The sequence below is a fragment of the Barbus barbus genome (genome assembly GCF_936440315.1).
Source record: "Barbus barbus genome assembly, chromosome: 23".
Classification (NCBI taxonomy): domain Eukaryota; kingdom Metazoa; phylum Chordata; class Actinopteri; order Cypriniformes; family Cyprinidae; genus Barbus; species Barbus barbus.
In genome coordinates, this window is record NC_136751.1 from 11,557,331 (window position 1) to 11,701,509 (window position 144,179).

A 144,179-nucleotide genomic window follows, 5' to 3' on the forward strand; every position below is an offset into this window, starting at 1 on the left:
TTACCACCATTTTTTTTTTTTTTTTTTTTTAATGGCTCAGAGAGCTAAATCAGTGGTGCGGCTCAGCAACCTCGTCAGGTAAAAAATTATTATTATTATTATTTTTTTACAAACCCTGACTTTTATCCAGGTCTTTCAACAGATCAGCCTGATATGCCTGAAACACTGCCATAGTGTGTAATGAGGCGACAGCCTGACCTGCTGCATATGTGTCACATTCCAGCGTTTTTCTTTTTCTCAGATGACGTCAGCGAAATCGCGTCATTGTCATCCAACAGCTCGCCCTCGAGACGAGCGTGAGAAGGAAAATCCCTTCTATAACTCGTTGGCGAGAACCACCTGCAAACCCCATGAGCTCATTTTCCTCCGTGCTTCAGCAGCGGAGGGTCCTGAACCGCGGGAAGCAGACGGCTGCCCCTCTTTCCTCGAAAAGAGAGACAGACGAGAGCGGAGCTTTTAGAAAAACGCTCGCAGTACATGCAGTGCGCAAACAAAAGACGCAAAGATCATGTGAGTCATCAAGCATCCGATAACGTGGACACGGATGCACACATCTCTCAAACGCCTTGCTAGTGCTAGCCATTACAAAAGTAAAGCATACTTACCTCGTAGATGCACGCTTCAAACAAAACAGTCATTGAAGACGAAGAAGAGGATGATGCTTTCTCCCGGCGCCCTTTTATACTGTGGCGCACCAGGAGTGACGTCATAGGCTGTCGCCGCCCAATATTTGGTGTTTTTGTATATATGCTTCAGACACGGGTCACGTAGATGGAGTTCCCCATAGCGACCTCTAGAGGACGCAGTTCGAAGTTCCCTTGATAGGGAACCACGATTCCTCTGGCTTATCCACTAACAGGGTTTTATCAGAAAGAGCAGCAGATTATTTCATAATTCCATAAACCCTGGCTTAGGGTGAAGATACCAGACAGTCTCTCTTCTGTCATCATCATCATCACACTTTTCAACTGCAATGACCCGTTCATAAGCATTTCTGATCTCAGGATGGGCAGTCAATGTATGAACAAAATCATCTCCCACCTTCTCTTTGCACGACTCTACCAGCTTTTTCACCACAGATGTATTTGTTCCTACCAGAATGTTGACATTTCCTTTCATTACAGGATTGGATCAGACCAGCACAAGTGCATCTATGGATTCTGCCACTCCTGCCACAGATCCTGGAAACTCCAGCCTTAGAGACAAACAGCCATCGTATGGGTACCGCTGCATGCTCAATCCCCATATCTCCAAATTCTCTATTTGTATCAATGGCAGATGCTTTAGGTATTTCTCATAGAAAGATCTGTACAGCAGAGTGACTTGCGATCCACTGTCCAGCAAAGACTTTGCATAGGTCTCTTCCAGCTGGATAGGAAGAACAGAGCTAGGTCCCACAAACTCGCTCTGAAGAACTGCTGGCTCAACTTTGACTCTTTTGCACTTTGTGGAACGTGTCTTTCCCGGAGCTTCAGGCCATTCCTCTATTGAGCCCTGAAGACTGTCTCCAAAACTTTAGCATCAAATCTGCAGCATCCTCAGTAGTGCCAAACTCTGACTCTAGCACACTAAAATAGTCACTGAATGTAGCAGATGGGTTGCCAGTCTTTTCAAACCTAACCTATTTGCTGCAGGACCTCTGAGACACTCTACTATTCTCTGCTTCTTGACATTATCAGAACACTGCCATACTTCCAGAATGTGGGTAGTCTGCTCCACCCAGACCTCATACTCATCTTCCCCAGTAGGAGTTGGTATGAGCCCTGAGAAAGGGTGTAGCATTCTATATCCAACTCTCTCCTCAGATGAAGCCACATGACACGTTTGGACAAGGGAGTTTATGGCATCAACTAGCTTAGTGTTGAGGTCAGGTGCAGGGGAAACAAAACTTGGGATGTCAGCTAATGATTTTCCCTGTATGCACATTGCTCAGAATAGGAACTGTCCAGCTCAATATCTTTCTCTCTGCACCATGCAGGAATCTAACTAACCTCCATTTTATCCACTTGCATAACTGATAGTATGCGTGCAGAGAAAAAAAAATAGCTGTTAAACATTAAAGCTCTCTAGACAGAATTCTCAAAGAATTACAGTACACACTTAAATCACTTCCGATTTTCTTTCCACAAAACTTCACAGCTTTTGAAAGCACAATCTGAATAATCTGAAACAATCCTGGACGATGCCCTCAGAAATGTAGCCCTCTCCCGTTCAAATGATAAGTATATATAGGGAGAATTTCAATAAAACAAACAATACAATTTTGGGTGAGAGTTACATCTATAAATTGTAAATGGCTGTTTACATTTTAGCAATAACAGACGTTAAAATACAACCCAGGGTCTCAGATGTCAGTATGAAGTGTTTAAAATTATATATATGTAGCCCTCTCGCTCTCTGCGTGCTTGGCCTCTAGCACCGCCGCTGCTTCTCTGCGCTGTGTTGTGTGTGTTCGTGGGTGGTGGTAGAGAGGAGACACGGACACAGAGGGGTTCGGGATCGTGGCTTGACCGTTTATTCCACAGCACGGCCTCTATAGTGTTGATAACATGAACTGAAGAAAAGATGGCGCACTACACGCCTATCAACACTACGGTACATCAAAAGGCTCAAACAGTGCTAAAAATACTTGTCTCCCTTTTCTGAGAGACATCCTGCATCTGCCGACAACTGCTAGAGCCTAATCTCACTGAAATTACTCAACTGTACATTAAACAATTAACCATTACATTTTTCTTCACAGGAAGATCACAGGACAAAGAGATTGTCAATAAACCTTTACATTTATTAAACGTGGACTCTATTGTTACCTTTAGGGCACTTTATGACCCAATTCACACATTGGAAACGCAACCAAACTTAGTTAAAACGGATAATAAAAGTAAACAAAGATTCACAACAGAATAGTATAATCAAAATACCCAAAATAAAGTTTTACCTAGCTGGGATTTAAGTCTCTCGTTGGTGCGCAAAGTTGGAGTTCACGTGAATGTTCAACAATTATGAGTACTCACGAAATTCTGAGAAGTTCAAACACAGTACCAGTTCAGGAAACACAATCAAATGATTAGCAAGTCCGATCGTCACTGACGTCCTCTCGTGAATGAGCACTCATGAATGGCCTCGCGAATCCACCGTCTGTGATGCAAACAGTCCCGATCTGCAGCCGCGGAATAGCCTCGATCTCTCCCAGTCAATTGCCCCGTCTTTGTGCATTCCATCGCGCGTCGCTCTCACTGAACTGCTAACAGAACAAAATGTCTATCAATCCTTGCATGCAACAATAAACACAGCTATCAGTCATTCGTTGGAACAAATAAAACATGCTAGGTATTTTAAATTCTTGGATAAAAAAAAATTAAAGAGACGAGTATTGTCTTTCTTCCTCAATTGCATCACCCCATCCTCTTCATAGCCCCTTCACCTCTAGGGGTCATTCTCTAGACACCTCATTGGATAATCAGTTACATTCATTTTTTTTCTTTAAAAAAAAAAATAAAATACCAACTCTGATATTAAAGTGCACATCAATTTTAAACCCTTTTCCTTTTTTAATATAGAACACCAAATATGAATTTTAGATCGAACAACAACCAACAAAAAGAAAAAAAAAAAAGAAAAATTTATTTAATAGATCCTATTTTAATAGGGCTTCAGCAATGCAGCAGATTAAGAGATGTTTCTAATGTGATTAAAGAAACTAAAGTACAGTACCCATCTTATAATGTTCTAGTAGGAGGGGATTGGAATATGGCTCCAGATGAGTGGAAGGAAAGATGGCCTCCCAGACTTAAACAGTGGCTTAATGTTACCATTGAATTTTTGAAGACAGAAAATAATTTGAATGACATTTGGAGAGATTTGAATCCTGATACTGAATGTTTTTCCTGGTTTAAACCTAATGGTGAGAGCAAATCCAGAAAATGTGTCTCGATCCTTAATTTTCAAGGCTCCGCTAACAGATCATTGCTTTATAGATCTTGTTTTAGAACCCACATATAAAATTAAGAATTTTGCAGTAAAATCTTTATCTGGAAACGGCACAAGGGGCCTTTGTAAGGTAGCTTGCCAGGTGGATTGAGGACGGAGAAAAGAACTCTTCTTATTTTAGTAATTTAGAAAAAAAATAGGCAGCAAAGAAACTCCATTGATGGTTTAATGATACAAGATGAAGAATGCAAAGATTTAAGAAGAATTGAAAAAGTGTTTGTTTTATTCCAAATTATTTTCTTCAGATTTTTCCTCAGATAAGTCAAAAGTTTTATTTGCTAAAATCCAAAGCAATATTCCTGAAATCTGTAGGACGTTAGCTCTCCAGGAGCAGGTTTGGAGACCCCTGCTCTATGCTATCCAAGCAATATATTGAAATGCCTACCTTGTGTACTTACCTTTTGTGTCTCCTCCAGTGTATTCTTTCTGCTCCTCGCTCCAACGTCTGGTCCAAGGTTATTTTCGTAAACGAAAACTGAAACTAACACGAAAACGACTTAACTATTTATAAAGAGTTATCTATATTGATTAAATATAATGATATTGAAGGGTTAACAGTGTTAGATAGGTAAATAATAATACGTCAGTTTGCAGATGACACAAAGTTGTCTTTAAGAAATGAACAACAAATTTCTTTAGCTTTACATTCTGTTAATATGTTTTCTGAAGCTTCAGGGCTGCATCTGAATTTAAAGAAATGTGAAACATTACCTTTACACAAGTTTCCTCGGCAATCATTTTCTAATATTCAAATTAAGAAGGAAGTCAAATATTTAGGGATTGTTATTTCTAGAGAGAGAGAAGTAATGGAGAATGTATGGAATAACACTGATAAATGCAAATCAATATTGAATCGATGGCTGCAGAGGGATCTCACAATCTTTGGAAGAGTTATTTTGTCCAAAATGGATAGTTTGTCCAGACTCATCTACCCAGCCTTCTCCTTACCCATATCAACACGAATGATTAAAGCAATAAATAAGATGAATTTTAAATTTATTTGGAGGAATAAATGTCAATGCATATGAAAGGATGATATGTTTAAAAAGTATGAAGATGGAGGGGTAAATGCGATTGATTTTGACATTATGAATGGTGTACTGAAATTAAAATCATTCCTGTGTACTAACCACTCTTTTTGGTTTATTGTCCTCAATACATTTTAAAAAACTGTGTGGAATTAATTTCCTTTTATATTGTGATTTTGAGTGTACCTCATTACCAGAGATGCTCACAAGTCCCTGAGCTAGAGTCCAAGTCAAGTCTCAAGTCTCTGAACTAGAGTCCAAGTCAAGTCTCAAGTCTCTGAGCTAGAGTCCAAGTCAAGTCTCAAGTCTCTTTATTATATTAAGTCTCTGGTTATAATAAGTGTTGCATCACGTACAGCAACCCATCCAACACTGCATAGCTATATATAAGGAATTGAAAGCATGTAATATGTTATTATGACTCCTTTATCTATTAGCATACAGTATCAGCTTTGATTTTTATATATAATCAGTGTAAACAGGCTATTGCAACATGACAAAAACACCAAGAATGCTTTACTTTTAAGTTAATATTATCTGTATTTTGCCTTGTAGCATGAGAACACAGTACAGTACAGACCAAAAATTAAGAAAGACTTAATATGGTCAAACATCACATTGTAGCTAAATGCAAAACACTATTGCAACAAACCAAACGATGTGAAATATATGAAGAGTTCAGATGCAAAAGCCATCTGAAATTTTCTTCAGAATGATTATTTTTATCAAGCTTGTATATTTAAGTTCAATAATTTCACTTAAATGGCAATGAAAATGCAACTAATCATAGTTTATAAACTACTATAAGTCAACACATCCCAAACTCTCAAACCAGTGTAATGTTACATGATCAACAATAATCCTGTAACCTGTTTGCAGACAACGCTAATTAACGTGATGGAAGCCAGCGTGCCAAGTTTGGCAATTAACCCTTGTATAGTGTTCGGATCTGTAGGACCCGTTTTCATTTTATATCAAGAGAAAAATGATACGATTAATTATTTTTTCAAACTCAGACACATTGGCCTTGGCTCATTTTCTGTGAAGAATATATATCTGAACACATTTTCAATGACCACACTGGTCACACACTCTCTCACACGCAAGCACACGCGCACACACACACACACACTCACTTGGATATGTGGTTTACGGGACTCTCCATGGGCGTAATGGTTTTACTAATGTACCAACTGTATAATCTATCCTTAAATCAAAAGCTAACGATGAATGGCACAGCAGTCGACATGTTTGTTCGTTGTCCTCTAATGTATGGCGGCCGCGCCTAAAATAAAAAAAATAAAAAAAGTGTGGCCGCACCGCGCACAGCAGATACGTAGTACGTCACGTGTTACACGGGCAGGTTATAGGTAACGGAGGGAGGGGAATAACAGCGAGCTCATCAGTTGTTTCCTAAAAATAAACATTGTTCACGAGTCCCGCAGCTCGAGTCCGAGTCGAGTCTGAAGTCTTTCGAGGACGAGTCTCAAGTCGAGTCTGAAGTCACTGTGTGTGCGACTTAAGTCGCACTCGAGTCCGAGTCTCAAACTCGAGTCCCCATCACTGCTCATTACCAGTCAAACTATCTGAATTCCATCAGCAAGTATGGCATTCGCATGGACAAGAGGAAGGTGGAAGCTATCTCATCCTGGCCACGTCCCACTACCATAAAGGAACTTCAACGGTTCCTAGGATTTTCCAATTTCTATCGCCGCTTCATTGCCAACTATAGTTCAATCACCAGTCCACTCACTGACCTTCTTCGGGGAAAAAACAAATCCCTTACCTGGGACCTCAACGCTACGGAGGCCTTCAATCACCTTAAGAAGGCCTTCTCTACCGCACCACTCCTCATCCATTCCAATCCAGACCTACCCTTCATTGTGGAAGTAGACGCTTCCACCACCGGAGTTGGTGCGGTACTTTCTCAGCAGCAGGGGAAGCCTCCCAAGCTCCATCCATGTGCCTTCTTTTCCAAAAAACTCAGCCCGGCGGAGAGAAATTACGACATCGGAGATCGCGAGTTGCTAGCTATCAAGCTAGCGTTAGAGGAATGGAGACACTGGTTGGAGGGGGCATCTCATCCTTTCTTGGTACTCACCGACCACAGAAACCTTGAATACTTGCGAGAGGCTAAACGGCTCAACCCTCGCCAGGCTCGATGGGTATTGTTCTTCGCAAGGTTTGATTTTAAGATCTCCTATCGCCCCGGCTCTCGCAATATCAAGGCAGACGCCCTATCACGCATGTATTCCTCCGAAGAAATACTCGAGGAACCCGAAGGGATTCTTCCTGCTGGCATTATCACAAGCCCCATCATTTGGACCTCTCCACCAGTCGTCTCCGAGGCACCTCCAGCGAATCCGCCGGGCTGTCCCCCCAATCACCAGTATGTTCCACGGACTCAGCGCACACCCCTCATCCACTCCACACACTCTTCACTTGGTACTGGCCACCCAGGGGCCAACGCCACTCTCTCGCTGCTAAAGGATCGCTTCTGGGGGCCCAATATGGCAAGGGACGTGAGAAGGTTCGTTCAGGGCTGCCCAGATTGCGCCATTTCAAAAAGTTCCCGTCATCTTCCTTCAGGCAAATTGGTACCGTTACCCATACCCAACCGTCCTTGGTCACACCTGGGAGTCGACTTTATCACCGACCTGCCACCATCCGATAGCAATACCTGCATTCTAGTCATAGTCGACCGATTCTCTAAATTCTGCCGACTTCTTCCCCTACCAGGACTACCCACAGCCATGAGGACGGCTGAGTTACTCTTCAATCATGTGTTCCGATATTAGGGAATCCCTGAAGACATTGTCTCCGATAGGGGACCTCAATTTATCTCTCGGGTTTGGAAAGCCTTCTTCACTCTCCTAGGTGTGACCATCAGTTTAACCTCCGGATATCATCCCCAATCAAACGGGCAGACTGAACGCAAAATCCAGGAAATAGGACGTTTCCTGAGAACCTTCTGCCACAGTCGCCAGAACTCCTGGAACCAGTTCATAGGCTGGGCCGAGTACGCCCAGAATTCTCTCCGTCAAGGATCCACTGGACTCACTCCCTTCCAGTGCGTACTCGGTTTCCAGCCTCCCCTCTTCCCTTGGTCAGGTGAGCCTTCCGACGTGCCCGCCGTAGATCACTGGTTCCGGGAGAGCGAGGGAGTCTGGGACTCGGCACACCACCATCTACAACAGGCAGTGTGCAGACAGAAGATCTCCGCTGACGCCCGTCGCTCTGCTACACCGACTTACCTACCTGGTCAAAAGGTATGGCTGTCAACACGGGACGTCAGGCTGCGCCTGCCTTGCCGCAAATTAAGTCCCAGATTCGTTGGTCCCTTCACCATTCTGGAACAGGTCAACCCGGTCACTTACAAATTACAACTACCTTCATATTATAGGATACATCCCACATTCCACGTGTCACTTCTCAAACCTCATGTTCCTTCTGTTTCCCCAGAGCCTGGTCCGGTCGAGGAACCCCCTCTCCCTCTCATCATCGACGACGGCGCCATTTACAAGGTCAATGAGATCCTGAATTCCCGGCGCCGTGGTGGGAGTTTGGAATATCTGGTGGACTGGGAGGGCTACGGCCCCGAGGAACGCTCATGGGTCCTCAGGGATGATGTTCTGGATCCCGCTCTACTGGAGGAGTTTCATGCCAACCATCCAAACCATCCTGCTCCACGAAACCGAGGTAGACCACCACGACGCCGGGGTCAGCCCTCAGGAGCAGGCCGTGGAGAGGGGGGTACTGTCACAGAATGGCCAGGCTCATCACAAAACCAATTACCACGATCCGCCTCACCTGAGTTCTGATCACCTTCACCTGCACCTCATCACCGCTACTATCACCACCCTCAATAAGAGCACCATCCTCAGTTCACACAGTTGTCCGATCTTGTTGTGACTACAAGGAGAGACCGCTTACGAAGCTACTAGGCTGAGTATACTTCCTGTACTTCCCTACCTGTCGTACTTACCTTCTGCCTTGTTCCTCTTCATCCACCCCGCTCTCAGGAACCAGCTCCTGGTGACTACCATCTTCCCCAAACTCGAAGGAACTCCGGTTCACCACGGACCTGCAAGTTAAGAAAAGGACGGTTAGAATCCTGACGATCTATCACCAAACTCACGGAGAATCACCACTCACCTGTTCTCACATCATCCACCGGTGCTGGGAGATCACCAAGACTGTTAATAAATATTATCACTTGATATACTTACCTTTGTGTCCGACAGTTCCTTAACAAAATCTCAATTTCCAGGGTAAGGGAAATACCCTTTTTAAGGTACTTTACTACTACTAACAAGATCAAAATGGTTAAATTGACTTTGTTGCAAGCAGGGAATCAGAAACCAATACTCATATGCATTGTGCACAAAGTTTTATTAACTAAATCCCAAACGTATAACTAAACAAACACACACACACAAAAAATCACGCATGCGTCGCACATGGGAAGGGTAAGGGAGACTGGATGAATGAAACCGGACAGAAACAGGGGAAATGAGGCTGAGTTGACCATCTGAAAGAACCATCAGTCTCTAATTCAAAGCACAGTATACAATAGCTTACAACTGTCACGGGTGGGGAGAGATGAAGACTCAAATGCTGGCAAATGGTGCTCCTTTTATTTACTTTAAGTCATTTAGCAGACGCTTTTATCCAAAGCGACTTACAAATAAGAAAAAGTAACTAAAACTAAAAGTCAAAAGTCTGTAAATACTATATACTCATTTAAGAAAATAAAGAAATTAAATAAAATTGACAAATGCATACAACAACATTTCAATACTAAACATTTTAATGAAAACAAAATAAGCTAAAAACTATTCAAAATATTGAAACAACAAAAGGTATGAGTATAATAATGCCAAACATAACACTAAGCCAAACACTACGTGTATGTACATGCACGCACATACATATACATACATATAAAAATAAATTCAATATATATATTATTTAATTTCCATATAGTATGAAGTACTAAAATAACTAAAATTAAATAAAACTAAAACTGAATAAACAACCTATACAGACATCAACACTGAGCCAAGCACACGTTTTAAAACAACAACAAACTTACACATAGTAAGAAATGGTTATAAAAACTGAAACAGAAGTGAAACAAGTTGTAGGAAAGAGGAAAAATCAAAAGCGATACTTTTGCCAGTATCCCTGTCCGGTTGAGTCGCACGGTAGAGTCCATGGTCTTTACACTCTTCGGTCTTCACACGAGGAGGGCTTTACACGACGGCTGCCGCGGTACAATAACCTTTTTTATACCCATCTAACAAATCACTATTTGAATTCAGCTGTACCCACTCCTGTTGATCACAAAAAATGGCCAAGCAAGTGCAGACACTGACAAGATACGCAATACAGTATGAGACCAAACACGATTTATAAATCACAAAATAAACAAAAACACAAATGAAACCACCCCGAAGGGAAAAAAGGTAGAGTAACAACTACTGAAAACAGGAAATAAACTTGGAACAGGGTAGACGGAGATCACAGGCATAAGCAGGTAAATATGTGAGACGAACAAGCCCAGAACAGAAAACACAGGGAGCCTAAATAGGGAAAGGAAATCAGGAACGAGAGGGGAGGAGTGAGAGAATAGACATGAGCACAAAGCACAAATAACAAAACAAACCCCATGTGCAGACAATGGGGAACAACTGAGGGTGTAATGAGTGACAGGTGAGTGGAGTCCAGGAAATTGAGTCCAGAAGGAAGGGAGACGGAGAGGGAGAAACACAGGGCCCGGACACCTGACAACAACAAACCTCTGTGTGGTGAAAGGAATGATACTTGCATTTGACTGTGGAACGAGAGTCTCGTGAAGCCTCTGAAGAAAATTTGGATGGTTCCATTCGATGGCCAAAGTTGCAATTTCATGAAACTCAGAGGTTGTTCTTGACTCTGTGGTGGCTGAGAGAGTCCACTCTCTCATAGATAAGCACATGGCCGGATGTAAAATGGGGCCTACTGGCTCTGTGGGTCGCAGTCGAACTGCAGGCCACAATCTGGAGATGAAGATGCAGAGGCTACCAGGAGCGGGGAGAGAGAAATGTCTGATCAAGGGCATTTCCATGATGGTGAATTCCAGGGTTGAGTGAAGACGAACTCCAGTGGTGTTAGTCTGACTCTTTGTGGTCAAGAGCCATCTCCCCAGGCTAGGGAGATAGCACACAGCTCTATATGTTGAGGCCTGCCAGGGCAAGCCTGCACCGGCTCAAGCTCTCTGTGAGCCCAACCACACAGGCAGCAATTGGGAGATTTAGCAAAAGAGGGCACGGACTTGTGTGTGAGCCCTTTAAAGTAAGGGAAGCGTCCCACCTCTCAGGATGCGCTTGACCAATGAGAAAGGCTGAATTTCCAAGCGGGAGGCTGGAAATATTGGGGGGTTTTATGACCCTTTGTCTGAGAGCATGGTTCAAATGGCTCTGGTAGTCTATACTTTGATTAAATTACAAACACACATAGCATTCTATGAGGAGGTGGTGTACACCAAAGTGTGCATCATCAAATGAGCATTAGTTTGGTAGGAGACACGATATAGGTGGGGTTACATTAACTAGTACTTCACTCGTAAAGCAGGCATACAACAAAATACAATGCAAGGGACACTATATAAGACAGTTAAAATCATACAATGTCCTGGGATGCATGTTTATTCGTAGAAAGGTTTGTCAATGAGTCAAAGGAGGAAAGCTCTGTTTTTATAGGCATTGCATGGGTTTCAGAAGGGTCTGTTCTTACACAGATAATAAAAGAACAACAACAATTAACCAAAAGGCAATGTACAAAGCAGCAAAAACACAATATATAATATAGACAACTATGTATGTACAGGTCAAGCATGTGCAAATTAGAAATGAGAAAATAAAGATAAAATTAGTGAGTGTGGTGAATGGATAGTATATTATAGTTGTGTGTTCCACGTTTATTGTTGAGTGTTCATGAGATGGATTGCCTGAGGGAAGAAACTGCTCCTATGTCTGGTTCGTTCTGGTGCACAGAGCTCTGTAGCATCGACCAGACGGTAACAATTCAAAGAGGGAGTGTGCTGGATGTGAGGGGTCCAGAGTGATTTTACCAGCCCTTTTGCTCCCTCTGGATAAGTACAGTTCTTGGAGAGTGGGGAGGGTTGTACCAATGATTCGCTCAGCAGTCCGGACTACCCTCCATAGTCTTCTGAGGTCAGATCTGGTAGCTGAGCTGAACCAGACAGTTATAGAAGTGCAAAGGATGGATTCAATGATGGCAGAGTAGAACTGTTTCAGCAGCTCCTGTGGCAGGTTGAACTTCCTCAGCTGGCGAAGAAAGTACAGCCTCTGCTGGGCCTTCCTGACAATGGAGTCTATGTGAATATCCCACTTCAGGTCCTGGGAGATGGTGGTGCCCAGGAATTTGAATGACTCCACTGCAGTCACAGTGCTGTTCCTGATGGTGAGTGGGGGGAGAGCAGGGGGGTTTCTCCTGAAGTCCACTATCATCTCCACAGTTTTGAGCGTGTTAAGCTCCAGGTTGTTAAGGCTGCACCAGACAGCCAGCTCCTTAACCTCCTGCCTGTAAGCAGACTCATCACCTTCCTGGATGAGGCCGATCAGTGTGGTGTCATCTGCGAACTTCAGGAGCTTGACAGAGGGGTCTTTAGAGGTGCAGTCGTTGGTGTAGAGGGAGAAGAGCTGTGGGGAGAGAACGCAGCCCTGAGGAGCTCCAGTGCTGATGGTACGAGTGCTGGATGTGAATTTACCAAGTTTTACTAGCTGCTGTCTGTCTGCCAGGAAGCTGTTGATCTACTGGCAGACAGAGGTGGGGACGAAGAGCTGGGTTAGTTTATTTTGAAGGGTTTCCGTGATGATGGTGTTAAAAGTGTCACATCCGGGACTTAAAACCAGAGTGTATTGTTAAAAGATCAAAGCACTAACCACTGAACTATGGAGCAGTGTGGACCCAAATTTTCAGAGGACTACAAGAGGCAGGATTTGAGGAAAGTAAACAGTATTTACTTAAAGTCCTTCTTGAATAAACACAACAAATCAAGCATCAACAGCTGGGCTGAGGAAAGTACAGATCCAAAATGACTTGTAGGCAAAATGTCCAAATACAAAGAACAGTTCCCAAATATGCAGGTCAAAAAGATCTGGGAAAAAGTCCTACTAAATAATCCAAGCATGGATCTCAAGAGACCATGCATTAACCAAAATTTGCCTAGACAGAAGAACTTCAAGACTGAGCAAAGTTACAAGCAAATGCAGGTCTCATATACACTCACTCTAACAAGCCATGCACAGGTGATATCATTGAGCCAATAATGAACAGGAAATCAGGAGGATGTTGTAGAAAGCCTTGTGCTCACTGTTTCCCTCTGCTGGACAGACCGTGGTGTGACAAAAAGTAAATAATTTTTTCCTGAGCTTGTCAAAATAATTTCTCTTTGCCGCTCTGATCTCCTTTTCCAGTGTGTATTTGGCCTGTTTGTACAAGACTTTATCCCCCTTTCTGTAAGCATCTTCTTTGGCCTGGCGGAGCTGTCTGAGTTTTGCAGTGAACCATGGTTTGTCATTGTTGTAGATTAGATGAGTCCTGTTTGGAATGCACATATCCTCACAAAAACTGATATTAGATGTTACAGTCTCTGTGAGCTCGTCCAGATCGGTGGCTTCAAAAACAGTCCAATCAGTGAGGTCGAAACAGGCTTGTAGATCCCGCTCTGTTTCGTTAGTCCATCTTTTAACAGATCTTAATACAGGCTTTGCAGACTTAAGTTTCTGCCTGTAGGATGGTATAAGATGAACCAAACAGTGATCAGAGAGTCCTAAAGCTGCTCGTGGAACAGAGTGATATGCGTCCTTTATGGTTGTGTAACAGTGATCCAATATATTACTGTCTCTGGTGGGACATGTGATGTGCTGTCTGTATTTTGGCAGTTCGCGGGAGAGATTTGCTTTATTAAAGTCCCCGAGAATGATTAAAACAGAGTCCGGGTGTTGTTGGTCACTCTCTGTGATCAGATCAGCGAGTTTCTGTAAAGCTGTGCTCACGTGCGCTTGCGGTAGAATGTAGACACTCACGAGAATGAACGAGCAGAACTCCCGCGGCAAGTAGAACGGCTTGCAGTTAATGAAGAGTGTTTCTAGATCTGAACAGCACATCTTCTTTAACACAGTTACATCTGTACACCACCTCTCATTGATGTAAAAGCACATCCCACGGCCGCGCGATTTCCCCGTTGATTCTGCTTCGCGATCTGCTCTGATCAGCTGATGATTAGGCAGATGTAGCGCGCTGTCCGGTATGTCGCCATTCAGCCAGGTTTCCGTGAAACACAGGGCAGCAGAGTTAGAAAAATTCTTGTTTGTCCGGAAGAGCAGAAGGAGTTCGTCCGTTTTGTTGGGTAGAGAGCGGAGATTCGCCAGATGGATGCTAGGCAACGCCGTTCGAAATCCGCGCTGACGAAGCTTCACGAGTGTTCCAGCTCGCTTCCCCCGTCTGCGCCTCCTTTAGCGTTTGACCAGAGCTACGGCTCCACCAACTGCAATGTCCAGCAAAACGTCTGAAAGATCAAAATCCGGTAAAAGATTTTGTGGTGTGTTCTGCCGAATGTTCAGCAGGTCATCTCTGGTAAAACTGATCGTATTTGAAAAACAAAAAACAGGAAAGACAAACAAAAACAGTACAAACACTGAAGAGCAACGCACAATAGCTGCCATCATCGGCACCATTTTTAGTTCTCAGTTATACTGTCATACTCTTGCAACACCTGAGGCTGCAGGTGGTGCAAGTGTTGATGTAAATAATAGTTTTTTTTGTGAAACAAGTATTGAAACTTTAGATCATATGTTTTTGTGTGTGTGTGTCTCTCTCTTTCTCTGTCTGTGTGTGTGTGTGTGTTTCTCTCTCTCTCTCTCTGTGTGTGTGTGATATGGTACAAGCCGTTTGGAGAGAGAGGCAAAACTGGTTATGTTCCAGGGGTGTTGAACTCCCACCAATGTGAAGGTAGTCAGGTTTGGTATTTTTATTGAAAACAAAGATTTTGAATTTGTTATTAATTTCCTGAATTGCTTTAGGAGGTTTTTTATTCAAAAATGCAGATGGTTTAAATCTAAACCCAACATTATCCAACGGTGTAATGATGTTAAACTTTTATATAAATCGTTAAAATTTAAGAATAATAAAGCCCTTAAGTTGTTGTCTCTCTTGGATTTGTATAATTTAATTTAAAAGCCCTCTTTGTTGTATTTTAATTTTGGAAACATATGTCCTTATTATTTTATTTATTTTATTTTATTTCTGGTTAAGTTTGGTTTATTTGGATGCTTTTTGTTGTTGTTCTATTTTTGGTTATGCTCAACCAAGGCTGAAAAAGTTTTGATTTATTCTGGTATGTGAGTATGTACCTTGTTTGGTTGTCAAGCTGAAAAAAAAAAAAAGAATTCTCACGTCGCCGCCTATTGATTGGTTCCAACAGTGGCATCGCCATGACGTCGCAGCAGGTCTGTCTTCTGCCCTCTTTATCAATCCCATTCAAAAATTGGCACGGGCTGACGGCGACGGAAGGGAAGACTGCTCCTTCTCTTTTTCCTGCAAAGCCTTAGAAAAGGCACGAATTACACCTCATAGAGCTTAGCGATCGGCAAAAATTGCGCATTGCACACCTCATAGTCACACACGCACACACACACGCACGCAGGAGATGCGGCCTTAAAAGTGCAGCCTCAGGTGTTGCAAGAGTATAACATGGTTTTAGGCTGACATTTTTTTGGCACCTGGCAACCCTGCTCACTAGGGTGGAGCTCCTTGCAACTTTTTTTCTGAGCATGTTGTGTTTCTGCTGTTCGTTCTGAAGGAAAAAAAAGGCAAGCTGGCCGATGAAAAAGAACCGTGATAAGGTTCTTTTTTTTTTTTTTTTTTTTTATGAGGACCGATTCTTACATTTTTTTCTTTTTTTAGCAGTATTCCTCTGTTTGGCTGTCCTTGAGTGACATCAGCTAATAAAGGTAAGATTTAAACTCTTTGAAAAATGTTCGTAGATGTTTGTGGAATTAGCTGTAGAGGTCGAAAAATCTGATCACTAATACACAGAATTAGGGGACTGAACAGATTCTAATGATAGCGCTGCAGTGTAGAGTTTACTTGATTTCTAGGCTGGCGGAGCAGCTGGTAATGTGTTGAAGTCAATAACCAAAGATAGGACTGATTTACAAAGTCAAAATAATCTGAATAAATAAACAACGCTAAGATACATTCTCATGAAAGCTCTTAATGGGAAAATTATGGAATGTCAAATGAAAGTTGGTTAAGTGTATTATAAGTGTTTTTCGAAACGGTTTCTGAGGCTGAATTAGGAATGACATACTAGCATACAACTCTGTTTATTTCTGCAATTTAAAGATAGTTTATGGGAGTCTGAAATGTCGAATTCAGCCTGGATTGTGCTGCGTTGAGATAGTGTGTGTCATTCTGAACATGTTCAGACAGGTGAGTGACCAGTCAGTTGTGTCACACATTACTTCATTTAGTGAGCATTATTATTAGTTATCACAAATGTTACAACTGTGAAATTGAGTATTTATTTCAAAATTAATCTAATCAATGTTGTACTATGCAGTTTTGGTCTTTCAGACATGTAGAATTAGCTGGAGCAGCATAAATATATGTACCACCACAGTATTGTCTTTTAAGGGCATCTTAACTCTTTATAATTGATGTGGGTGTTTGTGTATCAGTCATTGTTGTGAACATCTGTGTTTTGTGTCAGATAAACATAAATACATCCAGACATGTGTCAGAGTATATATTTTAATAGTTCTGTTTCAGGAGCATTATGCAAACCCTGAGAGTAAACAAGACAAGAATAAACATTTTTGGTGTAAACTTAAGATTTGAAAAGACATAAAAAAGAAAATACTGTGCACATCCGCAAAACCACAGCATATTTAGCCCATCAAAAGTGTTCAGTTGCTTTTAATTGATGTCTGTGCTTTTTCTTCATCAGATGGGGGCAAATAAAGAGAAGAATGAAACATGTGGGACCATTTGCTTAAAATACCTGCTCTTCACCTTCAATTTCATTTTTTGGGTTGGTATCTACTACATCTGATGGTCTATTTAAAAGTATATGCAAGCTAGGCATAACTCAAGTTTAATTTTTCGGTCACACTTTATATTAGGTGGCCTTAACTACTATGTACTTACATCAAATAATAAGTACAATGTACTTATTGTGGGCATATTGTATTGCAAATCACCTTTGCTGCTATTGAGGTGGGATATGGTTAAGGTTAGTGACAAGTTTGGTGGTATGAGTAGGTTTAAGGGTGTGTTAAGGTGTAAGGGATGGGTCAACAGTGTAATTATAAATGTAATTACAGAAATTAATTACAGATGTAATTACATATAGGTATTTTTAAATATATAAGTACAATATAAAAACATGTATGTTCACAATAAGTGCATTGTATCAAATGACTAATTTCAATGTAAGTACATAGTAGTTAAGGCCACCTAATATAAAGTGGGACCAATTTTTAATCTCAGTTATGCTGGGTACACACCACAAGATAATCGGGCTGATTTTGGGCCAATTTCCCCCCTTCCGACAATCCTAGGTAATGTCCCGATTGTCTTGTTGGTTCTAAAGATTATCTTATCAGATTTTCCTGTGGTGTGAGGCAGTGGCGGCTGGTGGCAAATTTTCTAGGTGGGGCGCCACATCCAAAAATTAAGCATACATCCCGATATGATTTATCCCAGTATAACAAATAGAAGAGGATTACGACATGAAACATTTTAAATAAAGAAAATTGTTTTACCAAATTCAAGATTGATGATGATTCTCACAAAACTATATTTTCTGCAAGATTTTTTGAAAACATTTTGTTTTTAATTTTAATAATAATTCAAAATTGATGTACACAGTGCAACAGCAAAATCTGTGAGAAAAATAAATAATTGTTACATTTGTTTAGACCATTTCCTATTCATAAATAAATAACTAAAAGTCAAGCTGCAGTACCAAGCAGAACCACACGGAGACGCCAACAGACCACTATCCTAGTCGCCCTTAAAGTTATGTAAATATACACAGATCTGTATTCAGAATTATTAAACAGAGCAAAACACGCACACAAAAAAAATCTATAAAAATATGAATTGAAAATATGAATGGAATGAAGCAGCGATCGGAGCTCCTCACTATCCACGCTGAAGCTGAAATCGTTCGCCAGTTTAGTGAAATGGTGCGTGGCGCATTATACATGTCACATGAAATGTCACGTGTCTTTACGGGATATTTACGGGTTGTGTGTGAACGAACGCACAGATTCCGGAAAATCACTGGCAGTGTGAATGAACCAAAATCTAACGATCCGGGAACAATTGCCGGAACACATTACCCGTGTATTTTCCGGAATCTCTGTGTGATAGGGGCTACTGACTGTAATCGCCTTTTACCTCCATTACAATCGTCATCCATCAAAACTTCACTGATAAGATACTGGTTTGCTTTATTCATCCCATACAGTCTAGTCCTGACTTCATATTTCTTCTTTAGCGGTGTGTTGGTTCCAACCAATCGCTTCACAAGTTAAGGTCACACATGATGACGAAAGCACGTTAGTGCTAGCCCTCCCGGAACCCATAGAGATTGCATTGCAGTGCCTGCAGTTTGAAAAAAACAAATCTTTGTATGGAAGTCTATGGGAACACTCGGGGAAAAAGGGGCGCCCAAAAAAGGGCGGTTCTACACAGAACGTGACTCGACGCTGATTGGACTATATTTCCCTAGGCAGAACAAACAATATAGAAGAGTGAAAGCCAGCGTAACACTGGGATTGAATGCGAAAGAAAAAAAATTCCCTCCCTTTCGCGCTTTGGTGGTGCGTCGCCCGATCGCCCTAATGGAGAAACCGCCCCCTGGTGTAAGATGTGTTAAGAGTGACTGAATCTGCTCGGAAGAACATCAGGGGCGCCCTGATCGCGAATCGTAAATATTCATCATGTTGAATATTTACGATCAGAAATCCTGATGTGTGGGGGGAACTCTGAGGACACCCCACACTATAGGAGCAAAACGGTTATATCTAGGATTTTTTTGTCCTCATGTTAGTGGTCTCTCACATTTTGAAGATCTTATAAGATTTTAAAAATATAGTGTGTACCCAGCATTAGCAGCAGCTTCTATTATCTTATAATACATTCAGTGCAGTTTCAGTGTGAAACACGCATTATGGGTGGGTCAATAATCAACATTCATCTTCCAGACTTAATTTCCAAAATATTCAGTCTTTTTTTTTAAAATATCACCTTTAATATTCATCAGCCAATTTTCAGATCATTTTATTTTGCTTTACAGATTCACTTCCACAAATTCAGTGGTTCAAATTTGGCTGAATATTCAACGTTGAATTTGCAGGAATAGCAGTAACATACTGATACATATTCTCCATCTGCTGTTAGTCAGCCTCACAAACAGGTGGTGTAAGTGGGTGTTGTCGAAGACCAAAGCAAAAGGCAGAGCAAGTCATTGATTCATTCACAAAAACTGATTTGGAGAAATTGAGCAAGCAGTGTATATTCTATGATTATCAGGGCCAGTATATGCAGAAAAGCTGATTAATACACAAAAGCTGTGTTAGCGTTTAATTCAGTGTCTTTCAGTGTTGGAAAAAGTACATAAAATCAAGTACTAAGATGTGTGTGACAACAGAACCCATTAAAGACAACAAAGACAACAGAACCCATTAAAATCAGTAGCCACTTTTCCACTGTCGGGCTAGTGCGAGCCAGTGTTTTAAACAGGCCGGGCAGGGCTAATAGCCTCGGACCTATAGCACCGAGCCAAAAATCACGATGCGTTTCCACCGTGGGGCCGCCCTTTACACACCTCTCAGGAACAACGTCACACAACCCCATCATTTCACCAACAAAGAGAAGTTATCAGAAAACTAATAAGAAAATATAGCTGCAAGCAGCGATGATGGGCCCAAGCCATCAGTGCAACCGCCACCCCCGGTGGCATCAAGAAAAAGTGGCACAGCGGGCACATGAATTTACAGTAACCCTCTGGTAGTCTGGTTTTAAGGGATACAGCAATTAAAGGGTTAATCCAAACCATCAAGACTGTGAAAGGCTGTTACTTTAATAAATCGCCATGTCAACACCTTTCAAGATATCCAAAATCCATTCACAATTTACGTTCCACAATGTTTTGGCATCATGTAGACAAAGTTTGGTGTGTATAGTATAATTCTCCTCTGAGGAGTATGCATTAAATCACAGCCTGATTTAAAAAAAAAAACACATTCAAATCAAAATAGCCGACTTCCTGTTGGTCGTACTTTAATGACTGTAAATTAGAAAGTTGTCTGGCTTGATGAGAACAATATATGTACCAAGTTTGGTGACTGTAGCTGAAACTAACCCCCCCACTTTTGACAAAAGGTGGCGCTATAGAGTGTCTCCTCCACGCCCATTAATGAGCTTTTGCAAGTGTCTAACTATCATTAATACTGATATGTGTATTGAGTTTCATGTAGTTCTAAGCAGGTTATCTGCCTCAAAAACACAGAAAAACAATGTTAAAGTTTGACATGTTGCCATGGCAACATCATTTATGATATCAATATCCCCTCATCAGTTTTACATTGCTGTGTTTTGACAGTGTTCTGTTGACGTTTGAAGGAAATCGAGTGAAAATAAGATGCTGACTTCAAAGCATTTTGAAAATGACTCTCTTCCTGCTGCCAGTTGGTGGCGCTATAATTTTAGCTGCTAATAGTCACATCTATGCAATCGGCATCATACAACGAACAAACACCTGAAGTTTCATCAAAATCAGACAATGTACTTCAGTGACACTTCCTGTTTCTGGCCATAACTTCATCGTCTCGCCACGGGCAAACCGTTCGAGATATCAAAAATCCTTTCACAATTTATCATCCCCAATGTTTTGAAATCATGTTCACCGAGTTTGGTGGCAATCGGTTGGAAATCCTCAGAGGAATATATCAAATTCCAGAGCATGTGCTTTTTACACAGCCCTGAATAGCCAACTTCCTGTTGGGTGGAGCCTATGACATGCAGCGCGAAAGTTGTTCAGCTCAATGAGATCTATATGTGTACCGAGTTTCATATGAATATGTGCAAGTATGTGTGAGATATATACCAAGTTTTCTGACTGTGTTCTAGGGGGCGCTGTAGAGCCCCTGTGCCATGCCCGTGTCCCAGCCTCTGTGGCGTCCTAATGGTCGCGGATTCCAACGTTTGTGCCTTTTTTCAAGAGTTTTTGAACACGTTAAAGCCCCCAAAAAGCCCCGGATAGTCAGAAAAAAAAATCCTTAGAAAAACAATAAGGCCCTGCTCCTTAGTGGCTTGGGCCCTAATAAGTCACTGGAACTAGTGCGATCACAAAACGAACACGATAAAAATATTTAATAATCATATTATTATATATTATGATAATCATACTTCTTGCTCCATTTCTACAAATCAGTTTTTGTGACTAACAGCAGCTGGGACCGTATGTATAAAACCTCCCAGAAATGCTCTTAAGAATAGTCTTAAGCTTTGACTTAAGTGTCAAAAAATTATTAGGAAAAAGTAGGATTTTTCTAAGAGTAGGAGACTTTTATAAAGAAACTAAAAGCAACTTTCAGTAAAGTCTAAGACTTATTCTTAAGTGTTGACTGAGGTAACACTTAAATGTTGTGAACTAAGGACTACAATGATGTCAAAATAAAATGGCTGAACTCAACCTCTGAATCAGCCAATAGTGAGCCTGCTCATGTAAAGTCACAGCAGCACAACACCAATCATTTAATGTAACTACAATAAAATAATTTAAGACACTGAAATATTTTAATATATTCAAATGCATTTTTTTAAATACTTTGCATTGTGCAAAATTAGCACAAATTATTGCTGATGCTTTGTTTTCTATTGTATGTCTGCTCGTTTACAGTTGGAGCAAGTCAATAAACTGCCATATAGTGGCCAAAGTGATGACCGGCCTAGGAAATTTGACATCTTCACCCTTAATTTAAAAGAAAAAAAAAATGTGCAAGATTTTGTAAGCATGTTGCTTAGAGTCAGTTGTTTAATTTGTGATGATAATGCAATGAAACATGCCAAATTGTGCAGTCATAATTTTTGGCCATGCTGTCATACAAATAAATTATGAACACATGCAAAAACAAGAGGACCAATGAAATGTAAATAACTTATGTTGTAGTCAGTGTGCCAATGTTGCCAATTTAGTGATTTTGTCACTAGATTTGGTGACTTCCTCACCCCTTTAGAGACTTTTTTTCAAAAGCCTGGCAACAAAATCAATTTCTTGGACAAACCTTATCTACATTCTGAGACTCTCCCATGATATAAATATAGATCAGTGAACTCGCCTTTATGAAGTCATCTAGCAACATTAAGTGACCGGTTTTAACTACAGTGGGGGAAAAAATAATTTGATCCTCTGCTGATTTTGTACGTTTTCCCACTGACAAAGAAATGATCAGTCTATAATTTTAATGGTAGGTTTAATTTAACAGTGAGAGACAGAATAACAACAAAAACATCCAGAAAAACTCATTTAAAAAAAAGTTATAAATTGATTTGCAAATACGTATTTGACCCCTTCGTAAAACATGACTTAGTACTTGGTGGCAAAACCCTTGTTGGCAATCACAGAGGTCAGACGTTTCTTGTAGTTGGTCACCAGGTTTGCACACATCTCAGGAGGGATTTTGTCCCAATTCTCTTTGCAGATCCTCTCCAAGTTATTAAGGTTTCGAGGCTGACGTTTGGCAACTCAACACACTCCACAGAAACTCCACAGATTTTCTATGGGATTAAGGTATGGAGACTGGCTAGGCCAGTCCAGGGGCCTCATTTATAAAATGTTGCACAGAAACCATCCTAAATTTGATCTTACGATCATATCATAGGCAGCATTCCTCCTCCTCCAAACACGGCGAGTTGAGTTGATGCCAAAGAGCTCGATTTTGGTCTTATCTGACCACAACACTTTCACCCAGTTTTCCTCTGAATCATTGGCAAACTTCAGATGGGCCTGTACATGTGCTTTCTTGAGCAGGGGGACCTTGCAGGAGCTGCAGGATTTCAATCCTTCACGGCGTAGTGTGTTACCAATTGTTTTCTTGGTGACTATGGTCCCAGCTGCCTTGAGATCATAGACAAGATTATCCTGTGTAGTTCTGGGCTGATTCCTCACCGTTCTCATGATCATTGAAACGCCACGAGGTGAGATGGATGGAGAAGGTGGCTCCTTGCATGGAGCCCCAGTCCAAGGGAGACTGACAGTTATTTTTTGTTTCTTCCATTTGCGAATAATCACACCAATTGTTGTCACCTTCTCACCAAGCTGCTTGGCGATGGTCTTGTAGCCCATTCAAGCCTTGTGTAGGTCTACAATCTTGTCCCTGACATCCTTGGACATCTCAGCAAGATTTCGGGCTCCCAGGTGTCTTTTATACAGGTAACAAGCTAAGATTAGGAGCACTCCCTTTAAGAGAGTGCTCCTAATCTCAGCTCCTTACCTGTATAAAAGACACCTGGGAGCCAGAAATCTTGCTGATTGATAGGGGCTCAAATACTTATTTGACTCATTAAAGTGCAAGTGGATTTTTTGTTGTTGTTCTGTCTCTCACTGTTCAAATAAACCTACCATTAAAATTATAGACTGATCATTTTGTCAGTAATAAAAAAATAAAATAATAAAAACCGATACAAACTTGATTGTCAAGATCAAAAAGTCTTATCAACTCCATATCATCATATAACTCCAATATGTCATAGTTTTGCTGGAAAGTGTTTGTCTCCTCTTTGCTGCCATCTTGTTATTCATAACTAGGTTAGGAGACCTCTTCAGCTCTCTTAAATAATTTAGGAGCTGAGACCTAGTCTTAACACTTAGGAACCTTTATGAATCACTCTTGTTCTTAAGTTTAGGAATAAGAGTAAAATTACATCATTCTTAGAATTTTGACACATTAGGACAAAAAATTTACTCTGAGCGGCTTTATACATACGGCCCCTGGTACTCCACTGCTATTCCTGCAGTTCCTGGGTGTGCAGTGTTGAATAGTCTTGACAAATTTGAACCAATGAATTTGTGAATTTGTAAAGCAAGATAAAATGGCCCAAAAATTGTCTGTTGAAACTTTTAGGTGGCACATTTAAAACAGACTGAACAAACACTGTTAATGCAATGCATTTTTTAATCATTGTATGTCAACAGTTCTTTTTTTTGTCAGTTTACGTCTACGTAAATTCTCACACTGAACCCTTTCACTCTTGGACCCTGTTTACACTGGTATTAAAGTCTGTCGGATTGTATCTGTCATCATGGGTGAACGGGGTAGTTCACCTCCAAATTTATAAGACTTGGGATAATCTTTGAAACAAAAATCAAGATATTATTAATGAAACCTGAAAGACAACCCAATCTTAGAAGATTCACAAAGGTCATAAAGGCCTCAAACAGCGAGGTTTAATCCAAGAGTTGTGAATAAATATACCCCCGGTTTCACAGACAAGGGTTAAGCCTAGTCCTAGACTAAAATGAGATGTTTTCACTGAAAGAAACTTGCACTGACTGATCTTAAGAATATATCAGTTTCTTTGTTTTGTCTCAAGATGCACACCTGTAATGTTTTTTTTTTTTTCTAAGCACGTTTATAAAAATCACTTAAATATCCTAATTGAACTATGGCCTAATCCTGGCTTAGTCTAAGCCTTGTCTGTGAAACCAGGCCCTGATTGCTTTATATGATGAACAGATCTAATTTAGGATTTATTTTCATTTAAACAATGATAGACTACAGCATTGTTTCTCAAACTTCTGCTGCCATTCCCCACTTTGGAGGTAGGGAGGTAGTTCTTAGCCCCACCTGTCCCCAGTCGCCCCAACAAAATGGTAATAAACTAGGCTTTAAGTTTAACTGTTAAAATATTTTATTTTATATTCAATATTTTATTAACATCACATTTTACAAACAAAACATCAAGTAACAGCATTAAAAACGGTCAAATAAAGAAAATAAAAGTGCAGTTATATTATCACTTGCATGAAATAAAACTTTGTTCAAAAGTTAATAATAATAATAATGCAATTGTGTTTGCATTTTGCCTCTGATAACATCAAATTCAGAAACAGAAAAAAAGTGTGGACTAGTTGTGCTTTGCTTAATTTTGTCACTTTGCAAACTGCATGCAAAAAGAACAAACAAAATTGACAAAAAATTAATAATCTTATTTACTAGCACATATTTATCCATTGTTAACTTTTAGACCCGCTACCGCCTACTGTCTTTCCACATTAAAGTTTTTGTTCTGCTTCAATTAACATTCCAACGTTAAATCATTCTCGTTGGCTACTATGGTTCCATGTGACATTTTGCTCACAGTCTGATGTTGTTTTAAGCAAGGCTTACATTTAAATGTGTCATTGTTTTGTTTTGATTGTATGGTCAATAAATAAAGGAATTAATAGAGATTGGCACAAAAATGTCCAAATTTCCTCTCATTTGTTGTTGCACCCCACTTGTCATGTCACTATTCCCCATCAGAGGGACGCACACCACACTTTGCGAAACGAAGGACTACAGCCATAGCCAGAAGTATTGGCAGTGACAATTTGCAAAGTTTGCTGCTTCAGTTGTTGGGGTGCTAATTCACATTTGTTTATAGATTATTCTTCAGATTGATAAAATGCATTGCAAAAAATATATAATAATAATAATTGCAACAAGCTTCATTGGCCAAAAAAAGAAGAAAACCCCCACAAAAACACAAATTTCACTGTTCACTGTCAAGAAGGACAGCAAGGAAGCAATTTTTCTCAAAGAAAAACATCAAGGACAAACTAAAATCTGTTGGAAGTACAAGAATTGGACAGCAGAAGACTGTACCCTTTGGCAATTGACTTTGAATCTTTTTCCAGCTGGCAGGGGGTGCAGTGATGGCTGTGGGCATCTGGACAATAGTTGAGAAGAGCGACTACATCAGCCTGCTGTCCTCAAAGATTTACGCTGTCTCTGCCTATATACTCATCATGGCCGGGGTGACTGTTATGGTAACAGGGATTTTAGGCTGCTGTGCCACCTTCAAGGAGCAAAGACGACTTCTGAGAGTGGTGAGGAACACATTTAACTGATTATTTGCTCTAGAGGACTGTTTAGGGTTGTTTTTCTATTTTCTTATGCTGTATGTTCCTAGAGGCCAAAAGAGGTTAGCATACGCTCCGGTTACTGACGTAACTTGGTTCCCTGAGATAAGGGAACGAGTGTTGGATATGGGAATTAACTCCTGTTTTACCCTGATACTGAAGCCTGATTTGTTAACATTTGTGTTGCTGCACAAACCAATAGTGCTTTAGCCCTATATAAGTCGACTCAGAGCGCCATTTCACCTGAATCATTTGACTGAAGCGACAGTCATTGATTCACTGCAGCTTATAGCACAGCAAGTGATGCAACCGAGATTACGTCAGTAACCAGAGCGTTCCCTTTCAAGCGTGCTCTTCATGTTGCGTATGGGGAACGCATCCAATCACACCATGCTATGAGCAGATACAGAGCACCCTGCTCTGCGAGCCTAGTCTTGGGGCCCTTGGCTAAAGAACATGAGCCAAACTTAATCCCAGCCACGGTTGAGGATTACATATACATCAATTTCACCCTCAGGGAGAAATAAGTAGATTTAGCAGACAAAATCCATACCTGCAAGGCAAGGACGTCTAAGCTATAAAATCTGGAAAATGTGGTCAGCGACGACCATCCGTCGGCCGCACAAATCTCACCAATAGAGATCCCACTGGACCATACCCAGGAGGAGACCATTCCTCTGGTGGAATGGGCCTTCACATCTATAGGGCATTGCAAGCCAACCAAGGCATAAGGCAGGACTATAACATCTACTATCCAGTCTTTGCTTTGTAAACGGCAGCCCTTTAGAGCGGCCTCTAAAGCACACAAATGGCTGCTCCGTTTGTCTGAACAACTTTTTTTTATATATGATTTATTTATTGAATTTTCAAAATGACAAGACAGAAAGTAATAAACATACAAACAAGAAAAAAAATAAAAAATAAAATAAAAAGTATATATATATATATATATATATATATATATATATATATATATATATATATATATATATATATATATATAATACACACAATAAATAAATAGCTTAGTTACAAATGTGTGCTACTAACATGGCAATACAAATGCACAATCGGGATAAATGGAGTAATAATAGTAGTGTAGATGGATAATTAATCAAGAGAGACTGCATCCAACTGCAGAGTTCTAACATGCTCAAGGAAGGGTAACCAAATTTTTGAGAATTTGACTATGGAGCCACGAAGACTGTGTTTAATTTTTTCTAATTTAATAAAAAATAAATGTCTGAACAACTTTGAGTGCTCCACACACACTCTGAGTTCCCAAACTGGCCACATTAGTTTAGGACCCTGCTCACCCTCCGCCACAGGGACCAGGGCCAGCAGGGAAATGACCTGGGCTCTGAACGGCATTGCGAGCACCTTAACAGAACTAGCTATATTTTCTAAATTGCCTAAATGTCAAAATTAGTACAGTAAAACTAACATCATGAGTCCTAGGGATGCACCAATCCGGCACTGGCTCCGATACTGGCATTTTCTGCCAGATCGCATATCAGACAAGATCGATCAAAATCTGATATTGTGCGTATACTATTGTGTTATTGTTAAGCCCCACAAAAAGCACAAAAACATTAGAAAGCACCATACAGTTCTCGTGCACTGAACTAAGTGTTCTGAAGCTGTTCCATAGTTCAATGTGAGGTACAGATGAATATTTAAGTCATTAAATTCAAGTTGATGTAAACTCTACTCTCAACTGCAGCTGTCTGTCATCTTCCATTTAGCATTCAAACTGTGTGTTGCGTTTGGTTACAGTCAAGATGATGAAACTCTCTCCAAGAGCACAGTAACTGACATTTAAAACTGTTAAAAGAGAAGGCTCAATAAACTATTGCACTATTCCCTTTGTTTTGAAGTCTTCTATGCGGAGCGCTGTGAGCTGTGACTCCGTGTTGCGTCAAGCACATCATTCTGTGCAGGTGATGCGCAGAAGTGCTTTGTGCCGCTCTATATTGGAGCCTTTTCATATAATACTTTTGTGCAATGAAGGATTAATAGCCTTGCTTGTTCTGTCCTATCCAGTTTTGGGTAGGTTACTCTAAAAAGTAATTAATTACTAGTTACTAATTACATCTTCAATAGTGTAATTAGATCACTGTACAAATTGCTCTCTTCAAATTACTAATTACTTTCTAAATCCTATATCAACCTCAACAAGTTAATGATACAAGGATAAACATGAAACAGTTCTTTTAATTCTTTCAAATAAATAATAGATAACTACATAAATTCTGGTCACACTTTAGATTAAAGTCCAATTCTCACTATTAAATAACTATTAACTATGACTTTTGCCTCAATATACTCCTAATTACTGCTTATTAATATTTAGTAACGTAGTTGATAAGTTTAAGAATTGAGGATTAAGGATTTAGAATGAAGTCTTGCAGAATAAGAATTTTTTTTTAATTAGATTTTTGTAAGTAATAATGCGTACACACCACAAGTTTCAGAAGTGACATGTCAGAAGTGACATTTAAATGCGGGAGTGAGTCCAGTAAATTATCGTTCCATGTGTGTACAGAACAGCACTCATTCCCACATTTGTAACCATAGCAACATTTTGTCCTGTTGCAGGAGTGAATAAAAGTTTAGCCGTTTGTTATTGTTACGAGATGCTGATCAAGAAGGCAGGAAGACGCGGGGTGCAGAATAATCAGGTTCTTTAATGGAGTAAACGTATTCAACAACAGGAAAAACAGTGTAAACATAACTTTAAGACACGACGAAGACGACTGCTGAACTCAAGGCTTATAAAGAAAACAAACTAATGAGGAAACAAGATGATTAATACAAGACAGGTGAATGGAATAATCGATGATTAACTAATGACAGGAAACTGACCAAATAAGGACAAACAGGAACTAAACAGAAACCAAACCGTGACAGTTATTTGCCATTTTTTGACTAAAGACTCTTTTTGTCCGTTGATTTTAACAAAACTACCGCTGATAGATGTACAGCGCTTTGTTTATGCTCGGGAGGCTGCTTTAGAGAGCACTCTCTTGCCATGTTGCCATGTTGTATTATTTACAAGTGCTTTAGGCATGTTGTTTGGTCTTGTAAAGATTGCCACTTTATGGAGTTAATAAAGTGGTCTGTTGCAGATATGAGATATATTATTTTTTTTGTTTTATAGAACATAAAGCATTTGGGTGTTTTAGTGTTTTTTTTGTGCTTGTCCTTGTTTGTTAGTTTGGTCCAATTTATATTAAGTGGCCTTAACTACTATGTGCTTACATTTTAAATTAATCATTTGGTACAAGTACTTATTGTTTGCATACATGTTTTTACATTGTACTTATATTTTTAAAAATACCTATAGGGAATTACATCTGTAATTAATTTCTATAATTACATGCATAATTACACTGTTGACCCATCCCTTACACCTTAACCCACCCTTAAACCTACCCATACTACCAAACCTGTCCCTAACCTTACCCATACCCCAGCTCAATAGCAGCAAAAGTGTTTTGCAATACAATATGACCACAATAAGTACATTGTACTTATTTTTTGATTCAAGTTCATAGTAGTTAAGGCCACTTAATATAAATTGTGTCATATAAAAATACATATAATATTTTTATATGTAGATCTGGCAACACTGACACTTTACCACAGGACTCATGAGCGCAGCTGGCACTGTGTCAAAATGTGCTAAGTTAAGACTTCTTTCACTGTTTCACTGTATGCATCTCACATACAGACGAAGACACATTTCTGATGCATGTTCAAATACGTCATTAACAACTAGTTGTAACAGTGGTGGCCCTGAGAGTAAAAAAACAAACAAAACAACTTATTACTCAATACTTTTGTTCGGCGGCAGACAGGGTTTAAAACCTGTCAATAAATAAACTCCGGATAACTTGTGGAAAACACCAAAGTACATCAGAAAGTTAAAAAATGAATCAAACTACACGTACAATGCACATCATATGTAAATTTATTACACAGAAAATCACGTGTCAAATAAAATACAATGGTCTAATACAATCAAGACGTGTTGAGTCAGTTTTACATTTCACTTAACCACTCCATATAAACCAGGGAATGAAAAAAAAAATGATAAAAAGAAACAAAGGAGTGAAAAAAATAAATTAAAAATTAAAAATAAAGACTCGGGGTAAAGAGACAATAATACTACTTTTCAGAAACCTGACTTGAGTAAAATTGATGCAGTGCCATCTCAATGCCGATTTTGCTTCCGTGAAACCTTAGTTTCAGACACAATAGAGCCCCTCCCTACACCCCAAATTGAGAAAAGAGAATAACTTGATCAGAGCAAACCCTTAACTATAAGAATTTACAACTCCGTTTCCACATTTTGCACATTAAAAACTAAGAAAAATAAAACCAATATCAAATGTAAACGTGTGTGTATCGGGTTCGTTTGTATGACGTGCATACACGTGTGTAATGTGTATGCGTTAGCGTTTTTCGAAAAAGAATACATGGCATGTGTAGTGTGTATGCGTTTCACTTATACCATGTGCAGCTGGTCTCCGGCTTGGAGCATTAGGAGTACAGGTGGACAACAGAATCTTCGTTCACAGCACGAACCAGAAGACTGGTAATGAGGAATAATCCAGGGCACGCACTTCTGCCAGTAACCAAAATATAAAGCTTGCGTCACACAGCTAACCCCACAACACACCTGACATGGAATCCAAAATCCAGGTAAGTACTAGTTACCCCTGCAGGCCGCTGTTTTCGTTCTTCACATCACTCCTACTTTCAAACAGACTCACTCTTCGCACCGTAGCACACGCTTCTCCCACCTCATCACATTTCCGCAACAGCGAGACTTCTCACACTTCCGTCATGAGTGAATCAGATCTTAATCCACCTTAAATAGTTTGTGCCTAATTATCTATTTTAACTAATTGATCAGAAATGTAAACAATCACGTGGCGATCGGCTTCCGTTTCGCCACAAGTTCAGTTCCGTACACGCTGCGTAGAATGTCTGTAAATGCGGTTGTCACTACCTGTTTTTTTCAGGAGTTAATGCAGTTGTAGAATGCAGTTGTCACTCCCATATTTTTGTGAATTATGTGTGTACAGAACGCGATTAAGGAGTGTGCCAATAAACAGCCAATATCTCAGTAATATTCATGCTAATAACCAGCTAATTAATAGTGAGAATTGGACACTAAAGTTGTCACGGGCTGATGAGGCACAACTGCAGGCAGACGACGGTGATGCAAACAAAAGGGATTTTAATTAGAATATCAAAAGGTAGACAATAAATCAAGCTTACATAGATGAGAACGGACGAATACACAGGGAGAACTGAAGACTTATAAAGGATGGACCAAACATAGGAGACTAATGAGATAATTACAAACACAGGTGAACTGAATGACTAATTAAACTGAATGGGGAAAACTAGGTCACAGGGGAAAACAGAAAACCAGACATGTAACAAAAGTGTTACCAATATTCTTATTAACTCAAAATATTTGAAGTGAGAAGGGTACATAAAAAGCGTGCATTAAGGTTAGACTTTAAATTTTTGTTATATCTACTATTGTATTGTATAGGAATGTTCTACAGTCTACATGCAGTATTAAGTTCAATTACTGTACTTAATTAGTAACTGTAATTAAATTACATAAATTAGTTATCCCTTACTTTACTTTTTTCAAGGTATAAGTAATTAAATTACAGTAACTAATTACACCCAACACTGGTCCTATCATATGTTGCTGCCTCCATTACTGTGCGATACATTTAAAATAAATGTCTTTTAATTTTATAGTATATATTTATAAGTATTTACTTGTTTTTCATGAATGTATTTTACAATATTACAAAGAGGAATGTGTACCATATACTTATCCTATACTTATACTTATATTTATACTTATCTTTAAAATGAAGTTTAACACACAAAACAGTGATGATCAGGTCACCACACTGAAGTATAGAAATTCTACGTTTATTAAAAAACTGTGTTGGTATCGGTATTGGCCAATACTCAGATTTTTTTGGGTGTCGGATCGGTTCTGAAAAATAGTATCGGTTTTAATTTTTGTAAGGTTGTATTGTTTTCTGCCCTAGCTCCCTCTAAACAGATGATAAAACAATGTTTTATAACATTTGTTTGCTAAATTACTACTGTAACTTTACAATAGATAATAATGACGTCCTTTAGCATACAGTATTTTGAGAGATGATGGTAATTTAGTTTAGTTTACAGTATTATTAACCCTCTGGCTGCTACTGCTAAGAGTTGCTAGCAGCTTAATGCTTAACTAAGTATAAACAAAGACAAAACTTCTAGGGGGGTCAATATCACCATAGAGTGCCTTTCAACCATCAAAATACTGAAAAATGTTGGTTTTAATTTCCCATTCGCTTTGTCGTATCATAAATAGTAGACACTCAAGTACTATAGAAACATTAGCTGAGCTCCCAAACATTTTTTAGATAATTATGGGCCATTATTCGAAGCATAAACGATAAGATATGTCCACCCTGTCATGGACATATATATTACTGTTAAATATGTTTTCATTGCAAAATTAAGATGCAAATTATATTTTCTGAAATGTATGATGTCCCTTTCCTAAACAGGGTTATTTGTTTGCTTTCAAATTATAAACACATAAATTAACACATTTAATTCGGACATGTATGTAGTTTTTCCTTGCGTGTTATTGCCCCCACACCTAGCTATTGAATACACTGGATTATATAGATATAATTGAATTATTATTTTAAAATATCAAGATGACAGGGTGGACCAGCACATGACGGTGAGGACACATAAAGCAGAACACACAAATCATGACAAAATAAGACAATGAAATATTCATTTGACTTCTAAAAAAATAATAGCTCTTCAGCAATTAAGCTATTGATTAAATAAGCGCTGAGAAGTTTGTGTTGCCGAATGTCTTGTGATCTGTTTGAGTGACTAAACATGTGTGCATGAGATACAGTGAAGACAGCGCATTAGTTTCAAACTCTTCTAATTTGTATTTATATTATTTAAACGTAGCAATGATAACCTACCAGCAATGTAAAGATAATTTTTTTTATATATTAATATGAGTACATTACAATATAAATTTATTAGGAGGAGTACATTATCATTTATGGGCTTAAAAACAAGATGCAAACAATCAGAATATTGTACTTGGTGGGGAGTGCCCAATGTAAACATGAAAAATATGCCATTAACTATATTATGGTACTGTTATAGAGGCCCTTCATAATGCAGAGGTCAACTGCCTGCTCTGCCAATAATTAGTAATGGCCCTATAGTATGCAGTGATTAATAAACAGCTGTTTTACTATATTCTGCTGAGGTGAAACTCAGTGCAGTTCTGTATCATGATACGTATTGTATCGTGGCCTCTGTATCGGGATACGTATCATATCATGACTTTGCTGGTAATACACAGCACTAAAAACTACAGTAGCCTATTTAAAGATGAGACTGACCTGCACTTGAAGTCCTGAACAGGCCTGTAGTTTTGCCTCTCCGATCCACTCTATTCTTGTGTCACTAGCCTTGATTACAATGATAGAAACCTTTTTGGCAGAGACGCGATGCACACGTTAGCTGAATTGCGTTGACAGTAAAGAACTCATTCATGATTTTAGAGATTTATTATCGAATGGTAATCCACCAAATGCAGATTAAAACCAAAGTAACGAGCTTGGTTTTAAAATGTAAGAAGTAGAAAAGTACAGATATTTGTGTAAAAGCGTAAGGAGGGAAAGTAAAAAGTGGTCAGAAAAATAAATAGTGAGTACTGATACCAGACAAATCTACTTCAGTACAGTAACGTAAAGTATTTGTCTCAGAAAATCAGTTATTACTCACCCTCGTGTCATTACAAAACCATAAGATAGCATGAAATGGTTAAATGGATTTTGAATGGATTTTTGAATTTCTAAAACACAAAGAAATATATATGGGTCAGTGACGCGACGCAATTTTTTTGTGTCCATATGGTTTAATTAAATTTAAAAGGGTTAAAATTTCTAAATAAATATGCAAATCAATTGCATACATTCTCTTTTTTGTGGACCAAGTCTAAAATTTCTGGTTTTAATTAATTTTGAGAGAATATTTGGGAGATTATTGCAAAAATGTCAATGTGGTGTAACCTTAAAAACCTTGTACCAAAAACTGTATGTTGTTTAAAAAAGGTGAAATTCTCAATAAAGCACAAGGGCCCCCATATCCATGAAAAATCTTAGTGCTAAGAGTTGCTCCTAGTAACAAAATTCTAAGAAAATTCTTAGAAATGTGGATGTTTACTCTTAAAATTAAAGAAAAGATCCTAGTAAAAAAAAGTAATTCAGAAAGCATCTTAACCTTTAAAGGAGGTCTTAAGGTCCAAAATTGTTAGGAGTACGGACGAGGACTTTTAAGATGCTTAAGAGTTTCTTTAGCAGTGGAGAAAATTATGAAACATGAAGAGGGAGAAGAAATGTGTTGCACACAATGCATGACACTGAGTGAAGAAGATGCTACACATTAGTGCAGGGATCATGTTTGTGACTGATCTTATTTTAGACACGCTAACATCTCCAACACGCGCAGAAATGCCACAGCGCCATAAATCACTACATTAACTACATTAACATATTTGGCAACTGGAAAAAAGCAACTATGCAGCAGCGATGATTTAGGTCTGTACCTGACAGCACTTTCAGAACCTTATTGTGTCGCTGTTCATTTTCTATAAAATACGTTAAGTATGACAGCATGGTAAATAAAAAATAAAGAATATATATACATATAATAATTTATATTATTATAATATATATACATATAGTGTGTGTGAGAGAGAGAGAGTACGGTAAAACAGGAAAAATTACAAGTGAAGGCTTATAATAAACCCTACTCTTAAAATCGCTCTTTTATTTCCTTCTTGGACAACAAACCAATCATAATCTTCAAAAGACTCTGTCATAGCTAGCAACGGGGTCAGCCCCGCCTCCTCACTAAGATAAAAGTTTTAGTCTTTTCCTCGCTCAGAGTTGCTCTCAGATCACTTTTAAGCTAAGACTCCTAGTTAGAAATTTTTAAGCTAAATAGGAGCTCTCTAAAAGGATTCTTAGAATCTTTAGAAATACGGGCCCAGATCAGCTAGTTTGGCATAACCATACATTAGTACTATTTAATAGTAAATAAAAGTAAATGGAGCACCATTGTTCTGAATATTATAATTAATTTGGGAAATTAGGGGAGTCAAGACAAATTCCTTGAGTGTCAAGGTGGTGTAACCACCATTCAAGGATCCATTTTGTTAATATTTTGCAAGACGATCATGTGACAGGAAATTATATCACAGAGAAGGACCTCTGGTGATACTAACTGCTGCATGCAAAGGTTAGTAACTCTCTTTAAAATGTGAGATAATTTGACATTTTTAGGGTATGGTCAAGTATTGTTAGGTATACATGTCAAATGGTATGACCTCAGAAATACATTGATAATTCATCATTATTATGAAAATGAGCATTAACTTTAAAAATTACATTTGACATATTCCCACCAAGGCCATGTACTTACATTGGTGTCCACGATAATGCATGTCAAATTTAATTTTAAATTGAAATGTCAAGTGGTGTAATTGGTTATACCATTTGACTCCTATCACAAGCCTTTCTGTTAATGGCCAATTTAGTCAAATATCACTAGTTTATGATGCTGATTAAAGATGTAATATAAACTAACCTACTATTTGAAACTATTTTCAAGCGTTAAATGTTATATTTTTTTAGAAAGTGGTTCTTTATCTACAACTTTATTATTAAAGCTCTGTAAGTCTAGGATAAAATAATTATGTTGCACAAGTTTAAGGTTTTTGAAATGTTTGGGCTAGTTTTAACGCATATTTCTTTTCCATTCACTTAACATTTTATAGGGACAGTTCACCCAATAATGAAAATTAATCTGATGATTAACCACTATAGTACTGGCAGAGGTAAGGCTGTTCTCAGCGGGTTCATGAGGACTGAATGGCAGTTGACATCCTGGAGAGTAGACTTGCTTAATGTCAGGACAAGGCTTTTTGTAAAATGGAAACACTTACTTGACTATCTAACATTTACATAAAATGGCACTTTATGAGTTTGTTTGAAGTGCTTAAAGGGGTCATGCCATGAGAAATCAAATTTTCCTTCATCTTTTTACATGGGTATAAGAGATATTTGTACCATTAAAACAATATGCAAGTTTCAAAGCTTAAAATACTGCTTATTTGGATCTTGCATATAATTATCAAATATATTTGCATGTTCAAGTTCAAGTTTATTTGTATAGCGCTTTTTACGATACAAATCGTTGCAAAGCAGCTCTACAGGAAATTAAGTTTCCACAATATATTTATATATTGCAGAACCTTAATATATTTAACTTATGGCAAAATTTGGTAATTATGTATGTTGTCTGAGCGTTGGCATCCTCTGAGGTCCTCTGAGGGGTTGGCATTATCTTTTCTCAGGTGTTCGGTCAGCTCAGATCATTTAAGGGTTGGATCCAGACATGTGGCATGTGACTACCGCTAAAGCAGGGCTCCTCAAATCCATTCTTGAAGGCAGCATAAATGTGTCCTTTGATGCCTATGATATCCCATAATTCTGTGCATTAGATTCTGCGACATTTGAGCTAAAAAAATAAAGATGTTTTTTTCTTTTTTCTTTTTCCTCATTGTAATTTTGTTAACAGTATTTTTAAAAAATTGTATTATTATTATTATTTACAAGTTATCAAAATAATTTATCATCATGATCGGCTTATTCAAGTTATATTTTTCCAGTGAGTATAAGTGGTTTAATATGGTTTAATATCTCTCCTCCTATTGTCAGTATTTTGTTTTACTGCTGTGTGTTTTCCTGCTGGAGATCCTGGCTGGAGTTTTGGCCTACATTTATTACCAGCAGGTTAGTTAATTGTTCTTTCATTCATTGTTTGCTGTGTTTTTGTGTCTTTCATTGTCATGCTTTGTGAATATTTTAGCTGAATGAGGAACTGAAGGAAAACTTGAGGGAGACCATGGTTCAGAAATATCATCAGCCTGAGCATGAGCATGTAACGAAGGCTGTGGACAAACTACAGCAGGAGGTGAGACAACTGTCTTTTTGCTACAATGCATTTGCTATTTACTATTTACTTACATGTTGGGTGTAGGCAACTCAGAAGGGAAGACTAGGAGACTCTGGTGTATCTTCAGCAGCATTATTTATTGAGAATATGCTGTTTGGCACTGTAATCCAACTAAGGGAAGTGGAGGTTAAGTACTTACAGTATCTCACAGAAGTGAGTACACCCCTCACATTTTATTATTTTATTATATCTTTTTATGTGACAACACTGAAGAAATGACACTTTGCAACAATGTAAAGTAGTGAGTGTACAGCTTTTATAACAGTGTAAATTTGCTGGCCCCTCAAAATAACTCAAAACAGCCATTAATGTCTAAACTGCTGACCACAAATGTGAGTACACTCCTTTCTCTCCCGGGTGTCATGTGATTCATTAGTGTTACAAGGTCTCAGGTGTGAAGGGGGAGAAGGTGTCTTAAATTTGGTGTTATCGCTCTCACTCTCTCATACTGGTCACTGGAAGTTCAACATGGCACCTCATGGCAAATAACTCTCTAGGGCTTTTCACACTTGAAGTTGTTAACCCTGGGTAAACCTAAACCCCGGATAAACGGAATCGTAATTATCGTAATCACGTTGCACACTGCTCATAATATACCTGGGTTTAACTGTTAATCCTGGGTATTCATTAACAGACGTTTCACACTGTACATTCCTAAACCCTGGATTAACGTTCTTATTTGCATATTCGCGGTGTCACTGTCGCTGATTGGACGAACAGCAGGCAACCTGTTTACACGGCATTTCCGCATCTTCCTAGTTATTAAAAAATTATGTTACCTTAATAACGTATCAGAGTCCGCGCTGCCAGAGCGCCCGACAGATTCCGCGCTGCCAGAGCGCTTCCCCAAGAAAATTTGGGTAAGAGGGTCACAGCCTGTGTGGTCGGGCCAAGGGCCAAGGCCACAGAACCTCTCGGGCGGTCCGAAAAAAATAGGGCCCTGGCCTCCCGAGTCCCCTGACCCGCCCTGGCCTCCCGAGTCCCCTGACCCGCCCTGGCCTCCCGAGTCTCCAGATCTGCCATGGCCTCCCTAGTCTCCAGCCCCGCCATGGCCTCCCGGAACGGACACCGCCCTGGAGGCCTTTCGACAAGGGTTGGTATTATGTCATATAAACTACATGAGGACTAGGGATGGAACGATTATTGGATTGAGGATAAATCATGATAAAATTCCCCATGGTTAGTTTTACAGTTTCATATTTTAATTATCATTAAAACCGTATCAGATTACCGCGATTTGAACCACTCACGATAAATAAACTGTCCAGCATCAAGCAGTTTTAAATAACAGTCTCATGTGCGCACAGCATGCAGAGTAGTTTAGTTTTGTTTGAAAACATGGCGGAAAGCTTGGAGGTTTTGAAAGAGTGCTAAGGGAATTATACAATTGAATATACGAATGAATCAATTTAGGGATGTTTCAGTTATTTCTCCTAACCGACAACTGACACTTGTTAACCGATTATTAACCGTTAACCGACAAGATTATTTTAAATGATAATTTAAATACATTTGAAAGGATAAGTGTGTGTGACCCATTAAAAATACTAACATTTGTTTTCCGGGGATTAAATTTACATGAGGATTAACATGGTCATATCACATAGAACATGAGGATTAACATGGTCATATCACATCACGCACCTGCAGCGCTTCTGCAAGCAGAGAAAAACATAATAAAGCTAGGCTATATATATATAAAACGATAAATAGACCTATACGAAAAATATATTTTTACTTAGGCTAAATAATAAATTAAGAAAATAAAAGAAAAAAACTGTGCAACAAGTAGCCTATGCAGAGTTTCGGTTCATTTTTGTGGTGCGCGAAAGGAAACCAAGACCACAGAAAAGCGGCATCCTATTTTTTTAGGTCTATTTTACAAAAACACAAAATAAAAACAAACCTTTACAATTCCGATTATCTTTATGACTAAAGGGAGTATTTTCTTCCACTGTTAAAAGGAAAAAAATTCAAGTGATTGTGCTGGCGTCGGATGCACGCACACAGTTAAGCATTGCTAACTTGACAATGCAGCCTGTTCATTATCATAATAAAATGCATTCAGTCACACGTATATAAAAAAAAAACCCCACACTGCTCAGTTTAAATATGTAGTAAAATCTGTGCCGTTAAGCATTATCACCGTACCGCCGTGATGGAAAACATTTTGTTTTACGTGGATATTGCAAAGCGGGTATTATAATAAATTATATTTTGGCATTCAAAGACATTCGCGATTCGCATTCGCGAATACGGAAACATTTGATTATCTGTCGAATGAAAGACCCAACGTTGGTTTCAGTTTTGTTTTAGCCTAAATTAATTTGTTTTTGGCTTGTTGTTTATAGATTCTTATATTTTTAATTCTCGTTCTTTTCTAAATACTGTTAAATTTGATTCAAGATTCAAGATTTTTATTTGTCACATACACAATTATACAGAGTATAACCAGCAGTGAAATGTAAGTCAGGTCCGCTCCAAGGACAGTGCAATTATAAAGAATACAAAACACAGAATGTACATAAATATTAAGAAAAAGAAAAGAACAAAAAAATAAAAGAATAAAAGATAAATATATAAATATAAATGTGCAGGTCAGTATGTTTGTTGACTTAATAGTACTATAAGAAGGAATGTGCAAAAGAATGTGCAAAAAGTTGTGCAAAAAGTTGTACAGGGTATGTACATAGCAGAGGTAGAAAAAAATTATGAAACTTATTGATATAGTGGTATTTACATGGAGTCGTGAGATGTTATGACACGGAGTTTAGGAACCTGATGGCCTGGGGGAAGAAGCTCCTCCTAAGTCTCTCAGTTTTTGACATCAGGCTACGGAAGCACTTGCCAGATGGTAGCAAAGTGAATAGATGTTACCAGGGTGATTTGAGTCCTTGATGATAATTTGAAAGGATTTGAAAGGATTTGTTGTGGAGTAAGGGGAACTAAAATAGCTTAGCTATATTTACACAGATTATTATAATGTTTATAAACATTTCACGTTGGCATTAGGGCTATTTCTGAATGAAATAATAAAATGCGACTTATACGTGACTTAGACTGTTTTTTTTTTCTCTAAAAAACCCTTTTTTTTATACTCATAGCGTATTTTAACCATGCAGCAAACCTTTTAAAATATTTTGATAAATTACTGAAAAAAAGACTTTTAAACCGTTTAACTGATTGTATCAGTCACAATTCTTAAGGTCGGGTAACAGTTGGTTAAAATGAGCATCCCTAAATCAATTATATGAATATTCTGGTTGTCTTCAGAAAAGATTCAATGGCATTTTGTTTTCATCTTCACACCATGTAATACCTAATGAAGTAGTGTTTTAATCGCAATGCTCCTTTGTCAACGGAGGTTATGGGAAACAGCTCTAATTCTACTGTTCCAAAAGTGCCACCCAATGTAAGAGAGTGGATTTACAGAGAGTTACATTTACATTTAGCCTGTGTGCTGTTTTTGTCTGGCCAAAAATAAAAAATAAAAAGGACCAAATTTGTATGCCCTGCTGTACATTTTGAACTGTTGATGAAAAACTATTTATGTGGATTCTACACATTCAAACTTTTCAAATAAGGTGTCTAGAATTATTTATGGGGCAGATAAAATTCATACAATTATTTATTAATCAGTTATCAGTTGGACTTAACCCTTTTCTTTATTTAAAGGCTGAAATGTGAGCTTTATTTGAACATTTGTTACATGCTATTTAATGAAGTTGTCATTTAAAATCCAGACATCTTTGGTGATATAGTTTTAGTGTTTATGCAACAAAAAGTGATTTTATACACATATACCTACCACTACGGGTGTAACGGTACACGTACCGAACCAAAACGGTTCACGGGGAAAATTCCAAATGGAAGTGATCATCCCTATCCCCTTGGAGTGCGGACTTTGGAGTAAACAGGGCACATGCATTCCATTATGTAGTCGTTTGGAATGCACTTGGCAAAGGGAGAGACGTAATTTCCTGATTATCTCCAGCTGGGATTTTCCCGTGACAACGCTGCATATACGCACATACCCTGTTCACTCCAAAGTACCCACACCAAGGGGATAGGGATGATCACTTCCATTCGGTTTGGTACGCGTACTGTTACACCCCTACCTGCCACACAAGAAAATAAAGAAACAGCAGACTGCAGTATTCATGCTCAGACTTCAGTACGTTAGACCTCTGACAGTTAAAGTCAGTCACCTTTATTTATATAGCGCTTTTAACAATACAGATTGTGTCAAAGCACTTAACAGTATCAAATTGGAGGATAGGGTGTCAGTAATGTATAAAAATAAGATTAAACACTCAATATTCAGTTAAGGAATTTCATTATTGAATTCAGAGATGTCATTGTCTAGCTCAGTTTAGTTTAAATAGTATCTGCCAAATCAAATTGACGATAATCACTAGAAATTAAATGTCCCCAACTGAGCAAGCCAGTAGCGACGGCAGCAAGGAACCAAAACTCCCTCTGTGACAGAATGGAGAAAAAAAAAACCTTGGGAGAAACCAGGCTCAGATGGGGGGGCCAGTTCTCCTCTGGCCAGGAGATTATTGTTTATTTATTGTTTACTTATTGTTTTAATTAAAATTTTAAATGTATAAATGTATTATATTTCTATTTTATATTGTTGCAATTTCTAACAGTAATAGTATTATGTAGTTAGGTATTTTATTACATTTTTAGTTATTTTCTTTTGTTTTTAGTTTTATTGTATTTAAGTCGAGGTCTTCACTGGGGATATGTCCCCAGGGCTCATCCAGGTGTCCCGCCCTCCACCGACGATCAGGGAGACATCATCTCCCGGCGCCGATCCACCATCTGATCCGGACACAGACTGAGAAACAGAATAAGAAAGAAACAGACAAATATTAGCGTAGATGTCATTCTTCTTACGATGTAACGAGTACATCATGTGTTATGGGGAGTGTTCCCGGTTCCGGTTGATCTAATTAATGCAGCCTAACAATCCTTTAACAGATTTGAATAACAGAAGCGTATTAGTGTGTTAGGGGTAAGCCAGGTTAAAGAAATGTGTCTTTAATCTAGATTTAAACTGACAGTGTGTCTGCCTCCCGAACAGTGTTAGGTAGATTGTTCCAGAGTTTGGGTGCTAAATAGGAAAAAGATCTGCCAGCCCGCAGTCAATTTTGATATTCTAGATATTATCAAACAGCCAGACTTTTGAGAATGCAGCGGATGTGGAGGACTATAATGTGATAAGAGCTCGCTCAGGTACTGCGGAGCTAAGCCATTCAGGACTTTATAAGTAGTTAACAAGATTTTAAAATCTATACGATGTTTGATAGGGAGCCAGTGCAGTGTTGACAGAACAGGGCTAATATGGTCATACTTCCTGGTTCTAGTACGAACTCTAGCTGCTGCATTTTGAACCAACTGTAGTTTGTTGATCAAGCGTGCAGAACAACCACCCAATAAAGCATTACAATAGTCTAACCTTGAGGTCATAAATGCATGAATTAGCATTTCTGCATTTGACGTTGAGAGCATAGGTCGCAATTTAGATATGTTTTTGAGATGGAAAAATGCAGTTTTACAGATGCTAGAAACATGGCCGTCAAATGAAAGATTACTATCAAACAGCACACCTAGGTTCCTAACTGATGAAGAAGAATTGACAGAGCAGCCGTCAAGTGTTAGATAGTGTTCTAGGTTATTACATGTGGGGTTTTTAGGTCCAATAATTAACACCTCTGTTTTTTCCGAATTTAGCAGTAAGAAGTTACTCGTCATCCAGTTTTTTTATATCGACTATGCATTCCGTTAGTTTCTCAATTTGGTGTGTTTCACCAGGCCGCGAAGAGATATAGAGCTGAGTATCATCAGCATAACAGTGAAAGCTAACACCATGTCTCCTGATAAAATCTCCCAAGGGTAACATGTAAAGCGTGAAAAGTAACGGCCCTAGTACTGAGCCTTGAGGTACTCCATACTGCACTTGTGATCGATATGATACCGCTTCATTCACTGCTACGAACTGATGGCGTTCAGATAAGTACGATTTGAACCATGTTAATGCACTTCCACTAATGCCAACAAAGTGTTCTAGTCTATTCAAAAGAATGTCGTGGTCGATAGTGTCGAATGCAGCACTAAGATCCAGTAGCACAACCACGATCAGATTATAGAAGCAGGTCATTTGTAACTCAGTCTCACTACTATGATACGGTCTAAATCCTGACTCCTCACAGATAACATTTTTCTCTAAGAAGGAATATAATTGTTTGGATACTACCTTTTCTAGTATCTTTTACAGTAAAGGGAGATTTGAGATCGGTCTGTAATTAACTAGATCTTTGGGGTCAAGCTGTGGTTTTTTTAATGAGAGGCTTAATTACAGCCAATTTGAAGGTTTTGGGGACATATCCTAATGACAATGATGAATTAATAATAGCCAAAAGAGGATATATGACTTTTGGAAGCAGCTCTTTTAGTAGTTCAGATGGAATAGGGCCTAACATACATGTTGTTGGTTTAGATGATTTAACAAGTTTATACAATTCTTCCTTTCCTATAGTAGAGAATGAGTGGAATTGTTCCTCAGGGGATCTATAGTACACTATCTGATGTGATAATGTAGCTGAGGGCTGCATGGTTACAATTGTATCTCTGATAGTATCGATCTTGGAAGTAAAGTAGTTCATAAAGTCATTACTGCTGTGCTCTTGGGGAATGCGAACACCTGTTGATGCTTTATTTTTCGTTAATTTAGTGACTGTATTGAATAAATACCCGGGGTTATGTTTGTTTTCTTCTAGAAGAGACGAAAAGTAATCAGATCTAGCAGTTTTTAATGCTTTTCTGTAGGATAGGGTACTTTCCCGCCAAGCTATACGAAATACCTCTAGTTTTGTTTTCCTCCAGCTGCGCTCCATTTTAAGAGCTGCTCTCTTTAGGGTGCGAGTGTGCTTATTATACCATGTAGTCAGACTGTTTTCTTTGATCTTCCTTAGGAGCGTAAAGGAGCAACTGTATCTAAAGTGCTAGAAAAGAGAGAGTCCATAGTTTCTCTTACATCAAGTTTTTCTGTGCTGTTGGATATGCTGAGGAATTGAGATAACCTGTTAACCTTTGCCAGAGCGACGGGGCACTGAACGCTCTTTGTTTGCATGTGTCATTGTTTTCTAATGGAATAAATGAAACGGGACAAAGTTAATCTTGACAAACTATATATCATTCTGAAGGTCTAAGCCTCAAGCATCGACGACAGATCGCAGTTTTTCGATGGAAAGCTTATAAGGAATGTATTTGCTACATTTGTGTAAGCAGTACACATCAAAACATGCAGAATAAAAAAGCAGTACGTACCATTATCATTGTAATAACGAGCCACAAACGCGTCCACTGCTGAAATCCCAGTTTAGTTAGAGAGGTAAGGGTCAACAGAACAACATCCCAGCGAGCACTTTTAGTCCAGCGAAACAATAACGTTGTAATAAGGATGACTATTCCTTTGTTTACATTTTATTTCTTCGGGAGAGTTATTGTTCGCGTCTGTTATGGAATAAATTACTCTCAAAAACAGCGTCTTGGTGGTAAAAAAACAACACGGTGTTGTAGCATACAGTTTTACAAACAGAATGAGACCGTCCACGGGAAAAAAAAGTCTCATAAGTGGACTATAATTTATTTGAATTTGGCGCTCTCTCCTGAAAGCGTGACGCAAGCTGTCATCTGAGCGGGGCGTAACTTAGCGATCTGCTTTTTCCATAAAAAAAAAAAACTCTTTTTTTTTTCTTCAACATTTTTTATATGTGTGTGTGTGTATTGTGTGGGGAATGTGGCCGTATCTGCATGATTATCATCTGTATGGACGCACATCAGCGTGTTTATTACCGACTCTATGACGGCTATCATTGTGATTCAATGATCAGCTATTATTGATTATATGGCCCATCTGTTTGATTATCATCTGTATGGACGCACATCAGCGTGTGATTACTGACTATATGACCATGTCTGGCAATATCACTTCATGTCTGGCAATCAGAATATATACTTCAGTATACATACTATATACAATTTTTTTCTATTTTTTTTCCTTTTTTATTACTCAAATAATTATTTGTATTTTTTAGTGCTCAAATAAATCACTTATATGATGTCTAAAATTCTGTCTATTATTTTATAATTGAAAAAACTATGCAGGAATATGTATAATGACTAAAATAGTTTGTATAATTCTGCAATACATTTGGTGGTTATTTTTCCTCAAACAGGGGGATGGGAGGACTATAAATAGTTTCAGAAAAAATATTGCAGGAATCTCATTTTTCATGGTATCTTCTTCAAATTTGAAATATAAACTCATGAGACATGTGGCTTTCAATCCATTACTTTTCTGGATTGCTCCAGGACTTATTTCATGTATTTGTACATGAAATAAAAAAATATTTTTCAAGGCACGTCAGTGTCTATAACTTTTTATCTTTTTGAGCATTATCAACTCTGGATGATGGATAGTAAAGCCTAGAGTGTCTTCTTTCCAAAGATACCTAATTTGTTTGTGTAGCATACTTTGTCAGGAACTGTTACCGTTTTAATTTAGGTAGGTTATTTTCACCTGTGAGGCCCAAAATGGGGGGCGAAGGTTAACAGGATAAATCAGGAATATTACTTACAAAGCAATCTTTTGTGGTAGAAGTGATGGTTCTACCATACTTGTAACAAGGAGTAGAATTTACAGTTTATAGCTATATGGAGTTTACACAAGACTAGATAATGATCTGAGATATCATCACTTTGCTGCAGAATTTCAACACCACTAACATCAATTCCATGTGACATTGTTGTCTAACCCCAATAGAGTTCAGAATGTCTATGAATGCTGATCCTAATGCATCTTTTTCATTATCGACATGGATATTAAAATCGCCAACAATTAAGACTTTATCTGCAGCCAGTACTAACTCACATAGAAAATCAGCAAATTCTTTAATAAAGTCTGTATGGTGCCCTGGTGGCCCATATACAGTAGCCAGTACAAAAATCACAGGGGATTTATCACTAGCATGTGCTTCTCTAGATAATGTTAGACGCAGCACCATAACTTCAAACGAGTTATACTTAAAGCCTGCCATCTGAGAAATACTGAGAATATTGCTATAAATTGTAGTAACACCTCCCCCTTTACCTTTTGGACGTGGCTCATTTTTATAGCAGTAATCTTGGGGGGTAGACTCATTTAAAGTAATGTATTCATCTGGTTTTAGCCATGTTTCTGTCAAACAGAGCAAATCTAGGTTATGATCATTGATCAAATCATTTACAAAAAGTGCTTTTGTAGAAAGGGACCTGATATTCAGTAAGCAAAGTTTTATCAATTGTTTCTCTGTATTGTAAACATTTTTTATTTGCTGAACATCAATTAGATTGTTACTCTTAATTTGGGTTGGACATTTTCTGTATTTTCTAGTTCGGGGAACAGACACAGTCTCTATAGTATGATATCTAGGTGAAGGAGTATGTGCTGAGATTAACTGACTTCTGTGATGTGAGGCGGCTAGCAGACAGTCGGTTTAGCCAGTCTGTCTGCTTCCTGACCTGGGCCCCAGTTGTATAGTTTTTGTGTCTAACTCTTATTACAATAAACTAGTGCTGTCAATCGATTAAAATCTAATTAATCACACATTTTGTCTGAAATTAATCGCAATTAATCCCACATAACATTAAAGTTTTTAATTATACTTTTATATTGCAATAATTTCACATTCAATCTTCAAATTAATGTAGAAAAAACATAAAGAAAGTACATTTTTAATATTTGTTTAATGCCATCTTTTTTTATGACTGAAGGCAGATGGGTCATTCTACAGAAACGTCCACTTTTGGTGTAGCAAAATGTCTTAATGTATTTATTTTTTTAACATTTAAACTTAGACCACATTATTAGATTACCTTATGACTTTATTAATACAAATGACAGCTTAATTTGTTTTTTATTTTATTTTTTTAGCTTTTTTGTGCAATTATTTCAAGACCACATGTATAATTTTTTTTGTCACTGGTGTTACCTTCTTTAGCAATATTAAAAGTTTTTTATGAAATATTACAGAAAAATAATGAAATTGCAAGAAATAAGTATATTGTGTTTTATTTAATGTGACCAAAACAGACAAAAACAGTTAAGTAACACAGCACAGTAACACCAGTGACACAATGAATCTCCAGTGACATTCATAAGACCTCATATACTGATCTTCACTGGTGTTACCCATAAGGAAGATAACACCAGTGACAATTTTCATGAAAAATGCATGTCTGCTGCAAGGTATCAAACCACATGTTGTTGATCATGGTATACTCACTAAATGAAGTAGTTTAATCCATTTGTATTATTGTTTTTTTATATATATACAATTCTCTAACAATAAATAGGTCATACCAGTGACATCAACTAAAAGCTTCATATGAAATCATGAGATAAATGAGAATTTCTATATAACTGAAAAGAAACTGAAAAGAAACAGTGGACTAAACATGGACCTTTTTTCATAGATCTTTAGAAAATAGGAAGGAGGAAGTCAAGTGATGTCATCAGTGTGATTTATTTATTTATTTATTTTTATTCCAAAATAAAAGACTTTTGTTAAGCAGTAACACCAGTGACACAACACCAGGGGACCACTGTTTTTTGGTATTTTGTTTTTTTTTTTTATGCCATGTACATCATATATTTTATAGTTATGAATAGACCTTTGTATTTGAAATGGTAGAAAATCCTGTTTTTGACCTCAAAATAAAGCACTTTCCCGCTGTACATGGCTGTGGAGACAAGCAGTTTTGTGGTACTTGGAATTCTATATGATTAATAAAAAAAAATAATACCACATTGATGGCTCAGGACGGTGTAATTGTTCAAATAACATATTGTTTCATTTTAAAATATATATAAAAAAATTGTAACCCTTATGTGTATTTCAATTGTAATATTTATGTAAAATCTAGGGACAGAAAAGTGGACGTTTCTGTTGAATGACCCAGGTATCACTGATACCAACTGATGTATCTGAATTTTTTTCCTAATATTTAACCATTGACTATAGCCTTTCAACATTACAGTAAAATTACAGCTATCAATTTAACATTTATTAGACTTTAAAAAATAACTTGTAATTTAAGTGAACTTAAAACAATCTTCACATAACACCATTATAATAAATGTCATATAGCTACCTGTGCCTTTCAGCAAGAAAATATAGCCTAATTTAACAAAGTTATCAAACACTAAATTCTAAATAAATAAAGCTTAAAACTACAGAAGTTATTGATTTCCTCTTTTTAATTGTGTTCTTTGATTAACAGACATCACAGCACCTGGTTATTAGGTTATTTTGGCTGCTACTTTAAAAACTGCCGCCGCTGAACTTCATGCGGACCTGACACTGCTTTTATATCTGACTCATAAATCATAAATAAAAAAAATTAAAACTTACTTGCACAGTTTTAAGGCAGCTTTCTTTTGTAACTTCATAGCTTAACTGATGACATAACTATGACATTGCATACTCGTAGTTTAATTTGGGTTTGAATATGATCCAGTGCTTTAATATAGCCTACTTGAGTGCACACAGGCACATTTGTGCGTACAATTGAAGAGCACGTGCTACGAGCACAGTTTAACGGCTGACAGGACAGGAAGATTAGTTTTTTACTGACATATGGCCTGAGAACATCTCATCTGACCACAGTTCACTGATATTCTACTGAAGCTCATCGTCACCGGTACCGTTTCCGTGCTCGTTTGACTCACGCCTGGCACTGAGGTGAAGTTGGAGCGCGCGTCTGAAAAGTGTCCCGTTTGATGTGCTTGAAAAGACGTTCTGCGTCTGAATAAACACAATTCTTTAGCAGTTTTGAGTGGGGTGGCCAAACCTAGCCCCGCCCCTGCGTTAATTGCGTTAAATATTTTTAATGTGTTAAACTGAAAAAATCACCTGCGTTAACGCGCTAATTTTGACACCACTACAATAAACATAGTATAGTGATTTTGTTGACCTAGTTATAAGTAATTTGACACCTATGGACCAGTGAGGTCAGGATAAAACTACTGATAGAGGACAACTTTTGGGGAAGTCGTGGCCTAATGGTTAGAGAGTCGGACTCGTAATCGAAAGGTTGCGGGTTCGAGTCCCCGGCCGGCAGGGATTGTAGGTGGGGGGAGTGAATGTACAGCGCTCTCTCCACCCTCAATACCACGACTGAGGTGCCCTTGAGCAAGGCACCGAATCCCCAACTGCTCCCCGGGCGCTGCAGCATGGCTGCCCACTGCTCCGGGTGTGTGTTCACGGTGTGTGTGTGTGTGTGTGTGTGTGTGCATTTGTTCACTACTCACTGCTGTGTGTGTGCACTTGGATGGGTTAAACGCAGAGCACCAATTTCGAGTATGGGTCACCATACTTGACAATACGTCACGACTTTAAACTTACGAGGAAGACTTAACCGCAGAATGTTCCACTGAGGCCCATTGCTCTGTTTTTTCCCTGAACTCCTCACTGCTCTATGTGTCAAGTTCTGCCCATATAGGTGATTTTCACATTTTACAGTATGAGACATCTCCATCCTGCAATGAAACATCAGTCATAGCAGACCTCATAATAGAGGATAGATGAGTGACTGGAGTATGCTGTAGTATAACATCGAAGGTTGTGCGTGTACTAGAGTTGTGCAATTTGGGGAAAAATATCAAATTGCGTTTTTTTTTTTGACAGATATTGCGATTGCGATTTGATTTGCGATTTTAAATTTGCAAAGTCAAGCTTCAGCTCAATATTGTCAATAATGTGCAGTACAGTATGAGTATCATTTCCCTGCTGAAAAAACTAACAAAAAACAATAGAAACAATCACATAAATTCTTATAGTTTCCATAAAAACCATTACAAAATTCCTTTTTGTTTTGGGCATTATTCCAATTAGAATTACTGTTGTTCTATCGATTGCCACCTGCTAGATTACCTCCCACCAACAGAATGCATCAAATACCAGTAGACACCATTATAGTTTACATTAAAACCAATACAATTCCCATTATAACCCTTAAATTCATTACATTTTCTATTGTTTTGGGAGGGGTTCTACTGTTTTTTGTTTGTTTTTTTCTGCAGGGAAGATTATAATGGTATTAGGCTACTACTTTTACAGAATTACTGAATTTCACAGGAAAGATTTATTTTTTATTAATAAAGAACTGTATTTCTTTAGTCAATTATTAAAGTATTACATGTTATACGGGCTGATTTATTCATTTTTAAGTATTTGGGATTTTAAGAACAAGTGGGAAATGTGCTGAATGTTTAATTTCATCCAAGTTAAATTGGCAAGCAGTTGGACTTAATTTACATTCGTTTTAAACGCTGAGCCAGGCGCGAGTTGACACAGGTTGTGCGCGTGCGTCAGGCCTCGTCCGTATTGCCAGATGTGCTTGTGAGACACTTGCTGAGCAGAACCGGGCGCGAGACCGTGAGTATAAAAGAGCATTACGAGACAGGCTGTGTGCAAACGGCTCGTCCGTGAGGAGACAGGCAGAGAAGAGCGAGTATGAGAAGCATTCAGAGACACAGGCTGTGTGTGCAGTCTTCTGAATTAGTTAACATAAACTTATTTCAAATTAATCTGTTGGGGAGATAAAATGTGTAAGATAACGTTCATGTAGCCTACTAATAAAAACATCTAAAAATGTATCTTATCTCCAGTACTGAAACCAGAACCGATAAGGGAGCTCTTGATGTGCGTTGTGATGCAGCTCTTGCAAAATTACCTTTTTTGTTCGTTGTCTGTCATTTCAAAGCTGAAGTTACATAGGTTTTTCTTTAGTTATAATTTGCCTAACTTTCGATCTGACCGTTTTTAAATGGTGGGTGTTTTACGCAGTTGGCTAGAGCAGTGCTGATCGGGGGAGAACGGAGGTGCACTCACTCTATTGGTTAGTAAGACCGCCACTCAAGGCTGACAGTCATGCATATGCTCAGGAACAGAGTAATATCGCATCCACATCGCAGGCTTTCGCAACGTCAACGATTTGGGTGTACTTAACAAGTGTCCCCCGCCCCCAATGGAAGGAAGTGGTAGGCAACTTTTAAAAAGTGTATTTCGTCTTTCTGGAAATTATGCACTCAAAGTCCCTCCCCAAATGGAAGGAAGTGATAGGCAACTTGTTCTATTTAAAAAGTGTCTTTCGTCTTTGTTGTACGTTACTGGAAGTTATGCACTCACAGCCCTAAGAGTTAGCTTCTCAGCAAGCTGCACCACAAGGTCAGTGGAGAGGGAGGATCTTTCTCCTCCTTCTTTGGACAAAGTTTTTGCCTGCTCCCTGTGTTGACCTTAAAGATTGCTGCTGCAATCTTTACATTTGCCTCCACATCAGGATCTCTTTACCCAAGTAATTTTGCATAGTTTCATTCAGCCATGGGTGAGGTTGCTAATGCACAATATAGAGCTGTACTCTAAAAAGAGGCCATCCAAACTAATGGACCCTTATAATCTAGTACCTTCTCAGGAAGTATCAGCTATACCATTGTATGCGCCAATTGGCTGACAAAACATTTTAGTGTACTCATTAGAGCAGGTCCGAATACCATTTTTTTGAGCTTCAAAGCTTCAGTAGTAATCGACACCGAATATTCGAAGCTTCGGCGGGAGGGGGCTGAACATATTCTTCTCTTTAATAAAGGCAGGAATCTCTGTGTCTGTCTATCTGTTTGCATTTTTATTATGTCTAGAACCATTCATCCAATTGATTTAACATGTGGCGGGTGTGCCGCTGCGGACCCAAGGGAGTGCAGTGTCGCATTTTGGTGCAATATGGACACGTGACACGTTTAGAATTAATAAACTTTTAATAAACTACAGAACAGCATGAGCTGGAAGAGGTGCACCTCTCAGGCCTTATATGGTCCAAAAACGGACACTGCACTAGTGATACAAAACACACAGGTGTGCTAAGAGCAATACTTTTAATAAGGTAGCCTGACATTTTTCTAACAAACAAATCATGCCCAAATCAGAAATTAGCAGCACAGTAATTACTGACACCGTAAAGGGTAGGCTATTTAAATAAAAAGAACAAAAAATTAATTAATGAAGTTCAACGAACTGTAATAAATAAAGAACACGATAGCATACTTTGATAACTGCATCACACATTTTAATTTACTAACAGTTTAAATAAAATTAAATGAATTCCCTTATATACAATTAAAACAAACTATAATAGGCTAAATAGAACAAAGTAACATTGGCTGGCTAGACAGCTCACATTTCAATAAACTATTTATTTACAAAGTCAAACTTTCAAATAAATCACAATCAGGTTGCAAGCTATTGAAGCTACCTACTAGGGCTGTGCAGTTATTCGCATGCGATTCTCATGGGCATCTCGTCAGTAACTACGGCTCTGTGTATTAGCCGGCTTTACTGATGAGATGCGCATGAGAATCGCATGTGATTAATGCTACCTACTTAGTCTACCTACACTTTTTTCATGTTGTGTGCAAGGAAGATGAGTTTGTCCACATTTTCAGGTAAAAGGGAACTTCGGGTCTTATTTACGTAACTAGCTTTTGAGAAAATGTGCTCTGACAGAGTTGAAGTGGACAGAATGCAAAGGAGGTGTTTGGCTGCAAATGCCAGTTTAGGGTAGCGGTCACTGCTCACCACAGCTGAGGTCTTCGGCATTTTTGCCTTCTCTTCCAGATGAACTGAATCATGACGTTTACTCATGGGCGATTCATATTCAAGTGCGAATGAGAACCATTTCGCAGGGGATGCCATGTCTTCGGGGGGAAAAAAACAAGAATATTCGAATCTCAAAATTGAAAATCGAATGCCAACACCCTAAACTAATATTCGAATAATAGAATATTCTGGTCCAGACCTAGTACTCATTTACTTACTCATCTCTCTTCTACAAACAAGTGATCCTTAATCAGTGTACATTTGGAACTACACTGTTCTTTAACATTACTTCATTAAAAGTTATTCCTACAGTTAGCTAAGGATTGCTTTTGTTTCTGTCAGTTCAAGTGCTGTGGCAGTAACAGCTCGTCTGATTGGGTGGAGAGTGTTTGGATCCGCTCTCGTGAGGCTGATAGTCGGTTGGTCCCTGACAGCTGCTGCAAGAGCCCAGTCATTAAGCTGTGTGGTCGGAGAGCTCACCCCTCAAATATCTATAAAGTAGAGGTGAGTGTACCACAAATTACATCCTTGCACTGAACAAAAGGTGAAGTTGTTTCTGATTGTTCTGTTGGATAATAAAGACCCTTTCTAACATTGAACCATACAATTGCTATAACTATTTCCCAAGAAAACGTTCTACATTTGCTTTTCTCAAAAGGCTTTCTATACTTATATGTATACCCACCACTCATACATAGGGCTAGGTAAATTATCAAATATTTTCCTAAAGAGAGTGTCATTAAACTAGAGAGAAGGACATGAAGCAACTGATCATCTGCTGGTGTAGCTGAGAAATGGGACTGTAGAATATAGTTGTGGTCCAGAAAACTGTGTTAAGCCCGGTACACACCAAGCCGACTTCAAAGAACTAGCGGCGACGAAAGCCGATGGAGTTGTCGCCTCCATCGGCAGCGTCGGACAGAAAAGCTGCACGTGAACACACCGCACAGACTTCAGCAGTCTGCAAACTGAACACGTGCCTTTTGCGCCTGCGTGAGAGGAGTTAGCTGTCTATATCTAAACCAAAACAAAAATATACAAGATAAACGCAGATATGCGAAACGTAAACGAAGCAGTGCTTGCTTACCATTTTGAATATCAGTAACGTTGATAACTTTCATTATTTTAAGCAGTTCATGTTGTTATGAAAACATTTGAATATTAGAATGCTTAGGCAAGATCATGTCACATAAAAAAACAGCCTTCATTTACCTGCCTGTTTTCATCACTTTCGCTATAATTCTCCTGCACGGACTCCTTCACTAAACTGAACATCCAATCAGAGTTCACGCTCTCACTGACGGTCCGTGACGGCTCAACGCTGATTCAACATGTTGAACCGGACAAACTACTGCCGACGTGAGCCGGACGAGAGCCTATGAGTGGAACACACCAAACAAAATTGCCCGACCATTGTTCGGCATCGGCCCGAAGTTGACCAACTGCCGAACATTGGCTTGGTGTGTACCAAGATTTGGAAAGATTTTGTATGAACTAGTCATTTGTTAAGACCTATGGACCAAGAAACCACTGCGTATTAGAAAAAATCATTATGCTGACAAAAACTAACAGTCTAAAGGCTGTTTCACACTGACCGCAATATAAAAAAGCAACGTGAATCGCCACTGAACGGCGCTTTCACACCGAGCGTGAAATGATTGATCGCCTCCTGCTAATTCACGCCTGCATGCTAGGTGGCACCGACAAGGGATGTAAATTTCCTCAGCTTTGTATCTAGTATATGGGCCACTGCTCAATATACAGGTGCATCTCAAAAAATTGTAACATCTTGAAAAAGTTCTTTTCAAGTGAAACTTTCTTACATTCTAGATTCATTACATGTAAAGTAAAACATATCCGTTTTTTTGTTTTAATTTTGATGATTAGAGCTTACAGCTCATGAAAGTCAAAAATCCAGTATCTCAAAATATTAGAATATTTATACTTACATACTTATATGTATGTGTACTCATATTTACATTTGAGTTTCATTAAATGACCATCCCTACAATATAAATTCCGGATATCTCTTGTTCTTTGAAACCACAATAATGGGGAAGACTGCTGACTTAGCAATGGTACAGAAGACAATCATTGACACAAAGAGGGTACGTCATAGAAGGTCATTACTGAAAGGGGTGGCTGTTCACTGAGTGCTGTATCAAAGCAATTAAATGAAAAGTTGACTGGAAGAGAGAAATTGGGTGCACAAGCAACAGGGATGACCGCAAATACTATCAAGCAAAGCCGATTCAAACACGTGGGAGAGCTTCACAAGGAGTGGACTAAAGCTCAAGTCAGTGAATCAAGAGTCACCACACTCAGACGTCTTCAGGAAAAGGGCTACCAAGTCACTTCTGAAAAAGAAACAATGTCAGATGCCCGTCTTACCTGGGGTAAGGAGAAAAAGAACTGGACTATTCCTCAGTGGTCCAAAGTCCTATTTTCAGATAAAAGTAAGGATGTATTCACACCTGTCTTGTTTGGTTCGATTGAACCATTTGGTTCAAGTTCGTTTCCCCTCTTGGTGCAGACCTTTTGGGCAGGTGTGAATACAGCAATCGCACTTTGGTGCACACACCAAACAACCGCACTGAGACCCAGCTGAATAGGTGGTCTCTGTCCGCTTCCAAACAAACTCTGGTACGGTTCGTTTAAGGTGTGAATATGAACCGGCCTCTATCCGACCCAATTGCAGAAAGCACACTCAGAAATAGTAAGGAGATATTTGAATTATTTATTAATAAACTAGTGTGTTCTGAGTCAGTGTCACAAAGGTGAAGTTAAAAATAATTTCTCGCCATCTCCTCATTGGACACTTCTTTAGAAAGAAATTCATCTTTACGGATTATAATGAAAGAGTTTTTGAATATGAATTATTTATTTTTGTAGTAATTTAAATCTTTCTACAGATATATTCATCATGTCTAAGGAAAATTATTATCTTCCAGTGATTCTGCTTCAGTGTGGAAAGGTATGAAACATATCACCAGTTACAAGTGATAACTGGTGATACACCATCCCCCAGCACTTTGGAGAATCAACAACTAGCAGACGACTTGAACGAGTTTTATTGCCGGTTTGAAAAATCACCCCACACAACCAAGTCCCCAAGTGTTGAAGTCCCCTTAACACCTCTCCACACAACCATTCACACCTCCAGCAACCCCCCTCTCCCCCACACCTCCAATTCAGATAAGCAAAGATGTATGCCAGGTCTTCAGAAAGAACAAAAGAAGGAAATCACCAGGCCCAGACGGTGTGTCACCAGCCTGCCTAAAAATCTGTGCTGACCAGTTGGCCCATATCTTCACACAGATCTTCAACAGATCACTGGAGCTGTGTGAAGTCCCCTCATGCTTCAAACGCTCCACCACCATCCCCGTCCCAAAGAAACCCAAAATTACTGGACTTAATGACTACAGACCTGTGGCTCTAACGTCTGTGGCCATGAAATCATTTGAAAGACTGGTTTTGGCTTATCTAAAGGACATCACTGGACCCCCTGCTGTTTGCCTACAGAGCAATCAGGTCTGTGGATGATGCAGTCAACATGGGACTGCACTTCATCCTGCAGCATCTAGACAGACCAGGGATTTATGTGAGGATCCTGTTTGTGGATTTCAGCTCCGCTTTTAACACCATCATCACGGACACCCTTCAGAATAAACTGACACAGCTCTCCGTCCCCACCTCCGTCTGTCAGTGGATCAACAGCTTCCTGACAGATAGGCAGAAGTTAGTAAAGCTTGGTAAATTCACATCCAACACCCACACCAACAGCACTGGAGCTCCTCAGGGCTGCCTTCTCTCCCCACTGCTCTTCTCCCTCTGCACGAATGACTGCACATCTAGAGACCCCTCTGTCAAGCTCCTGAAGTTTTCAGACGACACCACCCTGATCGGCCTCATTCAGGATGGTGACGAGGAAGTTCAATCTGCCACAGGAGCTGCTGAAACCGTTCTACTGTGCCATAATTGAATCCATCCTCTGCACGTCAATAACTGTCTGATTAAGCTCAGCTACCAAATCTGACCTCAGAAGACTACGGAGGGTTGTCCGGACTGCTGAGCGAATCACTGGTACAACACCTCCCCACTCTCCAAGAACTGTACTCATCCAGAGTGAGCAAAAGGGCTGGTAAAATCACTCTGGACCCCTCACATCCAGCACACTCCCTCTTTGAACTGTTACGTCTGGATCGACGCTACAGAGCTCTGAGCACCAGAACGACCAGACACAGGAACAGTTTCTTCCCTCAGGCAATCCATCTCATGAACACTTGACAATAAACGCAGAACACACAAATCTATTATACATTATTTATTCACCACACTTACTTATTTTTTATTTTTTCATTTCAAATTTGCACATATCAGACCTGTACACACATAATTGTCTATATTATAGATTGTGTTTTTGCTGTTTTGTACATTGCCTATTTGGATATAGGCAATGTACTAATAATATATATTATTTTATTATCTTTGTCCTGTCCTGTCGCTGTCTTTCTGTTGCACTGTGGAGCTTCTGTCACTAAAACAAATTCCTCGTATGTGTAAACATACTTGGCCAATAAAGCTCATTCTCTCAATATTCACTGAGTTTTGGTTCATTTTTATGAAGTGCTCCTGTTCAAGACCGGAACGGCAAGCGCATCCTATTAGTTTTCTTTATTTTAGAAAAGCACAACGTTTTCTTGATAATGTGAGTGCACACAAATAAAAATAAACCTTTTGCATTTCCGAACAATGTATTATTCTTACCTTTATGAGCAACAATTACGGCATATTTAATTTGTTTCCACTGATGTCCTGAACCGCGCTTCAGTTTCCACTCTCCGCACAAACGACTGGATATGCACCTAATATCGCACATTTATCTAGGTTAAATGTTTAAACTAAAATTTTGATACGCTTTATGTATTTTATATCTACAGATTTTAATTTCAGCAAGTCTTATTACAACATTATATGACATTGTCTCATATGATGCTCATAAGTTTCTTCATATTGCGTTAGTACACTCACCTAAAGGATTATTAGGAACACCTGTTCAATTTCTCATTAATGCAATTATCTAATCAACCAATCACATGGCAGTTGCTTCAATGCATTTAGGGGTGTGGTCCTGGTCAAGACAATCTCCTGAACTCCAAACTGAATGTCAGAATGGGAAAGAAAGGTGATTTAAGCAATTTTGAGCGTGGCATGGTTGTTGGTGCCAGACGGGCCGGTCTGAGTATTTCACAATCTGCTCAGTTACTGGGATTTTCACACACAACCATTTCTAGGGCTTACAAAGAATGGCGTGAAAAGGGAAAAACATCCAGTATGCGGCAGTCCTGTGGGCGAAAATGCCTTGTTGATGCTAGAGGTCAGAGGAGAATGGGCCGACTGATTCAAGCTGATAGAAGAGCAACTTTGACTGAAATAACCACTCGTTACAACCGAGGTATGCAGCAAAGCATTTGTGAAGCCACAACACGCACAACCTTGAGGCGGATGGGCTACAACAGCAGAAGACCCCACCGGGTACCACTCATCTCCACTACAAATAGGAAAAAGAGGCAACAATTTGCACGAGCTCACCAAAATTGGACGGTTGAAGACTGGAAAAATGTTGCCTGGTCTGATGAGCCTCCATTTCTGTTGAGACATTCAGATGGTAGAGTCAGAATTTGGCGTAAACAGAATGAGAACATGGATCCATCATGCCTTGTTACCACTGTGCAGGCTGGTGGTGGTGGTGTAATGGTGTGGGGGATATTTTCTTGGCACACTTTAGGCCCCTTAGTGTCAATTGGGCATCGTTTAAATGCCACGGCCTACCTGAGCATTGTTTCTGACCATGTCCATCCCTTTATGACCACCATGTACCCATCCTCTGATGGCTACGTCCAGCAGGATAATGCACCATGTCACAAAGCTCGAATCATTTCAAATTGGTTTCTTGAACATGACAATGAGTCACTGTACTAAAATGGCCCCCACAGTCACCAGATCTCAACCCAATAGAGCATCTTTGGGATGTGGTGGAACGGGAGCTTCGTGCCCTGGATGTGCATCCCACAAATCTCCATCAACTGCAAGATGCTATCCTATCAATATGGGCCAACATTTCTAAAGAATGCTTTCAGCACCTTGTTGAATCAATGCCACGTAGAATTAAGGCAGTTCTGAAGGCGAAAGGGGGTCAAACACAGTATTAGTATGGTGTTCCTAATAATCCTTTAGGTGAGTGTATCTCATAACTGCAAATAAGTAAAAGAATAAAAATTGCACTATGAAAGATCTCCATGATTAGCCTGTTTTTGCACTTCCTGTTTTCCCTACTTGAGAATTTCTGTCCAATGAATGGATGACCTTAGCACATGTGTGGTTTTGTTTGACATTTTTGGTTCACTTGCAAAAAGGGCAGTGTGAAAGCGAACTGCACCAAAAAAAAAAAAAAAAATCAGCATTGTATTTGGTCCGGAACAAAGCAGGTGAACTAGTGGACTTTCCTGGTGTGAATACACCCTAAATTTTCTACCCTAAAGGTCTGGAGTCTGGAGGGAGACTGGAGAGGCACAGAATCCAAGCTGCTTGAGGTCCAGTGTGAAGTTTCCAAAGTCAGTGATGATTTGGGGTGCCGTGACATCTGCTGGTGTTGGTCCATTGTGTTTTATTAAGTCCAAAGTCAATGCAGCTATCTACCAGGAGATTTTGGAGCACTTCATGCTTCCATCTGCTGACAAGCTTTATGGAGATGCTGATTTCCTTTTCCAGCAGGACTTTAGCACCTGCCCACAGTGCTAAAACCACTTCCAAGTGCTTTGCTGACCATGATAATACTGTGCTTAACTGGCCACCCAACATGCCTGACCTGAACCCCATATGGAATCTATGGGATATTTTTAAGAGAAAGATTAGAAACAGTCGATCCAACCATACAGATGAGCTGAAGGCTCACTAGTGCCTCAGCAGTGCCACAGGCTGATCGCTTCCATACCACACCTAACTGATGCTGTAATTTGTGCTAAAGGAGCCCCGACCAAGTATTAAGAGCCTAAATGAACATACTTGAACTTTTCTGTTTTGCAAATCCTTTTTTTGATTGATCTTAGGTAATATTCTAATATTTTGAGATACTGGATTTTGGACTATAAGTATCTCTATAAGACTATAAGACTCTAATCATGAAAAAAAAAAAAAAAAAACTTTTGACAATTTACATGTAATGAATCTAGAATATATGAAAGTTTCACTTTTTGAAATAAGTTACAAAAAATTTTACTTTTTCACGATATTCAAATTTTTTGAGATGCACCTATACAACATTAAATTAATTTAAATAAAGTTTGGTTCTACACCAGAAACACAAACAATCTATAATGCTTACAAGAATACATCTTAAAATAAATATAAATAGAGATACAATTAGCATCAAGCTACATTTGAAAATGTATGTGATTTATGTTTTTTTGCATAAAACCCACTTTAAACCATTATTTATCAAGTGCTCGTAATAACTTCCGATTGAGAGCTGAAGTGGATTTTTATTCTATAATAGACAGACATGCATCCTTTGTACGTTTTATAATGGATTGAACGTGAAACTTGCTTATCATTTGTCATAAACATCCTTTATTCTTATTTAAAAAATGAGCTGCATAAAACAGAAAATATATTGTCATAATCATGTCTATTTGCTTTTATATTTCATGAATAGAAAAATGTTTCTCTCATTTTCTTTTTCATGCATAATGGCAGGAGTTATTATCCCATGATTGACAGATCTTGAGTGAACGCGCTCTGACCCTTAAAGGATTAGTTAACTTTTAAAAAAACTTTTGCTGATAATTTACTCACCCCCATGTCATCCAAGATGTCCATGTCTTTCTTTCTTCAGTCGAAAAGAAATGAAGGTTTTTGATGAAAACATTTCTCCATATAATGGACTTCAATGGGACCCAAACGGTTCAAGGTCCAAATGACAGTTTCAGTGCAGCTTCAAAGGGCTTTAAACGATACCAGACGATGAATAAGGGTTTTATAAGCACAAATGGAGATGCACAAACGGGGGAAGTCGTGGCCTAATGGTTAGAGAGTCGGACTCGTAATCGAAAGGTTGCGGGTTCGAGTCCCCGGCCGGCAGGGATTGTAGGTGGGGGGAGTGAATGTCCAGCGCTCTCTCCACCCACAATACTCCCCGGGCGCTGCAGCATGGCTGCCCACTGCTCCGGGTGTGTGTTCACGGTGTGTGTGTGTGTGCATTTGTTCACTACTCACTGCTGTGTGTGTGCACTTGGATGGGTTAAACGCAGAGCACCAATTTCGAGTATGGGTCAAATTTTGACAATACGTCACGACTTTACTTTACTTTACTTAAATGCTCGCCTTGCTCTGTTCTGTGATGCGCGTTCGTGACGTCACGTAATACGCAATTACGTTGAAAAGGTAGCCCTTTGAAGCTGCACTGAAACTGTCGTTTGGACCTTGAACCGTTTGGGTCCCAATGAAGTCCATTATATGGAGAAATGTTTTCATCAAAAACCTTCATTTCTTTTCAACTGAAGAAAGAAAGACATGGACATCTTGGATGACATGGGGGTGAGTAAATTATCAGCAAAAGTTTTTTTAAAAGTGAACTAATCCTTTAACACTCGTGCACGTGGAAGAAAACGGACAGTGCTTTTCAGATCAAGTTCAGTGGAGAATTCATAGAAATTACAGTACCTTGCGAAGTATTCATACCCCATTCATTTTTTTTCATGTTTTATGTTGCTGCTTTATATTAAACTGCTTTAAATTCATTTTTTCCACATAAATCTATATTCCATACACCATAATTGTAAAACAAAAAACTAATTTTTAACATCTTTGCAAATTTATTAAAAATACAAAAACTAAAATAATTCCATTGCATTAGTATTCATACCCTTATATTGCTTGTAGATGTTACTACACTTCGAGTGAAGTTAACCTGTGGTAAATTCAATTGAATGGGTATGATTTGGAAAGGCATACAGTTGGGCAAAAAAGTATTTAGTCAGCCACCAATTGTGCAAGTTCTCCCACTTAAAAAGATGAGAGAGGCCTGTCATTTTCATCATAGGTACACTTCAACTATGAGAGAGAATGGTGGGAAAGAATCCAGGAAATCACATTGTAGGATTTTGGTAAATTCCTCGGTAAAATAAGTATTTGGTCACCTACAAACAAACAAGATTTCTGGCTCTCACAGACCTGTAACTCCTTCTTTAAGAGGCTCCTCTGTCCTCCACTCATTACCTGTATTAATGGCACCTGTTTGAACTCGTTATCAGTATAAAAGACACCTGTCCACAACCTCAAACAGTCACACTCCAAACTCCACTATGGCCAAGACCAAAGAGCTGTCGAAGCACACCAGAAACAAAATTGTAGACCTGCACCAGGCTGGGAAGACTGAATCTGCAATAGGCAAGCAGCTTGGTGTGAAATCAACTGTGGGAGCAATTATTAGAAAATGGAAGATATACAAGACCACTCATAATCTCCCTCGATCTGGGGCTCCACGCAAGATCTCACCCCGTGGGGTCAAAATGATCACAAGAATGGTGAGCAAAAATCCCTGAACCACACGGGGGGACCTAGTGAATGACCTGCAGAGAGCTGGGACCAAAGTAACAAAGGCTACCATCAGTAACACACTACGCCGCCAGGGACTCAAATCCTGCAGTGCCAGACGTGTCCCCCTGCTTAACACTTTAACCTTCAACCCCATTTAGGGCCTCGCAGGTGAAAATAACCTACCTGAATTAAAATGGTAACAGTTTGTGACAAAGTGTGCTTACACAAACAAATTAGGTATCTTTGGAAAGAAGAGACTCTGGGCTTTACTATCTATCATCCAGAGTTGATAATGCTCAAAAAGATAAAAGTTATAGACACTGACGTGCCTTGAAAAATATTTTTCCACACTGAATGTTTTTTTATTTCATATACAAATACATGAAATAAGTCCTGGAGCAATCCAGAAAAGTAATGGATCGAAAGCCATGTGTCTCATCAGTTCATATTTCAAATTTGAAGAAGATACCATGAAAAATGAGATTCCTGCAATATTTTTTCTGAAACTATTTATAGTCCCCCCACCCCCCTGTTTGAGGAAAAATAACCACCAAATGGATTGCAGAATTATACAAGCTATTTTAGTCATTATACATGTTCCTGCATAGTTTTTCAATTATAAAATAATAGACAGATTTATTTGAGCACTAAAAAATACTAAAATAATTATTTGAGTAATAAAAAAGGAAAAAAAATAGAAAAAAATGCTTTGTATATAGTATGTATACTGAAGTATTCTTCGTTATTCGTTATTACAATGATAAATATCACTGCCAGACGTGAAGTGATATTGCCAGACATGGTCATAGAGTCAGTAAACACACGCTGATGTGCTTCCATTCAGATTATAATCAAACAGATGGGCCATATAATCAATAATAGCTGATCAATGAATCACAATGATAGCCGTCATAGAGTCGCTAATAAACACGCTGATGTGCGTCCATACAGATTATAATCATGCAGATACGGCCACATTCCCCACACAATACACACACACACATATAAAAAATGTAGAAGAAAAAAAAAACAGTTTTTTATGGATAAAGCAGATCGCTAAGTTATGCCCCGCTCAGATGACAGCGTGCGTCACAGAAGCGTCACTGCCGGCAGGAGGGAGCGCCAAATTCAAATAATCTATATTCCGCTTTTCTGAGACTTTTTTTTCCGTAGACGGTCTCATTATGTTTGTAAGACCGTATTCTACAAAATCGTTTTGTTTTTTTACCACCAAGACGCTGTTTTTGAGCGTAATTTATTCCATAACGGATGCGAACAATAACTCTCTGAAGAAATGAAACGTAAACAAAGGAATATTCATCCTTATTACAACGTTATTGTTTCGCTGGACTAAAAGTGCTCGCTGGGATGTTTTTCTGTGGACCCTTACCTCTCTAACTAAACTGGGATTTCAGCAGTGGACGCGTTTGTGGCTCGTTATTACAATGATAAAGGTACGTACGGCTTTTTTACTCTGCGTGTTTGGATGTGTACTGCTTACACAAATGTAGCAAATTTGTGCCACTCATTCCTTATAAGCTTTCCATCGAAAAACAGCGATCTGTCGTCGATGCTTGAGGCTTAGACCCTCAGAATGATATAGAGTTTGACAAGATTAACTTTGTCCCGTTTCATTTATTCTATTAGAAAACAATGACACATGCAAACAAAGAGCGTTCAGTGCGAGGTCGCTCTGGTGCAGGCTAACAGGTTAAGCCAGTACATGTCCGGGCCCATCTGAAGTTTGCTAGAGAGCATTTGGATGATCCAGAAGAGGATTGGGAGAATGTCATATGGTCAGATGAAACCAAAATAGAACTTTTTGGTAAAAACTCAACTCGTCGTGTTTGGAGGAGAAAGAATGCTGAGTTGCATCCAAAGAACACCATACCTACTGTGAAGCATGGGGGTGGAAACATCATGCTTTGGGGCTGTTTTTCTGCAAAGGGACCAGGGCGACTGATCTGTGTAAAGGAAAGAATGAATGGGGCTATGTATCGTGAGATTTTGAGTGAAAACCTTCTTCCATCAGCAAGGGCATTGAAGATGAAACGTGGCTGGGTCTTTCAGCATGACAATGATCCCAAACACACCGCCCGGGCAATGGAGTGGCTTCGTAAGAAGCATTTCAAGGTCCTGGAGTGGCCTAGCCAGTCTCCAGATCTCAACCCCATAGAAAATCTTTGGAGGGAGTTGAAAGTCCGTGTTGCCCAGCGACAGCCCCAAAACATCACTGCTCTAGAGGAGATCTGCATGGAGTAATGGGCCAAAATACCAGCAACAGTGTGTGAAAACCGTGTGAAAAAGACTCACAGAAAACGTTTGACCTCTGTCATTGCCAAAAAAGGGTATATAACAAAGTATTGAGATGAACTTTTGTTATTGACCAAATACTTATTTTCCACCATAATTTGCAAATAAATTCTTAAAAAATCAGACAATGTGATTTCCTGGATTCTTTCCCCCCATTCTGTCTCTCATAGTTGAAGTGTACCTATGATGAAAATTACAGGCCTCTCTCATCTTTTTAAGTGGGAGAACTTGCACAATTGGTGGCTGACTAAATACTTTTTTGCCCAACTGTATCTTAATAAAAGGTCTAACAGCTGATAATGAATATCAGAGCAAAAACCAAGCCCTGAAGTCAAAAGAACTGCCTGTAGAGCTCAGAAACAGGTTTGAATCAAGCCACACATCTGTGGAAGAGTTCAGAAAAAAATCTGCTTCGTTGAAGCCAGCTGTGCTCATCATCTGCAGAGTACCATCCCAAAGGTAAAGTGTGCTGGTAGCAGCCTCATGCTGTGGGGCTGTTTTTCAGCAGCAGGGACTGAGGGACTTGTCAGGATAGAAGAAAAGCTCACTGCACCAAAATATTGATATATTAAAGGGTTCATTGGATGCAAAATTAACTTTTCAATTTGTTTGAACATAAATTTGTATTGGAAGTGTGTGTTGTTGTGGAAAATTAAAATCATTCTCACCATGTAAGAGACAAACTCACTCAATTGTCTTTAAAAAGGTTTATTCTAAAGATTCAACATGGCGGCGTGCTGAACAGACGTACGTTTCCACGTTCCAACAACATTCGGCAATATCTTTCCTTAAACAGCCACTTTAATTTCTGAAACTGAACAGTTCTATTAATATCTGTGTGAGCATCATCTATACAGAATGACATCGCGTACATTGAAGAAGAAACAAGGAAACCAAGACGATTTAAATGCAGACTCAGCTAATCACCCAGCTAACGCGATGCACGAGAGTAAAGAACCCAGCGCAAATACTAGTAAAAAGGAAGAAAGCAACATTATGAGCGCAATTACAAGCATGAGAGAGGATTTCTCAGTCCAATTAACAGGAATTCTGTCCGGAATACAGGAGGTTAAACAAGAAGTCAAGGAAATCTCCAACAGATTGGAAACGGCGGAGCAACGGATTAGCGACACTGAGGACCAGGTGTCTGGATTACAGCGCACTGTAGATACTCTTCAACAACAGGTCAAATCTTTTAGAGAAAAACTGGAAGACCAGGAAAATAGAAGTCGTCGTAATAATGTGCGCATCGTTGGCCTACCTGAAGGCGTCGAGGGCTCGGACGCGGTGGGTTTTATTGAGAAATGGCTCCCGGAGGTGCTGGGACCTGATCAATTCTCCGGCCCGATAACCATTGAAAGAGCTCACCGACTACAGGACCGCCGTGATCGAAACACCCCCAGAATACTCATTGTGCGCTTTCTGAGCTCAAAAGACAAAGACAAAGTGCTACAAACCATACGCGTAAAGGGGAAAATCACATACGATGAAAGAGAAGTGAAGTTTTTTCAGGACATCGCCAGAGAAACACACCTGAAAAGACGAAAATACTACGAAGTGAAGCAGAAACTCAAAGACATGGACATCAGATATGGAATCATCTTTCCAGCGAAACTACGAATCACTCATGCAGGACGAGAATGCATCTTCGAGAGTCCAGCGGAGGTAGAAAACTTCATTAGCAAAATAAAGGACACGAATCTAAAGTAACTGTCACGTACTGGATTTTCCCCTCTCAAGTTTGATAAGGTATTTGAGATAAATGTCTAGAGGGAGATGGATCTGAATGACTTTACACAATAACTCGTCTCACATATGAATCTTAATATGGATTGTTCGGTGTGGATTCCAAAATTATTTTGCTTTTATTTTATTTTATTTTATAAAAAAATGTTTTGTTCTTTTTTCAAATAGCCGGCAATACTAGAGGAATCCGATACAATATCGATATCCATGGTTATTTTGGTTATTATCATAGGCTGTTGATAATTACACTTATTGTGATTAGCCGTCTGTTGATGGGAGTACCGAGCAGAGTTACTACTTATGTTCCACGTTATGCTGCTCCTAGCAGAAGGATCAGTGATACAAAGTGTTGAACCTTTTATTTCTGTGTTATGGTGGGTACAGCACTGGCGAGTTCGGGGTGCTAGTGCTAGGAGAAGCGTCCTAAGGGTATTTTACTATTTTTCAGCTACAGGGCAAATTGTAATTTATTTTGATCAGGCTGGGAGACAGAATTATAATATCAAGTGGGTACTAATATGGGAATTAATAAAATAAATGGTTCTAACTTAAAACTAAAAATAATAACATGGAACGTGAGAGGCCTGGGGAAAATAATTAAAATTAAGCAAGTAATGACGAAAATTAATCAGCTTAACCCTTCAATCGTATTCCTGCAAGAATGTCACATATCTTCAAATGATACGACACCAATACAAAGACGTTGGAAAGGTCAGCTTTATTCAGCTTTATATTCTCCTAACTCTAGGGGGGTTATGATTTTAATACACAAGTTGGTTCCATTTCAAATATCTCGAGTTTTACAGGATACAGCAGGGCGTTATATAATAATCCAAGGCTCTCTCTTCAATGAAAATATGATTTTGACAAATGTATATGGTCCTAATATAGACTGTCCAAGTTTCTTCGAAAAATTGTTTCTTTTAATAGCCTCCTTACCAGGAAAGCTAATAATGGCTGGAGATTTTAATTGTACAATATCTCCCAATCTTGACCGCTCAACACGTTCAGATACAACACACACACAATCTAGGAAAAAGATAGGGGACTACATTAAAGAATTAAACCTGTGCGACCCATGGAGGAGATTAAACCCTAGTAAAAGAACATACTCATGTTGCTCTACAGTGACAAAGGGACATTCTCGTATTGACTATTTTTTGATTTCTAATGACCTATTTTCAAGAATAACAATGTGTCAATATGAACCAATCGTTATCTCTGATCACGGTCCCGTTTCATTAATTTATAAGACAGAAGGAAGTATGAATGAAACTTATCGCTGGCGTCTCCATCCAAAATGGTTACATGATCCAGATTTTATAAAATTCATAGAGGAACAGATAGACATTTTTTTTAAAGAAAATAAAGATGAAACGTCAGCTGCTATAAGGTGGGAAGCTTTCAAGGCATATTTACGGGGTCAGATAATCTCCTATACAAGTTCAAAGTCTAATAAATTTAAATTAGAAATGAACCTACTGGAAAAAGAAATTAAAAAGGAAGAAGAAAAGACATATTCAAATAATTCAGGAAAAATAAACAATAAACTTATTAAACTTAGAGCCCAATATAATGCCCTCACCATAACAAAAGCGGAAAATAGCTTAATAAGATTAAAGCAATCTTTCTATGAACAGGGAGAAAAAGCAGGGAAGTTGCTTGCATGGCAGATTAAAAAGCTAGATACAGAAAAGGCTATTAATAATATTCAAAATGATAATGGAGAGCTAGTATCTGACCCTTTAGAAATAAATAATATCTTTGTCTCATTTTATAAAGATTTATATAAATCTGAATCAGAACATTATATTGAAGACCAAGATCAGTTCCTTAATGATTTACAAATTCCACTTATATCTGAAGAAGACAAAAACAACTTAGACAATATATTAGAGGAAAGTGAAATTTTAGAATCCATAACAAAACTAAAGAATGGTAAAACAGCTGGCCCTGATGGTCTACCAATTGACTTATACAAATTATTTAAAGACAAATTAGTTGGTCCCCTGAAGGAAATGTATGAAGAGTCATTTCAAAATGGTTATTTACCGCCCACACTGAGAACAGCCTTAATAACTTTAATTTTGAAACCGGATAAACTTCCTACTAAATGTGAGTCATACAGACCAATTTCATTGCTTAATACAGATGCGAAGATCATTGCCAAAATTCTGGCGTTAAGATTAGAAAAATGTCTTCCATCTGTCATAGGCACTGACCAAAATGGATTTATTAAGGGCGGCCAGACTACTCACAATATTAGACGAGTCCTAAATATTTTACACGAGGAAAAGGAAACCACTGATTCATGTATCCTATCACTCGATGCAGAAAAAGCGTTTGATAGGGTGGAGTGGCATTATATGAAAAATACTTTAGCTCGTTTCGGTTTTGGAGACTCATTTCTAAATTGGGTTAATATTTTATATTTTAAACCAATAGTTGAAGTGAGAACCAATAGAATAATATCAAAACCTTTTAATACATATAGAGGCACACGACAAGGATGCCCTTTGTCACCAATGCTATTCACTTTGGCATTAGAGCCCTTAGCAGTCGCTATTAGAAGTAGTCCTATCATAAAGGGCATAAAAATTGAAGATCGTGAACATCGAATAGCTCTTTATGCAGATGATACTATCCTTTTTCTTACAAGGCTTGAAAGATCCATTCCAGCATTGCTTAAATTGATCGATAGATTTGGAAAGTTTTCTGGTTATAAAGTTAATAATACTAAATCATCAATACTTTTCTTAAATACTCAAGAAAGACATAACCCACCAATAAAACATCCCTTTATTAATACAGTAAATGGTTTTAAATATTTAGGAGTAGTGATCACTCCTTCAATTGACAACTTAATACCTGCTAATTATAACCCAGTCATAACCAAAGTTAGTGAATCCTTAGATAGATGGTCATCCCTACCAGTTTCCTTCATTGGTCGTATAAATATTATTAAGATGAAGATCATCCCCAAATTCCTGTATTTATTTCGTTCCATTCCACTTCCACCCCCATCAGGTTTTTTTCCTAGTATGAATAAAAAATGTACTAAATTTATTTGGAAAAACAGACGGGCAAGACTGCGCCTAACACTACTATATCTCCCATATGACAGAGGGGGTCTACGTCTGCCTAATTTGCAATGGTACTATTGGTCTGCCCAATTAGTTAATGCCACCTATTGGTTTTCTTTGCAGCCACAATTACCCTGGGTACAAGTAGAATCGATGACTGCAAAAAATATGAACATGGCTTCGTATTTGTACTCGGACTTATACAAGAATCTGAAAAAGGATACCAAAAATCCATTTGTTAAGAATACTTTAATAGTTTGGAATGAAGCACAGCGTACATTAGGAGAAGTCCCATCTCTTTATTATTTTGCTCCTATCTGGGGAAACAAGGACTTCAGTCCAGGGAAAAATGATTCTGGCTTTAAACAATGGGCATTAAAGGGTATTCAAAAGATCGGTGACTTGTTTGAGGGAGATACACTCATGCCGTTTAATAAACTCAGGGATAAATTTGGAATTCCTATGACACACTTCTTCAAATACTTACAAATTTGCAATTACATCAGAGTCAAGCAACATTATTCAATGTCCAGACCAAGGCTAACAGAATTAGAACAAGTTATGTTGAATGAGGAACTTAGTACAAACAAAATTACGTTGCTTTATTGTAAATTTGTTAATAGCTCTAAAGAATCATCTGAATCTAAGAGAGTTGCTTGGGGTACAGACTTACAGTACGAACTTTCAGTTTCAGAATGGAGTGAAATAGGTGTCAGAGCCCAGAATTTGTCAATCAATACAAGATTTAAACTGCTTCAATACAATTGGATAATGCGCACTTATATTACACCTGAAAAGTTGAACAAATTTAACCCTAATATTCCAGATGTTTGCTTTAAATGCCAAAAATATAAGGGAACGTTCTTTCACTGTGTTTGGACATGTGATGTTATTCAGACATTCTGGCAAAAAGTGATGACATTAATATCTTCAATTATTTTAAAACCAGTTCCAATGACTCCTGAAATGTGTGTGCTAGGTCTAATTCCTGTTGGTATATCAGTATCAAGACATCAAATGAAAATGATAGATATCTGTTTAGTTCTCGCAAGACGGTCAATTGCATTTTACTGGAAGAAAATAGAAGGTCCATCAATTGGTCATTGGTTAAAAGATATATCACACTGTATTGTTTTGGAAAAACTTACATACAGTATTAAGGGTAAACTGAAAGATTACTATAAAATATGGGACCTCTTTATACAATTCCTTGAAAACAATGAAATAGTAATACAAGGAATGCTAGATTCCTCTCAATCCAGTGATTGATGCAAATGTGATGTGCTTTATTTGATGTGGTAATATTTATCTGTCTTAGCCCATGTGTAGCAGAACTTATTCTCCCTTTTGTTTCATTCTTTTTATATTTTATTTTATTTAGCCCTGTGTAATGGAACATGTGGATGCTGAGGGTGGGAGGGTGGGAGGGTAGTTAAAAATTGTCTCCATTGAAGATTTTTCTGTTATCTTGTATACTTTCTCAATAAAGACATGTTTAATAAAAAGGTTTATTCTTTGCAAAGAAGGTCAGACAGTCATACAGAAACACACAAGTCGCTGCAGAGTGTGACCCTGAAGGGAGGGCTCCCTGCACCTTATATCTCCCTCCGGCTTCAAGGTTACAAACTCCTAACAGCTGTACTTTTCCACTCATGATAAGAAACTAGAAAGAAATACTCCACTATGTTTCATGAGCATATATGAAATCAACCAAAATGAATTTTTCTTCAACAATTCCCCCTTTTTATCACTCATTGATAACTAATTATATATATATAAAAAAATCATTACTACATCTAGAACTCTTTCTACTTTATCAAGATTACATGCATATTTTCTCATAAAATAAGAATGATAATCTCAAAGCAAATTTAAGTCATTACATTACATTTATACTCTTCATCTCTTATTTTCATATAAATGATCACTCTCTAAAATTCTTGAAGTCAGAAAAACACGCTAAGGCTTTTTGTGTGGGGACAGACCCTAATCGTAACCCTCTGGGGTCTAAGGGTGTTTTGGGGGCCTGGAGAAGTTTTGACATGCCCTGACGTTTGTGTTTTTTTCAGTTGCTTATAAACATATAAATGGCTAAAGTCTAATAAACTGTAAACAGCACAAACTGGGCTACAATAATGTGTTAGCAGCATTTATGTACATGATTGTGTTTCTGAGAAAGCAACGTTTATGCATGGTTAGTGAAACATTTGAGAACTGGATCTTGTAGTCTAGAGGTTTTGCTTCAAATGATATGAAAATCATCTTTTTTACTCACTCACCAAAAACAATATATTGATTTAAATTTTCTAAGTCACTTTTTGAGTAGAAAGGGTCTATACTATGCGAGAGGTCATGAACTATCCTGGATAATGCTGTGATTCTCACCTGAGAATACAAAGGCCCGCATAATGAGCCATTCAGGCAGGTATGTGACTGAGAGTGAAGAGTTACAAGAAAGTGAGGACAAAATAAATTTACATATGTTTTGTTTGTAGTTTATTAAGAATATATTTACCTATCACACAAAATAACTTGAGATTCGCTTACGAGTGCAGTTGAACAGTTTATTAGGATCAATCAAAGCTGACTTTTTAGCATCATTACTCCAGTCACAAGATCCTTCAGAAATCATTCTAATATTCTGATTTGTTGCTCAAATTTTTATTATTATTATAATTATTATGTTGAAAAGAGATGAGAATATTTTTTTCAGGTTTTCCTGATGGATAGAAAGTTCAGAAGAACAGCATTGTTTGTACTGATACTGATATGAACACTGAGAATTAAACCGTAACACACATTCATTCATAGTGTTAACACTCACACTAACGTTACTTTTATATCTTGCAGTTTTATATGTTATAAAATATTAAACAAACACCCTGGCGTCTAACGTCTCAAGTCTAACTAGTAAAATGTGTACAAGTTATGTCACAATAACTTAAGATGCAAGTAATCTAAAGGCCTTTCCACATTGAGCGCGAAAAAGCAAAACGAATTTTGCACGCGATGACGCACTGGAATAAAACAAAAGTTTCCTATGGATGCCTCCACGTAGACTGTGAACATTCGCGCACCGAAAAAGCAAATGTTTTTTTTTTCGTCCAGTCCGACGAATCTTTTCAGTTTCGCAAAGCGAAAACACGGGCCGTCCAATCAGAGTTGAGGTAGGATCACGTGACCGGAGCAGCTGCTGTTGCACGGAAGGGTGAGAATGGTGGCGCTGTTTCGAAAACTAGTGTAAACAAAAAAAGAAGATGAGTCTCCCGGATAAGAGAGTGGATGCTGAGTTCTTGTTATCGTTGGTATTTGAGAACAGATTTATTCTCACATGCTCTTCATACAGAATATCATCATTTCTAATAATTCTCCACTGAATCATGTGATCTGTTGAGTACCGTCCCTTTTCTTCCATGTGTGCGAGTGTTATGAGACAGAGCGCATTCACTCTCTAGATCTTCCCTATTAAAAAAAATAGAGTGAAACATTTTTCTACTCATGAAATATGAATGCAAATAGACATGATTTTGATGATATATTTTCTGTATGTGTTTTGTATGCAGCTCATGGTATTTTTTATAGCAATAAAGGATGTTTATGACTAATATTGGCAGTGTAGCATTATTAAACATACAAAGAGTGCATGTCTCTGCTTATTATAGAATCAAAATCAACTATAAATAACAATCGGAAGTCATTACAAGCACTCGATGATGGTTTAAAGTGGGTAAGCAAATACATTAATAAATTTAAATACATTTTCAAGTGTAGCTTGATGCTAATTGTACTTCTAATTATATTTTAGGATGTAGCCTATTCTTGAAAGCATTATTTATAGCTTGTTTCTGGTGTAGAACCAAACTTTGTTTATTATAATTTATTTATAATTATAATTTAGATGTTAAATCCATACACGCGATTAGGGATGGGTACCGAAACTCGGTATTAAATCGGTCTCGGGGCTAAATTATGAAAGACCGGAGTATCGATAAGCTCTGACGTTATCGGTACTTCTGTCGGTATTGGAGAAATTAAGAAAACACACATACATTTATTGTTGCTCTCTCTCTCTCTCTCTCTCTCTCTCTATATATATATATATATATATATAGTCGCCAGCTGTTTTTATGTGCAATAACATGCAAACATTTGTCTATTTTGCATTTTTGCTATGCGCAATTCAGAAGCCAGATCGCGCTCACGCGGAGCACACGCAACATGAAAGTCCTGTTAATTATGATAGAGGAGAGAACCAGCTATTCAAACATCTGCTCACACTTTAGGCCTGTGGCTGTTATATTAAGCTAAGTATTTTTTTTTTTTTTCGATTTTGGCTTCCAAGGATTATAGCCGCATTTCTTAGCACAACTCCCTTCCCTTCATAGCGGCGCGGATTCGTTCCTCCGAACCAAAACTTAACATCTGAATCAGCTCAATCAGTGATTGTTATAAAATGCCGTCTTTACTGTTGCTACATTGCAGGACATATTTGATAGTAAAACGTTGAAAGTACAATCTGCTGTTCCCCAGGCTGAAATGTGTGTGCGCGCGTGTGTCTGCGCGGCGGCGTGCTCCAAAACGGACAAGCAAAGTACACTTTGAGCTTCGGGCGCGTCGAAATAACACACACAAATATGCCAAAAAATACACACACAATGTGTCAAAATGGCCGGTTATGAGAGTCTTCACTTTTATGTTTTAAGTGGACGAGAACAGTTGGGAGAAAATCTGATGCGTGTCAGTATATTGTCTTAAAGTGTCAGACTGGAGCTTGTTAATCAAAGAACAAAATGCAAAGAGAAAATCACCCACAGCTCTTAATCTGAACAACGTTATAGCTTTAATAAGCATGAATCTATCAGTACATACAGTGAAAACTATGCAGTGCTCATTTACATCTGATTACTTTTGTAACTATTACTTACCTGAACATTAATATTAGTAGACCTTCATGGAAAAATGAAAGCACTGTTTATTTAATTTCGTTTGTGTGTTTGTTTTATTGTATTTGTCAGTTTGTTTTACTTTGTTTCTTTGTTCATGTTGTTACTGTATCTTATCTTATGTATATAAAACACTAAAAATACCTGCACACTGGTGCATTTACAAATTGATGAAGTGCAGGCATTTTTAGTGTTTTATATACATAAGATAAGATACTGTAAGAATATGAACAAAGAAACAAAGTAAAACAAAAAGTACCGATAAGAATACCGTTAAAGTACCGGATCGATAAGCAGTATCGATAAGAGTAGTAATACCGTTAAAACCTTAACGATACCCATCCCTACACGCGATACATATCTGAGGAAAAATGCATTATTGGTCAGCGCCACCTAGTGTGCAGGCGTGAATTAGCAGAAGGCGAACATTCGTTTCGCGCTTGGTGTGAAACCAACATTTGCGGGCGATTCGCCTCGCTTTTTCGCATCGCGCTCCGTGTGCAAAGGCCTTTAGGCTACTCATCAGAGTGATATTCTTCACTGGATCCAGCTGCGCGACGCATCGTGTTGTGAGGTAAATTCTGAGTTATTTCTCTAAGCGTGTATTTCTTCCAGAAACAAAAAGTAATGTTAACCGGGATGAACTTGTTTGTTTACGCGGAGGCGATGTGGGTGTTTACATTCGCGCGCCTCACGTGGATATTTGAATCTGATAAGCGTTGGTTTCATACGGATTACTTTACCACAGAATATTTGTTTTAGATGTGACTTCATTTAAAAGTAGACATTTCAAGCTTTCTATACATATATTTCTCATGAATTTGAGGCGAGTTTTCGCGGAGATTCAGGTTGTTTCATTTACGTGTCTGTGAAGAGAGGTGACAGAGACAGAGCCGGCAGAGAACGCACCCTGTTTATTTGATTAATTTTAGAAAAGCACATTGTTTCACTGTTATTATGACTATACAGAAATAAAAGTAGACCCTTTGCAGTTTCAAATGATACCTTATTCTTATCTGCACGATCAAAACTGACTACTATTTTTAGTTCTTTTCGCTGTCATAAAGAAAATACAAGACAGCCCGCACCAGTGCTTCGACTTAGACCGCAAGCTAAACAGTATAGACATAAATGGGCTAAACACTAATCAAAATGCCCCATGCCTCATTATCAATAGCTTCCACTACTAGTCGTGTCTTCATCAACCGATTTCTCTCTCCTCACATTCAAAAACATGTCATCAGAATAAGCCGTCATTTTAATCATCTGATGTGACACGCTAGACTTCACCAGTCTCTGTACGGAGCTGGATATGAACTTAAAAATGCATGGTAAACATAACAACAGCAACATCCCTGTCACCACAATTGGTAACACAGTGTTAAACAACCAGTAGCCCCATCCTCCCCACAGATGTGTTAACCATTCAAGCCATAGGCTGATCACTGTTCAGGCTCTTTTACGGCCATTCTTATGTGGGTGATGTTGGTAAAGGCACTCAGTGTTTATACAGGATCCTGGTACTTGTTAACACACGTCTCAGATCTCTTACTCCCTCCGTTCCTCCTCCTGAGGTGCAGATGGAACCTTTCTGCAGTGCTTGGCATGAATCTACATTGCCCTCTCAGCTACCTTTACAGCCGTGTGGGTAGTCCGAAGCACCTGGAACGGTCCCAACCACCTTTTCGCCTTCCAGCTGTTTCTTCTCATATCTCATACCACCATGAAATCACCAGGTTTAATGTCATGCAAGGGAGTTTCAGCAACTTTCCCCTGGGCAGCTTTCACCTGCACACAGACATTAGACAACAGAGAAGACATTTCTTTGCAGTAACTCAGAATGTCATGCTCACATAACTCTGTCGATGGCAGCTGTTGTTTTCCCCCTTCCATTCCCACAAATGGTGGTCTACCAAAGAGAATTTCGAATCGGCTCAGCTTTACCCTTGATCTTTTTCTCATCCTCTTATATATGAGGACGATCGGGAATGCCTTAACCCATGTGAGTCCAGTTTCCTCTCAACACTTAGCCAATTTGTTTTTTAACTGATTTTTCGTGGAACTCCCCACCTCGGGACTATTTCAGTCAGCAAAGACTTTGCCACGGCTGCTGCGTCCTGTTTTGATTTTGGGAAAGCCTCAACCCCAAATTATGTGAAAATCATCTTGTTTATTTGCTCATAGAAAACAATATATTGATTTAAATTTTTAAAGACATGTTTTGTGATCGAAAGCCTATATGCGAGTGAGTGGCAATGGCCTTGAATATTAAGTGATTTTCACCTGAGAGACAAAGGGCCCTCCCCTAATGGCCCATCGGTGTGACTGTGACTTTGAGGAAGGTAAGAGAGAATGTGAGGAGATTGAAAAAAAATATTTTATTTTTATTTTTTTTATTTGTATTTTATTTATAACACAATATAATCAAAACATACATAATGAAGGTCAAAAGATACATTATTGTTCACACTGATCTAACTACAGAGATGTGAACAGACTTTGAGTCATTCCTGCAACAGATTCTGTTCAACAAGTGAAACAAGTAAATCATACCTGATATATACGTGTTATACACACAGAAAGGGGATAAAGTCTTGTACAAACAGGTCAAATACACACTGGAAAAGGAGATCAGAGTGGCAAAGAGGAATTATTCTGACAAGCTCAGGAACAAATTCTCTTCCAGTGATCCTGCTTCAGCGTGGTTAGGAATGAAGGACATCACCAGCTACAAAACACCATCCCCCAGCACTCTGGAGAATCAACACCTGGCAGACAACTTAAACGAGTTCTTTTGTCGTTTTGAACGATCACCCCACACCCGCCCTGAACACCTCTCCACACAACCATTCACACCTCCAGCAACCCCCTCTCCCCCACACCTACAATTCAAATCAGCGAAGATGATGTGTGCCAGGTCTTCAGGAAGAACAAAAGAAGGAAAGCACCTGGTCCAGATGGTGTGTCACCAGCCTGCCTAAAAATCTGTGCTGATCAGCTGGCCCCCATCTTCACACAGATCTTCAATAGATCACTGGAGCTGTGTGAAGTCCCCTCATGCTTCAAACGCTCCACCATCATCCCCGTCTCAAAGAAACCCAAAATTACTGGACTTAATGACTACAGACCTGTGGCCCTAACGTCTGTAGCCATGAAATCATTTGAAAGACTGGTTTTGGCTTATCTGAAGGACATCACTGGACCCTTACTGGACCCCCTGCAGTTTACCTACAGAGCAAACAGGTCTGTGGATGATGCAGTCAACATGGGACTGCACTTCATCCTGCAGCATCTGGACAGACCAGGGACTTATGTGAGGATCCTGTTTGTGGACTTCAGCTCCGCTTTTAACACCATTATCACGGAAACCCTTCAAAATAAACTAACTCAGCTCTCCGTCCCCACCTCCGTCTGCCAGTGGATCGACAGCTTCCTGACAGACAGATAGCAATTAGTAAAGCTTGGTAAATTCACATCCAGCACTCGAACCATCAGCACTGGAGCTCCTCAGGGCTGCATACTCTCCCCACTGCTCTTCTCCCTCTACACAAACGACTGCACATCTAAAGACCCCTCTGTCAAGCTCCTGAAGTTTGCAGACGACACCACACTGATCGGCCTCATCCAGGAAGGTGACGAGTCTGCTTACAGACAGGAGGTTAAGGAGCTGGCTGTCTGGTGCAGTCTTAACAACCTGGAGCTTAACACGCTCAAAACTGTGGAGATGATTGTGGACTTCACGAGAAACCCCCCTGCTCTCCCCCCACTCACCATCATGAACAGCACTGTAACAACAGTGGAGTCATTCACATTCCTGGGCACCACCATCTCTCAGGACCTGAAGTGGGATATTCACATTGACTCCATTGTCAGGAAGGCACAGCAGAGGTTGTACTTTCTGTGCCAGCTGAGGAAGTTCAACCTGCCACAGGACTTACTGAAACAGTTCTACTCCGCCATCATCGAATCCATCCTCTGCACCTCAATAACTGTCTGGTTCAGCTCAGCTGCTGAGCGAATCATTGGTACAACCCTCCCCACTCTCCAAGAACTGTACTTATCCAGAGTGAGCAAAAGGGCTGGCAAAATCACTCTGGACCCCTCACATCCAGCACACAACCTCTTTGAACTGTTACCGTCTGGTCGACGCTACAGAGCTCTGTGCACCAGAACGACCAGACACAGGAACAGTTTATTCCCTCAGTCAATACATCTCATGAACACTCAATAATAAACGTGGAACACACAACTAATACATTATCCATTCACCACACTCACTTATTTTATTTTTATTTTTCTCATTTCTAATTTGCACATACTTGACCTGTACATACATAGTTGTCTATATTATATACTATATATTGTGTGGTTTTTTTTTTTTTTGCTGCTTTGTACATTGGTTATTGGCTATTTCTTGTTTTGTTTTTGTTTTTTTGTTTTTTATTATCTGTGTCCTGTCCTGTTACTGTCTTTCTGTTGCACTGTGGAGCTTCTGTCACTAAAACAAATTCCTTGTATGTGTAAACATACTTGGCCAATAAAGCTCATTCTGATTCTGATTCTGATTCTGATTTAAGTGTTTCTGCTACTTTCCATGGATTCAAGAAGAAAAAAAAACAATCAGTAGTCAAGGATCTTGTTTTACCATAGAATATCAGTGTAGTTGAACATCTGACATTAGTAAAGTGCTCTCAGAGGAAAACAGTTGGAAGAGACTGAAAGTCAGCAGGATTCATCATCTGTGGGTCAGGTATCTGATTCAATAAAATACAAACAACCAAAAAAAAAAAACAAAGAAAAGAAAAGAAAAAACATTTGTGCGCATGTTTATATCAGGAAAATCTGTATATATATATGTTTTGTAGCCATAGACTCACACATGCTTTGTACTATCGTAAAAAAAAGACATTTTATTTTTGAACAGAGTAGGCTATTAATCATAAACATGTTCTAAACATAGACTCGTAGCATTGATCTTGTTACAGTGTACTCTCATATTACTTTTATTGTTTTATATAGAGCATGAAAACATTGCGCGGTAAGAAATTTAAATACAATGAATTGCCCATCATATTCAAAATGTTTTACAAGATTTCAAATATTTTAGTCGGGAATTATAGTGTGGAAAAACCCAACTATGATTTTGTAGTCATATAGCCATCCTGAACATCATGTATGATTTTATACTATAGAAGATATGATTCTGCAGCCATAGACTCACGCATGCTTTGTACTATAAAAGGATGTACTTCGTACTATAAAAAAAAGGATATTTTATATCTGAGAACTAATTGTTATCGTTTAGCACACTATTAAAATATATTTGTGAACAGATTATTAATAATAAACATGGTCTAAACTTTCTTAGATGCGTAGCATTCATCGTGTTGTAGTTTGGGAACAATCCAACTAGTAATGTGTTCAAGTTTATGTCACAATAACACGTTAACTAATGCAAAACATAAACATTACTTACTCATCAGATCAATCTTCTCTACTGGATGAACTCTTGCTCTTATTTTGAGGGAAATCCAGCCTTTACTCAGCGCGTCTTCTTCCAGAAATGAACAGTAGCTGCGATGAACGACTCCTTGCTCTTTGTTTATGTTTGGCGTTTACACACGCGCGCGGCTCACGTGGTTATTTACATGTGAACGGCGCGAGCCAAGAGGGGGCGGGATTGCATTAGAGATAATGAGTTAGACGGGAATGACTGAACATCGTGTTGGTTTCATACGGATTACTTCGGTGATTAAGTAGACACTTCAAACTTTCTATAGATATAACTCCCATGTCTGTGTGTTCAGAATTCGCCGAGTTACACTTCATTTTAGTGACGTGTTTCTAAAAGCAGTTCGCGGAGACGGAGAAGGCAGAGAGCGCACCCTGTTTGTTTTCTTTATTCTTCAAAAGCACAAAGTTTAGTTGTTATTATGAGTGTATGCAAATAAAAGTAGATCCCTTACAGATTCGAATGGTGTATTGCTCTTATCTGTATGATCAAAAATGTCAGAGTAATTCAAGCTCATTTCTGCCTTATCAGGAAAATCTGCCACAAAACGCCTATCAACGTTTGTCGAGACCAGGGGCAGGGGGTTAAAGTGAGATCAATGCAAATTTTAAAAATTCCATAACAGCAGCCTACACAACAATAATCTTTTACATTGTAATCATTTAATTTTTAATATTTGGCATGTTTGTGTGCTGCTGCGCCGTCCCTGTGTGTGTAATAAGCAGAGTGTACGCATGTTGTGGATCCACCTATAGGCGCATAATATACTGCACATTGACTTTAGACAAGGTTTTAGTTAAAGGGATTCTCCACCCTAAAAATTTTTGTCATTAATAACTTACCCCAATGTCGTTCCAAACACGTTAAAGCTTCATTCGTCCACAGAACACAATTTAAGGTATTTTGGATGAAATCCGGGAGGCTGTGACTGTCCCATTGACTGCCAAATAAATTACACTGTCAAGGCACAGAAAAGTATAAAAAGCATTGTCAAAATAGTCCATCTGTCATCAGTGGTTCAATCTGAGTTTTATGAAGCGACGAGATTACTTTTTGTATGCAAAGAAAATAAAAATTATGTAATTTATTCAACAATTCATCTCCTCTCTGTCTCTCTGTGTCAGCGTAGCGCCATTTTGGAGAGCATCCGATGGACGCAAAGTGCGTACGCTATTCCCAGTCATTAATGGCAAAATATTCATTTTGGGGTGGAGTATCCCTTTAATGGTGCAGTATATTTCACTTGCCTCAAAAGAGCAATGCGCCAACAATGCGCCTGAACACCTCGTTTTCAGACCAGCATGCCAATGAGCGCACAAAGGGGCACAAATTCTATTTAAACAATGTGGCGCAGGATGTGAAAATGATAACTGAAACTAGCAAACGACACATGCGTCGCACCTGGCGCCACATTGCACCGGGTGTATGATAGAAATGTGAAAAAAATGAAGGGGTATGAATACTTTTGCAAGGCACTGTATATTCTGTGTAAAGAACATGTGATAATAAATCTATTTTCAGATACCAATAATAACAAGAACTGCGCATCCTCTTCTTTCTCAGAATACCCTTTTTTTTTTTGGTGTTTGTTTACATTAGTTTTCGAAACAGCCCCACTACTCTCACCCTTTTGTGCAACAGCAACTGCTCCAGGCACGTGATCTAAGCTCAATCTAATTGGACGGCTTCACTCTTTCACGCCGCGAATGATCGCACCTGCTGTGAATAGCCCTAGAGGGATCTATGTTTTGATTCAAAAGCATCATCACGCTGAACATTCGCTCTGAATTTTCGTGTTAAGTGTGAAAAGGCTTTAAGGGCCAGATTAACTAACAGGTTGCGCCAGCGCAAACCATCTTTTGCCATTAAAATACTACTGTCAGGATTTACTAAAGATGCACATTGAAGAATTAGAGCTGAAAAGGCGTGGACACAGTTATTTTTGCACCTGAACTTATTGAATATTAATTTGTAGGACATTCCCTTTAAGACGCAAAATTAATGGGAGGAGAGTATTAAAAGGAATCACGCAATGTGATTTACTAACGTTTGCGCTCGTCAAATTACTGGTATTTGCACCATTATTTAATGCCCCCCAAAAAGTATGTTTTAAACTATTTTGAGGCTGCGTCATAAATAGATCACCTGCACCTGACGAGCATCGGCTCTGCTTATTTGCGACTACGGTAATTTGTGCTGCGCATGGTATATTGCATTGGTCGATATGCAAATGAGATGTTGTCTGTGTTTTTTAATTTACGTGTTGTCAGTAAATCACCTGCAGAAATTTCCATGCCCATCAGCGCTGTTTTGGAATTGGCCTAATTTGCACTGTATACTAAATCTTGCCCTAAGTCAATAAGAGTTTCCAGAGCTAGATGATGCAGTACAGTGAATATAACAAGCAAGGAATATGCCCATGAAAGGTATATGAGATGAATAATGATACAGGTTATAGAGACTGGCCAGGAATAATTTTTTTCTTTTTCTACTTGAAGTTATCTTTGTTTGAGTACCCACTTTGAGCAATTTGCTGGTGATATTTGTGTTACTACTTTAATGATCTTTTTCAACACTAAACCAGTCGTGTGTATGGAGCGTTTACTCTTATGGAACGTTTTTGTAGTAACAGAATCATTTAATTGTTTCAGAGACAATTTTTTCCTTTCAAGTACAATTGTTAAGGTTCAAGTGAGTTTTCTCATTTACTCTGTATGTGGGAACATACAAAAGAACAAAATGCTGTGCCTCACAGGGCCACTGCTACATTTGTATGCATATATGAACATAGATATATAAACGTAAAACATGAGTCATATAAACATACACTCACCTAAAGGATTATTAGGAACACCTGTTCAATTTCTCATTAATGCAATTATCTAATCAACCAATCACATGGCAGTTGCTTCAATGCATTTAGGGGTGTGGTCCTGGTCAAGACAATCTCCTGAACTCCAAACTGAATGTCAGAATGGGAAAGAAAGATGATTTAAGCAATTTTGAGCGTGGCATGGTTGTTGGTGCCAGACGGACTGGTCTGAGTATTTCACAATCTGCTCAGTTACTGGGATTTTCACGCACAACCATTTCTAGGGTTTGCAAAGAATGGTGTGAAAAGGGAAAAACATCCAGTATGCGGCAGCCCTGTGGGCGAAAATGCCTTGTTGATGCTAGAGGTCAGAGGAGAATGGGCCGACTGATTCAAGCTGATAGAAGAGCAACTTTGACTGAAATAACCACTCGTTACAACCAAGGTATGCAGCAAAGCATTTGTGAAGCCACAACACGCACAACCTTGAGGCGGATGGGCTACAACAGCAGAAGACCCCACCGGGTACCACTCATCTCCCCTACAAATAGGAAAAAGAGGCTACAATTTGCACGAGCTCACCAAAATTGGACGGTTGAAGACTGGAAAAATGTTGCCTGGTCTGATGAGTCTCGATTTCTGTTGAGACATTCAGATGGTAGAGTCAGAATTTGGCGTAAACAGAATGAGAACATGGATCCATCATGCCTTGTTACCACTGTGCAGGCTGGTGGCAGTGGTGTAATGGTGTGGGGGATGTTTTCTTGGCACACTTTAGGCCCCTTAGTGCCAATTGGGCATCGTTTAAATGCCACGGCCTACCTGAGCATTGTTTCTGACCATGTCCATCCCTTTATGACCACCATGTACCCATCCTCTGATGGCTACTTCCAGCAGGATAATGCACCATGTCACAAAGCTCGAATCATTTCAAATTGGTTTCTTGAACATGACAATGAGTTCACTGTACTAAAATGGCCCCCACAGTCACCAGATCTCAACCCAATAGAGCATCTTTGGGATGTGGTGGAACGGGAGCTTCGTGCCCTGGATGTGCATCCCACAAATCTCCATCAACTGCAAGATGCTATCCTATCAATATGGGCCAACATTTCTAAAGAATGCTTTCAGCACCTTGTTGAATCAATGCCACGTAGAATTAAGGCAGTTCTGAAGGCGAAAGGGGGTCAAACACAGTATTAGTATGGTGTTCCTAATAATCCTTTAGGTGAGTGTATAACCTATACCTTCACATAAATACTTTACATAAAACCTAATACTTAAAATACTCTTGATTTTTGCTTTGTCCCATTGTTTTTATTTTCAGGGTGGCTGCATCACAAAGCTGGAGAACTTCATTCTGACTCACCTGCAGATCATTGGTGCAGTGGGCGTGGGCATAGCTTGTGTGCAGGTCAGCCAAAGCAACCCCCCTCCCCCCAAAAAAGTCTTTTGTCATTTAGTTAAATGCTAACTATGTTTAAAATGCTACTATATCTAAAATTTAAATGTGAAATTAAAAGCATGCATAGACACTTTTTATGGCTCTCTCTCTTTAGAGCCACACTTGTTTTCCTTACTTGTGGACTTCTCAATCAGCATGGGCAGTTTTATGGTGTAAATAAATGACAAAATCTAGTGGAGTAAAAAAAAAGTCATTTAAAAGCAAAAATTTATAAACATTCACAGTAGATTTAATTGTTTTTTTTTTCATTAGTTATAACCTCTTTCTTAGTAACTTGATACTAAGTTTTGTAGACACAATTCCTTTATAAATACTCTTTGAGTTGTGTGTATACTGTATAGCAGGGGTCTCCAACCTTTTTAAAACCACGGGCCGGTTACGTTTTGAAAGAAATATTGCGGGGGGGGGGTCTGCTATACTGTTCATTTATACTGTTAAGGCCTGATATACTTCAAATTAAATCGAGGAACGAACTGACATTATGTCATTTCGAACAAAATCTGGCCGAAACGAAGTTCGTTTTGATAGTTCAATACAGCTCACCAAAGCAAACTTTCTGGGGAGTTCGTTTTGGCTTCTAAACACCTTTGAGCTACCATTGGTCCGTGGCGATTTCGCAATCGGTGGATGGGTTCGGGAACTCCTTCTTTGACGCGCGTTTTTTTTTTTTCGGTTCGTTTCTCATTCAACAAAGGTCAGGCAGGAGAACAACATCTCCAAGTCACTAGCAACATAAATACACTGTGATGAATAGCTGAGCTACCACAAATATATCCGCACCTGTATGATCACTCGCGGAGAGACTTTAAAGATTCAGAGAAAGCATTTAATTTCTTGAAAGAAATTGCAACGAAGCTTGGTGTCGACGACCAGCAGTTATGCAAAAAACGATGTAGAAAAACATCAGATGCAAGTTTTCCAAAGCCATGAAATGAAAGAGTAAAGATATAAGGTAGCAAGTATCAAATACATGTTTCAAATAAATGTTACACCATGCTGCTGCTGCTGCTTCTGTTGTTCTTTGAATAAGCGAATTTAAAATGTATACAATAAATGAAATGCCAAAAGAACATACAATAATAAATAATACCTTTGTTTTTATCAAATTATGACAACACATAAAATATAAAAAAAAGTGTAATAATTTATCCACTTTAATAAAAGCCCTAGATACACCATCATTGCATCGTTGTTGTGTTTAGGGCATATGCGTGAGCATCGCGACACATGTTTACATTAATCTACAGCCCGCCTCCAGCAGCGCGGGGGGTGTCAGAATGTTCAAAAACAGTATACCGTCGCTCAGCCTTTTCGAAGTTGAAAACGAACGAACGAAAACGAACTTTGTTTGAAGTATATCGCGGCCTTTATCAGCACATGTTTAAGTAGATTCGCCTCTTGTCGTCTCTGTGAGAATATGCGCTGGCACCGGCATAACTATTGCGCAAAGTTTGCATGTTGCTTGTGTGATATCTATTGGCTCGACTACATGGTTTAAAACAGAAATATTTCCAGTATTGCGACGTAACAGCAAACCCCCATGCATATGTATATTAAACAGGGATACATGAAAGAGGAATCAAATCAGTATGCCTCGCCGTCTGAAACACATCTCTATGCTTGTGCGCGCTTTGGAGTACAGCGCACAAGTATTGAATTGAGTTGTTTCGTTTCTTCTCGTGTAAATCGGCAAATTAATCTGCGAATCACATGCCGAACAGTGATCAGATCAACTGCGATCCGTTTAAGCCCTAATAGCCTATGACAGATCAGAGCAATCTTTTATAATTTAACATGAAATCGTCAAATTGCTACTCCATATCAATCGCATACATAGAAAATACAGGATAATTAGAACAATCATTTATGCACAATAGAGAGTCATATCTATCCACATTTTCCCCAGAACGTTCTCGCGACCCGGTTGGAATTCTTCCACGGCCCGGTAGTGTGTCGCAACCCGGTGGTTGGGGACCTCTGCTGTATTGGATTAAAAGAGTGTAGAACATCTTAATTCTTAGATTGCATTACAGTGGGGTGGCAGTCATAATAACAAAATCTGTTAGTGGGGGAAAATATGTGCAAAGATTTTTAGCATCTGTTTATGCACTTAGTAGAATAAAATCAAGCTGTATATTCAAATACTTAGCAGATAAATCCCTTGTTGTTATTACGCCCCAGCTGTTGTGATTGTTGTGAAAACCATTGTTGTTGCTTTCAGTAGAGTAAAAAAATAGTTTATTCAATACCTGTTTGGCTCAAAATGTAACCAGAGATAGTAATGAAAATTACATCCATATTCGTTTCTTTTAGTATGAAACTTAGTCTAGAAGCCCAACACAAAGTTGTTCAACCCACAAGGATTGAACCAAGCTTAAGTTTTATGAGCATTGCATGTTTGCATGATACCTTTTGCCATGTGAGCAAAAGGTACTCTGATATATTTAATAAGAAACACTGTTGGACATCTGACTGTTTTAAAGAAACGAAAGAATAAGGCCAAAGTGCACTGTAAAGATAAAATCTGTTGTTTTAGTGACGTTTAAATCAAACAATCATCCCAGAAGTGTCCCAAGTGTCATTTTGTGAACATCTACATGAAGCAGCTACAGTGAATCACAAGCACATTAAGGATGCTTTCATCCCCTGTTGGGTAAATTCATAAACACGCTCAGTGTCAAAAGGAAATTGAAGGGGTGGGGTGGGTGGATTGGATATTTGGTGGTTCAAATATGTTAACTCTTTAGTTTCTAACATTTAGCCTGTCAGAATGTTCTAGAGAGAACATGCCCAAACATGACACTTTTTCTTATTCAGAAGGTTAGACAGTGTGGTGATGCTTTAATTCAATGTGTTGCGCTTAAACATTTAGCTAATAGATCAGGCAGGACTGACCCATGCAGGTGTCGACATTCACAATAAAAAATTATTATTTTTGCCATGACAGTATGTGCATTTATGATATTGTTTGGAATATGGTGTCCTGGCCAAATTCCCTCTACTGGCCCTTGTCAATCATGGCCTCCTAATAATCCCCATACACTTGATTGGCTCTGTCTCTCTCTCCTCTCCACCTGTAGCTGGTGTGTGGTGAGCGCACTGGCGCCGTTGTAGTGTGGCTGTCGTCGCATCATCCAAGTGGATGCTGCACACTGGTGGTGGTTGAGGAGAGACCCCACTCATGATTGTAAAGCGCTTTGGGTGTACAGCAATACACAATAAAGCACTATATAAATGCATCATTCATTCATTCATTCACTCAAATGTATTAATATCAGGCTTTTCTTTTCTTGTGTGCCCTTTCAGATTGTCGGCATGTTTTTCACCTGCTGTCTGTACAGGAGTCTGAAATCAGAGCCATACTGAGGAGACACAGCTCAAATACAGCATTAATCAGTGACCATACAGCGTTTTGTTTAAACAGATTGGAAATGATTGAGGGTTCTGCAAACCATCAAATCAGTTCCAATTATCCATGGGCACAGAGACACAAAATGGTGTTTTATGATTTTATGATCAGTCACAAATTAAGTACTACTGAGCTAGAAAGTATGTTCTTGATCCTTTTTTTGTAAGTTCCAAGTGGCTTTATTATTCTGATTAATTAACTTAAGTTTGGACTGTATTTTATATATGAAACCTTTTATGTACCTTTTTTTGTTTTGTATGAGTGTACTCCCAGATCCTCAATCAAAATATAAAACCTCTGCCACAAAACCTTTTGTTTTTTGGACCAGTTAATCCTGTCTTGTGATTTATGCACCACTAGCAGCACCAGAGAGAATTGCAAAAATAAATTTGAACACATACGGTAATATTAATGACAAAAACCTTTGATACATAAAAGAATGTTGAATTGTACAAACTGCATGAAACTGCATTTGTTTTAAATTCAGAAATTGCAGGTGAAATGTTGCATGGGAACTAAATGATCATTGTTTTAAAATACAAACATAGAAATTGTTTCTCGAAACAAGCTTAACCCCTTCAACTCTGCAGCATATTTTGGATTTTTTACTGATTTTGGTATACCTGAATTTAAAAGAGTGCCCTACTCTTAGCCCCGGTGCAGAGGGACCGGGGCATTTACCCCTACTTACATAGGGGTAAATGGATAAAAATGGTCTCATTTCACAGAAAAAATAAAAATAAATCTAAATTTTAACACATGGGTGGAATAATTAATATTTTTTACTGTATTTTTCCTGCGAATCACATGCCGAACAGTGGGGTCTGGACCTGGTCTGTATATCACGGATTTAGTATTTACGATACATACAAATAAAAAATCTAATTAAATTTTTTTAACAAAGTTTTTATTTGAAAGTCTGTTATTTAAGATCTATTTGGTCCATCTCCCTGTAGTTTCTTTTGATTCCGCTAGGCAGCAGTAAACAGGGGAAACAATTATTTTCTTTATTATATTATTATTGTTTTTTTTTTTTTTACAAATTATTGATTGACAAGTTATTGAGATTTAATTGTAGGGAGGCAAAGTGTCCTCTAGGGGTCTCTATTTCTTCATTTCTGCATACCTTGTGTGTGTGTGTGTGTGTGTGTGTGTGTGTGTGTGTGTGTGTGAGAGAGTGTGTGTGTTTCACGTCGAACAGTGTGGCGTACAGAGCCTCGCTCGCCGGAGCAGGATTCGATCCAGTCAAATTCATCAATCCAACCTTTTTTTTTTAATACAAATGATTGATTGACAAGTTATTGAGATTTAATTGTAGGGAGGCAAAGTGTCCTCTAGGGGTCTCTATTTGTTAATTTCTGCATACCTAAATTTAAAAGCGTCCCCTACCCACATACATTGGCCTAAATGAATAAAAATGCATCAAGCTCACTGCTAGCACGCTAGGGGGCACGCTCAGTGCGCCCTCCCTCGTGTCTGGAAATGCATAACTCAACATTGGATTGGAAATGGGTGAAAGGAGTGATAACGGGAATATCAACTGATGTTTCAGTTGAGTCTATCAAACTAAATCCATCAGGGGCAGTAGTAGTAGATGTGAAGAGACTTAAATATGTCAAAAATGAACAAAAGGTAGGTGGCCCCTCTGTAATGATTCAGTTTGATGCGGAAAAATGACCTGAGAAAGTGTATCTAGGATATTTGAGTTACGTGCTACAACCGCACATTCCCCCACCTATAAGATGCTTTAAGCGTCAGAAGTTTGGTCACGTAGCTGCAGTATGCAATGGAAAACAACGTTGTACTACACTGTAAAAAAATTGACTGTAAATTAATAGTAAAATACTGGCAGCAGGGTTTCCAGCTGTGTACCGTAATCTTACATTTTCATTACTATAATCTAAATTACAACTTTTCTGTAATTTAACAGTAAAATACTGGCAGCAGGGTTTCCAGCTTTGTACACAAATTCAAATTCAAATTCAAATTTTATTTGTCACATACATATACATACATAGTACGACATGTAGTGAAATGTATTGTACGACTGTCCAACAAATTGTCCAACAAAATTAAGAAAAACCAAGTTTACAAAAATACAAATAGAAAAAGTACAGTAAACATATATACAGAAATAAACTAGCAATAAAATAAAATACAAATAGATATGAGAATAAAAATAGATATGAAGAATAAAATAGAATATGATTCTATATAGATTCTATAAAAAGTAAAGTGTATGTCAGTGATAAAGTGTCCGTGTGCTGTGCAGTGCAGTAAAGTGTATAAGGGAGTAAAAGGAATACTAAAGACAAAAGACAAATGGTATGTAAGTCCCACTCATTTATCCTTACGTAACCTCCTACAAATTAGTGCAGATTGTATTGAAAATGTGCAAAGTGGAAGTGTGGGGTGATGTGATTAGTGTGGAGAGTGGTTAAGACTCCGAATGGCCTGCGGGAAGAAGCTCCTCCTCATTCTCTCTGTGTTCGCCTTCATGGAGCGGAAGCGCCTCCCTGAACGCAGCAGAGAAAAGAGTCCATTGTTGGGATGGCTGAGGTCCTTCACTATCTTCCTGGCCCTGGTCAGGCACCGCTTGCTGTAGATGTCCTGCAGGTCAGGGAGCTCGGTGTGAATGGTACGTTCCGCTGAACGCACCACCCTCTGGAGGGCTCGTCTGTCCTGCATAGTGCAGTTCCCGAACCAGGAAGTGATGCTGCCCGTCAGGACGCTCTCGATGGTGCAGGCGTAAAAAGTCTTAAGCACCCGAGAGGGAAGTCTAAAGTCCTTTAAGCGTCTCAGATGGTACAGACGCTGCCTGGCCTTCCAAGTCAAGTCCTGCGTGATGTGAACACCCAGGTATCTGAAGCTGTCCACTCTCTCCACTGGAGTCCCGTTGATCGTGATCGGCTGGTATGACCGCTCCTGCTTCGTACTGAAGTCCACTATCAGCTCCTTAGTTTTGCTGATGTTCAGGTGTAGACTATTCACCTGGCACCAACTCTCCAGGTTCTTAATCTCCTGTATGTAGGCCGTCTCGTCGTTGTCTAAGATCAGGCCCAACACAACAGTGTCATCAGCAAACTTGATGATGGTGGTGGAGTTGGAAGTGGCCACGCAGTCATAAGTGTACAGTGAGTACAGCAGGGGGCTCAGAACACAACCTTGAGGGGCTCCAGTGCTTAGGGTGATGGAGGATGAGGTGTGTTTACCCATCCTTACGGCTTGCTGTCTGTCCTTCAGGAAGCTGGAGATCCATTGGCACAAGTATGTGCTGAGACCAAGGACCTCCAACTTGGAGGTGAGTGTGGAGGGAATTATGGTGTTAAACGCTGAACTGTAGTCCACAAACAGCATTTTTACATAATTCCCTTTTCTGCAGTCCAGGTGACTTGTTGTGGTGTGGAGGAGGTGTGAGATGGCATCGTCCGTGGAGCGGTTATGCCTGTATGCAAACTGTAGTGGATCCAGTGTGTCTGGTAGTGATGCAATGATGAAGTCTCTGACCAGTCTCTCAAAGCACTTCATCACCACTGATGTGAGGGCTACAGGGCGATAGTCGTTTAGGCAGGTGGGCTGCGGTTTCTTGGGGACAGGAACAATGGTGGACTGCTTAAAGCATGAGGGGACTATGGACTGTTCCAGGGAGAGGTTGAAGATCTCAGTGAACACCGGTGCTAGCTGGTCAGCGCAGGCCTTCAGAACCCGACCTGTGATGCCATCTGGTCCTGTTGCCTTCCTGATGTTCACTCTCCTGAATGCCCTCCTCACGTCATGCTCCGTGATGGTGAACACGTTGTCCTCACCGGCTTCCTCAGCGTGCATGCAGTTAGCACTGCTTCATCCAAGTCAAAACCTGGCAAGTAACTGAAACAGGAACAGGCCAAATACATTCCAGAATCTTCAAACTGATGCAGGTGTAGTCTGAAAGATAAAAAAACCACTCGAAAGTCCAGAAAGATAGGAAAAAGATATCATTAAAGTACTCCATGTGACTCCAGTGGCATGAACTCAGTTTTATGAAGCCACGTGAGTGCTTTGTTTGTGCAAAAAACACAATTTACCACTTTAAAAATATTGATCTGCAACACACGTTCACGAGAGCTTCACTACGCATGTATGTTGTGTTCAGACTTGCGTGTCACCTCTATGCACATGTACGAATTTTCATTAGAGCATTACGATGCATGCGTTTTGTGTTCACGAGCTGGCATTGTTGCGTGAACGCTTTGGATAATATTTTGTAAATAAAGTGGTAAATTATGTTTTTTTACGCCAAAGAATCAGTCACGTCACTTCATAAAATTGAGTTTAAGCCACTGGAGTCACATGGAGTACTTTAATGATGTCTTTTTCCTACCTTTCTGGACCTTGGAGTGGTAGTTGGACTGGATCTCTATGAAACCTCTCAGAGTTCATCAAAAAGATCTTAATTTGTGTTTAGAAGATGAACGAAGGTAACATTAAGACGGGTGTGTAATGACACTGGGGTGAGTAATAAATGACAGAAATTTCATTTTTGGGTGAACTAACCCTTTTAAGGAGAAAGTAAATGGGGAGACATTTTGAGCTTGAAGAAGAGGCGGCAGGCTTTATTATATCCAGCACAATGCACAATAATGCCTGTCACAAAATGCCTGACTTTACTGTCCATAACTCTGGGTTATTGTTCTTTCTAAACCATATTTTAAATTTAAAGGGTTAGTTCATCCCTAAATGAAAATTCTGTCAGTAATTACTCACCCTCATGTTGTTCCAAACCCTTCTTTATCCTTAGAACACAAATGAAGACCACCTTGCCTCTGCAGGTCTTTGAGCCTCTTTCTGGGTTTATTCCAACGAAGCGTCTAAAGACAGTTATATAACAAATTACCATAGTATGCAAGAATCATGTGTCAAAATTCTTATGAAGATAACGCTGTGTGTCACACATTTGAAGAAACTCCAATATGCAAGAAGTCTCCTCTTGATACTGCAGGTTGAAGACATACACAGTACACAGCAAACAGTGTTGCAAGTGCAGTCAAAAATGATGACTGGACACACTCACAAATAACACGGCCCTCTAGGCTTATCATCCATTGTACAGCATTTGTCTCCTGTGACATACCTAGAATAAAAACAGCAAAAAAAAACAACAACATAATAATGATAATAAAATAAAATAAAAAATAAACCAAAAATATATAACAATAATGAAAACATCGGCACAACTCATTTCAAGATTTGCCTTTGAGAAGACTACATTGTAAAGGGATCGTTCACTCAAAAAATGAAATTCTGTCATAATTTACTGCTGAACACAAAGGAATATATCTAGAAGAATGTTTGTAACCCAACAGTTGTGGGGCAGTATTGACTTTCATAGTAGGGGGAAAAAAAAATACATCAGTGTGGAGAATTCAGCAGTGCAAAGAAATTTATGCAGGTTTGGAACAACATGAGGGTGAGTAAATGATGACAGAATTTTCATTTTTGGGTGAACTATTCTTTAACAACTGTTGTAACAAATTAGCTCAAAAACCATATTAAAAACCAAGATGGCGCCGCTGATGGCAGCTATTGTGCATTGCTCTCCAGTGTTTGTACTGTTTTTGTTTGTTTTTCAAATACGATCAGTTTCACCAGGGATGACCTGCTGAACATTCGGCAGAACACACCACAAAATATTTTACCGGATTTAGATTTTTCGGACGTTTTGCTGGACATTGTAGTTGGTGGAGCCGTAGCTCAGGTCAAACTCTACAGGAGGCGCAGAAGGGGGAAGAGAGCCGGAGAGCTCGTGAAGCTTCGTCAGCGCGGATTTCGAACGGCATTGCCTAGCATCCATCTGGCGAATCTCCACTCTGTACCCAACAAAACTGATGACCTCCTTCTGCTCTCCCGAACAAACAAGGATTTTTCGAACTCTGCTGCCCCGTGTTTCACGGAAACCTGGCTAAATGGCGACATACCGGACAGCGCAATTCATCTGCCTAATTACCAGCTGATCAGAGCAGATCGCGATGCGGAATCAACGGGCAAAATCGAACAGCAGCGGGACGTGCTTTTACATCAATGAGAGGTGGTGTACAGATGTAACAGTGTTGATCTAGAAACGCTCTTCATTAACTGCAAGCCGTTCTATTCGCCACGGGTGTTCTGCTCGTTTATTCTGGTGAGTGTCTACATTCCACCGTAAGCGCACATGAGCACAGCTTTACAGAAACTCGCTGATCTGATCACAGACACAGAACAAAAACACCCAGACTCTGTTTTAATCATTCTCGGGGACTTTAATAAAGCAAATCTCTCCCGTGAACTGACAAAATACAGACAGCATGTTACATGTCCCACCAGAGACAGTAATATATTGGATCATTGTTACACAACAATAAAGGACGCATATCACTCGGTTCCATGAGCAGCTTTAGGACTCTGATCCCTGTTTGGTTCATCTTATTCTGACCTACAGGCAGAAACTTAAATCTGCAAAGCCTGTATTAAGATCTGTTAAAAGATGGCCTAATGAAACAGAGCGGGATCTACAAGCCTGTTTCTCTCTCACTGATTGGACTGTTTTTGAAGCCACTGCCACCGATCTGGACGAGCTCACAGAGACTGTGACATCTTATATCAGTTTCTGTGAGGATATGTGCATTCCTAACAGGACTCGTCTAATCTACAACAAAGACAATCCATGGTTCACTGCAAAACTCAGACAGCTCAGTCAGGCCAAAGAAGATGCTTACAGAAAAGGGGATAAAGTCTTGTACAAACAGGCCAAATACACACTGGAAACGGAGATCAGAGTGGCAAAGAGGAATTATTCTGACAAGCTAAGGAAAAAATTTTCTTCCAGTGATCCTGCTTCAGTGTGGAAAGGAATGAAGGATATCACCAGTTACAAGTCACCATCCCCCATCACTGTGGAGAATCAACACCTGGCAGACGACTTGAACGAGTTTTATTGTCGTTTTGAAAAATCACCCCACACCCGCCCTGAACACCTCTCCACACAACCATTAACAACTCCAGCAACCCTCCTCTCCCCCACACCTACAATTCAAATCAGTGAAGAAGATGTGTGCCAGGTCTTCAGGAAGAACAAAAGAAGGAAAGCACCAGGCCCAGACGGTGTGTCACCAGCCTGTCTGAAAATCTGTGCTGACCAGCTGGCCCCCATCTTCACACAGATCTTCAACAGTTCACTGGACATGTGCGAAGGCCCCTCATGCTTCAAACGCTCCACCATCATCCCCGTCCCAAAGAAACCCCAAATTACTGGACTTAATGACTACAGACCTGTGGCCCTAACGTCTGTAGCCATGAAATCATTTTAAAGACTGGTTTTGGCTTATCTGAAGAACATCACTGGTCCCTTACTGGACCCCCTGCAGTTTGCCTACAGAGCAAACAGGTCTGTGGATGATGCAGTCAACATGGGACTACACTTCATCCTGAAGCATCTGGACAGACCAGGAACTTCTGTGAGGATCCTGTTTGTGGACTTCAGCTCCGCTTTTAACACCATCATCACGGAAACCCTTCAGAATAAACTAATCCAGCTCTCCGTCCCCACCTCCGTCTGTCAGTGGATCAACAGCTTCCTGACAGACAGACAGCAGTTAGTAAAGCTTGGTAAATTCACATCCAGCACTCTTACCATCAGCACTGGAGCTCCTCAGGGCTGCGTACTCTCCCCACTGCTCTTCTCCCTCTACACCAACGATTGCACTTCTAAAGACCCCTCTGTCAAGCTCCTGAAGTTTGCAGACGACACCACACTGATCGGCCTCATCCAGGAAGGTGACGAGTCTGCTTACAGACAGGAGGTTAAGGAGCTGGCTGTCTGGTGCAGTCTTAACAACCTGGAGCTTAACACGCTCAAAACTGTGGAGATGATCATGGACTTCAGGAGAAACCCCCCTGCTCTCCCCCCACTCACCATCATGAACAGCACTGTGACTGCAGTGGAGTCATTCAGATTCCTGAGCACCATCATCTCCCAGGACCTGAAGTGGGATATTCACATAATAATTAATAATAATAATAATTTATTTGTAATGCGCCTTTCTTACACTCAAGGTGCTACAACAATATAAAACCGCAATAAAAGAAACAACCACTTCATAACAGCAATCACACAAACAACACAATAACAACAGCAACTGCAAAATTATAACTTAAAAGCTTCACTAAAAAGATACGTTTTAAGTAATTTCTTAAAACAACCAAAAGATGAAGCATTTCTTATCGAAGGCAGTAGAGAATTCCACAACCTAGGAGCAATACAAGAGAATGACCTTCCACCCATTGTTTTAAGTTTACAACGGGGCTGATACAGAGTAACAGAGCAAGCAGACCGGAGAGACCGAGATGGTGTGGACACTGTAATCAAATTACATATATACTCTGGGGCCATTCCATGTACTGCTTTATAGGTTAAGATAAGAACTTTGAAATCAATACGTGATTGAACTGGAAGCCAATGTAGTTGAGAAATCACCGGAGTCATATGACTACGGGACGGTGTATAAGTTAAAACACGAGCAGCTGAATTTTGCACATATTGCAGCCTCTTAATCACATTTGCAGGTAACCCTTCAAAGAGGGAATTACAATAATCAAGCCTTGATGTTATAAAGGCATGAATAAGCCTTTCTGCATCATGCATAGAAAGAAACGGTCTTATACGTGCAATATTTCGAACATGATAAAAAGCTATTTTAGTAACATTCTTAAAATGAGTGTTAAAAGTCAGCTGTGCATCAAAAATCACACCCAAATTCCGCGCCTGTACAGAAGGAAGAATCTGGCAATCATCCACTAAAAGTTTAATATTATTACATCTATTTACAGCAGTCGAAGTGCCAATCAATAGAACTTCAGTTTTTGAACAGTTTAACTGTAGGAAGTTCTGTTTCATCCAGACCTGTATTTCCAGTAAACAAGCAGATAAAGTTGAAAGTGCCGATGTGACATCAGGTTGAGTACTAATGTAAATCTGGGTATCATCTGCATAGCAATGATAACCCAGACCGTACTTTTGAATAATCTGCCCAAGAGGCAACATATAAATGCTAAAAAGAGTAGGACCCAATACCGACACCTGAGGGGACACCCTGCCGCAATGGGACAGTCTGAGATCTGTTTACACCAGAATAGACAAATTGAGTGCGTTCTGAGAGGTATGATTCAAACCATTTTAAAGCTACACCAGAAAGACCAATCCATTCATGTAATCTGTCCAGTAATATAGTGTGACAGATGGTATCAAATGCAGCACTGAGATCTAACAAAACCAAAATGCCACAAGCCCCAGAATCTGTTGCAACAAGGAGATCATTCATTACCCTCAAAAGGGCAGTCTCCGTACTCTGTCCAGACCTAAACCCTGATTGAAAAGGTTCTAGTAGTCTGCTCACGAAGAAATTATTTTGTAGCTGACCAACCACCACACGCTCAAGAACCTTAGCTACAAATGGCAAGTTTGAAATAGGCCTATAATTAGACATGTCGGCAGTATCTCTCCCAAATTTTTTCAGAACTGGTTTAACTGCTGCTACTTTAAGTGCTGGGGGAACAATCCCTGAAACAAGTGAAGTGTTCACAATCGCTTTAATATGAGGAATAATAACTGGCAGACACTTCTTCAACATACTAGTAGGAAGTGGATCAAGTATAGAGGATGAAGAAATAAAATCAGAACTAACAGCAGTAAAACTTAAAAACAGAGAAACAGGAGAATTACAGGGATGCAGATCTAATGGCTCTGATGGAACAGAGACAGATGCAATTGCATTATACATTTTCTCAATTTTACATGAGAAATATTTAAGAAAATCATTGCACTGCTCTGTAGTGAGGCAATTATCCCTATTGATCGGTTTAATTAGATTATTAATTGTATTAAACGGTACTCGTGGATTGGAAACCCCACTACTAATGATCATTGAATAATACTCCGTTTTTGCAAAATTTCAAAGAATTAGGGTATTCAAACTGATGTTGTTCATACAAAAGCTTGTGAACTGTTAGGCCAGATTTCCTATATTGTCGCTCCAACTGCCTACCAGCTGCCTTAAGCTTACGAAGCTCAGGCTTATACCATGGAGAAGACCTCTTAAAAGAAACAACACGTTTCTTCAGAGGGGCAAACTCATCTAGAATAGATGTAAAGGCAGCATTATATTGGTCAACAGAAATCACAACTGGTAGTTCGCCGATAGTATTCATAAGAGTGTCTAGATCAATATCTCTGATTTTTCTAAAGAAAAGTACATGCTCCTTGGTTGTCTGCGGAGAAGGTGGAAACATACTAAAAATAATAAGTTTATGATCACTTAAACATGATACATCAGCACACTCAAGCCGGTCAATAGTCACACCTGTAGCACAAACCAGGTCTAATGTATGACCATACTTATGTGTTGGAAAATTGACATATTGAGTGAGATTAAAACACTCTAATGTTTCCATAAAACAAACACTATTATTATTTTGATTGTCCACATGGATATTAAAATCACCAGTCAAAACAATAGCTGAGCAAATTGCACTGACACGTGTCAAAAGCTCAGTAAATTCAGAGAAAAATGCAGGGTTAGATTTTGGAGGTCGGTACATACTTAAAACAAGAATTGGTGAATAACTATTCAATTTGAACGCTAAACATTCAAATGAATAAAAGCAAGGTAGTGTAACTTCAGTGACAGAGACATCAGATCTATAAATAACAGCAATACCGCCGCCTTTACCGGTGGTTCGTGGTTGATCAATATAAGTGTAGCCTGGTAAGACACACATATTAAGATTCAAATAGTCATTTGGTTGATGCCATGTTTCCCAGAGACAAAGAAAGTCCAGATTCTTGTCCACAATGATGTCACAAATTGAAGCCGCTTTGTTGTTTATGGAGCGAGTATTCAAATGCGCAAACCTGATTTCTTCAAGACGGACACCTCCAATCAACGCAGATTTAGGAAGATATGATAGATTTGTAGAACAAACACCACGCGCCATTTTATGACGACGATCCAGGCGCCTTTCCGACCAAACTACGTTTACTCCGGCACTACCTGCATGAAGACCCCGGCGGGATCCCCGATGAACATACTTGGGTCGACGAAGAAGAGGCAATGATCCCAGCGTTTGCAAAACACAGGTAGAAGGAGGTAGACAGTGCTGTAAGTTTAACAATTGGTGAAATCCAAGTGTTTGAGGTATTTCTTTTAATAAGCTCCAGTAAAAATCACGATGAAAAATATAACTGAAAAGCAATGAAGCAGCATGTTGCCAGCAGGTTAACTCCAAGTAAGTTGAAATCCAAACACAGCTGATCACGTAATTATGTGAAGTTCAGTAGATCATAGTCACCATATATTGCAGTCCAAGCCGACAAAACAGCTAATCATGCAATTCTTTCAATATTCACACAAAATGATCAGTGCAGTTTGATAAAACCGAATTCTCTTTCTATTTTGTAATTCTGGTGGCGAAGCGGCAGCCACTTTGCGCCAGCGTCCTCTCACACCACACCGGAAGTCTGAATATTTATAGACTCCATTGTCAGAAAGGCCCAGCAGAGGTTGTACTTTCTTCGCCAGCCGAGGAAGTTCAACCTGCCACAGGACTTACTGAAACAGTTCTACTCCGCCATCATTGAATCCATCCTCTGCACTTCAATGACTGTCTGGTTCAGCTCAACTACCAAATCTGACCTCAGAAGACTATGGAGAGTAGTCCGGACTGCTGAGCGAATCATTGGTACAACCCTCCCCACTCTCCAAGAACTGTACTTATCCAGAGTGAGCAAAAGGGCTGGTAAAATCACTCTGGACCCCTCACATCCAGCACACTCCCTCTTTGAACTGTTACCGTCTGGTCGATGTTACAGAGCTCTGAGCACCAGAACGACCAGACACAGAAACAGTTTCTTCCCTCAGGCAATACATCTCATGAACACTCAACAATAAACGTGGAACACACAACTATAATACATTATCCATTCACCACACTCAATTATTTAATTTTTATTTTCTCATTTCTAATTTGCACACACTTGACCTGTACATACATAGTTGTCTATAATATATATTGTGTTTTTGCTGCTTTGTACATTGCCTATTTGGATATTTGTATATTATTATTTTATTATCTGTGTCCTGTCCTGTTGCTGTCTTTCTGTTGCACTGTGGGGCTTCTGTCACTACAACAAATTCCTTGTATGTGTAAACATACTTGGCCAAAAAAGCTCATTCTGATTCTGATTCAAAGTGAGATGAACATAATTAATCATAACGGGTTGTTATCAATTATATATTCATCTTCAGGAATTAACTGTAGCATTAATAGTACAATCAAATGATTTGTTCTTCTGCAGTACAGACAGTTTTAATCGTCCATTGACTCTAAGGAAAATTATTTCTCTGGTCACGAAAAATAATTTTCTTATTAATACATCGCTCATTAGCATATAACAAAACCGGAACGTTAAAGTGACCTCGTTTCTGTGAGCTGCAGACACAGACAACCAAGTGTGAATACATATAGATGTTTATTAAGCTACACTACAGGGGAACATGTAACATTGAACTAAACACAAACATACACACATTAAACATAGACGCCAATGGATGGAAGGCATGGAGAGAGAGAAAGAGAGAGAGCGCTCGCACACAAGAGAGAGCATAATGGCAGGATTTGCACATCAGCTAAACACAACCTGTTAGAACCATCAGAGAATCACATCACCTTAATCAAAAGGGGTCAAAGCCTAGAAGCGCATCTAAATAGGTAACAAGCGGTTACTTGCATATTGGTTTTGTTGGTGCTGAGTAAAGTGTCCTGGTGCATGTATAATGTGTAGATTCTTGATGAATTCCTTTAAGAGTGAAAGCTTCGTCATTCCAGCCACGGGTTGATTGGTCCAAAGTTAAATCGCCAAAATTACTGAGCTCAAAACCGCCAGAAGCTCGGACTCCCCCCGAAAGGGGAGTCGAGAGGTTTCCACGGTGGTGTGTGTCTCTAGGGCACCGAAGGTAAAGAGAAGAACCCTCCTTTTGGGTATGGGAGAAGTTTTATCTGGATCCTGTAATACCCATTTTGGTCAGTTTGACCAATAACAAGGCAAATAATTTCAGCAGGAAAGTGTTTCTTTGTCTCACTTGACACCTCATTTGCATGTTTTGTGACTGCCCTGCTCAATCGGTGTAATTCTTCCCACAGTACCGTAAGAATAGTATGATGCATTTCACGAGGTCACAGTGCACATCATTGTTTGAGAAATAAAGAGCAGATCATTTTGATATCAAGAAAGAGACGTCTAAAAGATATTAAACCAGTGATACATTCATACACCTGAATATGAGTGTTTAGAGCTTACTAATACAAATAACGAGTGGTCACTAAGCTAATATAATAAGGAAACATACAAACAACACATGCCTATACCAGATACCGTTGTAACTGATTAATTATGGTCTAAATAAAGGAAATGTCTCTATGCGTGTGTGTTATGTGTGTTGTACTCGTGGAGGTAGTCCACTGGTCAGCCAGGCCGTTGGTATCTAGTATCGAGGGTCATTTATTTCTCTGGAATGTGTTTGAAGTCCGATGGAGAGAACAGATAAACAATTCTGTCTAGCATCTTTTTGACAGTGGGGGGACAACCACTGGCAATTTAGCACCCATATAAAGGTAGAATGTGGGGCCAGGCTGTGAATTATATGCAAATGTCAAAAGGCTAAAAGGGTCTCTTAAGACATAAAGTCCCAATGACCATCAAGGATCATAAGCAGATGCTACAGAATATCCCCCCTTTTGGCTGAAGATGTTCACCTGGAGACATCTTCAGGCAACAGTGGATCATTCATGATGGTCAAATGGCAGGTGGATCATGAAGATCAGATGGCAAGTGGATCACAAAGGACAGATGACAGGTGGTTTCTAATTTTCCTTAGCCTTTGGATCCTCAGCTTGGGTGTTAACCTTAGTCAGGTTCAGCATTGTCTCTGCCTGGGTCGCTCTTCTCCGGTGGTTCCGTTCGAAGCCGTGCACCTGTTCATGGACCTTTGCACCACGTTTACTCTCAGGACTGGATGTGGGTCTGAGGTGGTGTTACCTGTCGCAGTCAGTTGCGTGAGCTTCCACTTCTGGATATCTTGGCCTTCTGCAGCGTTCAGTCAAACTGGGTGACATTTTAGCCAATTTGTCAAGGTGTTTAAGAGTCGTCTCGTGCAGTTTCAGGGTCTGCATGGAGGGGCTTTCTTCTTTTGCTAGAAGGGAAGAGTTCTGTGGTGGGGGCTGGCGATGCTTTTGTTTGTGGCCATTCAGTTCTTCTATTGTGTAGCAGTTCTTGGATGGGGTCTCCGTTCTGCTCAGCGGTGGTGATGCTGACGAGGGCTCCGCTTTTCTTGGCTCTAATTCATTTTCAGGTGGTCTTCCAGAGCATTTATTTTAGAGTCTTTGTTTTGAGGTCAGTTTTGGCTTTCTCTAGTAGCTGTTCTGCAGACTGTAGATGTCTTCTCATGTCTTTCTGGGAAGCTTTTAGTTCTTGTTGGTCATGTTCAGCAACTGCAAGGGGTTCTTGGAGCTGTTCAACTTTTTCCTTTTGTTTCCTGCTTCACTATCTAGTACCTTGAGTTTATCCTGGGCTTTCACTTCGAGCTTGTCTGTGCAGCGTGATATGTGCAATAGCTCTCTCAGGAACTCAGTGGTCTGATGCCTGAAATCATCTTGGACTTTCACTGCCAGCTTGTCTATGCAGCTTTGGGCATGTGCCAGCTCCTTCTGACGATGGGTGCTGTGCTCGTCGCTTAGGGTCAGCTGGGCTGTGAAGGTGTAGCTTAGGGAACTGATGGCCTTGGTTAGCTCCCCGTGGTGGTGATTCTGGCTTGAGTTGTGTGTCAGGAGTTTCTTCCGAATCGTGACTATTACTCAGAATATTAAAAGCTCAATGGTCTTGTGAGTGAGACTATCTGTAGCCTCTTAGCCAGGTGTTCACATCTCCTCCTTGGGCAATGGGATTTGCAGTCTGTGACATGCTGGCAGACTGGAAAGTGAGGACTGACACAGATATGTATGGTGTTAAAGGCCCATATGTGGTGAAACATCTAAGTGTCATTTCAGTGATTGCAAACCCAAAGTGGAGTGTGTTGTAGTGGGGCCTTGTGGTTCCAATTTGCTGTTTGGAATTGACAGCAACCTAACATACTCTGACATATTCCGCCACATCTTGCTGTATGCCAGCCCCGTATGCCACTTGTTTTAGTGTCTCATAAGTGTCTCTGGTACTGTGGTGCGTTGTGGGCATACATTAACCTGAGACGGGTGTTGGTGCTAGACTGGCTTCTTGTTCATTGTGGCAAACTCATCTTCTTCCTAGCCAAGGTGGCGTATGAGGCTGAGCTTGGCATAATTTGAGTCTGTGTAAATTAGGAGTTCTCTGATGCAGTTCTTGTGAGCCGATGCGACTTAAAGTGTGACCAGGATGGCTGTCACTTGTACTGTGATGACTGGGAGTCCAGCTTGAAGTGTTGATGTGGGAGAGGTTTGCTGTTAACCCACAAAACACCCGCTCTGGGCACACCGTACCTCAACATTGCATCCTTAAAATGCCATTGACCATGTGGCTTTGGGTGTGTTGGTCCCCTGTATTGATGCTTTGGCTGTTGAGGGCGCTTATAGGTTTGCAGCACATCTCTGTGATCACTTTCCATGTTCCATTGTAACTGGAAAAATCGCTGGATGGTTCGTGAAGTGCAATGCAGGGCTCTTTTGTCATCTGAGTAGTTAGTGCTCCGGTGGAAGCAGTGTTCTGCTAAAGTGGGCAACCCCCCTTTAGTTCTGGCCATTTGTTGGTGTAGACCAGGACTAAGGCAGTAGTTGGTGAATCCAGCTGTCAGATGAAACTCCTTGGGATGAGAGTAAATCAGGCATGGTGTGGAGTGCAGATGCCATTTGAGTTTGATGATGTAATGTGGTCTTGAGTGAGTCCACATAGTTGACATTAGCTCTGCATCATTGCCTCTTGTAAGGAGCAGCTTAGGCACTAGCAGTTGTCTGCAGGTGCAGGATGTCTCTTAGAAAAGGAGGTGTGGCTCAGAGTGGGGCCAGGTTCCCTCCCTTCCTTTAACCTTCTGGGCCCTGAGGGTGTTTTGGGGACCTGGAGAACTTTCAACATGCCCTGACATTTGTGCTTTGTTCAGTTGCTTATAAAAATATAAATGGCTTAAGTCTAATAACACTGTAAACAGCACAAACTGGGCTACAATAATATGTTAGCAGCATTTATGTACATGATTGTGTTTTTGAGAAATCAACGTTTATGCGTGGTTAGTTAAAAACCAAAATTTTTAAGTCACTGAAATGAGACCATAAAACACATACAGAACAATTGTTCACAAGACTTTTGAGAACCGAATCTTGTAGCCTAGAATTTTTGCTTCAAAATTATGTGAAAATCATCTTATTTGCTCACAGAAAACAATACATTGATTTAAATTTTTAAATACATGTTTTGTGATTGAAAGCCAATATGCGAGGGAGTAGTAATGGGCTTGAATATTAAATGATTTTCACCTGAGAGACAAAGGGCCCTCCCCTAAAGCTGCTAATGGGCCATCAGTGTGACTGTGACTGAGGCAGGTAAGAGAGTGTGAGGAGACTGAAAAAATGGGTTTTTTTAATTATTTGTATTTTATTTACAACACAGTATAATCAAAACATACATAATGAAGGTCAAAGACACATTATTGTGCAAACTGATCTAACCCACAGAGATGTGAACAGACTTTGACTCGTTCCTGCAACAGATTCTGTTCAACAAGTGAAACAAATCATACCTGATATTTACGTGTTATTTAAGTGTTTCTGAACTTCTGATGTTGGTGCAGCACTCTCAGAGGAAAACAGTTGGAAGAGACTGAAAGTCAGCAGGATTCATCATCTGTGGTGCAGGTGTCTGATTCAATAAAATACAAACAACCAAAAAAAGAGAAAAAACATTTGTGAGCATGTTTATATCAGGAGCATCTATATATATATATATATATATATATATATATATATATATATAGGTTTTGTAGTCATAGACTCATTCATGCTTTGTATTATCATAAAAAAAAGACATTTTACTTTTTAGAAACTAATTATTATTGTTTAGCACGCTATTAAATCTATTTTTGAACAGAGTAGGCCATTAATCATAAACATGTTCTAAACATACTAAGACTCGTAGCATTCATCATGTTACAATGTACTCTCATATTACTTTTATTGTTTTATAAAGAGCATGAAAACATACTCGTGCCTTAAGAAATTTAAATACAATGAATTGCCCATCATATTCAAAATGTTTTATTGCATTTCAAACATTTTAGTCAGGAATTATAGTTTGGGGAAAACCCAACTATGATTTTGTAGTCATATAGCCATCCTGCACATCATGTATGATTTTATAGTATAGAAGATATGATTCTGCAGTCATAGACTCACGCATACTTTGTATTATAAAAGGACGTACTTCGTACTATAAAAAATATATTTTATATCTGAGAACTGTTATCGTTTAGCACGTTATTAAAATATATTTGTGAACAGATTATTAATAATAAACATGGTCTAAACTTTCTTAGATGTGTAGCATTCATCGTGTTGTACAGTAGTTTGGGAACAACCCAACTAGTAATGTGTTCAAGTTTATGTCACAATAACACGTTAACTAATGCAAAACATAAGCATTACTTACTCATCAGATCGATCTTCTCTACTTGATGAACTCTTGCTGTTATTTTGAGGGAAATCCAGCCTTTACTCAGCGCGTCTTCTTCCAGAAACTAACAGTATAGCAGCGATGAAAAGTCTCCGGTCGCTGTGTTTATGTTGTGTGTCTCCAAGCGCGTGCGGGTCACGTGGTGATTTACATGTGAACACGAGGGGGCGGGATCTCATTAGAAATAATGAGTTAGACGGGACAGACTGAACATCGTGTTGGTTTCATACGGATTACTTCATCACAGAATATTTGTTTTCGATATGACTTACTTCATTTGAAAGAAGACACTTCAAGCTTTCTATAGAGACACTCATGTCTGTGTGTCGAGTATTCGCTGAGTTACACTTCATTTTAGTGACGCATTTCTGAAAACAGATTGCGGAGACGGAGAAGACAGAGAGCGCACCCTGTGTGTTTCCTTTATTCTTCAAAAGCACAAAGTTTAGTTGTTATTATGAGTGTATACAAATAAAAGTAGATCCCTTACAGATTTGAATGGTGTATTGCTCTTATCTGAACGATCAAAAATGGCAGAGTAATTCAAGCTCATTTCTGCCTTGTCAGGAAAATCTGCCCCAAAACGCGTATTCGTGTTTGTCGGGCTCAGAGGGTTAAAGGTTGAGGGTTTGGCCACGCTGTCTGTGTGTCACACTGTCGCTGTCCATTCCCCTTTTGGGTATGCTGGTACTGCAGTCTCATATTTTTACCAGAGTAAACGTCTGGTGTGGTCTGGCCGGAAGTTTTTGCACTTTACAGGGCTTCCCCAGGGGATTGAAAGGTTTGTGTAGGCCGGTCTGGTGTGTGCTCGGTGAGAGCCTTGAAGCGTGTGAGGTTTCAGGCCATGTCCTCATGGCTGGCTGTGAGATTTTCCCGTGACCTCGGTGACCTGACAGTCTGTCTTGGTGACCTGTCTGGCTGGAGTGGCAGGGGTTCTCGCCTTCAGCCCGGGGTGTCGGTTGTCTCAATTTCAGCAAAGGGTCAATGTGACCCAGCAGCTCTTTTTCACTGAGAAGGTGGTATGCATGTTCAGTGCACACCTTTGGGCCTTAAGAGTTCAGTTCTGTTTCTGTTCTGCATCAGCTTGGGGTCTGCCAAAGTGTTGAAAGTGACATAAAAGTTGGATTTACTCCAACTAGTCTCGCCTTGTTTCCAACATGCTGTTTCCTGGTTTCCCTCCTTTCAATTGGGTTCCTCAGGAGTCCTAGTACCAGGTTTGTGTGGTGACTGGTATGCCGACAGGTGTTGGATCATCCTGGATGTGCAGCCAATAGCTGAAGTGGCTGGGTGATGCCATTACTTGGGGATGTGGCTGGTTAGCAGAGATCTGGGTGAGTGTTCAGCTGGCGGGCATTTTTGGCGGTCATCCATTTCAGTTCTCACACTTATGAGGAGTCTGTACTGTCTATTTTTTTCTCCTTTACGGGGCCTCCTCTGAATGAGCTCCTTTAGAATACTCAAGATCTCTACTGTCTCAGGTGTAGCCACACTGTTCAGCTCTGAGAAGAGCTGGAACGTGTCAAGAGTCGTGTCAAGAGGGCTTCTGCTGGTGGGATTTCTGCTGGTGAGATTTCAGGTTTGTTGCTCAGTGCTCTGTCTGGTGCTTGGGACCGGCACCATCACAGCTATGCTGTTCCTGCTGGTTGGGAACTGTGTTTACTTTCTGATGAAGCATCTATCACCTTGATGTACCTTTCAAGATGTAAGGCCAGGAGGAATCTGGGTCGTGGGCTGGTCTGACCTTGAGACTGAATTCTTGCGACCAACTGAGATGTCAGGCCTGATCTTTGTGATCTGGCAGTGTACTTCAGATGAGTTGACTGGCTCGAAATGTGAACGTTCCCACACTTGAGGCCAATTCTATGAATGCTTAAAGTCCATTGGGCTCAAAACCATATGGCAGGTCCATGTTGGTGAAAAGAGAGCCTGTGTCCATGTGGGTTATGTACACGGGGTGTACAGTCTCATGGAGCTGATGGTCAGGCGCAGGGGAGTTGGCCATGTGTGTATTTCGGCCTGTCGTGGGTGATCAGCTGTCTGCTGATGTGCTGTTTGGGTGACATGACCATCTGGCGTTAGGATGGATGTCTCTGTGGTGAGAGACCGTTTGCCAAGATCTGGACATTTCTCTTAGTAGAAGGGCTTTCTGGTAGGTTGTTGGTTTCTCATGCCACTCGTAAGTAGAAGGAGTCTGATAGTCTGATATATCATGTTTGCCTTGCTGGGGAGGCCACTCTCAGGATCAGTTTCTTTTATGTCCTTAGGATCTCTGTTGATGGCCCGTGTGCTCTCCAGAGTCAGTTCTGGGTACTGTGCAGAGATAGGCAGGATTTTAACAGTCTCTATGGAGACAGCGCTGTGTTCTCTGTAGGCCATATGGGCTGAGTTCCGCAGATGTCAGGTGGTCATTGTGCAGGGGAAGGCCATGGCACTTGGGTGGTGACCCACAATGTGATGCGGATTTCGGGAGGAGGGAAGGTTCTGGCGTTGAAGCCTTCCTCCCTTGTGGCCTGTTCTGTCGTCTGCCGTAGACTCAGAGCTAGCTGTAGCAGGCTTCTTGTAGTTTTTGTTATCTGCTTTGACAGTTTCAGACTGCTCGTGCAGCATGTTGTGTGCCTTAACCCTCTGAGCCCGACAAACGCGAATACGCGTTTTGGGGCAGATTTTCCTGATAAGGCAGAAATGAGCTTGAATTACTCTGCCATGTTTGATCGTTCAGATAAGAGCAATACACCATTCGAATCTGTAAGGGGTCTTCTTTTATTTGTATTCACTCATAATAACAACTAAACTTTGTGCTTTTGAAGAATAAAGAAAACAAACAGGGTGCGCTCTCGGTCTTCTCCGTCTCCGCGATCTGTTTTCAGAAATGCGTCACTAAAATGAAGTGTAACTCAGCGAATACTCAACACAGAAACATGAGAGTTATCTCTATAGAAAGCCTGAAGTGTCCACATTCAAATGAAGTAAGTCATATCGAAAACAAATATTCTGTGATGAAGTAATCCGTATGAAACCAACACCATGTCTCGTCTAACTCATTATTTTTAATGAGATCTCGCCCCCTCGCGTTCACATGCAAATAACCACGTGACCCGCGCGCGCGGAGCATAAACAAAGCGTCAGTGTCAGTGAGGAGTTCATCGCTGCTATACTGTTACTTTCGGGAAGAAGACTCGCTGAGTAAAGGCTGGATTTCCCTCAAAATCGATCTGATGAGTAAGTAATGTTTATTTTATTTTCTGCATTAGTTAACATGTTATTGTGACATAAACTTGAACACATTACTAGTTGGGTTGCTCCCAAACTACAACACTATAAATGCTACGCATCTAAGAATGTTTAGACCATGTTTATTATTAATAATCTGTTCACAAATATATTTTAATAACGTGCTAAACGATAACAATTAGTTCTCAGATATAAAATATATGTTTTATAGTACGAAGTATATCCTTTTATAGTACAGAGTCTATGACTGCAGAATCATATCTTTTATACTATAAAATCATACATGATGTTCAGGATGACTATAATTCCTGACTAAAATGTTTGAAATCCAGTAAAACATTGTGAATATGATGGGCAATTCATTGTATTTAAATTTCTTACGGCGCGAGTATAAAACAATAAAAGTAATATGAGAGTACATTGTAACATGATGAATGCTACGAGTCTGTTTAGAACATGTTTATGATTAATAGCCTACTCTGTTCAAAAATAGATTTTAATAACGTGCTAAACAATAATAATTAGTTTCTCAGATATAAAATGTTTTTTTTTACGATAATACAAAGCATGAATGAGTCTATGACTACAAAACACACACACATATATATATATATATATATATATATATATATATATATATATATATATATAGATGCTCCTGATATAAACATGCTCACAAATGTTTTTTCTCTTTTTTTGGTTGTTTGTATTTTATTGAATCAGACACCTGCACCACAGATGATGAATCCTGCTGACTTTCAGTCTCTTCCAACTGTTTTCCTCTGAGAGCGCTGCACTAACATCAGAAGAAATCCATGGAAAGTAGCAGAAACACTTAAATAACACGTAAATATCAGGTATGATTTATTTGCTTCACTTGTTGAACAGAATCTGTTGCAGGAACGAGTCAAAGTCTGTTCACATCTCTGTGGTTAGATCAGTGCACAATAATGTGTCTTTGACCTTCATTATGTATGTTTTGATTATACTGTGTTGTAAATAAAATACAAATCATTTAAAAAAACCCATTTTTTCAGTCTCCTCACACTCTGTCTTACCTGCCTCAGTCACAGTCACACTGATGGGCCATTAGCACCTTTAGGGGAGGGCCCTTTGTCTCTCAGGTGAGAACCACTTAATATTCAAGCCCATTACCACTCCCTCGCATATTGGATTTCGAACACAAAACATGTCTTTAAAAATATAAATCAATGTATTGTTTTCTGTGAGCAAATAAACAAGATGATTTTCACATAATTGTGAAGTAAATATTCTAGCCTACAAGATCTGGTTCTCAAAAGTCTTGTGATCAGTTGTTCTGTATGTGTTTTATGGTCTTATTTGAGTGACTTGAAAATGTTAGTTTTTCACTAACCACGCATAAACGTTGTTTTCTTAAAAACACAATCATGTACATAAATGCTGCTAACATAACATTGTAGCCCAGTTTGTGCTGTTTACAGTGTTATTAGACTTTAGCCATTTATATTTTTATAAGCAACTGAAAAAAGCACAAATGTCAGGGCATGTCGAAAGTTCTCCAGGTCCCCAAAACACCCTCAGGGCCCAGAGGGTTAAGGCTGGAGGTGTTCCTGATCGGATAGTCTCAAGATTCAAGATTCAAGATTTTTATTTGTCACATACACAAGTATAACTAGCAGTGAAATGTAGGTCAGGTCTGCTCCAAGGACAGTGCAATTATAAAGAATACAAATATGAGAAAAAGAAAAGTAGAAAAAAATAAAATTATAAAATAAAATAAAATAAAAGATAAAAAATATAAATATAAATGTGCAGGTCAGTATGTTGTTGACTTAAATAGTAATAAAAAGGAATGTACAAAAAAAATTTGCAAAAAAGTTGTACAGGGTATTTAAATAGCAGCAATATGAGGTAGAGAAAAATTATGAATAGCTTATTGATATGGTGATATTTACATGGAGTCAAGTCAAGTGATGTTATGACACAGCGTTAGAGTTTAGGAGCCTGATGGCCTGGGGGAAGAAGCTCCCCCTAAGTCTCTCAGTTTTTGCCATCAGGCTATGGAAGCGCTTACCAGATGGAAGCAAAGTGAATAGACGGTTACCAGGGTGATTTGAGTCCTTGATGATTTTGAGTCTGTTTCATGTGGTCACATTGGGCAGAGTTCAAGCATAACAGTTCATGTTTTGCAGGCAGGCAAGTGTGGTGGCCTTCTGCAGTATTTAGGTTGACAGTCGTATTGTCTCTGGCCAGCTTGTTGGGGTCTGTGGGGCCACACGGTCTGTGTGTCCGCAGAAAATGGGAAGGGACGTCACGGGCGAGGTGACGTAATGACCAGCTGGTATAAAAGCACGTGCGGTAAAACCGGCATCAGCTTTCTGTCATTCAGCTAAGCGCTCTGTGTCTTGTGAGTCTTATTTGCCGTTGTCTGTCTGTTTTGTACCATGTCGAAACGTAGTGGGAAGAGGAGTGAGGCGCAATACAGGCTGTGTGTTCCTCCGTGCAAACCATGGCGGTGTTGCAGGCATACCAGGCGGACCTGCTGAAAGATTTGAATGAGGGAATTTTTGCGGTGGACGTTCGCGAACTCTGCAGAACTGCTGATTTGTCTCTCCGCATGGCGGCGGAGAGGCACCTGTGGTTGACCCTGTCGGACATCAAAGAACGCGACAGGGTTTTCCTCATGGACTCCCCGCTGTCGCCTTCTGGCCTGTTTGGTGACACTGTTGACTCGGTGGTCAGCAGGCACCGGGAGGCTAGGAGGCAGGCGGCGGCGTTCCAGCGGTTTCTCCCTCGCCGCTCTCCAACTCGTGGGGCTGCTGGGCGATAGCAGCCCCTGCCGCGTGCTGGCTCCTCATATAGGGAGGCGCAGAAGGAGAGCGTGGCCAAATGTGCGCCTCCTTCTAAGCGGGGTAAAAAGAAGGGTGCGCGGCCGAAGACCTCTCAGCCTAAGCAGGATCTGAGGGCCATGCTTCAGGCAAAGAGGTCTTCGGCCAAGAGGCCCTGATGGACCAGGGCTTATGAGGGTACCCCCCGCTGGGGTAGAGCGACGATCGTGGCAATACACAGTGATCGTCGCCCCCCCCAGCGCCCTCAGGAGATTGTTCTGCCAACCCTGCCACCTACGGTGCTTCAGGGCGCAGCGGTCTCCAGCGAGCCCATATCTCAGTTGCTTCTGCCCGGGTTCGTAGCGGAGCTGGGATGCTCGCCACCCCTTCGGGGGTCTCTGGAGCAGCTAGCTAGCCGCTCTGATTACACCAGAGGCCAGTCTCAAGAGACTGGTTCCCTTAGTAGACCATTTCGCAGCGTGGAAACTACTGCCAAATGTGTCTCGATGGGTCCTGCGAAAAAAGAGGCTACAGAATCCAGTTTGGTTCTCATCCGCCTTGGTTTCATGGGGTGATTCCCACGTTAGTGGGCCCCGTGCAGGCTCTGGTAATGGAACAGGAGGTACATACTCTCTTAAGAAAGGAGGCCATCGAGGTGGTTCCTCCTCTCTCTCTCTCGAGAGAGTCCGGGTTCTACAGCCGGGACTTCATAGTTACGAAGAAGGATGGGGGGTTGCGTCCTATTTTAGATCTGAGGCATCTGAACCGCTCAGTCAGCAGACTGAAGTTCAAGATACTCACGCTCAGGCAGGTCGCGTCTCAAATCAAGTCCGAGGACTGGTTTGTCGCGATCGATCTGAAGGACGCATACTTCCACGTCTCCATTCTTCCCTCTCACAGGAGGTTCCTGAGGTTTTCTTTCGGGGGCGAAGCTTACCAGTATCGGGTACTTCCTTTCGGCCTAGCACTCTCACCCCGCACTTTCACGAAGTGTGTGGACGCCGCGTTAGCTCCGTTGAGGCTGCAGGGCGTCCGCATACTCAATTACATCGACGATTGGTTGATTCTCGCTCAGTCAGAGCAGAGGGCGGCTCAGCATCATGAAAGTGTTGGGGTTAAGACTAAACGCCAAGAAAAGTGTTCTTTCTCCAGTAAAGAGAACCACTTATTTTGGGGTGGTGTGGGATTCGACCACGATGCAGGCACGTATGTCTCCTGCTCGGATCGTGTCGATCCTCACAGAAGTCGGGAGAGTGAGAGAAGGCCAGTCACTCACTGTAAAGCAGTTTCAGAGACTGCTGGGTCTGTTGGCGGCTGCGTCCAACGTTTTACCTATTGGCCTGCTGTACATGAGACCCCTACAGTGGTGGCTCAAGACCAAGGAGTTCTCCCCGAGGGGAAACCCGCTTCGCATGATCAAGGTCACGCGGCGGTGCCTACGTGCCTTGGACATGTGGAGACAACCTTGGTTCTTGTCCCAGGGCCTGGTGTTGGGAGCTCCTTGTTGCCGCGTAAGGCTAGCGACGGACGCATCCCTCACTGGTTGGGAAGCGGTCATGAGTGGCCACCCTGCCTACGGTCGGTGGAGAGGTCGTCATCTCGCCTGGCACATCAATAGGCTCGAGATGTTGGCCGTGTTTCAGGCTCTGAAACACTTTCTCCCAGACCTGAGAGGTCACCATGTGTTAGTTCGCACCGACAACACATCAGTGGTCTCTTACATCAACCACCAAGGAGGTCTGCGGTCGCGCCCCCTGTACAGGTTGGCACACCAGATCCTTGTGTGGGCCCAGGGCAAACTCCTCTCATTGAGAGCTGTTTACATCCCTGGGCATCTCAATGTGGGAGCAGACACCCTGTCGAGGCAGGGGCTGTTATCCGGGGAATGGATGCTTCACACCGAGGTGGTGGAGCAGATCTGGAGAGTGTTTGGCCAGGCTCAGGTTGACCTCTTCGCTACTCAGGAGACAGCGCAATGTCCCCTCTGGTACTCTCTACGTCATCCAGCTCCCCTGGGGCTGGATGCCATGGTACAGACGTGGCCGAGGCTGCGTCTGTACGCCTTTCGCCCTATCGCTCTGCTCCCCAGAGTTCTGGAGAGAGTGCGCCGGGACAGACTCTGCCGAGTATGGTTCTCGGACCTGATTTTCCTCCTCGACGGCTCCCCATGGGAGATTCCAGTCAGGAGGGATCTCCTCTCACAGGCAGGAGGCACCCTTGTGCACCCCTGCCCGGAGTTATGGAAGCTGTGGGTGTGGCCCCTGAGGGGGCACAGCTGATAGCTTCCGGTCTCTCAACCGAGGTTGTTGAGACCATTCTCCAGTCCAGAGCTCCCTCTACGAGGAAACTGTACGCCCTGAAGTGGAGACACTTCACTTCATGGTGCGGAGATCGCCAGCTCGACCCAGTTAACTGCCCAGTAGGTACAGTGCTGGAGTTCCTGCAGGCTCGAATCTCCGCAGGGTTAGCCCACTCCACCTTGAAGGTCAATGTGGCAGCAATTTCTGCTTACCACACCCCTCTTGGTGGATTGACAGTGGGCGCACAACCCCTAGTTACACGTTTCCTCCGTGGTGCACTGAGGCTAAGGCCTCCGGTACGGTCCCGGGTCCCACCTTGGGACTTGGCTGTGGTGCTGAACACTCTCTGTAGGCCTCCCTTCGAGCCTAGCGAGGAGATCTCAGATCGCCATCTCACTCTGAAGACCGTGTTTCTTCTGGCGATGGCATCTCTGAAGAGAGTGGGGGACCTGCAGGCCCTTTCGGTGGCCCCTACCCATTTGGACTTTGTGCCTGGTATGGCCAAAGCCTTTCTATTTCCTTCTGTCACACCACAGCCTGTCGTACTGCAGGCCCTTAGTCCTCCTCCCTTTCGGGATCCTGACCAGCTGAAGCTAAACCGTATGTGTCCAGTGCGAGCACTGGACGCATACGTCCACAGAGCTGCCATGTGGAGAAGGACGGACCAGTTGCTAGTGTGCTACGGTCCTCCTAAGAGAGGTCTGCCTGCTTCCAAGCAGACCCTCGGTCGGTGGATTGTGGACGCCATTCACATGGCCTATGAGTCGTCTGACCTCCTCTCGCCGATGGGAGTCAGGGCTCATTCCACTAGGAGTGTGGGGGCCTCCAAGGCCTTCCTCGCAGGTGTCCCTATCCAGGACATCTGCAACGTTGCGGGTTGGTCCACGCCTCTGATACTGCCATTAAGTATGTACAGGCCTGAGGCTCAGCAGAGCTGCACTAATTCTCTACCGTTTTTATTTACAGTTTGGTCAAGATTGTTTCTTGATGGGAGGTTTTTTGTGAGTCTCAGGGGGTTTTGGCCAAAGACATGTTCGTTGCCCTTTGGATCTATGTTATCAGGTTCAGATCCAGTTCTTGCGTTAAAGTCTACACACAGCAGCACGTTTCCCTGGGCCTGGAAATGGTTGATCTCTGTGTGGATGTTGTTCAGATATTCCTCATCATGGTAAGGGAATTCTGCTGGAGGAATGTAGATGGCACACAGATAAGTGTCAGTGGTTGAAATGCCAATTTGATTGTTTAGTTTTAACCAACAATGAAATTTACTTAGTGTAATAATAGAAATGTGTTTGGCCAGAGCTTCCCTGTACCACACCAAAATTCGTCCCGAGTCTCATCCACGGTAGGGACTGTACTTAATTTAACTGAGGGTACAATTACTTCATAGTAGCCTGAGGGACAGTAGGTAAGCGCATCCTTTCGACAACAGGTTTCAGTGAGAATGATAATGTCAGCGTCTTTGTTATTTTTCTGAAAAATTGGGTCTGTGCTTTTAGAACCAAAATTCGAAGAATGAAGACCCTGAATATTCCAACAACTTATATGAAATGAACACATTAGTATTTTAGTAATATTAAAGATAAAACTATTTGGTAAGACAGAGAGAAAATAACCTGTGAGAATGTGTAATGTAAACAATTTACATCTAGTGCACTTTTTTTTCTTGTTTTTTTTTCTCGATATTAGTGCACTGTTTGTGCATATTGTCCTTATCTGTTGAGGAGCTGGTTGCACAGTGTCTGCAGCATTTCTCTGATCTGGCTTAGTTCACTGGCAGGTGTGGAGGTTACTGGATGGAGCAGGGGGCCGGGCTGCAGCTTCAGCTTCAGCATAGCTCTGTGCTCTCAGCTGTGGGGGCTTCTCTTGGTGTGGGGTGGCTTTTGGTTTCTTCTTTCTTACGGGGGTTTGATGGGCAGCAGGTGGATGTAAAGTTGGTGACTGCAGGTTTACAGATGTGTAGGGAGCCATTGGTGGGTGTGGTGGACGACATGCGGTGTTTGTCCAGGCAATGTCTGTCCTCACCGGGGCCGGAGGGGGATGTCTGGACATGTAGGGGTGAATGGGCCGGTGGTATTGTGGAGTTGGTAACAGGTGTCCTGGTGATGCTGGACTGCAGCCCAGGGCTGCATCTTTTAGAGTCTTTGCAAAAATACGGACTCCGTCTTTGTGTAGGTGAAGTCCATCGTACAGATGTTGGGGGCCGATGTGATGGTGGTGGGCCAGGTGTACATTGGGAAGCGCAGAACAGCCACGGCAGATTTCAGCATTGATGCTGTAAATGATGTGTGGTGGTTTCACGAGTTCACACTTACATATATTTAGCACGAGTAAGGTAATGCGTATTTGGCGTGTATAGTAATGCGTAGTTGGCGTGCTGTCCTGGGGAAGGGCTCCGGGCTCAGGAATGGCCCGAACCCAGAGTACCCCCCCCCATAGTGTGATGAGAACTCTAGTGATACCTTCTTCGAGTGGAGAAGGGGTGGAGGAGGGATGCTGATTATACGTCGAGTGAACAGAGGTATGTCAGCTGTATTTATAGCCGGACATTGATTAACTGGAGTGGGAACCTCCTGTGTTAATTAGGCTAAGTATCTGACGCGCTCCTCCCGAACCTTGTTAATAAAACATCATGTGTAGTGGCTTGGGAGAAGCGTGGAGATTATGATTCGGGATTCTGGGAACATTTTGCTGGTGATTTCTGCAATTTTCCTTACTGCATTGTAGTCTACTGTTGAAGTAGGCTTGTCGGAGTCGGTTGTAGTAAGCTTGTGGAGCCTCTTGTCGACCTTGTTTGGTTTCTAAGGCAGTTAACAGTCCATGTTCAGATTCAGAGTCTGTAAACTCTTTAATCAGGACTTCACGAAGTAGCTGGTAGTCTGACTTCGTTCGACTGGGCTGTCGATCTAGAAAGTTTTGTACCTCGGAACTGGACGTGGCTCTAAGGAGGTATAACCTTGTCTCTGTCAGTCACATGAGGTCTCATTTCCAGATAGAAGTCGATATCTTGAAGATGGGCCTGGATGGTGTGGCCCTCTGTGGAGTTCGGGTCGAACTTGCTGATGTTTTTAGACAGCTTGTCGAGGTCTTTGATGGACATCCCATGTGCAGCTCTGAGGTCTGCTTGGATGGGAGGTTTTCTTTCGTTGACAGGAAAGAGTTCTGTGGCGAAGGCAGGTGAGGTTTTGGGTTGTGGCTCTTCGCTTCTTTCGCTGTATACGAGTCCTTGAATGTGGGACTCTGCTCTGCTCAGCAGAGGTGAGGCTGAGAGCTGTTTCTCTCGCCTTGGCTCTTGTTTCTGCTCATAAGCATGTTTAAGTTCTTTTCTGACCATGTAGAGCTGATCGTTGGTATCGTCTAGTTGTTGGGTCAGATTGTCTATTTCAGAACTGTACCTTTCAAGGTGGTCTTTCAAAGCACTGATTTCAGCATTCTTGTCGCTGATGTCATGCTTGGCTTTCTCTAGGAGCTGTTCAGCATACTGGAGTCTGTTTACCAGGTCTTTCTGGGCAGCCTTTGCATGTTGTTGGTCGAGCTGAGCTGCTGTCAGGGCTGCTTGGAGCTCCTTAACTTGTTCCGTTGTTTCCTGCTCCCTCTCGTTGGGTGCTTTGAGATGATCTTGAACTTTCACTTCCAGCTTGTCTATGCGGCGTAGAACACGTGTCAGCTCCTCTTGAAGGTGGGTGACGTGCTTGTCGCTCAGTTTCAGCTGGGTTGTGAAGGCATAGCTTAGAGAGCTGGAGATTTTGACTAGCTCCTCGTGGTTGTTGTTCTGGCTTGAATCTTGTGTCAGGAATCTTCTCAGGATTAGGATTATTATTAAAAATAATAACAGTTCAAGGGTCTTGGGGGTGAGGCTGTCTGTCGTGCCTCTCAGCCAAGTGTTCCCATCTTCCCCTTGTGCAAAGGGGTCTGCAGTCTGCGGCATGTTGGCACGCAAGGGAGAAGAGAGACTGACACAGATCTGTGTGGAGTAAAAGCCTATGTGTGGTGAGGCAACTAAGTGTTGTGTCAGTGATTTTGAACCACTAGTGTAGCGTGGTGATGACTGTGTTGGTCTCTAGGTGGTAGACTAAAGATGTGAAGACTTCGTCACTATAATGAGGAAGAGGGGAAAGAGAGAAGCAGGTGAAAAACAAATTCAATTAAAATAAACAATTCCTTTTTTTTTTTCAAATGAAGAAAATTATTATTATTTTTTTTTTTCTTTCAATTAAATGTTATCAAGAAGGCAAACAATATTATTAAATCTCTGTTCTAGACAGATGAATATAATAATAATTCTGATATCTCTTTTTAGTCTGACAGGATTGACAACGTACACCTTACAGTTGGACCGCTCACCAGGGAGGCTGCAAAGACAACGGTTGCTCAAAACGTCTCTATTAAAATTGATCTCAGCATTGCATGAGATGTTAAAATTTTGATTGCGTTTTAATGTAGGGAGGTTAGGAAGAACAATTACAATCAAATTCGTAAAGATGATTAGTCCTTTTTGACAAGATTGTGTATCTCATTCACTTAGAATTGATTGATGGTTCTTACAGGTCCCCACAAATGTGAAAAGTGAAGAGGAAAGAAAGCAGGAGAGAACAGGAGAGAAGAGAAAGAGACAGTAAATCGAGTGGATTGGGTCCACTAGCAAGCAGTTATGCCGACTACGAGTTGTTGTCAGTTGCTCCACAACTAATCAACAAAAATAAAATTTTGGGTGCAAGAGTCTCTTTAATTTATTTGAACTCGTAGTGAGGGATAACACTGTCTCCTATTAAGGCTCAGGTGAGACAAAGTAAAATGAAAATTAATAAATGTCAAAAATAAACAAAAATTGAAATTAAATAAAGGAGGAAATCAGTAAATAAAAATAGTGGCTAAGTGTATAACCAAAACAGGAAGAATGAGGGAATAAAACGCAATAAAGTAATGAGTGAGTATAAGTCTGAATAGAATCTATTAATATGGGTAATAAATCAATTAGATAGAATAAGTTTACTTAAACTTTCCAAGTTCAAGACTTATTTGTATCTAAAATGATTAGGCCCAGAAGAGAATAATAGAAGTATTGATCATATGAAATGATCTGAGGGAAATTTGAATGATTCCAAATAAATTTAATGTTTTCATTAAATTTTGAATTTGGCACAGTTAACAATTGTGAACTAGTATTTCCCTTTTTAGTAAAATGCAAATAAGTGGTAAGAAGTGAGAAATTAGAGAAATAAGACAGACCAACAAGTCTATTAGTTGAGAGGTGTTTAAAGGGTTAAATCACTTTAGCTTTCCAAACACACACACTGTATTAAACCAGGGGTTTTCAACCTTTTAGGACATGCGCCCCCCTAAGTTTGTCTAATTTCACTCGCGCCCCCCCCAACAACCCCCCCCCCCCCCCGCGCGAGCCCAAAGTGTGCGAACATCATTCACATATTGTTTGCTGCGTTTCCAGTGCGTAGCATTAAGAAACATAAACATATAACCAGTTTACCTGATTCAGTGTGATGGCTGAGCTTGTTTCTGAGATAACAACATGCCAATCCGTGGTTGGATTTCTGACATGACTAACCGTAAATCATTTTACACCATTCTCACTGTCGCCGAACAGCGGGAGTCAGATTGCCCCCTAGCGGATGGCTGAAGAATTGAAAGCTCGTATTCATAAATCTTCAAGGCAATGTCTCTGAATTAATTGATGCTCGCGCCCCCCTTGACAGGTGCTGGCGCCCCACAGGTTGAAAACCCCTGTATTAAACCACTGGATGGTAACGCTAACTGCTAACCTTTGAGGCTAATGATTTTAGCATAGACTTCAATGTAAACAACCGTTTCGTTAGCTTAGCAACAGCATGAGTTTGTTTACATCAGCATCGATGTGCTGCGCGTGCGCAGTACAAAGTTGCTCTGGAAATAGGTTAAGCCTTCCGTGTCACGATTGTAACTGTGGAAACCAAAACAAACGTTGAATTGCCAGTACAGTTAAGCATGTTACATGAAATGTCAGCGCATTTCAACACTGTACAAATAAACAACACCGCTTTTAGTTGTTCTGCGATGTGGCGCTTAAACTCTCAGTTCGTTCAGAGTTAAACTTTATTTAATAGCAGCTTGGTACTGCAGGGAAGCAGTGCTGTATCAGGAGCCGTGCCAGTTTCTCTGGACACATAAACACAACAGGTTTTCTTCGCTGTTGGTTCAAAGTTAAACTTTACTTGATAAAGCTTTTAAAACTCCCATTAAAATCTCCCGGACACACGCAGTGTTGAGCGAGATTAACTTCACTCAGTGAACAGTTACACAAACAGACAAGCGTTATTGTCTAATGTTGAACTCAGGGAGTCATAGATGATTTAACAATGGAACACACACTGCTAATCAAACTATGAATAATAATGGCTCTGATAAATAGGATTGAGGAACACGCTCAAAACTATTCTTTATACACTGATTTATTTCCCGTTTAATCGCTGCAGTTTAGCTTCTTTCTGCTACAGACTGAGATTCGGGAGAATAGCTACTGACTGACCTGGAACCCGCAGGACATCACTTCAACTATAAAACAAGGCATTACAGAAAGAGAGGAACACACTCAATTTCGACCTTATTGTACGATCTCAGATGCTAACTTTAAGTTCACTTACTGCAGTTTGAGAAGCTCTTTTGCTGTCTTCATTCATTCAAGCGGGGCGCGCGCAGCTGACGTCACTCACGCGCACGCGTACGCATAAACACACTAGTCTCGTCTCTCATCCGCGGCAATAGAAAAAGATGAAATAACTTGGTTTATGCTCACAATTTAGATTAATCTGCCCAAGCATTCTCCACCAATATGTAAGGGTATTACATATAATATTAATACGTAATTTAAAGAAATAGTTTAATTTAGCTCAAAGGGAATAATTTATGATTTTATAGGGATTTGAACAGAATCGGTATTGCGGCGATTCACTGAATTTGGCAGTGTTTGTATGACAAACTCTGCACTGGATATTAAAATCACAAATATAGTGTAAACACTATTAAATAGCACAGTAACGAAATCGACAGATTAAGGCATTAACTTGTGAGCAGAAAACACAAGATACTTCTCTTTTCAATGTAAATAAGATTTTATTTATATAAACCTAAGACATAAACTAATCTAACACATGAACACAAACATTCACACATTCACACGTTGCAGAAAGAGAGAGAGTGAGGAAAGGATGAGTTTAAGAGAATGGAAATGTGAAATCCCAAGTTTACAGCAATATGTGCTATTGCATAGACCTGAACAACCATCAATCACTTATTTAACCCTCGTTTTGAGTTTCTCAATGAGGCTAAGATTTATATTAACTGCACCTAATTCAGTTAGAATCTGGAGGTGTATTGTTTGCTTTGCCTGTGTAACAGGGTTGTGTCCTCGTTGCAGACAGGGGGTTTCCCGAAGTGTCTGATTGGCTGGAAGTTCAGTAGTCTTTGAAGTGAAGTCTGAGGATGCGGAGTTCTTTCTGGTTGAAGTTTGAAGCGGGTCGGAGCTGGACTTTGTAGCAAACTTACATTAGAACACGAAACTCCACGGAAAGAAAATAAACTAAAGTAAAAGAATAAAAATAAAAGGATGTAACGAGACTATGTTGCTTTCCTTCTCATTATGGCACGTGGGCCAGAGCACGCTCAAAGAGCAGCACGCGGTGGCAAAAGAGAAGAAGAGAGGAGACCAAGAAAGTGTAAAAAAGAGAACAAAAGAGAGAGAAAGAAGGAGGGACAACAGTTTTAAACTCGCTTCTGGACACATCCCATCTGGATGTCTTGACCAATTAGATAGGCTATTATCTTAGCTAGGGTGTGTTCTTTACATCATAAATCAAGCTTGTTATCAGTCACATGGTCCGAATTTTACAGGCTCTGGCAAAGTACACCTTTTTGAGCATGATTTCATAATAACAAGACTGATGCATTGGACAAAGAATTGATTGGAAGAAACACTTAAAGCATGGATTTTCAAGCTCATACATACTAAATAGGCAATATTTATCTTTAAGGCTCGAGCTATTCAATAATGATTAAAAAGACATACATATTATTTGATTAAAACATGATATGTGGGTACAACATAAAAATGTCCTTTTAGGATGATTTTATGTGCATATGGAGAAGAAAGTCTTTGTGCAGTTCTAAGGAGAACGAAGGCATGTTCTTTAGACAAAGGAATGTTGGTTTGGACTGTCTTCTATGTGTGGAGACCCTCCCCAGAGAGAGTCTGTAGTTCGTGATTTTCTATCACAGGTTTAGATGTGACCATCAGTCTTGATTACTTGCAACAAATTTGACAGTCTCCTTCTTGAATTGGAATTATCAATAAGTGTTTCTTTTTCCTCAGTGTTGCACGTTGTTTGGTGAAAGAGGCTTGCTAGTTGGGATTGCTTGATTCAAACTACATTTATGACGTCCTGTTCCTTAAGGCCTCTCTGCATTCCAGCTCCTCAGGTTTCAATGTTCTGATGCATCTTAAAATTGTCTGATTCAGTCTCTGATATCCTACAGCATCAGAAGTATTGTTGCGCAGCGAGTGAAGGTCATTAGTCCCAGTGTGAATAATAATACATGAGGGGTGTCCTGTGAAGTCTCTGATGATCTGGTGGGCGTGGCCTGTTGTGCTACATCGCTTTGCAGTGACTTTTTGGTGTGGAATGAGTTTCTGAGAGTACAGGAATTTTCCATTAGAGTACATGAGGAGGACAACATCTGGATCGGGTTCTGGAGTCTGGGCAGGTGAGGCCTGTGTTGCTGCAGGTGTCTTTGTGTTTGTCATAGGCACGCATTCTGTGTTTGTGTAGTTTGGTTTGTGAGGAGCTGTATTGTAGTGAAGTGTATTGTCTTTTGTGTTTTTCTGTAACTGTTCTTTCATTTCTTGCAGCTGTCTGGAAAAGTTCATTTCCTTTTTCTCTGTGTCCTCCTCTAGTTTGCATAACTGTAAGCGAAGAGTTTGGTTTTCTTCTTGAAGTTCTCTGAGAGCTCTTGTAAGTCCAGCAATGGAGGAGCTGGTGTTTTTCTTCAGGTGCTGGAGTTCATCTTTGAGCTCCTGGATGTAAATGTTTGTGTTGCGTGTGTCTGAGAGTTTGGCCTGAGTGTGTTCTCTGAATTCAGTGAAGTCCAGTTCTAGTAGGGCTAAACTGTCTCTCAGTTGACGTTCGGATGGTGAAGGATTCACCGGGCCTTCTTCCTCAGAGTCTGTACAGTTCACATGGGTCTCATCTCTCTCCTTCTCTACTCTGGCTTTTAGCAGGGGGAAAATCTTCTCAAATGAGTTCAGGCTTGCTTCATTGCCTTGCAGTAAGAATGTGCCTTTAGTATAGTAAGTTATAGTGAGAATGGGGTTGTCTGTGACTAGCATTTCATCTTCACAAATAGATAATCTTCCACCTTGGCCAATTCCTTCTTTAAAAACATGCTTGTATTCCTGACAGATGGTCAGTTTCCAAGCATTAATCATAGTGGTGTGGAAAATGAAGTTGATCTTGATTCTTTTCCCATTGAGCTGAATATAGTCAGCGTACAGAACATCAGGATTGTCTCTGAGAGTTTTCTTTGTGTTTTTTGTACCTGTACACTTCTGCACTTCTCTGGGTAACACACCTCCCTGCACTCTGTTTGCGCCAGGGTTGTCATGGTGATCAGACTTGGCACAGAGCCAGAACTGCAGCTAACTTTAGCTTTTAGCTTATAATGATGAGAGTTTTTACTTGAATAAAATTAAATATTCAGTTTTGTTCGTGTTTTATGCCAGATAGAGCTCATCTCTTTGTTTAGCCACTGTAGATCAACAATTGTGGAATGTTTTAAAGTTGCAGTTCCTTTAAAAAGTCATTTTGTTTTGGAGGGAAATCTGCAGATAGCTGGTACAATGGTGATCCAGTAGCCAGATGCTAATCCAGAGGTTCCAGTCTTCTTTTTTGTATTAAAATGTATTTTCTAGAAGAAAAATCAGTCTTTACGCGAATCCAAGTTGTTCCTCTGTTGTTTTTACTTGTTTGTTGTCATTATCTCACTCTCTGTCTTACTTTTTCGGCTTAATCTTTTGTAATTTTTCAGGAGCTCATTCTTAGAGTGGGTGGCTGTCTCTCTTTCTCTTACATGCACACACACACACATATATATATATATATATATATATATATACACACACACACACATATATACAGGGCTTAATTTTAATTTCCGGATCCGGCACCCCCGAAATCCGATCCGGCACCTCATTTTGTCGGATCCCCTTCCTCACGCGCCGATGAAAGACGTTTGTGCTGACCTATAATGTGCAAAATATGAAAAATCCTCTATAATGGCCGCGCTTGCGGCACATCTACATTTGAAATAAAGAACCTGAGCACACAAAAAACACGACATGTGAACTGCTATGCTCTCACAAGACAATGCACGGATCCATAGCCTATACACATGCGTTTTCTTTCTCAGCTGTTCACATTTACTTAAGAAAAAACCTGGATACTGGCCAGGACGGCCATTTTTGCGTAATTTTGTGTGTATTTGGCCACTTAAACTCAACAAAAAACTACGAAAAATAACTCAATATGATACATGCAGCAGCTGGTATTGCAGACGAGATGCGCTGATGTGAAGCCGCTTTGAGAGAGTGAAAGAGAGAAGACGCGGTCCAGCTGAATCACTCACGCTGTTTTCAAATGACTTATTTAATCTGCTAGTTTGTGTGGATTTATTTACCCATACGGGGCTCTAGACTCATTCTTCCCACTGGTCGCACTTTTGCGACTAACTTTCTCAGTTTGTCGCACAAGCACATAATTTGGTCGCATTTTTTTTTTTTTTTTTTGTTACAACATTTGATTAATCAATGCATGCTGATGTATTTTTATCATAATTTATATTATAGTTACACCGAAGCTCCCCTATACCAACCCGGTCAGAAGGTCTGGCTGTCAACCAGGGACATCCGGATGCGTCTACCCTGCAGGAAATTGAGTCCCAGATTTGTTGGCCCCTTCCCCATTGTAAGACAGATCAACCCAGTCACTTACCAGCTCCAACTTCCCTCAGAATACCGAATTCACCCGACTTTTCACGTCTCTCTACTTAAACCATACCACTCTCCTGTTTCTTCCCCCACAGAGCCTGGCCCCACGGAAGATCCCCTTCTCCCGTTGATCCTAGAAGACGGTACCATCTACCAGGTGAAGGAGGTTTTGGACTCCCGACGCCGAGGCGGTAGACTGGAATACCTCATCGATTGGGAGGGGTATGGTCCAGAGGAGAGGTCATGGGTACCTCGGGACGACATCCTTGATCAGGCTCTTCTTGTTGAGTTCCATTCCAACCACCCAGAACGACCTGCACCCAGAGGAAGAGGCAGACTGCCACGGCGTCGGGGTCCTCGGCCCTCGGGAGCGGGCCATGGAGAGGGGGGTAATGTCACAGACCAGCCAGGCTCTGCCACCAACCACTCACTGCGCACACCCTCACCTAAGTTTTGATCACGAACACCTGCACTTAATCATGTCCCTCATCACTGCCTCCTATAAAGACACACACCGCCAAACGCTCGACGTCCGGTCTCGTTAATGCGAAGAGGACTGCTAGTGCTACCCCAAGCCTAGTTCTGCTACCTGTCTGTGATACTAACCTGTTGACGTACTTACCTGTTGTGTATATACTCCTAGGATTCCTCGTCTACCTGCTCCAGTGACTTCTCTGATTCAGCTCCATGATTGCGGTGTGTGTCTCCGCCACTCTGCCCATTGCTCCAGGATTCCTGTAAAAGCAAGACCGAAGATTACCCTCCAGGTTATCCTTTCAATATCCCAAGTCAAGTACTCACCTCAATTCATCTGCTTCTACCTCACTGCTGGTTCAAATAAACCACCTGTTAAACCCTATTTCTCTCTCCGTACCTCTTCTGTAACACATACATATGCACACACACACACACATAGATATATATATATATATGTATATGCATACACACATATACACACACACATATATATACACACACACACACAGACACACACGTATGTATATATATTGTGGCGGGAGGAGCCAATGACAGACACAGTGGGCGTGGCGTCAAGCCTCGGAGAGGTTTTTATTAAACAATAAGGGATAAAATAACGTGTCCAAAGGGGAAAAAGTGTCCAAATAAACGGGGAATCTGGTGTCCTCGTTGTGCCGCGGGGCTTGTGCAGGAAGGTAGTGTTCCGAAGGGAAGGGTCCAGGAAAGGGGCGGAGTCCGGTGGCCGCACGCGCTCCCCTCTCGGCGCTTCTGGGGGATTCGACGGCCCGGCATCCTGGCCCGTCAGCCGTCTCACGGGTGCGGCAGTCCTCCTCGACGCACCCTTCCTGGACCCACGAGGACACCAGCGTGCATGCACGGGGAAGAGACCGGTCTCCCGAGGAGAGGCGCGCTCGGCGTTTAACGGCGGCGGTGATGAGGCTCTATCCACGTCAGGTGCGCCTCATCACACGCCACCAGCCCTGCGTGTTCAGCGCCCCTCCTCTCGCACACACCCACTCCCGTCGGGAGCCTGGTGAAGGGCGGCGAATACGGGACGGGGTGGTGATGATGGACAGGGGGGAGGCAGCCGACTCGTCACAATATATATATATATATATGTATGTGTCTATATATATGTGTGTATGTATATATATGTATATGTGTATGTATATATGTGTGTATGTTTATGTGTGTGTGTGTGTGTGTGTATATATATATATATATATATATATATATATATATATATATATGTCTGTGTGTATGTATATACAGGTGCTGGTCATAAAATTAGAATATCATGAAAAAGTTTATTTCAGTAATACCATTAAAAAAGTGAAACTTGTATATTAGATTCATTCATTACACACAGACTGATATATTTCAAATGTTTATTTCTTTAATTTTGATGATTATAACTGACAACTAATGAAAGTCCCAAATTCAGTTTCTCAGAAAATTACAATATTGTGAAAATGTTCAATATTGAAGACACCTGGTGCCATACTCTAATCAGCTAATTAACTCAAAACACCTGCAAAAGCCTTTAAATGGTCTCTCAGTCTAGTTCTGTAGGCTACACAATCATGGGGAAGACTGCTGACTTGACAGTTGTCCAAAAGACGACCATTGACACCTTGCACAAGGAGGGCAAGACACAAAAGGTCATTGCTAAAGAGGCTGGCTGTTCACAGAGCTCTGTGTCCAAGCACATTAATAGAGAGGTGAAGGGAAGGACAAGATGTGGTAGAAAAAAAAAGTGTAAAAGCAATAGGGATAACCGCACCCTGGAGAGGATTGTGAAACAAAACCCATTAAAAATGTGGGGGATATTCACAAAGAGTGGACTGCAGCTGGAGTCAGTGCTTCAAGAACCACCACGCACAGACGTTCTCCTCCTTGGATACAGGTTCCTCCTCCCAGCCTTTCTTCAGCAGGTCCAGGGGTCCTTGTACCTGCCATCCGTAGAGGAGCTAAAATGGTGAGAATCCCGTTGATGCTTGGGGTACCTCTCGGTAAGCGAAGAGAACAAATGGTAGTCACTTGTCCCAGTCTCGTCCTGTGTCTGCAATGAACTTCCGAAGCATGTTCTTGGGAGTTTGGTTGAATCTCTCCACAAGACCGTCTGTCTGCGGGTGGTAGGGAGTTGTTCAGATGGCTGTAATGCCCAACTGCTTATTTAGCTGCCCCATCAACTGTGACGTGAAGTTCGTTCCCTGGTCCGTGAGTATCTCCTCAGGTATGCCGACTCGGGAGAAGAGTTGAACCAGGGTATGGATGATCTTAGGTGTGGTGATAGAACAGAGTGGGAAGGCCTCAGGATACCTTGTGGCGTAGTTGCTGACTACCAGGATGTAGCGATACCCAGCACTGCTCTTTTCCAATGGCCCCACAATGTCCATGGCAATCCGCCTAAAAGGTACAGAGATGACAGGGAGAGGTTGCAGGGGTTCTCTGCCCCGCTGGGACACAGCACTTGTCTTTTGGCAGATGGCACATGTGTTACAGTGTGTTTGCACGTCAGTGTATAGTGTGGGCCAGTAAAAGCGTGAGCTAATGCGTGCGTATGTTTTCTGTTGGCCCAGATGGCTGGCCCATGGAACAGTGTGTGCAAGGTGCAGAACAAGAGGACAACAACAAGATGGTACAATTAAACACATCACATCATTGGTTCGCACATACAACACACCATTCACCACAACATATTCTTCATTGCACAGATTTGATGGTTTGTCACACTCAGATTTGACAAATAAAGGTTTCAGAGTTTCATCTTCCCTTTGAAGTTGTGCTATGTTCCCTGGGACCTTCCAGCCATTGACTTCAAGACCCTCCACTGAGGCATCTGAGGCTGGGGTACCCAGGTACTTCTCAAGCCGCCGTTGGCGTTGTGACTTTTTAGGGCTTTTAGTCCCACCCTGCAGCAGACTACTATCAAAGTCTGGCAGTGGCTGCAGACCTGCCCTGCTGGCTTGAGCTCTAGTAAGAGCAGGACATGACAAATCGACAGTGGTGGTGGTAACAAAATGTTCAGAGTCCTTGATGGTGGGTTGCAAGAGTTCATAAAGCACTGGCAAGTCTCTTCCTAGAATCATATCAGCTGGTAACTTGTCAACTACGGCAACATTAAGTAAGTACATTTGTTCTTGTACCTCCACCATTACCTCAGCTTGGGGACACTGCTTTACGTCCCCATGCACGCACTGAACAGAGGTAGTATTCACATAATTTACATTATTTACAAAGCATGATTTCAACATTGACAGAGAACTTCAAGTGTCCAAGAGCGCTTTCAATTCACGTCCATTAACAATCACATCATATACATTCTGACTCCCCCCCCACAGAATCAAAGTCACAGTCCCCTTCTCTAGGCACATAACAAAACCCTGTAAGTTTCACTTTGCGAGCGGGACACACGGCTGCTTTGTGACCCGGCTGCTGGCAGTAAAAGCAAAGCAAGTCTTTGGCCATTGACTTTGGACCTTGTACATTCTCAGATAGTTCAACACGACCCCTTTCAGACCCAGAGTGATGAGAAACGCCACGTACAGTACCTTTGAGTGGTTGAGTACGAGGAATACCACGATGAGCATTCAGGTACTGCTGTGCTAACTTTGCTGCCGCCAGTCCTGACCTCGGCTCGTGCTCTCTCACCCAGGTGCGTGCGTCGTAGGGTAACACCCGAAGAAGCTGTTCCAGGATGATGGCCTCGCCAATCTCCTCTTTAGAGTGCTCCTCCGGTCGTACCCAACGCTTGTACAGATTCTTTAGCCGGTGGTAAGTCTCTGTTGGCGACTCTCCACCTGGGACTGTAGTTGATCGGAAGCGCTGATGGTAGGTCTCTGGAGAAATGTTGAATTTCTCCAGCAGTGCTTCCTTCAAGTCATCGTAGATCTCTGCCTGCTCCTCGTCCATTGCCAGATACGCCTCCAATGCTTGTCCTGTCAGCAACGGAACCAAACGATAGCTCCACTCCTCCTCAGGCAACCTCCAGGTCCTGGCCAGACGCTCGAACCGCCGAAGATAATTCTCGATGTCTTCCCCCTGCTGAAAGCTCGGCATCTTCGGATCAGCCCACTGCATTGGCTCTCTTGGCGCTGTGAATTTCAGGGAGTCTTGGATGTAAGCGGGTCTGTGTCTTGTGGATAACTTTGGTGCTGGCGTCGGTAGCTCCATTCGGACGCTCTCCACGTCAATCGAGGTCTCAGCAGGACGAATTGACTGCAAGATGGACTCATGAAGACCTCGGAGCTCCCGCAGATATCGCTCCTCTCTCTGCTCTTGAGTGTCGAGAAATCTGCGCATCAGGGAAATCATTCCCTCGCCAGCTGTAGCGTCAGGAGTGGCAGGCTTGGTTGGTGGTTGACTGGACTTTGGGGAGATTTTGGGAAGACTCGTGGTTCCCTCCTCATCCTCCGTAGTCTCAACCGAATTCCAGGCTGCCTCCTCCTCTGATGCCACCTTCACTTGGGATCGTAAACCCGACCTGGGTTTTCTACCTTTCGGCACTGTCTTGCGAGTAGCCATCCCACCGCTGCCACCAAATATGATGAAGACGAGCCCACCAGCTCGCCTTCGGGGAAAAATGTGAGTCCGTGAAGGGATGTAAAAATGATGGCTCACTCGCAAAAGCACTCTTGTGCAAGGTGGAATTTATTTACAGTGCCAGAAAGATTGTCCACAGTGAAGAATATATACAAGTGTACCCAAAAATGACAAAAAATCTAAAGTATCAAATAAACAACAAAAGGGAAAAATAAACCAGAAAATAATCCAACAATGATATATTCAGGCAATAAACAGGTATCCACAATATACGAAGGGGTTTTGCTTGAGGCACCGCAGTAGCACTCTTGCATCGACTTGGTAAACAAGTACTGTCTCTATGTTTGGCCTCGGCTTATATAGGCCAAACCCTCCCCTTTTTTGGGCCATACCATTCACAGGTAAGAATAACATTTAACACACACAAATACCACATCTATTCGTCATCTGTTATACTTAAACTGTTAACGTTCACCAGAGCGACAGCGCACTGAAGCGTTTTTTTCCCCACCAGTTTAATGTTTATGAATGAATTTAACGTGAAAGAATATCGTTAATCTTGACAAACTATATATCATTCTGAAGGTCTAAGCCTCAAGTATCGACGACAGATCGCTGTTTTCCGATGGAAAGCTTATAAGGAATGTATTTGCTACATTTGTGTAAGCAGTACACATCAAAACAGGCAGAATAAAAAAGCCGTACGTACCAGATTCATTGTAATAACGAGCCAAAAACGCGTCCACTGCTGAAATCCCAGTTTAGTTAGAGAGGTAAGGGTCCACAGAACAACATCCCAGCGAGCACTTTTAGTCCAGCGAAACAATAACGTTGTAATAAGGATGAATATTCCTTTGTTTACGTTTCATTTCTTCAGTTATTGTTCGCGTCCGTTATGGAATAAATTACGCTCAAAAACAGCGTCTTGGTAGTAAAAAAAACAACACGGTGCTGTAGCATACAGTTTTACAAACAGAATGAGACCGTCCACGGAAAAAAAAGTCTCAGAAAAGCGGAAAATAGATTATTTGAATTTGGCGCTCCCTCCTGAAAGCGTGACGCACGCTGTGACGCTGACATCTGAGCGGGGCGTAACTTAGCGATCTGCTTTTTACATAAAAAACTTTTTTTTTTTCTTCTACATTTTTTATGTGTGTGTGTGCATTGTGTGGGGAATGTGGCCGTATCTGCATGATTATAATCTGTATGGATGCACATCAGCGTGTTTATTACCGACTCTATGACGGCTATCATTGTGATTCAATATTATTATGTGATCAGCTATTATTGATTATATGGCCCATCTGTATGATTATCATCTGAATGGAAGCACATCAGCGTGTGATTACTGACTGTAAGACCATGTCTGCCAATATCACTTCATGTCTGGCAATCAGAATACTTCAGTATACATACTATATACAAAGTATTTTTTTTCTATTTTTTTTCCTTTTTTATTACTCAAATAATTTTTTTTTTTTAATTTTTTTTACTTTTTTATTACTCAAATAATTATTTTTGTATTTTTAGTGCTCAAATAAATCTGTCTATTATTTTATAATTGAAAAACTATGCAGGAATATGTATAATGACTAAAATAGTTTGTATAATTCTGCAATCCATTTGGTGGTTATTTTTCCTCAAACAGGGGGGTGAGGGGACTATAAATAGTTTCAGAACAAATATTGCAGGAATTTGCAAATTTCAAATTTGAAATATGAACTCATGAGACATGTGGCTTTCAATCCATTACTTGTCTGGATTGCTCCAGGACTTATTTCATGTATTTGTATATGAAATAAAAAAACATTCAGTGTGGAAAAATATTTTTCAAGGCACGTCAGTGTCTATAACTTTTTATCTTTTTGAACATTATCAACTCTGGATGATAGATAGTAAAGCCCAGAGTGTCTTCTTTCCAAAGATACCTACTTTGTTTGTGTAGCACACTTTGTCATGAACGCTTGTTCGTTCGGTTTGGTCGGCGCCGGAAGACTGACACACAGACAAACATCACAGGGACGAAACGACATGACAAGTGCAGTGTAAGTGTATGAAATGACTGGGAAATTGATATGTACAGAGGAGAGGACTGCAATGGGAGAATGTCCATGTGCTATCAGGATTGAGTGTGCACCCGCTACTCTGATAGCGGCAACGGCAGGGAGGGTGAATGAGGTAAGTAGTGGTGTCTGTGTGTGTGTGTGTCAGTGCTGCTTCCCCAGCGGTGGCAGCTAATGTGACTTTATCACATACATATATACACACATATATACACACATATATATATATATATATATACACGTGTGTGTGTGTGTGTGTGTGTGTATGTATATATATATATATATATATATATATATACACGTGTGTGTGTGTGTGTGTGTGTGTGACAAGGGCAACATAATTGTCACTGCTGGGGAAGCGGCACTGGCACACACACACACATACACACACACATACCTCATTCACTCTCCACTTTCATCCCTTCCTGCTGTCGGAGAAGCGGGTGCACACGCGATCCGACGACACATGGACAGGTTGAACATTTTCCCCCCCTTTCCATCAGTTTATGCATTTCTGGGCATGTCACGCATACACACGGCATTATGTATGAGGTTTACTAAAATGGCCCCCAGAGTCACCAGATCTCAACCCAATAGAGCATCTTTGGGATGTGGTGGAACGGGAGCTTCGTGCCCTGGATGTGCATCCCACAAATCTCCATTAACTGCAAGATGCTATCCTATCAATATGGGCCAACATTTCTAAAGAATGCTTTCAGCACCTTGTTGAATCAATGCCACGTAGAATTAAGGCAGTTCTGAAGGCGAAAGGGGGTCAAACACAGTATTAGTATGGTGTTCCTAATAATCCTTTAGGTGAATGTATGTGTGTGTATACATTCATGCACACACACACACACACATATATATATATATATATATATATATATATATATATATATATACACATACACATACATGTACATAGATATATATACATACACATACATACATATATGTGTAACGATCACACCTGTATAGGAGCAAGGAAACGCTGGAGAATCATCAACAGTCTTTTAATGAACCAAAAATCCAAGAGAACACACATAGAGCGGGGTGAAGACATTCAATACCAGACAGGAAACAAGGGGCAGAACACACTATAAATATTCAACTAAAGGAGGAGATGACAAGACACACCTGGAATCAAATTAACACAACAAGGACAGGAACCAGAAAATAACCAAATTTGGGCATATGAGAGAGGGAAACACAAGACAAGAGGATACAAGTCTGACAATATGTGGGTAGTTGACAAATAGCCAGCAAAAAAATGTTTTTTTTGTAAGAGACCATTTTTGAAGAAGAAGTGCATATATTGATGTAGTGTAAAATCTGATCTCTGAGGCCTCTCCTGTCCACGAATCTGCTCCTGAGGCCTCTTCTGTCCATGTATCCACTACATTGCCTCCAGAGGTGGCGGCTTCTGCTGCAGAACCTCCTCGAAAGAGGCCGTTCATGAACTCACAGTCTCCCCTGTTATGGTCACGGAGGCCGTTCATGAGCTCCCTGCCCTGCCTGCTCCGCCATGGATCCCTGCTCCGTCTGCTCCACCATTGCTCCATGGGCCTGGCCCTCCATCCCTCCCCCCATTCTGCCTTTTTTTCTCCACCACCCTCCTGGACTTTTTGGGTTCTGTTTTTTGTTTCGTTAGGGTGTCAGGAGCCGCCCTTAGAGGGAGGAATATGTAATGTCTGTTTTGGGTTCTGTGTCTTGTTCTTGTTTTCATGTCTTTATATTTTGAAGTTTAGTTATGGTTCCTGTTTGTTTCATGCTTCCCTTGCCCTCATGTCTCTTTGCTATTGGTTCTCTTGTTCTTTGTCACACTCTGATTGGTTCTCTTGTTCACCGTGTCATGTTCTCATTTGGTTGATTCTTGTCACGTGTCCAGTCTTGTTTGCTTTAAGTAGCCATGCTGTAACCTGCTGTTGGTGAGTCTAGTCCAATCATGCCAAGTCTGTCTCTGGTCAAGTCTGTACAAGTCAAGTCATCTGTTTTGGATTTTGTTTTGGGCTTCAGTAACACGACCATGAATAGAGTCCTTCAACTAATTACTTTTTTTTTTTTTTTCTGGAATTGCCAATTTAAAATCAGGATATGGTGTCACACCATAGGACATGGTTTTCAGAGACAAAACCTATTAAGTTCCTACACTTTCAGAAATATATGGATGAAAAAAAAAATATTGCCATTTACTAAAATAGACACAATTATTCCAGGTGTATTTATTTAAATTTTTTTTTTGCTTTTCTTTTTAATTTATAAAAGTTGTAATTCATTGAACCATGCTTGGGACAGTCACACCGTAGGACAATTTTGACATTTGGCTCAAAATTTGTAAAAATTGAATAACACTGCAGCTTTTTTTAACAATACTTCCATCATGTAGGTCGAAGAAATGTGTAACGATATACAGCATTTTAAATAATGACATTATTAATTAGATTCATTTTTATCCTGTGGGAGAGTGAAAATGCCGTGTCATATCAACAACCCATATATATGATAACAGTGCCTAAACAAACCCCTCACACATCCTCCTTTGTAGTGGTGTTTTCAACAAATGATCCCATGTGACTTGTTATAATCTCTCAGTTTTAATGAAAGAGTGACTCATAATCCAAATGTGTGAACATCAGACCTCCCTTTCTTAACGCTGACACTCATTAAGATTAAAACAACAACAGCGTCTTTAGCACCAATATTCCATCAGGTACAGTACAACATCAGCCTGTTTACTTATAATGTTCCCATAGACCTTTATTATGAAAATGCCAGTCAGAGCTTTGAGCCAAATATTTGACCCTTGAATCACATTAGATGAGAACATGGAAACTTACTGCAATATTACGTCATCAACAGAAAAGGATCTAACAACACAAAACACAGAAATTAGTCAGGTCAACAAATTAATGAGTTATTTGGCAAGTAGTTGCAAAGTTATGGATAAATTCAGAAAAAAGTTCTCACTTTCAACTGTTTTTATTACATTTCTCTTGAATTGCTAAAACACATTTCTTGAAACCATCACTCATTTTCTCAAAACCTTAAACGCAAATACAAATCTTCAACCTAAATTCAAAGAACCCCTGACACTTCTGGCAAAATCAAACAATAGCTTCAAAACCATTTGACTTGGTCAATCAAATCAAACAAAGCTTTCAAATCATACACAAATGAATCAGTAATGTATGCACTTTAGATCATTCATAAGACACGACATGAAATGGAGAACATTGTGTGTTACAAAAAAGGTTTGGGTGAGTGAAGTGACATACTGCCAAGTATGGTGACCCATACTCGGAATTCGTGCTCTGCATTTAACCCATCCAACGTGAACACACACACACCGTGAACACACACCCGGAGCAGTGGGCAGCCATTTATGGAGCAGTTGGGGGTTCAGTGCTCAAGGCCACCTTAGTCGTGGTATTGAGGGTGGAGAGAGCGCTGGACATTCACTCCCCCCACCTACAATCCCTGCCAGCCCGAGACTCGAGCCCACAACCTTTGCATTACGAGTCCAACTCTCTAACCATTAGGCCACGACTTCCCCCTATTGTACTATTACAATACTATACTATTGTATGTAGACACTATATTGTAAAAAGCACCGTCCTTTGGATGAGATGTTAAACTGAATGTTTAACATCTGTCTCATGTCACTCTCTGTGGTCATTTAATATATATATATATATATATATATATATATATATATATATATATATATATATATATATATATATACCGTGCCCTCCATAAATATTGGAACAGTAAAAACAAACAAAATTGCTCTGTTGCCTGTGGAGTCCAGACATTTGCAAATATGATTAAAATATGAATGAGACAAAATTACAGAATGTCAGATTTTATTATTAGCCATTTCAACACATACATGTTTTACCAAATAAAAAGAACAGCACTTTTAGAGTCCATCCCACTCATTGATGTGAGCATAAGTATTGGGACAGTTCAACATAAGGCAGATATAAAAGATTAAAAGCAATTATTTAGTTGCAGATCCCTTGCACACAATCATAGCAGCGAGTCTGTGACCCATAGACATCACCAGACTCTTGGTCTCATCCTTTGAAATACTTTTCCCAGCCTTTAATGCCGCCAATTCCAATTGTTGCTTGTTTTGGGGACTTTCTGCCTTTACTCTCCTCTTCAGCTTGTGAAATTCATGTTCAATCGAATTTAAATCTGGAGATTGACTTGGGAAATCTAAGACTTTCCCTTTCTTTGCCCTTATAAATTCCTTGACTGAACTGGCAGGGTGTTTTGGGTCATTGTCCTGATGCAATATGAAGCACTTCCCAATGAATCTGGTGGCATTTTCTTGAATATTGGTAGGCAAGATGGTTTTGTACCCTTCCAAATTCATTCTGCTACTGTCATTATATATTAAGTCATCAGTAAAGATGAGAGAGCCTGTTCCAGAGACCATACATGCCCATACCATGACACCACCTCCACCATGCTTTACAGATGAGGCTGTATGTTTGGGATCATTTGCAGTTCCCTTTTTTTCTCCACATTTTTGCTTTCCCATCACTTAGATAAAGGTTTTATGATTTGTCTGTCATCAACTACTGTTGCTTTCTCAGCCGATCAGGTAATTGTTGGTTTCTGGTGTCGCTGGTGGTTTCCAAACTCTTGATTTCTCCATGCCCTTTGTTTTTGCTATAGCTCTAATTGACTTCCTATTTTCTTTTAGCATCCAAATTGCTTGCTTTTCTCTCAAAGTCAGCTCCCTCATCTTCATCCTGGTTTGTGAGTGTCATCATCGAATGCAAGATTCAGAATACAGAAGTAATGGATATAACTTTTACGGCACATTCCCTGCTTTTAATATCTGAAGAATTAATGCAACAGAACACAGCTCATCACTTAGAAAGACCTGTGAGGCAACTGTTCCAATACTTATGCTCACATCAGAAAGGGGGATGAAACTCTAAAAGTGCTGAACTTCTTAGCTGGTAAAACATGTATGTGTCGGCTAATAATAAAATGTGACATTCTGTAGTTTTGTCCCATATTCATCTTTTAATCATATTTGTAAATGTCAGCCAACAGAGCAATTTTGTCTTTACCGTTCCAATAATTTTGGAGGGCACTGTATATACACACACACACTCACACACACACACACACACACACATATATATATATATATATATATATATATATATATATATATATATATATATATTTTTTTTTGTCAGGACCACTATCGTCAATATAACTTACGATTAGCATACATTTTGCTAATCGTAAGCTAATACCCCCCTGGGGTAACTGAACAGAACCAACATCAAAGATAAATGTAGCAGATACCATTAATGTTTACGTGATTATTTTACATGATTCAGTGGTCTGACTCAATGATATATTCACTGCCGAGTCCTGACTGGACGAGAGGGAGGAGCTGGGGATGGAGGTGGCTGATTAGTTCCTGAGCAAAGCGATAGCTGCTGAATAAAGAAGGGACTTTATGAAGAGAATTATGATTGATGTCATGATCCTATAGGTAGACGTGTATCAGCTGAGTGTCAGCTGATGCGAGCTTGACTAACATGGCCTGCCAGAACTACCGATATGCTCCATTTCTGTCAGGACGACTATCGTCAATATAACTTATGATTAGCATACATTTTAGGTTGGAGGAATGGCTCTGTTCTGGGCAAACTCTCCCTCTCCATCCACACAGCCTAGCATGGATAGGAGCAGCGAGAGCAGAATACCCCCTCAAAACAACCATATGCTGACCCCCCCCCAACCAAAATGCTGATAGCAGTCTAACTGAATGCCTTACGGAACGAGAGTGGTGGTGAAGGGGTGCTCTTCTGCTATGAGCAGGTCAGAAAAGCAGCTTGCCCCTTCGGGAAAACAGTGGCAGCGAAGGGGTGCTCTTCTTTATAATCAGCTAAGAAGAGTAACAAGCTCCTTACCAGAGTAGTGTAGCAGCAAAGAAGAGTAGCAAGCCCTTTTTTAATGCAACCTGAAATTAAGATGCGGAATCCACTAGATTTCAGCCCAGTTGCCAGTTGTAGCAAACACTGCGTACTGCAGCCGTAGAGCAAGCAATGACATGTTTAGAGATTGCAGATTCTGCCTAGCCTAAGTTTAGCATCCATAACATGGCATATAACTCAATAATTCAAATCATGTTTATACAGGTTGTCGCCTCCCATGATATTAGCATTCACTGACATACATGTCCTCTATCGGATAACCTGCATTAGTGTAGTAGACAATCTTTACCAATACTCTCGAAGCTTATGCAACAGTGTGTAGCTTGCTTAAGCATGGCATTTGCAATAGTCAAATTTAAAAAATTAGCATTACCAATAACCAGATGACCCATAGCAGCAAGCATATCTCAAGATAATTAGATGGCCTTAAATAATAGCGTAACATTAGCTTCTTGCTGTCGCAAGTTTACCTGGATATCAGCAATGCAGAAACACCCAATAGCCTAAGCAACGGCAGGTCTAGCAAGGATATGATACAGGACACTAGATAAGCCTTAACAAGCAAGCAATCCCAATACCCTGATATCTTTAAGCAAAGACCTTCTGAAATGCATAGAGTGGGGCAGCATGCCCTTACAGAAGAATAGAAGTAGCGAAGGGGTGCTCTTTTATAAACAGCTAAAAAGAGCAACATGCCCCTTTAAAGCAGTACGGCATATAGTCAATCCTCGAATTTAGGCAACAGCATTTTCCCTTGTTCAGATAACGTTTAGCATTGATACAGCTTTAGAAGCATATATATTAGTATCAAGCACATTACCAATACACTAGTTAGCTTAAGCAACAGCATATCACTGACATGTTGGAAATAGTCGGATAAGTCAAAGGAGAAAGAGTTTAATTTAATTGATATAAACAATATCAACATGTTTTTTTTACAAAATAATTTATCAACAAAATTCAGTCTCTTTCAATCAGTATGTTACTTAAACTCTCCCCTTTTTGTTCTATTTACTTTCTGCATTGTTCTCTTAGCATCTCCTCCTTTCTGCATGGATCCCTGTTAATTTAGTCTATATTTCCATTTCCTGTCACTTCCACTAATTTCTCTCCCTCAATTCTTTCTGTTTCAAAAACATATCACATTTTATACTTATTTTCATGACACTTTATAACAGTACAAGTTTTCTGTAAAAACATCAGAAAATAGTTTAATGTAATAATTGCATTCAAGAACACTGAAAATGGACCAAAAAAAAAAGAATAAAAAGTTAAGTTAAAAAATTTGTATTTAATTATTTAAAATGCTTTTTAAAGAGACATTGTCCTGTGGTGTGACAGTACAGGCGTCACACTGGAGAACATTTTCTGTCACATCATAGTGACCTTGCTATTCTGAGCTAACCTTTCATTAGCGGTTTGTAAGACACATTGCATCATTTTCCATGGTTATGTAGTTAACATACATTTTTTAAATTAAAAAATATATATAATTTAGGGGTGTCACACCAAAGGACAACAAAACGTAACCCTTTTGTAGGGGTTCCAAAAAAGTTAAATATTTGAACAATTCTGAGACAAAATTTGACCATGTGCATGTATCATGGGCTTCACAGGGGGCTTCAGTAACACAACCATGAATGGAGTCCTTCAACTAATTACAGTTTTTTTCTGGAATTGCCTGATTTAAAATCAGGATATGGTGTCACACCATAGGACATGGTTTTCAGAGACAAAATGTATTAAGTTCCTACACTTTCAGAAATATATGGATGAAAAAAAAATTATTGCTATTTACTAAAATAGACAATTATTCCGGGTATATTTATTTACATTATTTTTGCTTTTCTTTTTAATTTATAAAAGTTGTAATTCATTGAACCATGCTTTGGACAGTCACACCATAGGACAATTTTGACATTTGGCTCAAAATTTTTAAAAATCGAATAACACTGCAGCTTTTTTAACAACAGTTCCATGTAGGTCGAAGAAATGTGTAACGATATACAGCATTTTAAATAACGACATTATTAATTATATTCATTTTTATCCTGTGGGAGAGTGAAAATGCCATGTCACATCAACAACCCATATATATATATATATATATATATATATATATATATAACAGTGCCTAATCAAACCCCTCACACATCCTCCTCTGTAGTGGTGTTTTCAACAAATGATCCCATGTGACTTGTTATAATCTCTCAGTTTTAATAAAAGAGTGACTCAATCCAAATGTGTGAACATCAGACCTCCCTTTCTTAACGCTGACACTCATTAAGATTAAAACAACAACAGCCTCTTTAGCACCAATATTCCATCAGGTACAGTATAACATCAGCCTGTTCACTTATAATGTCCCCATAGACCTTTATTATGAAAATGCCAGTCAGAGCTTTGAGCCAAATATTTGCCCCTTGAATCACATTAGATGAGAACATGTAAACGTACTGCAATATTACATCAACAGAAAATGATCTAACAACACAAACACAAAACACAGAAATTAGTCAGGACTAATTTCACTAGATAAGCCTTAACAAGCAAGCAATCCCAATACCCTGATAGCTTTAAGCAAATACCTTCTTAAATGCATAGAGTGGGGCAGCATGCCCTTACAGAATAATAGAAGTAGCGAAGGGGTGCTCTTTTATAAACAGCTAAAAAGAGCAGCATGCCCTTTTAAAGCAGTACGGTATATAGTCAATCCTCGAATTTAGGCAACAGCATTTGCCCTTGTTCAGATAACGTTAGCATTGATACAGCTTTAGAAGCAAATATACGATCTGCGCATTAGTATCAAGCACATTACAGATACACTTGTTAGCTTAAGCAACAGCATATCACTGACATGTTGGAAATAGTCGGATAAGTTTAATGAAAGCATCCCCAATAGATGAGCCTGAAGCAGCAAGCCTGTTTCATATCGACAGCCTTGACAACAGATTAAAACAAGGTCTGCTGGTAAATTTAACTGGTAATGTTACTAGTGTGACAATATGATAGCATGCCTTGAAAACATAACTGAACAACTAGCTTAACAATGAGCAATATCTGAAGCATGTTCACCAACATAGCATTAGGCAATAAAATGAAAGAAACTTTGCTTAGTTTCGTGAAGACATTCAGAAATGAATAAAGGGTGGAATGGCCAGTTGTTACGTGGATGCTTTAACCATTCTTGAATATCTTGCTTCTTCCAGCAGGGAAGCAGATTGTGTAAAGTTGTTGGTGGAGTCATATTAGCACAACTTCGGCGATGAATTGTGTGCAAAGTGTCTATATCAATTGCGAGGAGCTGTGCTCACTCAGATCGCTTTCAGTCTATTGGCTTGACAAACAACGCGGCAAATTCGCTTTAAGTTCACAACTGGAATCTGGTGAGATACTCTGGGGGAATCCTGTCGAAAATCCTGATTGAATTTCCTATGGAGATGGAATTCGCCATCTATTAGTTCCTGAGCAAAGTGATAGATGCTGAATAATGACTGAGGGGACCTTATGAAGGAAATTATGATTGGTGTCGTGATCCTATAGGTAGACTTGGATCAGCTGAGTGTCAGCTGATGCGAGCTTGACTAACATGGCCTGCCAGAACTACTGCTATGCTCCATATATATATATATATATATATATATATATATATATATATATATATATACTAACACACACACACACACACACATACACATTTTACCGCTGTAGCCACCACCGCCGCTGGGTCTGCAAAGTGCATTTGCAGCTTTTGACCACTTAGTGGTGCTTTAACCACAAGTTATCAAGCTGTTGGAACCTTTTCCTTCGTCAAAGCAGAGACCAGGAGACGATGGGATATCTTTCAAGAAGTAGTAACTCTTTATTGAGAACTCGCTGTGCTTCACTGTAGTCATCCTCCACAAGTCTAACTCAAACAGTATACATTGTAGTTTATATACATTTCGAGGGGGAGGGATACATAGAGGTGGAGACAATCTAAATAAAGCATGCAAATGCAGTACAGGAATCGGCCCATTACCAGAGGTGCTAATCCAATCAGCCTGACAGTATCACCTATACCTTAGACAAAGGCACAGCTGTGCCTGAGCTTTAGCATTCACCTTTAACTTGGGACCGTCAAATGGTCAGGAAGTGCCTAAAGAAAAAGGTTAATGTCTCAGACACCTGGGCTGCCTGACTTGATCTTAGAATGTCATCATCTTTACCTCAAAATGTAAAACACAATGTTTCAGTTTATATACTATTACATTGGAACCTAGATTTATCATTTGATAAATTTGTAATCCAACAAAGCGAACGCATCAAAACACATTTTCGCAAATAGCCGTCAGCTTTGCCTAGCCGATGTGTTACATTTGACGGTTGAAAATGAAAGAAAAACACTGTAGTTAAAATATTTAATATTCACAGATGCAAATTAAGTATTGATGAAGTTATGTGCGTTTCTTAGAACAAATTCAAGCAGGATAAATGTCAAGCCTATGAGCCTGTGCTTATATTTACTCTAAGCTATACAGTATTACACCATATTTTAGATTTGAAACATTTAACATGTGTACAGTATTATTCATATAATATGAATCATGTGTTATATTATTCTAAAGAAATGGTGGTTTGCATCGTAGCATTAAAAGTGGTAGCCTATTTCAGTAGGCTAGGCTATAGGCTAAACATGTATTTATTTGCAAAATGTCAATATTCTCACATTACTTAATATTTGTCACAAGTACATTTTTAGTTTATTTTTTAAAATTCCTTTAGGCCTAATAAAACAGCATGCATTTGTGTAATTTTGTTTGGCTATTCATTACCTGTCCTTTATGTTGACAGAGAACATTGTTGCGTGTTTTATAAATTATTTCCTTTATTTTAGCAAAATGTGAGGCACTGCATAATTTCGCTCCCATTATTTAGGCCTAACTAAAACAAAACCTGGCCACGATTTAGCTAAATCATTGAAACTGAAAAGAAGGGACGGATTCATATAACATCCTCTAAACTCAAGTTCACAGTGCACACGATGTAAAAAGAGCTTAATTAACTGACAACTTCAGTGATTTTAAAGGTAGCCTTATTAACTCGCTTTCATATAATTTGAGTAAAAGTCAAAAAAATAAAATAAATTGCAGCCATATTTAAATGCAGGAGTGTATCCTATTCGTTAAAATTTCAGAGTGCAAGATTTGCACAGTGCGCATGATGCTGAGTGAGACGCGCAAGAGATGTGCTATGCAAAATGTGAAACTGCAATCTTATTCGCAGTCTATATCATTTTATAATTATTTGTACAATAATATTTAACTTAACCTGCTTTGTATCCTTATTATTTATTGCAAAAGTGATTTATTAAAACATGTTTATGAGAGTCATACATCCGTTAAATCTTAATCAATGATCAACAAATTGGAGCGGCATCAGCCGTTAGATCATTAACATAAAATAGCCTTCGATTTATAGGTAATAACTGCATCTGTCTCGGATGTAGACTTGTGAAGATTTATTTTAATGCGGATCCCATACTGTAACCTGAAATAAATGTGCTCTATTAGCCTACTATTCATATTCAAGTATGACAGGGAGGTGCCCGAGCTATCACTTGATTTTTTTTCCTGATAATGAAATAACTGATAATTGGGGTGCCTCACATACATGAGAAATATACACTATATTGCCAAAAGTATTGGGCCACACCCTTCTAATGAACATGTTTGACTACTTTAGTAATTTCTTTGAGTACAAATCTTAATGTTAAAGCATATAATGATATTCTATGGAATTGTGTGCTTCTAACTTTATAGCAACAGTTTGGACAGGACCCTTTTCTATTCTAACATGACAGTGTCTGCAGAAAGCCAAATCCTAATCCCAGTTGAACACCTCTGGTGTGATTTTAAATGCAGACCTTGAGCCAAAAACTCATCACCAAACACCAATGACTACTATAGACACTATAAGGACAAAAGTGTTGGGACACCCCCTTCTTTAGAACAGAAAAAGGCACTAACAAAACTGAGG

General features: G+C 40.1%; 1 protein-coding gene across 3 annotated transcripts; it reads left to right on the forward strand.

Moving 5' to 3' along the window:
- The first annotated feature begins 15,561 nt into the window (after positions 1 to 15,561).
- Positions 15,562 to 88,527, forward strand: LOC306842606 (CD151 antigen-like). 3 transcript variants are annotated; one of them, XM_079373565.1, is made up of 9 exons: positions 15,562 to 15,898; positions 15,993 to 16,039; positions 17,038 to 17,121; positions 26,002 to 26,193; positions 37,092 to 37,166; positions 37,243 to 37,347; positions 53,436 to 53,597; positions 84,427 to 84,513; positions 87,871 to 88,527. In XM_079373565.1, exons 3-9 carry the CDS (start codon positions 17,038 to 17,040, stop codon positions 87,928 to 87,930), a joined length of 765 nt encoding a protein of 254 aa, XP_079229691.1. In that variant the 5' UTR covers positions 15,562 to 15,898; positions 15,993 to 16,039; the 3' UTR covers positions 87,931 to 88,527. The 3 variants fall into 3 exon arrangements, with proteins under 3 accessions (XP_079229691.1, XP_079229692.1, XP_079229693.1); XM_079373566.1 differs by having other exon boundaries at positions 15,865 to 15,898; positions 15,996 to 16,039; XM_079373567.1 differs by lacking the exon at positions 84,427 to 84,513 and having other exon boundaries at positions 15,865 to 15,898; positions 15,996 to 16,039.
- Positions 88,528 to 144,179: the final 55,652 nt, after the last annotated feature.

Excerpts from the sequence above, each read along its gene's own strand:
- LOC306842606 (XM_079373565.1), top strand. The coding sequence starts at position 17,038 with ATGGGGGCAAATAAAGAGAAGAATGAAACATGTGGGACCATTTGCTTA. Across the intron at positions 37,348-53,435 it reads TGGACAAACTACAGCAGGAG|TTCAAGTGCTGTGGCAGTAA; the intron begins GTGAGACAACTG and ends TGTTTCTGTCAG. Across the intron at positions 84,514-87,870 it reads TGGGCATAGCTTGTGTGCAG|ATTGTCGGCATGTTTTTCAC; the intron begins GTCAGCCAAAGC and ends GTGCCCTTTCAG.